A 144,179-nucleotide genomic window follows, 5' to 3' on the forward strand; every position below is an offset into this window, starting at 1 on the left:
AGATATTATAAAAAATGCTTATCTAAGTCAGTGAAAAAAACATCCATTGTATAGTATGCTTTCTTAATTAAAAATGTTGTTAATTTAGCCTTGATTTGTTTGGGATTATTTATATAAACAAACGTTGTGGTATTTAGCATCATATGCAAATAAATTGTCATATCCAGAAAGTTTTCCGTACAAAATAAAGTATATAAAGTCGGATTCTGACGACTTGTGTACATGGCAAGTAGGCCAATATTTGCGTACTTGGCAAGTATACTATTTTTGTAAACAACATTTTTTTGCAACAAGATTGACGCTCACGCTACGCGGAGAGTGACAAATAATTGCACGAGGAACCACTCACACCATCATGGCAAGTATATCCCACTATCAAATGTTTGTACAAGTACACGGGTAGTCAGAGTCGGCCTGAATAAAAATAAACTTTAATAAATAATAATAGAAATGTACGATTTTTGATGGTCATAAGAGGTTATAAACTTTAATAAATACATAGACATCTTGCCTTTTTCCGCAGCATTTATGATAGTTTTTAGGTCTCGTATTTTTTTTATTTTTTTTAAGTATTAGTTTTTAGGTCTCGGATTTTTAATAAAAAACTTATCATTTTCGTTTATAGTTTTTCTGCAAATTAAACAGTCCATAACTAAATAATTTATAACGTACAGAATTTACTAAATTTCAAACTGCAGGTACAATGCACATTATTAGAAATAGGCTTACGGAACTTCGCGTCCGCCGCACGGTGGGGCCGATTGAAGAATCGTTGGCCAAAACCTTCAAAGATATATGGATCAACCAAAAATATATAGAATTTAACAGTTTTTGCTTAATTGAATTTCTAGGTAGTAAAATCTTCAAAGTTTTAGTTAATTAAATTATACTTCACCCAGCATATTAGCTCATCAATATAATGTGAGAAAAAATAACCGGATGACAAAACTTTTACACTTTTGCTTTGCAAACCATTTCGAATATTGTTGTCTTGTGGCATGTCTGTGTGTCTGTCTGTCTGTTTATCGGTCTGTTTGATATATTTTTTTATCCGTATGTAACCAACAACTTTGATAAAAAAATAAATATTGTTTTTGGATTCTAGTTTTGAAGAAGTAAAATAATAATTATTTTCAATCGTGGTCTCACAATGTCTCAAAATGAGTAGTCGGCACGTAATCAAAAAAGTATGGGCTAGATTTTTCGAGTACCTATTACAGGCAAGCATCTAAAAATTAATTTCGGATAATGAGGGGGTTCCAAAAATTTTAATAACCATTTCGGGGAAAGGGTGGTTTTGGGTGCCGGATTTCTTTCTGGGTGCCGGATTTTCTCCTTCTATTTTTGGATTGGAGCAACTAAAAGATTTGAAATTTAGCGTAATGTAATGTGTTAGGTTAGGTTAGTTAAAAATAATTTGTTTAAATGCTTAAATTTTTAAAATCGGTTCATTATTTTAGTACATATCATAGTTCGAATTTACGTGCGGATATTTTAATAAGTTAAGCCGCCATCTTGAAATTTTAAACTGTCATATTTAGACTAAAACGTAATATTTTTAAACATATTGCCTTACTTCAAATCTCCATGTTGTTCCATTAAAAAGATAAAAAAGGAGTGTCCCCACTCCTTTTTTGTACGTATTGAGTCCCCACTCCTTTTTTGTATACACACTTTGTTTTTTGTATACACATTGCACTCCTTTGTATATTATCGAAGCCAGTTAAAACCCACAAAATTTGTAGATTTGAAGTGGGGTGGGACTGAAGGGGCTAGGACCCTTGGACCCCCGAACTATTTGCTTGATTACAGGCGATTCATGAGTATCAGATTTTATTAAAATCACACGAACTTAATCTAAATAAATCATAAAGACCTATAGTATCTATTACTCAAAGTACCAGGGACATACTTACATTTAAAAATATTTTTTTTAAAGTTGCGCAAAGTTGCGCAAGATGGTAACAAATACATGAAGGGTAATGTCCAATCTTTCAAAAAACATCAGCCAATAAATTGGGCAACTTTGGGCACTCAACAAAACTCAAAGTTAAATAGCATATCTTATTTTTTATATTATACTAATTTATTAATTAATTTAGTCTGCATCAGTGAAAAAGTTTTTTTTTTCAAAATATAGCTAGAAATAGTCAAGTAGTATTGTACTTTTATAAAAAATGCAAAAAATTAATTGTATTTAAAAATTAACCAAAAAATTTTACTTATTATTCGGGCCCTACAAATTGCAATTATTTTACAAGGTAGAACTAAACCTTCGACATTACAGCCCTTCACTGGTTACAGATCTGCATCCAAAATTTTTTTCTGTGCATAATATAATATTTAGGTCTTTTCTGTATTCTATGGTCATCAAAACTTTTTGAAAAAGCAACTTCTGTTTTATAAGTCTCGCGCGCGGCCTTTTCTATATATCTAATTTACTATAACTATAAAACTATTAGTAATAGAAGGTTGTAACAAGTTTTAAAAACTTTTTCAATATATCTTCTTTATTTCATACGCAGATACTATGTAAAAATTCCTTCAAATAGAAAAGTTTCTCGCTTACCGAAAACCATGATACAATAAAGTTAGTGTTTGAAGTTTAATCCATTTTCCAAAAAAAATACGCTCATTATGGAACTCTAATTACCGGCAGCTATCACCGCCTATGTGTTCCCAATCAATTAAAAAAAAGAGTATGTGAATAAGTTGATTAGTTTAGGAGTTATCGCGTAGGAAAGGTAAAAAAAATGGTTAAACATTTTTAACAGATTTTTGACATTTTCCGGGATAAAAAATTTCTGACCCCTCCAAAAAGGTCGTAATTATTCATTTCACATGCATAAAGCCCTAACTGATAACCCTGTATAGATAACATGTAGTTATACCTCCAAAAAATATTTTGACACATTTTTATATCGTTTTTACTCGACTAATAAAAAAAGACCGTTCAGTAGGCTTCGAATCGGCATCGATGACAATTCACATATAATTTTATATATAAAATGACAGCGATCTTCATATCATAGTCATCGCTGGCGCCGTTTTTTTTTGATCATATTGTTTTTTTATTTTTTTCTTATAGGTGTAATATTTCTTATCGTCACAAAACATATTAATTTCTCAAAATGTTAGTTCTTTTATATTTTTCTGTTATACTTGATTAAAATATATATTTTTTGATTCGCTGTCACTTTTGCGAGCTAAAAATGTTTATAAAGCTAATTTGTTATATAGAGTTCTTTTAAGAATCGTTGCAGAACAAAAATCTTTGTGAATGTCAATATATGAACAAAGTAAATTTAAAATATGAAGCACCCTGTCATAAAATTGATCTGGCTTTTTGTTTGGCAATTGACAAAGCATATCTAAATCTGTATTTAGACAGGCTTCGTTTTTTAGAGAGCAAAATTTCTACGCAAGACCTCTTTTGCTTGGTCCCAGCTAGTTATGTACATTATGAATGTTAATTATCAATTTGGCATTCCCCTTTAGTTTACTTAATAAGGAGTTGATGAAATATATATTTTGTAAATAATTAATATCGTTATGTAAATAAAAATTGTCGATTATGTTTTGACAAATTGACAAGTATCGATTTAAATAATTAAAATTTCCATCGATCTCTGGACGGCAGCTTAAATATTCCGATTTAAACTTAGTCATTATGTTTGATGTTATTATTTCTATATTTAATTAATTTTTACTTAAATTAATATTATCACTACTAATTTTGCTACTACTTATATTAATACTAAATTCTTTTGTTAGTTTCAGTCATCTAAGTGCGTTAAATTTAAACTACTTAAATTGTTAATTAATTGATCTAAATCTGACATTAATGAATTGCATTACTGTAAGGCGAGTTGTCTGAGCATTTTCTTCTATAAGAACCAGCTGCTATCTTGGACATATAGTTCAAAAATCAACTAGGCTTCTTGTCCCTACGAGATGGGTCGATTGGGATCTCCGTGATTTGGTGTAGATGGATCGATGCACGAATTCTATTATGGACTTCTTTGATACCTCTACAGTTTAATCACCGTTCAATAACTGCTCAATCGTTAAAACGAAAATTGATAGCACGATGCTTACCAATTTCAGGTATCCTACCGACTGCGCTAATAAAATTGACAACTCTGTTTTTTATTAATTTTATTTTATATGTTACAAAAAAGCGTTTAAACATCATGATGGACCTAAATAGAACGAAATCGAAAAGTACAAATATATTAAACAGTCAATTCTATAAAAATCCTGATGGCAGCATCATTGGGAACGGATATTGCAGTCGCAAATTCGTAGAAATTGTGGTGTGATATAACTCAGGCGTGGACATAGATGACTATATTATTTAGACTTCTCAATATAAACAGTACTGCCAATATTTTGTACAATTCATATAAACGCAATGCAGAAATAAACCGATACAAATTTGTTTTCAAATTGGTCATGCCACACCTTAGCAGTAGAGAGAGTGTACCCCGAGTGTACCCCGAAAAATAAGAACAAATATAGGCAATATTTTGGTACTAAGGCAAAATGTAAATTTTGCCGATGGAAACGCTTTAAAAAGGAAAACCATAGGATATTTACTACCCCTCCGAGCAAAAAATATACTGACTATGCTTGCTGCAATTGATAAAGTAATTTTTTTTCGTGTATAGCAAAAAAGTTATTATACCAAAATATGTAATTTTAACACATTGTTATTTTTTATATTTCATTGATCTACTGTTTCTTTATATATTTTACTTGGTTTAATGTACTGTCAGTTATTATAAAATGTTTCTTGTTTATAATTTTTTGTAGTATTAAAAAACAATAAATTAGTTAAAATGTTAAGTTTGTGAACACAAGAATAAAACATACTTTTCCGAATTCATAAAATAATTGTATAACCGTTATGTGCAATACTTAAAACATGCTACAAGATATAAAAAAATAATTATGTTCAAAACTTATTTTTTGACTAAAAACTGTATATGTTCTCATTTTATGATATAAAGGTCTTTCTCATATTCAAACAAAATATTACGATTATATTATTGAACCTTTCAAATTAGTGAACTGGGAAAAAATATGTTTTTTGCGAATTTTTTTTGAATATTTGGTGTTTTTTTGAAAAAATTTTTGGATTTTTTTTTGAGTTTCTAGTAAAAAAACATCATTTCTTGATAATATGGCAACATAGGTAGTGAATTAAATTTACAAGAAAGAAAACGCCGAAAAGATCCAATAATTCTATTTTAAAATTTTAAAAGTTAAGCAAATACATATTTTTGGAAATTTTCAAAGAAAAATAACGGTTATTTTGGACTTACTTGAAAAAGTTAAAGAGAAATATGTTTGTTTTATCGATATCTACCAACCCTGAAAATATTTGCACTTATTTAAGACTCACCCTGTATAGCTAAGTTAAATAAAATTTATTACAGCTGTATTAAAATGAGTAACTAATTATTGTAAAAAATAAAGTTCCAACCCTAGATGCAACATTTTTGTAAAGGCATACTTGTGCAGTTTGAAACTTTGATGCAAAATTCGGCAATACCGCAGATAAATTATTAACCCAACTTTTATCTATTTATAATACATTTGATTTTTCATTTTGCTGTATACGTCACTGTCTTACGATGCCTTACGTACTCTTGATGAACCGATCGGTATATTATTATAAATATTGTTTGTATTACATTTTAAAAATATTTTTATTATATAGAGAAAACTACTTCTCAAATAGTCATAAACAGAAGTAATAGAAAAATATCCATCACTTATGTTATCGATAAAAGCCAGCAGATATGTCTCTGCATAATACGATAACACTCACAGCGAGACTAAAAACCCCGTTACGACCCGAAACGAAATAAAAGTGACAAAATTTACAGCTTCCTCGAAAGTTGTACTCGATGATATATGGGCGCGAGATGGCAGCGTCGTCGAGCGCCAGAGAGGACCATTTGCGACAAAAATTGCCACAATAATTCCATTTAATTTGATAACTAAGCGCGTAAAGCAAAGGTCTGTTAAATTTTTGAGAGGGTTAGCTAGCGAGAGGAATTAAAATGAAAAAGGAGATAATGTTCATATTTTCGGGGAAATTAACGAGTAGAGAAAGAAGTTCGCTTTGTTTCGCCTCGTATAATTAGGAAGTCGTTCTTTAGACTTTTGACTTTTTAATTATGAAAGAAGCTTAATATTCTCGTGTCGCAAATTTTCGTGAGAAATATCTCAGAAATATGTCTACGTCTGTATTCTTTTGACTTTTGATAATTATTTTATGAAATAGTGGTTTTAGAAATATATCTACCACAAACTTTTATTTATACAGAGCGTTTCAAGAAGCCTGGGCCCGTATTCTGTAACTTTGACATAGAAACGTTACGCTTTCAAAGCGGCGAGCGCAAGTATTCGATCAGCGAAACGCAAGGCAGACGATTTTGGTATTCTCGTTGCCATGCGAATCGTGTTCTAGATACGCGTTGAGCACATATTGGCAACATCACAATTTCTAATGTAGGTAATAGTCAAAAGTTGATAACTGACGGATGTAACAATGAAAAATGTCAATGTTACGTGAATTTCATAACCTATTGTTATGTCAAGCTATTTTTCTATGGATGTCATTATTCTTATTATACGAGGGAAGTGTTGAAGTCGCTTCAGCATTTTCGATGTTTTGAACAATATTTATAGCTGCCAAGTCGTAAATTATCAATTACTTATTGAGGAATTTATAGAAGAAGTAGTGATTTTCACTAAAGAGCAAGATAACGCACAAAATCACAATTTTTTCGATTTTCACTGACAGTTCGACAAGCAAAACGATCCTTTAAGGCAACCGTTTTCAAAGTGCTCAGCGCAATCAGTAAAGACGCTAAGCGTATCAGACGAGAATACCGAAATCGTTAATTAAATGCGCGCTCAGCGAAAATTAACGTCATATACGCTGAGCGTCTAAAAGCGCTTAGCGTTTTCAAAGTTACAGAATACGGGCCCTGAACCAATTTTCGTGGGGAGATTCGTGAGTAAATTATTTTTGTAAATCAACAAGTCCGATTCTCTTTTGTTTCGTAGCTACAGGGAGTTAAAGACTTTTTTTGATTTATTACAATTCTTTTCCAAGTGCTTTTACCGATTCAAATGAAATTTTGAGGGTAAAAGTTAATATAAGTGCGACATATTTTAATACTAAAAAGATGTGTCCAAATATGCACCAGGGATACGTATATGGGTTATCACTTGAATATTTTCCTAAAAAAACTGTGCGTTACTGAGTCATTTCTCTTAGCAAAATTGTATATAACTTAAATCGTGCTAGTAAGAAAATATGTATATTATACTAGTTAGCTATGTTAGCAACATTATACTATATGATACATAAATATGAAATAACATGGTACCATAAATAGATATTTGTATTATATAGTATTTGTTGTTTTTTGGAATATTTAGTTGGCATTATTTGTTTAGCAAATCATCCTTTATTCGTTCATTGTTCATTTTATAATGTAAAGGCCTTTCTCATTTTCAAACAAAATATTAGAATCTAATAAGTCATTATGTTAATATCTTAGAAATATGTCTACGTCTGTATACTTTTGACTTCTTAATTTTTATAACCATTTAATTTATTTTGGTAATAATAATTAATTTATAAAATAATGCTTTTAGAAATATATCTACCACAAACTTTTATTGATACATGGCGTTTCAAAAAACATGTGCCATTTCTCGTGGTGAGATTCTCGAGTAAATTACTTACTACAAATTTTCGCGAGAAATATCTTAGAAATATGTCTACTTCTGTATAATTTTCACTTTTCAATTTCAACAATTTAATTTAGTCGGATAATAATAATTTTATGAAATAATGTTTTTAGGAATATGTATCTCTACCACAAACTTATATTTACAAGGCGTTTCCCGGGTAAATTATGTTGTTATTAATAAAATTGCGTTTATCTCTTTAAGGAGATCGACAAATCGACAGAATATTAATATTTATTACTTATTATCAATTACTCGATATTAAAGGGTTAACAAAAGAAAAAAGTCAGTTCCGCACATGATTTTATTATAGACAAATATTCCAGTAATAACTCATTTTAACCTTTTAATATGGCATTTGGATCAGCATCAAATTACGCAGCTTTGCATCAATTTAACCGACTTCTAAGATACCAAAGCTCGAGTTTGGGACACCCTCAAAAGTGGCACACTTTTATAGCTTTTTTCATTTTTCAGACAAAAAACAGGATTTCGTATGTTAGGACATGATATAAATTAGGATTGATTGACGGGGGTATTCAATAATTGTTTTCGGTCGCTTCCTGTTTTATCGGAAATGACTACAACTTTTAATTTTTAAATGGCACCTTAGGTATTCTTTTACTTTATTCGATAGAAAATGAGAGTCTGAAAATGACATTTTCGATAAAAAATGACTCACAGTCAAAAATGCCCATTTCGTATTTTTAATCATATCTCAATCTTTTCAAATGGAAGGATGGTGGCTCATTAGAATATTTGAAAAAAGTATTTTTTTACGAATACTTTGGAACCACACACTTGGTATTTTGAGTCAATTACAATTTCCAATAAACCATATGCAAAAATGTCAAAAGTTGATATATGATATTGTCATTCTAGTGAGAGTGTCATTTTCTATCGAATAGAAATGAAATATACCGAATGTATCCTTTAAAATTTAAAACTTGTTGTTATTTCTGGTGAAACAGGAAGTGGTCGAAAACAATTGAATACATCAATCAATCCCGATTTATGTAAAATACTATCATACCAAATGTCGTTTTCTTATCTGAAAAATAAAAAAGTTATAAGGGTGAGCCACTTTTGAGAAACACCCGGTATCTAGACGAACTTCTGATTTAATTTGCAAAAAATATTGACATTTTTGTGTCATTATAAGCAAAAACCAATAGAGCTTTTATTAATGACATAGTATGATTGCAGCTTAATGAACAATCGTCATAAATATATCATTTGATTTGTTTCAAAGAGCGGTTTGTCTGGATTGTATAGCTTTTTTGAATATCTTTTAATTAAATTCGGAATAAAACTACTTTTAATATTTCTCTCGCTTTTTACAACGTAATTAAATCTTTACAAAATGATTTCCTGTCTTTGTTTATTCGCAAAACATAAAACTTTTATAGCTTGAATCTACCAGAATGAAAGATATTTCAGTAAGATAAAACTTACGTAAATTCATATTTAAATATGTGGTTTCTAGTAATAAAAGGGATCTAAGTTTTATATTAAGGGAAAACGCTATAGAGGAGTAGTAATATGCGGCAGTAGCTGAAACGGCAATATTTTAGAGCGTAATAAAATATATATTTTTCAAACTTCCCCTATTCTGTAATATATTTTCAATAAATTGTCCACCAGCAGTTTTTTCAAATACGACGGAAAATATGAGAAAGCGAATATCTATCTTTTTTATTTTTAATCCTTATACTATTATTTAATCCCTAACTATAGTCTGTCCAACGCCAAAATCCAATCGGTCCAATGACAGTGATAGATGGGTCTGTTATTTTAATTTCAAAGTAGTTTTTTTTTTTATTTTACAAAGAAATTAGTTGGTACCATGGTACAAAGAATACAAGGTATGATCGATAGCGGCTCCAATCTCGTTCAGTTCGCGCATACCACCTGTGACGTCACTAGGAAAATAATGAATAAATAAAAAATAAAGAAAGTTGACAGGATATCTGCATTTTTTGTATTTTTTAGGGTTATGGTTAAGCAATATTTTTTTTGACTTTTTAGTTCGTTTAATTTAATAATCACTAAAACCAGCAGTTTCAAAAATATATTTAAAAAGAAAAGACAAAAATCTAAAATATTAATTATCTATTAACATGGATTTGGACGATAATAGGTAAGAATACTAAATTTATTTCTATATTCGGTATAAAATTGTTTATTATATTTTTAGTTTGCGATGTTTATGGTAAATAATTTTCATGTTCATCGTCTCTGAATTGACATGAGGACAGAGATGAGGATATCTATGGAAAAGTAACTACAAGGGGAATTGTTACATCTTTAAAAAATGTTGGAAAGTTGATTTTTTCCCATCGAAAAAGTAGAAAATGCCAATGCAGATGAATGTATTGTAATTGTAATAGAAGTAATTCCAAGGGTGAAGTTTATTATAATTAGTGGAAGTAATTCCAAGGGTGAAGTTTATTATAATTAGTGACCTGTGCTTCTTTTTATATGTAGATGTTTCAGGTTTGGAGAATAAATCCCAAAATTTAGAGGAAGTATTTGCATACCCAGAATATGCCCATCAAGGATTATAGCTCAAATTTCCTTTAATGGTAGGCAATTATTCAATACAAATTAACTTTTTTAAGTGATTGAAATATTAAATAGTTTACAATATGGTATATCACTCTAAAAATATATATTACTTTTAGGTACAATTAGGGCCCGATACATTTCAAAATGTAAAATATTATTTTATATTAAATGAGGTATTGTACCAACAATCAATTTATTAATACTGGAGCTTAAAAAATAACAGAATAAATAGTTCCCTTTTTTTATACAACAAAAATAAACTATAGAATACAACAGTATTTAAAAAATTAAATAAAAAAGTTATGCCACGGCTGAGATTTGTACTCCGGTCTCTCGCTTCCTAGCCTGACTCTTCACGCACTGCTCCACAGTAACTTGCTTAGCGATAATTCAATGACGGTATATAACCAAAAAAAACAGGTTTATTACAATATCTTGACGATTTGAATTGGCGCACGGAGCGTGCTGACCAATTGCGCCTGTTATCACCTGTGACGTAGCGACCAACCCGGGCAATATCATACCTTGTTTTCTTTGTACCATGAGTTGGTACAGTTGGAACCCATAGCAGAAAATTATTATATTTAAAATTTTAGTGACAAGTGATTACTTCAAAATATTGTGAAAAAAAATTGTATAAAACCGTGTTATTTTATTAAAAAAATACGGTATGTGTTAGGGAGTATTTTAATCAAAACACCTAACAAACAAATTAAGGGAGTATTTTAATCAAAACACCAGATACAAAAAATATAAAGAAGAATTATTTCTTACTTTAAAGCTCAAGAAAGCTTTCTGCATTTATTATTACATTTATCAATATAACTTATATACAAATATTTTTTTTATATTGCAAAGGAATAAATAAAACACAACATAAATAAAACAAAATATTTTATTAATAATAACACTTACTGAATTTTATACCTTAAAAGTTGATTAATTAACTTTAATCATTAATTACCGCTACTTAACGAACTACTTTCAATTTAAGAAAATACATGTTTCACTCAACAATTTTAAATACGTATTTTGTTTTTTTGCTATTTTTTCGATGTATTTCGACAATTCCATCGACAGCACAACCGTCGGCCAAGAAAGACGCGCATCACTGGTAGCTCCTCCTTTGTCGCGCCGCCGTGTCGAGCTTGCGTCATGCGAGGTTGCCGTAGTTTCAACAATTTCAAATTAAAGACACTCGAAGCAATCAAATTCTTATTAAATTTTAAAAATAAAACAGAAAAACATGAAAGGAAACAAACAAAACACAAATGAATTGATTATTGATAAGGTCACAAAAAAGAAATTTCTAAAATGTTTATCGTAATTCAGAATTCAATATATCGAAAACAGCCCGACAAATAATCAATTCATTTTTGTTTTGTTTGTTTCCTTTCATGTTTCTCTGTTTTATTTTTAAAATTTAATACGAATTTGATTGCTTCGAATGTCTTGTATTTGAAATTGTTGTAACTACGGCAACGTTGCTTAACAATATCGTCTGACGCAAGCCCGCCGCGACGGCGCCGCGCCTCAAAGGACCAGTTCACCGCGGCACTCTTTACCGACGCGCGATGGTTGGGCTGTCGATGGAATTGTCGCAGTACGTCGAAAAAATAGCGAAAAAACAAAATACGTATTTAAAATTGTTGAGTGAAACATGTATTTTCTGGTGATAAGTGGCGATAAGAGAAAAATAGTTCTCAACATTTATTCATTCAGAAAGGTATTCAAAGTAATGTGCGCTTTTCAAAGTGTTTTGTAAAACAGAGGTTCAAATAAAACAGAGAAACATGAAAAAAAACAAACAAAACAAAAATTAATCGATTATTCGTTGGGCTGTTTTATATATATTGAATTGTAAATTACGATAAACATTTTAGGAATTTCTTGTAACCTGATTGTGAATAATACTCGGAATAATATGATGAATCATTTTATTAAATTTATTCCAAAATAAAGTTATTTTGCAGCGCAACAAAGATTTTCGTAAACGTCATAAACGTAATGTTTTAGTTAATTTTCGGTGGTTCTTGTTAAGTTTTCATTGAAAGTTTTCATTGAATATATACTAAAAATAACTAATGTGTTTTTTTTTCTATAATTATTAATAATGAGCCCTGATAAAAGATTAAATTTAACATTCCTAATTTTTTGAGTAGAAATTTGTCTATGAATTTATAAATGTAGAACATATAGAATGTGGATAACATAGGAGGTTGCAACACTGCAAGGTTTAGATACACCGTAGAGAAATCTCAGGTGAATAAACAAGTGGCACTAAAAAGATTTTTCAAATTTCCCGGAAATTGTCAAGAAAAATTTTAAATTTGCAACTTTTTTTTTTCGCAAAAAAAACTCATATGCGTGTTTCTGGGGTTGAACTATACTACCAGTTAAAATATCTGCACTTATTTCTGGGACACCCTGTATATTAACTTATTTCAATACTTCTTAAAAAAATATTTGCTATACAAATAATGCCAACTAAATATTGAAAATATTAACAAATAATACAAATTTCTATTTACGCTACCATGTTATTTCATATTTATGTATCATATAGCATTATGTTTCTATTAATGGTATTTCATAACCGAGCTGGCTATGAATAGCATGTCTTTGCCTGAATTGCCTTAATTTTTTATTAGACATGTTTTCTTACTTTTTTGCACGGTTTAAGTTAACAAAATAGTAATATATTCTTAAATTGATTTTCTTGAGACATTAGGTTCCAAAACAATGAATTATGTTTTCATTTTGTTTAAAAAAAATATTTAGTCAATAGACAAACTCTATCACAGCACAATGGCATAATATTCACTAAAGTTAGTCAAACAATATAAATTTATGCAAATTTGTGATTATCAATCAGATGGAAGCAAAAATTGACAATACTACAATTGTTATTTGTGCAACTGGAAAACTATTTTATATAACTAAATGGAGTATGAGTTATGAACATAAGTTACACAAAATATTGATGTTTCCCAACAATATTAAGTATTTAATTGGACTAGAATGTCATTTACTAACCATTTGACGCTTTACAGTCAAAAATGTATTAGTTATATATTTTTATAGTATATACAAACTATACAGTAACAACAAATTTAATAAAGCTCTGAAAAGGTCACAAATGAAACAATAACGATGATCTAAGAAATTATCTGTTATCGCAGTGTCAGTATCAGAATCAATTTGTTTTAAATAATTCACTATTATTTCATCATTAGTTGCGAAAAAAAAAATGTTTCATAACTAAATAAAACATCTTTTAAAACGTTTAGTAAAAGCACTATGAAAAGTGTCACTTTAAATGTAAAAATTTGAAAAATATACAGCGTGTCCCAATATTCCACGAACATACAATCACTACGTATTTTTGGAATCAAAATAAGTTCATTGGACACAATTTACCTCTATACAAAAGTGCTTCGTTTATCCGTTAGAGGACAACGCACATTTTTTCAGGTATTTTAGAATAACCTACCTACCTAACCAAACCAAACCAAACTGCTTTTCCAAATTGAATGTGATTTTGGGTCTATATTTTGTGAGTCTAAGTGCTTTAGCATTTGACTCACTGGGAAGGGTGAAGAAGACTACCCCCACTCTTACATACATTTTAGTATAAATATTTTCTCAACCGACGACCGATTTTTTTTGTAAAATCGTTTACAAAAAAATACCGCTCCAAAATCGCGCTACTCAAATACCGACACCTCACTAGTAAATACTAGAGGGGCCATTTTACAAAAAGAAAGTCTGTCGTCGGTGGAGTTATTTATACTAAAATTTATGTACCATGTTATCATTTTACTTTGGCCCACTTTTAAAAGCTTATAACTTTTTTGTTTGTCGGGTTAAAGCAGTCATTCAAAAAACATATTGTAGCAGTTTCAGCCAAGTTTTTGCGAGTGTTGTCAAAAATGACAGTAGGTGTCACATGTCAAATTTTTAAAACTAAAAAAAACTTTTTAAATGGGACACCCTGTATATTAGTAGCGCATTAGATAGTCCCCTTTTCTCCGAATTCAAAAATGTATCACACATTAACATTATAAACGTCATATTATGAAAAGCCTGTAGAAAATATTTCGAAAATGCATCGAAAAAGGTGGTCATGTAGAGCAATATGGATTATGAAAATGAATAACCTATAACTATTTTTAATTCTATAGCTAGTTATTGTTCGTTAATGTGTTGTGCTACATTGATAAGGCAAACTAACAAACATAATTTGGAAACAAAACCATTTATAACTATCTTGATTCTTTTAATTACCTAATTGTTTTTACATGCTTTCGTCAATCTTGAATGAAATTAAGAAGAAGAATGCACATGTGTGATACGTTTTTGAATTCGGAGAAAAGGCGACTATCTAATGCGCTACTAATATACAGGGTGTCCCATTTAAAAAAGTTTTTTTTAGTTTCAAAAGCCTGACATGTGACACCTACTCTCATTTTTGACAACACTCGCAAAAACTTGGCTGAAACTGCTACAACATGCTTTTTGAATGAATGCTTTAACCCAACAAACAAAAAAGTTATAAGCTTTTGAAAGTGGGTCAAATTAAAATGATAACCCGGTACAGGTGGGGAGCAGTTTTCAGCCTTCCCGAATGTTTTCTTGATTTTTGTGAAAGTCAAATGTTACTAGGCAAATCATATATTAGTTTATTAAATCTCATTCAATTCGGAATAAAATTTATTAAAATATCTGAAAAAATGTGTTTATTTTTTAAAGTTTGATGATCCTCTACCAGACAAACAAAGCACTTTTGTATAGAAGTGAATTGTGTCCAATGAACTTATTTTGATTCTAGAAATACTAAAAAAATAGTAGTTCTATGTCCACGGAATATTGAAACACACTGTATAGTTAGCATTACTAAAATCACGTTACGCCACAACTTAAATAAAAATCTGAAAAATGTATATCTACCTCAAAATTTCTACCTTATAAAATATCACCCTGAGATTACAAAGCTGTTGAGCGCGAGTGAAAGCCATTTGCAACAAAAATTGCCATCATAATTTCGTTTAATTTCATTTACTAAGCGGTTTAGTAAAGCGTGTGTCCGTTAATTTTTAGCTAGCGGTAAAATTTTAAATGAAAAAGGAGATAATATTCCAATTCAAAAGAAAATTAGCGGATGGTGAAAGACCTCTTTGTTGCGTTCGGTGGAATGCGGAAGTCATTCTTTAGATTTATGACTTTGAAATTAGTCAAGAAGAATGGTATCCTCGTGCCGTAGATTCTTTTATAAAATATAAATTCTTAGAAAGTTCAGTTATTCTTGTATTTATATTCATTAAAAAGTTGTTGTCTTCAATAAATAAGAGGAGTAAAATAAGGTCAGTATAGTATTCATTATTAGTTAAAAATTGTTACTTCAAACAGTATTAAACGTAAAAATTTAGAATGTGTAGTGCCATCTATTGAGAAAGTAACCAACTCGCTACAGGTTCTAGTGTAAACGTTTTGCTTAGAAAATCGATTTGTAGAGAGGATCAATACAAAGAATAATTCTTCAAAGATTTCTGTATTTTAAAACATACATTACTTATTGCAAAGGAAATAAAATTCAAGAAATCTTGAATTTTATTAGTTTCAGAATTCGTAAAAAGAAAAATTTTGGTATAGTTTACTACAAATGCAGAAGAGTGCTTTAATTTAACCATGTATATAGTTTATAATATATGAAACGTTCTTATTTACAGATACCATTAGTATACGAAACTGCAAAATCGTTATTTATTCAAATTTCATTATATTAAAAATAGGGCGCAAATGGATAAGGGAAAAAATTCAGCTGATTACTTTTTAATAGCAAAGATAAGTGTAAAGTTTTTGGATATATAGGGTGAACTAATATGACAATATTATCGACTTTTTTTAAAACAGTTCATATAAAAAAGTTAATTTGGTGGGAATCTGTCAGTAATTTAATTCACGTTTTTAGAAAATTTTATTTGTTATTTAAATTTTTAGGTTGGCACACAAAGTGATCAAATAGCTACCCCAATTTTACACACACACACAATTTTTTTACTGTAATATTATCAATCTTTTTCAAGATTAGAAATTTTAAATATTTTTAGTGTACAGGGTGGGTCAAATTCGACGCTTTTAAATGGAAACACCCTTTTCTATAGGAGATAGACAAAAACTAATATCGGTGTCTGGAGCTCAATTTTTGTCAAAAACATGATGGTGAAAACCGCATATCGATATCTGTTACCGTTTCGAAGTTACGGGGTGTTTTTCAAAAATATGAATTTTTAACAAATCGCTGTAACTTTTTTGCTATGGAAAATTTTGTATTTTTATGAGAACATTTCCAAAGCAAATTTTTACGTAGAATTTGATGGTTTAAGTATATTTTTTTTAAACTAATAATTTAAGAACTATCAACAGAAAATTTGATTTTTTATATGGGACACTCTGTATATTTTTAATTTATTGAAAAGAATTTAAAATTACCTCTCCAAAAATATAACACACTTGATATATTGCTCGATTCCTCTTCGAGATATAGAGTATATAAAAATTCGCTTTAAATACAGTACGTCTGTCCGTTCTGAGGCTACGGGGTATCCGTGAGAGGGGAAACGATATTCTCTCGATGTTTTTCGTAAAAAATTAGACGACGCATCCCATCAATAAAAATTCGACAAATTTGCAAGTAGCCAATAAAATGAGTGGGCGGAGCGATTTGCGGTGACGTACTCGTCAAGTCGACGTATAAAATATATTGCTGTTTATTTAAATGTTTTTTGTCCGCATTCCTTTCATAGACACAGATCCAGCAGACGAACTGTAAGTAGGCTTTGAACGGCACCGGCTGTAATGCAAAAAAATTCTAGCTATGAGCATCAATTAAAACGAAAATAATATTTGCTATGAGAGATGCAGAATTTTATAACAATTTAAAACATACTTAACCAACATCAACAAATTTAAACTATATCTAGTAACAATAAAAATAAATAGCAAACCAAAACATGAGTTTTTGCTACAGGTGTTCGACAAATCGACCGTCTTCTGTTATGGACAGACGGAGCAGTTTTTGAACATTTCTCGCGGAATTCATTAATTTGGTGGGGGTGAAAGATACCCTCTCATAACTGCTAAGTATTTCTAATTCTTGTCTAGATTATACGGAAGAATAAGGAACCTTTATTCTTCCGCAAATATATCCATAGGATTAGATCCATGGGCACTAAATCAGGCGACCTCGACGTCCAACGGCTGGGATCTTGGTTAGCTATTCAATTATTCTTGAAATTGGCTGCAAAAATTTGCTGATAACTTCAGCGTTCAGAGGCGGTGCGCCGTCTTGCTGGAAAAATATATTTTCGAGTTCCATTAAGGGCATGTCATCAATAAGGCGTCCAAAGCCTACTAGTTAAAAGTGGCGAACTTTTAAAAATTCTGTATTTCGAAGGGGATTATAACAAAATATCAAGTGTGCTATATTTTTGGAAAGGTAATTTTAAATTCTTTTCAGTTAATTAAAAATATAGAGGGTGTCCCAAATAAAAAATCAATTTTTCTGTTGATAACTCTCAAATCATTAATTTTAAAAAAAATATACTTAAACCATTAAATTCTACGTAAAAAGGTGCTTTTGAAATAGAAATACAAAATTTTCCATAGGAAAAAAGTTACAGCGATTTGTTAAAAATGCACATTTTTGAAAAACACCCCGTAACTCCGAAAGGGTAACAGATATTGATGTGCGTTTTCACCATCATGTTTTTGATGAAAATTGAGCTCCAAACACCAATATTAGTTTTCGTCTATCTCCTATAGAAAAGGATGTTTCCATTTAAAAGCGTCGAATTTGACCCACCCTGTACAGGATGTCCCATTTTAGTTGAAATCATACGGTATCTCCGTTATTAGTAAAGATATAGTATATGTATGATATTAGTAAAGATATTTGGTATGAGCTTCTCAAAAATATATATCACTCTATATTTATTTTAACTATTTACTGCAATATTTAAAATATATCATTTTCTTATTAGTAGGCCGTGATAAATAAAAAAAATCACTAAAATAGTCATATAAATATTGAAAGTTTATTTGGAATTGATATATTTTACTTTTGAACTGTTACCCCTGCATCGCTAAATATATTTTTCTTTTTATGGTTGCGTACCCAAAGGGTAAAAACGGGAACCCTATTTCTTAAACTTTGCTGCCCGTCCGTCCGTCCGTCCGTCCGTCTGCCACAAAGAATTGAATGTGAAATTGTCTTATGAACCGTTATAGCTAGACAGTTGAAATTTTCACAGATAATGTATCTATGTTGCCGCTATAAGAACAAATACTAAAAACAGAATTAAATAAATGTATATAAATAAAAAAGTACTTTCACTAAACATTATCTTTTAAGTAAGAATTTTACATAGAAGCTTTCAAGTCCTCGGTGGCCGCGTGGTTAAAGCGTTAAGACTTTACGCTGCTATGACGTTGGAGCCGTAGTAAGGCAGGTTCGAATCTTAGTCAAGGCAATTTTTTTAAGCGTTTTTTTTTAATTTTTACATATTTTTACATATTTGTTTTTACTTTTTACACATTTATTATTGATTAATACAATTTTTAGTAACGTGTTTCTTAATTTTTTTTTAATTACTTATACGCGCATTCAAAATTTCAGCTAAATTGAAAAAAAAGTTTATAATAATATAGTATCTAATGTTGTATAGATAATGAATGGTACGGAACCCTTCGTACGCGAGTCCGACTCGCACTTGACCAATTTTTTTATAACGGAATTTATTATAAAGGGATGGGTTTGCAAATATCTAAAAGCTTGCATTATTAAAGCATTGTCCAGGTGTTCGACATTGTGTTAGTGCCACGATATATTTCATATTTTATAAATCCCCGAAATCAGAAATCGAGAACGGACAATTCCGGGAATAAGAGGCCATCATATGGATCCATTGGTCCAATTCATTGATTTGAGAAATAATAATTTAACAAAATTCTAATATTTTCGTTATAAGTTAAGTTGTGAGGGGGAGCCCCATGTTACTGAAAGTATATTTAACGTAAATTACCTAAAGGAATATTTAAAAGTCCCCATTCAATGGCTTCCAAGATTTACAAACAGCGGTAGAGAGTTAAGATTCCCTAATATATAAAGAATTTATTAGTGGCTCTCAACATAAAACAAGAGACAGATAGCAGTATACTTTTAACAATTCTTTAGTTTCTTTTATCAATCATGACCTACTAATAAATTTGATCTTTTAATATATTATTTAAATAGTAAAAATAAATATTGAGTGATATATATTTTTGAGAATCTTATGGGAAGTTACTTGGCAAGTATTTTTTATTGGCGTACAGGACGGAGTAGTTCCTATAATAAATAACTGAGAAATTCTGTATAGATCTCCGACGCACCATTTATACCCTGTATACTAATTACAAATGTTTGTCAAGTACACGAGTCGTGAGAACGCGCCATAAAATAAGGTGCGTAGACCATACTTTTGTTGACATCGGGTCAATTAATAATTTTCACAAGCGGATATATTGATAATATTACCAGTATTACTCATCAAGCAATACTACTATAATATTAATCAATTAAGGCAGTAAACAAACATATCGTATACAATTTTATATACTAATTCATTATAATAAAATTAAATCATAAAAATATTGTAATTACATACCTGCAGTTTAAGTGATAAGTATTGTTCCTAAATATCTACTATACATATAATAAACGCGTGTTCAAATATTAATTCTGTGGAATATATATCAATATAACATAAAACGAGATGTAATTAACGACGAATCATCGTAACAAGAGCTATTTTAGAAACGTCTAGGTTTACTTATTTCACTGAGATTTATTAAAAAAAAATCCTTTGCCTCCGGTACAGATACCGCCACGTTTTGGAAATAGCTCAAAACAAAACAAAATTAAACGAGGCAACAAAATCGACAAAAAAATCCCCCCTCGCCCTCATCACGAGTAGTTTTCAGGCGCTTTTAAAAATCGAAAGTAGGTCGAGGCAAACCGAAGTGGGTCAAGGCAACTGGAAATAGATCAAAATGCGTTCAAAGTTGGGCGACGAAATGCGACCTTGACATGTTTCGAATTGCTTCTGGCATAGTGCGTTTTATTGGAATTCCAAGAAAATAGTTATATAAAATAATAATTGTTTCAAATTAAATATTTAACGCCCTAAGTACGATATGATAAAAAAAAACGGTCAGCGATGGCTATGAAATGAAGATTTCTGTCATTTTATATGTAAAATTATATGGGTATTTTCAACAATATTCATTTCCAAGCCAACTGGATGCCGGTTTTTTTTTCGATCATACTGTATAATAATAGTTAAAAATTAAACCAATTTCTAGAAATCGCTTTACATAATGTAGTGATATAGTAAAAGTTCAAAAAAGTGCTTTTAGACTTTGTCATCACACAGAAATTTATACCGTGAACAACTTAATGAAACTTTATAACTTTTTAAATACATCATTCCATAAAAAACTTCATATATATAAAACATGTTCTTCTGTCAAGAAGAATCAGTTAAATTTCATACATTATTTTACCATAATTTTATTCATCATAATTTATAATTGACATATTAAAAAGATTGTTTACGATTTTAATGTTAAAGGGAGACATTTATATTAAAAATTACAGACATCACTTTCAGAGGCATTTATCTTTCTATCTTAATCAAGAAATGTCAGTATTTAGTAATTCATATACATAATGCTAATGTAATATTTTTTCTACCGTTTAGGTTATCGTTTTTTTCCAGACAGCCTGAGTAAATCTAAATAACAAATCTAATTTATGAATCCACCCAGCATACAGAAATAGCAGATATTTATAGAAAAAGAAAAATATTATTAAGGATCGTAGAAATAATATTGACTCAGAATTTTTCTCTTGTTATTTTATTACATTTTAAGTTTTATTTATTAATTTATTATTTTATTTGTGTATGTTTAAAACCTATATTTAAATTGAAGAGTAAATAACCAATTAACATATCGTATTTGGAGAAATGTTGAAACGTTGAGTTAACTACCATAATATTAAATATTCTTCTACAAATAAACACGAAGACAAATACACAAAAATATAATACTAAAATTTCAAAATAACACAACTAATGACACGGAATTGAATAAAATTTAATAACTGTTGCTTACCTCCTAAAATTTAATAATTACCAAACTCCAATCGAACGATAAGATGCAGCATTATTTTTAACTGGCATATTGTTAATTTTAAATGTGTATTATAAAAATTGTGGCCTCTGTCGTTTATTAAAATGAATATGTTATTATATATTTATAAAAATCCTGTAAAACATTGAAAAGGAAACTACACATTGGCTGAAATATTATCCAATGTACAGGATGAGTCTTAAATAAGTGTAAATATTTTCAGGTCTGGTAGATCGAAAGAAACGGGAAAAGAATCGTATTTTCTCTTTGCCGCTTTTCGAATAAGTCCAAAACAACCAAGTTATTTTACTTCGAAAATTAAACAATAAATGATTTTTGCTCATATATTGCGAACTACTGTTTTTTTGGGTCAAGATATTACGTTTTTAACCAAAAATTTGAAAAAAAAATCCAATTTTTTTTCGAAAAATGCCAAATATTCATTTTTTTCACGAAAAAAACATCATAGACGTGTTTCTGGAGTCAAAATATACCAACCATAAAAATATTTGCACTTATTGTATATAATATATAAGGTGAATCTGTAAAGGTCAAACTGTTTTTTTTGCGAAAAAAAAATTGGAAATTTGGAATTTTTTGATTTTTTTATTTTTTTTTAGTTCTAGATTAAAAAACATAATTTCTTGATAATATTGACAACATAGGTAGTAGATTAAATTTACAAAAAAGTAAAATCAGAAAAGATCCAGTGGTTCTCAAAATTTAAGCAAAAAGTTTTTTTTTTGAAATTTTCAGAGTAAAATAACTCGGATATTTTACACTTATTTGAAAAACGGTAAAAAGAAATTATGTTTCTAAGTCTAATATCTCTTTCTCTTAAAATATTAAGAAAAAAACTAACCAAAGCACTAAATTACACATACAAAGTTCTATAAGATACCGATTTTAGCTTCTTAATGAAATTGTAACATTTTTATAATCATTTTGTACTATAAAAAATAAGATGATCATAATGTTGACAGTTTGTGTATCTTTATCTTCGGTTTCAAAAAAAATAGCTCAGATTTGTAAAAACCACAAGGTCCTATCATTACATTTAAATATGAACCCTCTTAATTATACCCAAAAATGAACACTCTATACTGACTTGTTCAATATATTCATTAACCTTAAATTAAAGCTGTCGTTTCTTCTAAATAATACTAAATATCAGTAACAGGTGAGCTTGGGCAGATCCACAAAATGACAACCATAGCGCAGAGATAGCTAATTCCGACTTGTCGGAAAGTATCGGTTAGATATTAAGTCCCAAACGGGAGATAGCAGCCTGCGTGCACTGGTAGTACTTTGGTCGTACCACCGAGGCGCAACTATCGATAGTAAGCGGATGGTAAAAGGCTTTTTTTCAGGCAGTTTTTTATATCAGCAGTTAAGTGGCAAAAATCCTTATATAATTTTATTATATACCTGTACTTCAAGAAATTTGTTTTCTATTTTATAATTTGGCTTGCCTGAAAAAAAGCCTTTTACCATCCTCTTACTATCGATAGTTGCACCTCGGTGGTACAAAAGTACTACCAGTGCACGCAGGCCGCTATCTCCCGTTCGGGACTTAATATCTAACCGATACTTTCCGACAAGTCGGAATTAACTATCTCTACGCTGTGGTTGTCATTTTGTGGATCTGCCCAAGCTCACCTGATGATAGAGTGGGGCTCCGAAACCGGTAGTGAGAGCAGGTTGATCCACAGTATGACAAACACAGTGTAGAATTAAATTTCTATATCAGCAGTTAAGTGGCAAAAATCCTTATATAATTTTATTAGTATCTATACTATCTATACAGGGTGAGTCTTAAATAAATGGGAGTAAAATTCAAGACCGTGACACACCACGACCTGGACACGACACGGCTTTGAGGCACGTGCGAAAACACTAAAAAACATTTGATTTGAAGCTAAGAAAATCATTATAATAAACTTGATACTGTACCTGTGTGCCAATATCCTCTGGCTGTGTGCTAGGACGTAAATTTTCATACGTATTTTCGTCGATAGGTTTATAGCTTCTGAATAACGGTCTAGGTAAAGCATCTAGTTCATTTGCTAGCTCAGAATTAGAATTATTAAAGTTAAGCAAGTTTCGCATTTTCATTGGAGGACATTGTCATATTTATTTGAAACCAATAATTATAATCAACGAGAATATCCCTATAATTCAACAAAACTACTGTAAACCAGTATAAATACGAATTATAGGATAGGTTCAAATTTTTTTCTTTCCTTAAATAAATTTAAGTGTTAACATTATTATGTAGTTGTATAAAAGTGTGTATTTTGGGTGGCATTCCACAAAATTGGCAGGGTATTGAGGAAAGAGAAAAAATACAGATGCTATATAGAAAATATACACTGTTTTTTTCAGTCATACTATATAAAATGTTGTAAGCTTAATTGCCAACTTACCAAGCTATGTGACATAGCTTATGTCACAACTAACTAAACATGTTGACTAAATACACACACCGGAAAAGTCTAGGGATATTATAATTTTATCCAGCCATCGTCAGTAATTTTATTATTTGCATTTCTGATATAATAAAATTAAAATAAACAAATAGTTTACAGGACGTATTGGAAATAAAAATGCGAAATTTACCGAATTTTTCAAATTTACCTTGATTTTTATTGAACTCAAAAAAATACACACATTTTTTTTATTCTAAACTGTGAATTAAAAGAAAAAGATAAAACCAATTTTACTTAATAAAGGGTATGACCTCCTCTACTGTTCATGACAGTCCTACATCGTCTCTTCATGCTCCTGATCAGGTTGTCGATCTCTTCTTGAGGTACGCCTGCCACGCTGCATTCACGGCCCGAACCAGATCCCTACGAGTTTCACGAGGCATACCCATTCTCAAATCTTCTTTGGACCGCGTCCCATACGTGCTCGATATTAGCTCGATGGGGTTGAGGTCAGGAGATTGTGCCGGCCAGGGTAAGATGTTTAATTGATGAGCATTGATAAATTCACTTACCACTCTGGCTGTATGAGGCCGTGCATTGCCATGCATGAGAATGAAGTTGCTCCCAAAATCATTGGCATATGGTAACACGACAGGCTCAAGAATTAAATCACGATATGTGATTTCTGTTAGAAACCTTTCAAGAAAAACGAGATCGGCTTTTCGGCCTAACTGGACTCCTCCCCAGACCATACCTGTTCCACCTTGATAAGAGTGCACTTCCTGAACATGATCCAACCAAATAAGATTTCCCAGTTCTCTCCATACCCTAAGCCTTCTCGAATCCGGATGAATTCCAAAGCGTGACTCATCTGTGCAGAGAACATTGGCCCATTGTTCATTCGACCACTGAACATGATCTTGATCCCACAAATATCGTACCTCTCGATTTCCTCTCGTTAAGGGTTGAGCTCTCCAGGGGCATCTGCTTCTTAAGTTGACCTCTCTTAATCTATTGCGAATAGTGTCAGGACTAACGGTTACATTATGTGTTTCCTGGAAAATTAAACTAAGCTCTGGTACTGTAAGAGTCGGTCGGAGTGGAGCATGTAATTGTAAAAAATGACCTTGCTGAGGGGTAGTAATGCGATGTCGCCCTGTGTGCCTTTCAGCAACATCACCACTTTTACGGTAGCGTGCACTTAATCGCGATATTACACTTTGCGTTGTATTTAATGCTCTAGCTACGTCGATTTGGCGCATTCCAGCTTCGAGCATACCCATGGCTCTTAGCATTTCGTCTCTGCTAAGATGTCTACGCTCCACAATGTCGTTTAATACTAAACAGAGTTATTTGAATGAATTCTGGCCAGTTATCATAAAAACATAGCCAGTACAGGTTAAATTCGAACAATTGATGCTAGGTGCTTTTTATACATTTAACAAAAAATGCACAAACACTTCTGCAAATATCCCAAATTTAGAAATAACTAGTGTGACTACTTCGTTTCAATCGTAGTAGAAAGAATCGACCTACAAATATGTGGTTGTTTATTCAAAACATTTATATTTAACTTTAATAAAATGATATCCCTAGATTTTCCGGTGTGTGTAGTTATTAAACTGAAATCATAAATTTGAAATGTTTTGTGCCAAAAGTTAAACAAAAACTGCTTTATCATCATTTTTTCGAAGAAAAATTTATGATTAATTTAAAAAAAATAATAAGTTCTCAAATTTATCATTTCAGTCAAATAACTATCCACTCAACATGATTATTTTTAGTCAATAATGACATGTATTGACTATTTCCATTCTAAATATCTTAAGAACGGTTGCTCGTAGCTATTTTTACCAAGAGACGTTTTTTACGTAGAAAATCACGGAAATGTATATTTTTGACTCAGTACTTTTATACAGGTGCGGACGAAAAATTATTACTCTTCAAACAGTTTAAACACATGTAAGTGGCGCCCCCTACAAATAAGAGTCATATTGACAGCAAAATCAAATTTTTCTTGTCAGAAAACTCCCAGACGCCAACTTTCATCCAAATGTTGACGTTACTTCAGAAATTATTTGCAAAAAATCGAAATAATAATGAAACTCCTACACCCTGTATCTCCGAAACTAAGAATTTTAGGACATGCATTTATACGATTTTTTATACTTATTTTCATTTGCAGAATATGCTGCCGAAGTTTCCTGAATACAGTTCGGACCACCCTGTATAACACCACGTATTTTACCTATCTTTGAATTTCCCACCAACTTTTTAACGCGTCCTGGTAAAGTGCGCGGCCTACACTCTATCCATTTCCACTCCAGCCAGGAAAATCGATCCGTGATCATCGCGTTCTGGCTTCAACGCTGCACGCTCTGTTCGCTGGTGGCAGCAGTCGTTCGAAAACGCCATCGTGGTAGCTTCTGTAAACAGTATCCATTCATCCAGACCGACAATTCCGTAATATACGTGCACCATATCCAGATATTAGTCATTCAAAAGCGATGAGACCGAATTTACCAAGCAACAGTTCAAAAGAGGCAAATATGAAGGTGAGTTTATTTTATAACTTGACTCTAAAGTTAACCTAGCTAATATTTTCCAAGTCTGTCATAATTACTGTTTAGAATTTAGGTTCTGAAGTTAACGTAATTTGATTACTTGCATCAAATTGTTAGTATTTTATGCCAAATGAAATAACTGAGAGAGACTGAAACTATTTTTTACGAATTTACTTTTCTATATCAAAATAATGTTCGTCTTATCTGCGTTAGGGATGCTGAATTTTTACCTTAATAATAATATTATTCAAGAAACAATGTTTTAAAGCTAAATTACATTTCCATGTAAAAATATATCTTGATGATATGGTAACATAGGTAGTAGAATAAATTTAGAAAAAAAAATACAGTAACCTCAAAATTTAAGCTAAAAATCGTTTTTCTTTTTAATTATCAAAGTAATTAATAAATAATTAGTCAATTTTGGATAATTTGAAAAATGGCAAAGGGGAAATATATATCCTTTATAGAGATCTACAAGCTCTAAAAATATTGCACATATTTAAGACTCACCCTGTATAATATACAGCGTAACAAGATATGCTTTTATACAAATACTGTCGTCTCAATTCGATAGGAGAAGCTGTTATTTCTTGTCGAGGAATTTAAGTATTTCAAAGCGAATCTTCTCTATTTATAGGTAATCTCATCATGTTTTCCATACATTATTTTTATTTCTGTTTTATTTTACAATGTACTTATATTTACAGTCCCATATATACAATATGCATAAAAAAATTTAAAAATATTTCTTTACATTTTTTCTATGTAGTCTTTTTTACGATAATAATTTATAGAGAAAATAATGAAACTGAAGAATGAAGAGAACTTCCAATCTTAATGACCTTATACAAGATTAACGACCTACAAAATTAAGTTTTAAATGATTAGACATACATATTTACGAAATTTCAGTCACAAAACATGATTAGTTAAGCAATTAGAAAATTGGTTTTAGAATATTATATTTAAAAAAATTAAAAATATATAACAATAAAATTATAGATCTCTAGAAAATAATAATAAAAAATGTCTCAGGAGTGCAATCAAGAATTGTTTTCCCATTTATAAAAAATGAATACAATAACAAACACGTGTATTATTGGTCTAACACATAGATCCAATTCTGCTTTGTTTCGTAGCTACAGGGTGTTAAAGACTTAATATTTTTTTCGATTTATTATAATTTTCTTCCAAGTACTTTTAGCGTTTCGAATGAAATTTTGAAGGTAAAAGTTACTATAAATGCGACATATTTTAAAGCTAAAAAAATGTCGACATATTAACCAGGGACGTGCATATGGGTTATCACTGGAATATTTCTCTAAAAAAAGCATGTACGCCACTGGTTTTTTCCCTTGTTAGCGAAATAGTTTAAGCAGTTTAATGCCGATTTAAAGTTGTCTTTTGATATTTTGCCGACTTCCGCCTCCTTGATGAGATAAACGCAATTTTATTAATTTGCCTTGATCCATGTCTAATAGCATCCAAAATCATTAACTTGCGAAAGTTTTAAATATGTACTCATTGATTCCCCCTCAAAAAATGTGAAAAAAAGTTCTTATAAACATGGGTTCGGACATGCATATTTTTAGAGTTACAGGATGTTAAACTTTTTAAAATTACGTTTTTTGTAATTACCTTAAATACCATTATTTTTTTATTTGAAATTACCTGTAGGTGGGACTAATAGTAATAATATTTAATAATAAATTAGTTAAAATTTTTAATTTATTAATTTTATTTTTATTTTAATTTTATTAATTGTGATTAATAAAATTGCGTTTATCTCATCAAGGAGGCCGAATTCGACAAAATATCAAGAGATAATTTTTAATTAGCATTAAACGGCCCACATAATTTTATCAAAAGAAAAAAAGTCAGTGGCGCACATCTTTTTTTCTGAAAAATATTCCAGTGATTACCCATATGCACGTCCCTGATGAATTTATCGGTACTTTTTTAGGATTAAAATATGTAGCACTTATAGAAACTTTTACCCTCAAAATTTCATTCCAATGACTAAAAGCACTTGGAGAAAAATTAGAATAAATCGAAAGTCTTTAACGCCCTTTAGCTACGAAACAAAGCAGAATCGGACCTATGTTAATATGAAAAATAAATCTTATTTTTAGCCGAGGAATCTCCCCACGAGAGATGGCACATGTTTTTTGAAACACCCTGTAATCATCATGTGAATCATGTTTTTATAATATGTTTTCCGGAAACATCTAAATTTCTTCTAAAAAAAAGATGTTAAATTCTTTATTTATAACCAACTCTATAAACTTATGCATATTAATACTTTATTATATTAAGTTTAAGTTTTCAACAAAAATTAATTTTAAATTGGTTCAACGAAAATTTTATTGTCTTCTTTAGATTGACGAGATTTATTGTCTTCTTTAGATTGCATTTCTACAGTCGTAATTTTTTCAAGAAATCTAATAACTTGGAGACTGCATCTTTCATATAGCTCATTGCCAATAGGTTAATATAAATAAAATGTATTCAACCAATATTGAGATTATATATTAGAGACTGTACAGGAAAGAACACAAACTATACTAAAAAAATTAAAGAAACTGTATATCACAATCTATAAAATTATGATATTTTTCAATTCAAAAAGTAATAAATTTTAAACTTAAAACAGCATTAACAGTATTTTTAAAACATAAGCAAAGTTTTTTTTATGTACAGCGGAAACGCTTAAAAACTGCGCAGTCCAATATTAAGATCTACTCGAATTTTATGTCGACTTCTATTTAGGCGAGACGGAACTATCAAGTCTAGCCTAAGATAATATAGTTTACCCCAGTCACTAAAGAATACAAGGACACGTAACGCTGCGCTGCAATAAAATTAATACACGCTGCAGCAAAATTTGTTATGTGAAGCACCATTTTTTTGGAGGCAACGGGTTTATCACCAGCAACAATTTTAACAATTATTAACAGTTTGATGTTTGTAATAAAGTTTATATAAAATTTATTTTATTTTTTTTACGTTTTTTTATTGAATTTCGTAATTATTTTTCCGAGATTATACTATAATGTGTTTTACGTATTGCATGTTAGACTCTCATCTAAAGTGGAATGAGCATACCAACTATATTAGCAATAGACTTAGAGGTCTAATACGCAAGTTCAAAGAATTAAAATATTATTTTGAAATTCCCTATTTAAAGACACTTGGCGCTTGTGCAGCCACATTTAACATATGGCATAATAGTTTGGGGTGGTGTACTTGATGTTCATCTTAAAATATTAGTGAATATTCAAAAATGGATACTAAAAGTTATATATAAGAAAAACCAATTATATCCAACTGATTTATTGTTTGAAGAATCCAAAATTTTTGACATAAGATTTGCGCAAAGTATAGCCCTAAGGCAATAGAAGGAAAAAGATACCATTAAACCCATCCAACATAAGCATTACACCAGACAAAAAAACTCTAACAGGCACTCTCCCGAATATCTACACCTCAGCAGCACAAAGATATTTTACGTATATTAGTTCAAACTTACACAATGAGCTACCACCTAGTATAAAAACTCTAAATTCCATTAATCTGTTCAAATCAAGATTAAAAACATGGCTACTAAATCAGGGAAGAAATAAAATTAATGCCCTTGCGAATAAAAAGTATGGATAATTAATATCTTCACTTTTTTTCTAAAAATAAATTATTTAAGTAAAAAAAGTTATTTACCGTCTTATAATTAAGCAAATAAAACAAAAATAATTATAACCCAATTCAGACCCTATTTCCCGAAATGACTTTAACCCTGGCTAGAACTAAAAAAAACTTATTTTGACACAAAAATCCTGATCTAGACACGAAAAAAAAAATAAATTTAGCTTTGTCATTTCTTTGTCTCCCTCATCTGTTTGTATATTTGTTTATTTTCTTGATTGCTAAATGAAGCGTGGAAATTCAAAAGCGTCTAAGTGCCAAATTGATCGAATTTAAGATATCATTAATTTTGTAATCTATGTGCCAAGGCCAATAACGTACAAAACAGTCTAAGTGACATACTGCTATTTTAACGTTAAATACTCGGCTAAAAGATGGCGCGACGTCCAAGTTCAGTAGGTAATTAATAGTTTTGTTTATTTTTGTTTTCTTATTTTTCAGGAACTTTAGTTTTTTTATTATTATTACTTACATTGTACATTGAAATCCTTCCTTTTTGATAAATAAACTTTACTTTACTTTAACTACTTTGCTCCTAAGCATAAAAAATAGCATTAGCTTAATATGGAATAATCTAGACAACGTTTTAAGTAAATTTTACTAACCTACTTTCTATCGTGTCATTTGTTTTTCTCATAGGTTAGGTTAGGTTGCTTTGGTTTTCGGATCATGTTTGATCCCTCACTCGCAGGCATTGGGCTCATTGCGATATCCCAGTATTATTGTACCAAACCTTCCTCTCATTCTTTTTTTCCGTTAAAGCACTTCCAGCTCTTTGCAAAATTCCCGATATTCCTATCTTTATCATCTGCCAGGCCTCTCCCCTGGCCCCATCTTTGTCGAGCCTGTCTGCTTCTTGGTTGCCCGCCACATTACTGTGGTCTGGCACACAATACAGAGTAGCACCTCTTGACGCAACAAGGACAGTACTTCTCGGCAGTCCATCACAGTTTTCCATCTCACTGATTGCATGGTTTTTTTTTGGAGGTGTAAAATACCTTTGCGTACGGAGTGTGGGACTCAATCTCTCCGTAAGCTGCCTGGAGGACACTACCCACTAAACGTCACCCCCTCGCTCCTGCCACGTCTACCTGGACCCGCTGGACGCATATCCTCAAGTAGACGCCGGACTGTTCCTTTTTTGCCATTACCCCTGCTCTTCGCTGTATTTTGCCTCTAGTATATTTTGAGCCAGTTTTGAGATGGCTTCAAAGTTTTCTCTTCTTTCTGTTACCGATTTTAAGAAGGTATCTGCGGAGATGTTGCCACCAATCGTCATGCGTGCCTCACATCTTTCCTGTTCCCATCTTGGACAAGCAAACATTGTGTGTTCTGGAGTATTATTGGGTTCAGCACAGTATCGGCATTCTACGACTTCCCTCTTTCCAATTTTACACAGGTAACTCCCAAAATTTCCGAAATTTGTATTGAAAATAATGATAGCATGGTGATGCTTCTTAAAGCGCGCAAGCTTTCAGAGTATATCACGATATTATCTCCTATCGGTATCTCCTATCAGCGATTTTCTCTCGTATACAACTGGCCGCTTCCGTTATGGCGTAAACTTCTGCTTGTAGAATATTACAGCAATCCGATAGCCCCCCATTCTTCTCTTCTCGGGATGCTGTTTTTTTTTCATAAATTTTGTAAATTTTCGAATACAGATCGTCCGTATCAATACGTAATGGCGTATCTAATTTTTTACAATTTTTACAGCAAACTATGTGAATTTTGATGTTAGTTTTATATAAAATGGAAAACTACATGCTAGTTAGCACTACAATAAATGAATTATATGTCAAACTAATTAATTTTGCTGTACTGAAAAGCTCTAAAGAATGAAATACGCTTTTACGTTCTGATAGCGATAAGATATAAAATGCTAATTAAATAAGAAGCTTAAAATAAGAAAATCATTTAAACCATTTTTTTATGTATTTTATAGTTCCAACCAAAATTTAATGGATAGAAAAAGAAAGGTAAATGTATTTAATGCATTTTATTGATTAAATGGCAATTGCGACAAATTTTAAACTACGAATTTGCTCATATCTACTGGTTTCGGTATTCTTTTTTAGTTTAAAAATATATTGAATAAAGATGCTATTTTAGTAGTCATAGAATTACATAGCTACCATAACATTTACAATATAATTATATATTCCATAGATTTTGGATATATTATGTTATTTCTAGGCATAAAGAAGTAAACAATTTTTTTCTACTGTATTAGGCTAATAACAATTCAAATAATAATTAACTAATTATTAAATTTTGCTACCAATGCAATTTGTGTCCCTCTAAAATTGAAAATTGAATAGGCAAAATCCCTCTAATATTTGAAAATAGGATTATACGTATTTACATGACATATGAATGGGAATAGATTGTAATGTAATTCTTGTCAATCGCAGTCATATCGGGATAAAATATTTAATGCCTCTGAAATTATAAAAGAAAATTATATGTATTTGCGACAGTTGGAAATATCATTGAAATATGTAGTATTTTTGTCGAACTTAGGCTGTTTATAAATAGAGAATATAATGCTTGCTTCATCCACGTTACGGTAGATGGAGTTAAGAAGGCTTAGTTAGGGTATATATAATAAATAAACAAAAATACGAGTAGCGGAAAAGGGGGCCAAAAAACCCTACAAATATGCTTATTCTCTGCATTAAGTTCATCAGACCAAAGGGAACAGCCATTCGACGACCGGTTTCGGAGATTTTTCTCCATCGTCAGGCCGACTTTGCTGTAACCCTCGATCTGACCAACAAAAAGCAGAGAATAGCATTTGAGTACAAAACGTACTACTATGGTGAAAGTGCTAGACGCTCTACGCCATCCAGCGGTAGCTGTGACAATCACAGATCGTACCGCCAAAATTAAAACCAGCGGCCTACTGGACATTAGGCAATTTTCTTATTAGTATCATAATATTAATTTATTGTTACCCTAGTCAAAATAGACATTTAAATTAACAATAATTCGCATAGAGCTGAAAATTGGTACAGGTCTTAAATACACTATTATAAATGATATCTGAAAAATCCCCACCCCTCCCACGTCTGCTAAAAAAATTATTCAAGGTCGAAAGTCAAAAATATGTTTTTTTGCTTTCTTCTCCTAAATGGGAAGCGCTATCGCAAAAGTAACTTAAACAAATGTTGTAGACCATTAAATTTTCTACAATAATGGTTCTTATACGTTTTTCTTACGAACCACCATTCCTGATATGGCAATTTCAAAAGTTGAAAAATTCGTATTTTTAACGTGGTTTCCCCTGTAGGCCTCGCGATCTATTGTGGTTAAGTTTTATTGCACATTATACTATTAATTTTGAAAAACGGTGCTCTTGGAAGTGATTATAGTCGAACGGATTATTGTTGATTCTGAGAGAATTTTAATCTCTCTGAGACTCTTCTCCACAAGTCACCATCACAAGTGGAATTCGCTTGGCTCGTGCTATATATAATGCTCCAAAAAAATTGATTCTATAGACAAGTAGAGATATTTAAATTTTGTTAAAAATAAACGGAACAATAAAATGGTACAACTTTCATGTCTTCCTCCAACATCTGCTTCTGCCTGTCAACAATTATATCGTGTGTACTATCAAGTTCAATTGTGCCTAGGCAATCAACTGAACTCAGAAGACTGGGGTTGGAAATTTATAGATAATACTTTGGAGCTGATTAAAACTTTACTTCCACCTGCTCCAGAAAAACTACTTAACACAATTTTTTGCAATTGCAAAAAGGGTTGTAGCGCAAACTGTGGTTGTAAAAGAGTCGAATTGTTTTGTACACCAATATGTACTAATTGTCAAGGTTAGTTTTGCTCCAATATTGACTTAAATACAGATAAGGATTTTGATGAGGAAACAACTGATGCATCTGTCATAGATGGATTTCCAGATATTCCGTAAGAAGATGAGAAAGAAGAAAGCGAAGAAGACATTACTGTTGAAGTATCATTTGAAGATTACCACTCAGATTAAAATTCTCCCAAAATCAACAATAATCCGTTCGACTATAATCATTACCAAGAGCACCGTTTTTTAAAATTAATAGTATAACGTGAAATAAAACTTAACTACAATAGATCGTGGACTAGGCCTACAGGGGAAACCACGTTAAAAATACGAGTTTTTCAACTTTTGAAATCGCCATATCTCAGGAATGGTGCTTCGTAAGAAAAAAGTATAAGAACCATTATTGTAGAAAATTTAATGGTCTACAACATTTGTTTTAGGTAGTAAAGGAATTTGTTTTAGGTAGTAAAAAAAATGAATAATTTTCAAGGTACTTTTGCGATAGCGCTTACCGTTTAGAAGAAAAAAGCAAAAACAAATTTTTCATTTTTGACCTTGAATAATTCTTTTAGCAGACATGGGAGGGGTGGGGATTTTTCAGATATCATTTATAATAGTATATTTAAGACCTGTACCAATTTTCAGCCCCATGCGAATTATTGTTATTTAACCCCCTTTTTTGTTTATTTTGACTGGGGTATGTAGGTACAGATGAGACTAAAACAACATAAAACAAAACGGTTAATTTTCAGAACAACTACAAACGCATAAAATATGTTTTTTTAGCATTACAGTTTAGATGTCATCGAATTGTATATATTAAAAAGAGGTGATGTGTTTTGACTACTCTGTAATATATCGATAGCATAAGCTAAAAGCTGGAGGATTTTAAGGTACTATTCTTCAATATATTCGAGATAATTTTCTTTCCTTTGTCTTTCGGCCAACATAAGGGAGTCGGGGATTTACTTAAAAGACAACAGACTCACTACGCACGCGTAACACGACAAATAATCAAAGCCGGTTCCGAAAAACTAACGTTTTATTTCCTAGTGGTTGACTGCCACTTAACAATTTAAAAAGGAATCCTTGATGAATTGTGAATGAAGGTAGTCTCACTGAGGAGCATTACATCTTCTTTTGGAAGGGTCACCCCGCAATAGACAGGAGAATTCATGACGTAGGCATTGTAATCAAAAACGAAATCGCCACCAAATTAACAGAAGTACCTATTGGTGTCTCCGAACGTCTTATGACCCTAAGGTAGCCCATATCAGACAAAACTTACGTCAACATCATAAGTGCCTACGCTCCTACCCTAGACGCTAAAATTGAGGATAAGGATAAATTTTACCAAGCTCTGCAAAATGCACTTCAACAAATTCCAAAGCACGAACGAATCATTTTGCTAGGTGACTTTAATGCCCTTGTCGGCAAACAACAGGAAATATGGCCTGACGTATTGGGAAAACTTGGAATGGAAAACGTAAATAGCAATGGTGAACGCTTATTAACAACATGCACAGAGTATAATCTTTGCATCACCAATACGTGGTTCATGTTGAAGGACAAGTTTAAAGGTACCTGAAAACATCCTACATCAGGCCACTGGCACGAATTGGACCACGTAATCCTTCGAAGGATGCATCTAAAAGATGTCAGTCTCACAAAAGCCAGAGTAGATGCCGAATGTGGCACTGACCACCGACTTTTAATTTCAAAAATGAAAATCCAGTTAAAACCCAAACATCCACACTGTAAAAAGCAAAACTACATGACCAAACTGAACGTACGGGTCTAGAGGACAACGATACCGCCGCGCCGACGCCCTCCGGGAAACTATCAAAGAATCACTTCCACCGATAATGTCAATCTCAATCGTGGATGCTGAACAAGACTGGACACAACTGAGAGAGGCGATTCATAAAACCTGCGAAACAGTACTTGGAAAATCCAACAAAACGGGACGGTTTTATAGAGGGTAGTTCTCCATCTCCAATATCAGTCGTACCAAAGTTCATGGTACGAATGGTTGTCGTCTCGGCGCACTCAGTGATGAGGTGTACTGGTGTTTCCCCATTTCCCCCACAGAATCTGCATTCGCCGTTTCTTCTTAGTTTCAATCTACTGAGGTGTTCATTGAGGAGACAGTGTCCTGTTAAAAACCCCGTGACAATCTGAAGTTTGTTCTTACTTAAACCCAGGAAGATCTGTGATTTTTCTTGATCATAAGCCATCAGAAACTTCTTCGAGTGTCTTAGACCGTTGCAAGATTCCCATTCCAGGTTGCGGATGGAATCTTCCAAGTTCTTGAGTTCCGCCTTGAGTTGGTTACCACTTGGAAAGCAGAACGGTTCTGGTCCAGTTAGTGGAGTGTTCGCTCCTTTTCTAGCTAGATCGTTTGCTTTTTCATTGCCTTCTATCCATTGGTGAGCAGGCACCCAGAGTAGGAGGACTTTGTATTATTTGCCTAATTTATTCAGCTTCCCTATGCATTCTTTGACCAATTTCGAATTGATTGATACTGAGTTGATCGCTTTTAACGCTGCTTGACTATCAGATAAGATGGCTATTTCTTGCTTCCGATAGTTCCTATCTAAGATAAGTTGTACGCATCTTTCGATAGCGTAGATTTCTGCCTGTAGGATTCTAGAGTAAGTGCCCATTGGTTCGGAGTATTTAGTTCTCGACCCAAATACTCCGATCCCTGTTCCCGTATTGGTTTTGGAAGCATCAGTATACCAAGTTATGGTATAGTCTTTTAACTGCAGACGTTTCTCTCTTCCAATCCTTTTTATTGCTCAATACTACATTGAGATGTTTCTCAAAGTTGTACGTTCTTGGCATATCGTCCACTGGGAGTTGCAGGAGTGGTATTTCCTTTTTGAGGGTGTTCCAAGCCCCTGATCTGACAATTCTCCCAGTACTAGTCTCCTAGTACTAAATTAGTATTTTATTCTGCAGTAGTAACACGAAAGGTTCCAACACCAACTGTATTATTTGTTTATCACTCCAGACATATTGCTTTTCTTTATTGTAAAGTGGTATAAGTTTTGTCTAAAATATATTACAAATCTTCACCGTATATCCCTTCAAAGGGATTCGATTTTGAACACAGATTCCGTACATTTCTATGCAAATGGAACTATAATAATACATTCTCTGGAAATCTGGCATACATCAATTGATATTCAAATTGTTAGTTTATCTAAATATTTCCTGGGAATATTGCACAAAGAGGCAATATTAAATAGAGCTGAAATTTTGATCTAATTTAGGCTGGAATGAATATTTTAGAATTTTTCTACAAATAATATAAATTTAATTTATAATTGAAAACTTTTCAAATAATCCCATAGAAAAAAATGTTTTTTTCTGTTTACTTCTATTGTTTCTAAAATTCGTTCCACTACTTTATTTTCAAACAAAAAAAATCTTAACGTTTTGGAAGGTGCTTCTTCCCCAATAGCAAGTAAAAAAACTATTTAAAATAGCGATATCTAGCTGTATTGAGAATAATTTATGGCTAGTTAAAATTAAAAAATCTTTAACGGACACACATTTTAATGTGGATCCTTATCCACGAACCTAATATACTTTTAATTTATATATACCGCATGAGCAAAAAAAACAAACTGCGTCTGAATGGCTTAGAAATGACTATCAATAATATTCCCCATATAATTTTACGTACAAAATGGCAGCAATGTTCATTCCCATGCCATATCTGACTCCGTTTTTTTTCGTTCACGTGGTAGCTTATAATAAGATTGGAGATAATAGACCAAGTAATATAGTCGCTGATAGAAAAACCATCCTACATAGAAAAATTTTTAAAATAAAGTAATTTACGAGATTAAATGGAATAAATAAAATAAAAAAGACGAAAAAAAGTAAAAATTAAAGAGAGCTTCCAGAAGATAGGAACAAAGTTGAGTCTAACGCAACGACAACTTAGCAATCAAACCGATTTCATTTATTGTTTGTTTTACCTACCTTGTAATTAACTAAATTTAGCAGCTATGGCTCAGCAGTAAGTGTTGTTTCTTGTTGCTGCGTGAGAGTAGTGAGTTCAATCTCCAGCCAGGAGCGCATAAACGCATATACGGGCGGGAGAAGGGGGGTTAATGTGGTTAATTTCCCCTCCCAGATTAAAATTGTCGCAAAAGAAATTCAAGTCTATTTCTATCCAAGTTCATTTTTCCCATAGTGACAATACTTTTTAGCGCAAATTTAATTTCAACACTTACTGCCCCTACCAAACTCAATCTCTAGATGCGCCACTATCTTCAGCCGATCCATGCTTATTCATTTAAATAGAGAGACCAACTAACCTAAAATTTTGGTTCGATGTTATGTGTTATGTTCTTTTCAATGTTCTTACAAATAACCTATTAGGTCCTCCTTTTTTTCCATTCGCCGTTGCTTCTTAGCTTTAATCTACTGAGGTGTACATTGAGAAGAAGTTTTTTGTTGGTTAATCAAATTTATTTACAAAATATGATCCATTGAGGAGCTTGTTCCTATTGAATTATAAACCCAATGGCATTTTTCAAAAAATAATTATTTTTATAATAATAATAATAAAAGTTTGGACTGGATAAGTGTGCAGTTCTTAGGCTAGATACGAGCCGATATGGAAACAACCAGCAAGATGAGCAGCTTGTCGATGGATCGATTTTACGACATCTAGAAATAGGTGAAACATATACTTATATTGGAGTCAACCAACATCAGACGCAGGACAAAATACAGACGGCGTTTAAGAAAAATTTCAGAATCCGAATTATCAGGAATTAATAAAGTTACTGCAACAAATATGCTGGCGGTTCCCGTTCTCCTGTACTCATTCAGTGTTGTGAAGTGAAGACGTGACCAACTGCGGGATCTGGATATTACCACACGTAAAATGATGCACCTCAACCGAAGTATTCATCCTAGGTCTTCTGTTTCTCGTTTGTACCTTCCACGTCATCAGGGAGGACGAGGCTTGCTGAGTTTGAAATACTTACATGATCGGCTTGTTTTGGGGATGGCTTGCAAAGTCGCTGACAGCAGAGATCCATTGTTGCATCTTGTTCGGGATCACGAGATTTATAATATCGGAGCATTTCTTTTTAATGCAGCAGAGCGAGTAGCAGGTAGATTTGGGCCTTAGCAAAATTTTATATTAAAACTTATTTTCGATCACAGGCCGTTAATTCCATGATAAGAATAGCAGAACAAGGGAGGATCTTGGATGATCGTATCAACAGACCTCAACATGGTGTATTCTACAGAAATATGAAAGCACTTCAACTATCTAAAAGACTAACGTTTTCATTCTTGAAGTCGGCTGGTTTAAAGTCTGAAATTGAATGATTCTTGTTTTGTCTGCCAGGATGTTATGATTACCACCTTAGTCTATCAAACAACACCCTGAGACCTTGATGCACCTATTGTCTTCTTGCCCTGTACACGCTGCTACCACCTACATCCAACGGCACAACGCAGCGTTACGTGTGCTCTATACTACCATCTACGGCACCGATACGGCATTGATGCGATAGCGCCGTTTGCTTTGGACGACACTGAGGTGGTGGTGGAGAATGGCAACTGCCGAATATATTAGAATTGCGCATTTCCCACCATAACACACAGAAGAAAGCCAAATACCAACAGCTACTGGGAGAATTACGCAGACTCTATCCTGAATGTGGCGTGCATCTCGTAGTGTTAATTATTATCGGAGTTTTCGATGAGACAAAAGACTTTAATAACAGAACTACAGAGAATACCAAACTGTAGAGTCGTCCGAAAATCTGGCCACCAACATGCAGAAAGCCGTTATCCTAGGATCCCTAAGACTTTTGAGGCAGATGATGATTGAATGACGATCACTGACCGAGCGGACGCAAGGAGTGAAAGTTTACGTTTAGCCATCCGCATCTTGTGGAATCGGAGCTACAAGGGTAGTCATGTCGGAATTTAAAAAAAAAACACTAATTATATCTAACATGCCTTAAAGTAATGAACAAAATCGTCTACTAAATATTGTTGGACAAAACATCAAAAAAGGTACCCAAACAACACAATTTTAAAATCGCCGTATTACCTAAAAGGATTTATTGACATTTTTACAGTTTCAAATTTTTTTTTTTTCAGATAAGAGAGAGCTACTGATATTTTTATCTTCAAACATGATATTTCCAAACTTCTTGAACGTAACACAAGAGATTCCTTTATTACACTCTACGGACATAAATCTGAAACACAAAACTTACATACAAAACTAGCTTTACTTCGATTTTTATATTAAATTTTATCGAACATGAAAGCAGCATACACGACAAAAGTCTACATTACTACCTTTTTAAATTATTTATTTCCTTTTCCCTTGAACTTTTCTATATCTATAAATACACCATCCCATTTGCTTACGATATTGACACTGTAAATAAATAAACAGCCTCGCAGTAAAATCAATTGTGTATGATTATGACGCTTTTAGAAATTAATGTGCTTTCTCAAGAGAGCAACACGGTTATTACAATAGCTACTATTTTTAGACAGTTATTGTTGTCAATGTTGTATTATATGGATTTCGTGCGTCCAGTCCAGATTGTTCTAGCTATAAATTGATTAGACATTAATGGTATAAGACTTTACATATTCATTATAATGCTGGTTATGTATTTGCAGGAAGTTGAGTATGACACTTTAAAACAATTTTATTTTATTATGTTACTAATACCGTCATAAACTACGCAAATGAATGAAAACAATGGCCTAGTCGTTGTTATGGATGGACCTTTTGCGAAGATCTTCGGGGTAATCAAGGATGGAAAGAGTAGCAAACATAAAGGCAAGGGAAAGTATGCATGTTCAGCAAAGGATAATAGATGAAACACAGAGAAGACAGCTGGTATATTATGGGCATGCAGAAAAAATAAGTGAGGACTTAAGGAACACCTAAAAAAGGAATACCTAAGAAAGTACTGAAATAGATACCATCAGAAAGGAGAGAAAAATGAATGCCAAAAGCAACATGGGTTGGAGCAGTACATAAAGCTATGTGGGAAAGAAATCTTCATCGGATTAGGTTAGGTTATATAATTTTGCTTTGAACTCGTGTGCAAAACGACGTTTTCGAAACTTGTTGTTGAATATACTATTTATACTTAGTAGTTTTATACAGGTACGGACGAAAAGTTATTACTCTTCAAACCAGTTAAAAATATGTAGGAGGCGCCCTCTACAAGTAGCAGCCATATTGACATCAAAATCACATTTCTGATATCAAAAAACTCACACACACCAAATTTCATCCAAATATTGATGTTTCTTCAGAAATTATTTGAAAAAATCGAAAGAAAAATGAAATTTCTACACCCGGTATCTCCGAAACTAAGCATTTTAGGACATACATTTATGCGAACTTTCTTACTTATTTTTATCTGCAGAATCGGCAGCATATTCCGCATATTTTATCGGCAGCATATTCTGCAGATAAAAATAAGTAAAAAAGTTCTTTCGGGGATACGGGGTGTAGAAGTTTCATTTTTATTTCGATTTTTTCCAAATAATTTTTGCAGTAACGTCAATATTTGGATGAAAATTGGTGTATGGAAGTTTTTTGACATGAGAAATTTGATTTTGAGGTCAATATGACTCTTACTAGTAAAGGGCGCCACCTATATATTTTTAACTGGTTTGAAGAATAATAACTTTTCGTCCGTACCTAAAAGTCCGTCAAACACAGCCGTTTGACAGTCCGTACCGTAAAGTTCAACAGAAACTGTTTTATCATCATTTTTTTGCAGAAAAATGTATGATTGATTTAAAAAAAATAAAAATTTTCCAAATTTATTATTTTAGTAAAATAACTATCTACCCAACATGTATTGACTATTTCTATTCTAAATATCTTGAGAACGGTTGCTCGTAACCATTTTTACAAAGAGGTATTTTTTACGTATAAAGTCATAGAGATGTATATTTTTTCCCTCGGCAGTTTTATACAGGTACGGACAAAAAGTTATTATGATTCAAAACAGTTAAAACACATGTAGGTGGCGCCCTCTACCAGTAGGAATCATATTGACATCAAAATCAAATTTCTCATGTCAAAAAACTCCTAGACACCAATTTTTATACAAATATTGACGTTACTTCAGAAATTATTTCGAAAGAAATCGAAATAAAAATGAAACTTCTACACCCTGTATCTCCGAAACTAAGCATTTTAGGACATACATTTATACGAACTTTTTTACTTATTTTAATCTGCAAAATATGCTGCCGAAATTTCCGGAATACAGTTCGGACCACCCTGTATATCTATTCAAAACAGTGCTTATGATTATTAGTTGCATTAGGTACAGTTGAATTATTTCAAAAATATAGAGCTGTCCATAATGTTCAATCTATTCTCCTAAAAGTGTCCTAATTTAGTTAGGAAGATGTTATACCCTTAACGACATCAAACAATTCGTGAACCTAAAATGTCTGAATACTCAATTATAATTTCCGTAGGCAGCAATCCCAAACAAATTGAAAACAGTCTAGTAAACTTTGATATTAGATACTCTAAAAGCAATCTGTTTCATTATTGTTTACTCTAAAGTTTTTTCCCAAATTCAATTAATTTATAACTGACTTTATATACAAAAAACAATTTAATACAATTTTAATAAAATATTTTTATGCTAATAAGATACTAAAGCGAAAGCAGACTAAAGCGAAAAAAATTCTCAACGCATAATACTCATTTATCTCCAGGCTATCCCTCGCATTTAAATATCTGAATAAGTCATTTATGATAATTATTATTGCAATTTTATGCGATAGTAAGCCGTAACTAATTTAAGGAAGATTGGCAGCTCTCCAGGAAACGACAAAAATTATGAATAGGTGTTCCTAGGACGTATTATTCTTGTTAAATATTATTTATAAATACATTTATATATATATTTTTGTTGCTTATTTAGTTTTTGTCCGTCTAATAGTTTAAAGAAATGTATCAGTAGTTCTTTACTTAAATATAGAAACAATTACAGTTGAGGGTTGGAACCCAGCAAAATAAAGGGTGTTAATAGAGGGGTTTAATAAAATATAATATATTATAAAAGGTTTAAAATAGAGGGTGTTACACAGCAAAGTAAAAACACTAAATCACCACAATACCCCAAAACACTTTTATAATCATCTGCTGATGATGCTAACATGATTAGCGAAACGCACGTCCAGTGTAAAAGTAAAGTGTTTTGGTGTATTGTGGTGATTTAGTGTTTTTATTTTGCTATAGAAACAACATAAATACACAATACAAATCATACAATACAAAAAAATTAAAGTCATTAAAATTATAAATAGCATATACATGACAATTGCAGAACAGTAAGCAGTAAATAGATATAATTATGAGTTATAAAATATTAAATACTTGACCTTTGACCAGTGTGTGAGATGATCAAAATTTTAAAATTCAAAATTGTTCTATGATTAAACACCAACAAAAGTCGTTTACCGCATATGTGGGCCTCTCCAGTAAGTAATACTTGTGAGCTTTATGAAATGCGGGAAAGAATGAAAGCGATTTGATATTCAAAGGCAGATGATTGTACATTTTTTTGGCATTGTACAGTATTGAACCCTTAACTAGTTCTGAGCTCGGGGTTGGCAGATAAAGATCGTGCTCTGCATTCCTAAGTGGATAGTTATGAGATGGCCTTTCGGGAATAGCAGATATGTGCTTGCGGATTAAGCAAACGGATTCAAAAATGAATAAAGAAGGAAGAGTCAGTATTTTCAAATTTTTAAAGAAATTCTGGCAGTGAGTTCTACTGTTCAGTCCCAATAAATATCGAACTGCTCTCTTTTGAAGTCTGAAAACACGATCAAATTTTGTTGTGCAGCAAGTACCCCAGAATGGAAGGGCATAAAGAAGATGTGACTCAAAAAGGGCATAATAGACCATTCTAGAGGTTGATAAGTTAAGTTCCTTAGAAACTGATCTTAGTGCAAAACAGGCAGCGCTTAGTTTCTTTGATAGAGCTTCGATGTGAAAATCCCATTTTAACGAGTTGTCTAAAACAAATCCTAAGAATTTCAGAGTCTACGACGTCAATACTGTTATTAAGTACAAAAGGTTGTATAGTACTTTTGTATGACAAAACTTTAGTTTTTGATAGGTTGAGGCATAGGAGATTAGAATCGCACCAAAATTTATTGGTACGTAAGTCACTGGATATAATACTGGATATATAGTGCCGTAACAGCTGGGCCGCTCCAAGTGAAACTAGTATCGTCCGCAAAGAGACAGATTTTACCGCTGATGTCTAGATTTGCAATGTCGTTGATAAACACCAGAAACGAAATAGAGTCAAGTACTGAACCCTGAGGGACACCACATTCTATAGGCTTACAAGAAGACATAGACGTATCAATCCTCACAAGCTGCCTTCTGTTGCCAAGATATGACTTAAGCCATTCGAGCGGCACTCCCCTGAATCCATAGTATTGCAATTTGTTAATTAAGATATTATGATTTACACAGTCTAAAGCCTTAGAGAAATCACAGGAAATTGTAGCTGTAGAGTGATGATTATTCAGGCTAAAGTGTACAATATTAAAAAGGTCGAACATAGCATCATTTGTGCAACTGTTACTTAGAAATCCAAATTGATGGCTAGTAAGTATTTTATATTTAAGGAGAAAAGATAGAAACTTTTTTTTAACCAATCTTTCAATGATCTTAGATAATGTGGGCAGGAGTGCAATTGGGCGATAGTTCGAAGCTTCATCTTTATCTCCTCCTTTATGCAGAGGAATAATCATTGCGGTCTTAAGGGAGATTGGCTCTGCTGTAAAAAATATAAAATTGCTACATTTATTTATTTATTTCCTGACATTGTCATTCGTTTTGACAGTTTTTTAGTTTTGTATTACGAATTTTTGGTTTAAATGAATTGTGTTGTGATACTTAAAAGCTTAAAATGTATGTAAGCTTAAAATGTTTTACTAGCAGACCGTGCAGTCTAACATTGTTCTTTTTAGAACCGCTTTTAGTGACAAGTATACAAGATGCCGCATCAGCTTAATAGCCGTTGCAAAAAACTCACCCCTACCGTATTAGAATATGTTGAACGGGAAAGCGGTAGTAATGGCCCTTATGTCCCTTAAGTACTGAAGAAGGTGAATTTTGTCGATGTAAATAATAACTGTCTATATATTACTTATAATTAATTTATTTTCGTTTCCCTAAATATATTGATTAAAAGAAAATATGTAAAAGTGGGCAAAGCTGTGCCGGGTAAGCTTAATCACGTGACTAAAAGTTATTTGGTATGATCTATAACCTGACAGCGATCTTCTTTTTATATAGCCATCGCTGACGCCGCTTTTATTCGATCATACGGTAAAATACCGACTTAGAGGTTAAAAGCATATTTAAAACAATAAAAACTGGTTTAAAAACCAAAGAACACCATGGATATTTGTTTACATAGTCCAAATCATACTATCTAATGAATATGTTAGTTTATACATAATCCCGCAGCGTATCTATTAAAATCATAGATAAACAAACATTTGTCATTAATAATGAATCTCTGAGGTAAAACCAGCACAATAAGTTATGAATTATAGCATGTTCTATTGTTTACAGACATACACCTATATGTTGTGCTCTTTGAATAATTTAAAAAATAACAGCCATATATTGTTTACATGTACTGATGCATATGCGATACATAATTTTATAAAATATAGAAAAATGAAATGGTACAAATAATTCATAAATTAATATAGGCCATATGGTAAAAAATTCTCGTTAGTTTTTAAAATACCTATCATAAAAATAAAGACATTCCTTAATTTTATTATACTTTAACATTTTTAAAAATCAAGTCTCCAAACTTTTACGACACAATTTTAAGGTTTATGGATTTCCTGTTGTCACAAGCATAATTTAATGTCAGTTTCTGAAACATAAAATCTGAATTTACTACAACAAATATACAGAGTTTACTATGTTTGTTTTGGTATTATCTACATTCGCACAAATTAATTTTCTACAACTTTGTTTAAAACATGTATTACAAATTACTACGTTTATTTTTATATTATTGAGATATCATAAAAATATTATAATAGTATCTGAGATTTGCTTGTGAAGCATATAAACATAAATCATCCTCCTTTACAATATTTTCCTTTAATGAAAATATCTGGAAATAAACAAAAACCAGAGGCGCCACCAGTCATTAAACTAAGTATCAATTGTTGACGTATTTGCGTCCTACAATTGATACTGATATCTATAAATTATAATTTTTGATCTAGAACTCAACCAACGAAGACGTGCAGCTTTCCTATCATGGTCCATAGTTTTTCCAAGACAATATCATGGTCCCATCTCAGGTTCGATCTTCCTCTAGGTCTCTTAGTTTCTCGTGGGTACCATGCTGCAATTTTTGTGGTCCATCTGTTATCCGTTTTTTTGCCAGATGTTCTGCACATTGCCATTTGAGGAATTTGGCTCTGTGGTCTATGGAAACATATTAAAGAAATCTAAAGAAAAGTTATAAATTATGTGTAGTCCTGAGGAAGACAATTTTCTAAACTCGAATTTGTCGAAACGTCAACAAAACACTAAATAAAAAATCTTAGTTTTATTTTGACTTACATCCCAACAAATAAACACAAGATAAATTTTATTTAATTATGATTTAACATATTCCCTTTAATTGTAATATAAGTATTTCGTTACAATTAAAAGAAGTGTTTCAATAATATTAAAAAACATAATAAAATTAAATATTGATGCTATTATTTCATGGTTTTGGTTTGGTTTGGTTTGATACCTTTCATGAAGACGAATTTCGGCGTATGGCGTTTTGTGAATCTGTAATGGAAAAGGCAAATTTAGATGAAAACTTTATTCGGTGTATAGTTTTCACCGACAAATCAAGTTTTCCTTTATTAAGTCGTCATAACCCTGCACAAGTATGATATTGGTCTCGGGAAAATTTGCACAGATATTTTGAGGTAGCTGCACGCAATATCCTCAAAAGCTAAACGTTTGGGGTGATTTTGTAGGGTGAATTTAACTATTGCAAAGTATTTGGACTTGTTACAGCAGCAGATTGTCCCTAGAATTCATGAGTTATTGGGAGAAAGATTCCAAATGTCTGGTTTCAACAAGATGGTTGCCCTGCTCACAATGCCCGTATTGTTCAAGAATATTTGAACAATACTTTTCCCAACCGTTTAATTAGTGGACATGGAAGAATTTTGTGGCCCGCTAGATCACCATATCTTTCTTCTAATGATTTCTTTTTGTGGGGTTATGTAAAATCCAAAGTGTATGGTCATAATAGGGCTAATAATCTGGATGAGCTTTAAGTAAAAATACGAGAGGCTTTCCAAACTATTAGCCTAATATGTTAGCCAATGTCAGACGCCAATTTTACGACCGCCTAGGCTTCTGTCTAGCACAAGAAAGTGGTCTTTTTGAACACTTGTTTTAACTTTTTTTTTATTTAGAGTAATATTTTTTTTTTTTATTTTATTGATGTATTTCTTAATTTTGGAAATGAGTTTTGTGTTTAGAAAATTTATTTATTTTAAGTTTTGGCTTGTAAATACACTCAAATAATAAATATTTAAGTATTTTTATGTTAAATGTTACCTTAAGGGAAGGTAAAGACTTGAAATGAAAATAATAAATACTCGGCACTCCTCGCGTCGTATTCCTAGTCTGCCACGACCGACCCGTCCAAGCACAACTGCAACTGCTTAGTGCCTGATCAGCCGGCATCGGCAGCCGGCAGTGAATCTCAAGTACGAACGTAATACGTAATCGGGTAAAAGCAAATTCGTCCGGCAACCTGCTATGTTATGGCCCTGCCACACACACGTCGAGTGGCATAGGAAGTAGCGAGGGAAGGAGGCAGAAACGTAGTGTGGCAACATTACTCGTCATGCTGCATATCATACTCCTCGTCCTGCAAACCATTCCCTGTTTTGTCGGTTTTTTGGGCGCGAGTCAAAGGAGCGGCAATATTAGCACGAGTGGCTGGCGAGTAATTACACGAGCGGGGCAGAATGTGGGCGGAGAGGACAACATTGCGAGGACAGCACGAGGAGTAGGGCGATGAGCAGCGCGAGGAGCATAGGGTGGCAAAGGCATTACAAGTAGCCTGGTCTTCTCTGTATAATAAGGAAAGGAAAACATATTACGGTCTAAATTTTACTTTGGTACCCAAACAAACGCTAAGAGAGCGCCTCTTTTACTTTTATTTCATGACATGTAAGTCAAAATTCTAAAGGGCGCTATTTTGCGGTATATTAATCACAGAAGTATCTAATGTTAATCTTGAAAACTTAAACTACAAAGTCAATAAATAATATCAATATTGTTGAAGTGGGTTCGTTTTTATTAAAAACTAAATAATAATCTGACTATCATCAGGTCGTAATTGTTCATTTGAAATTTGATTTTATGTAAATCAGTTTATCAGAACGTCAACTGCTTCAATAGACTTTTCTCTTCATAAATTTTTAGAAGGTCCTTCCTATCGGTCCTTGTGCTCCTGGTTTTCCGTTTTTAGCGATGTATGCCACTATATCCTGGTTCATCCTTTTTACATCGTTTTGCCAGTATCTCTTCCTCTTCCTCCCACCATATAACTTCTTCCACCTCAAGTGTTAATCTTAAGGTAGGTTTCCACTGAGGGAACATTGAGAAACATTTCTGTTGCCCTGTGTTTCTATTTCTTGCGACATGTTTAACTTATAAGCAGCACATGTAAACTTTTGTTTCCACTTAGTCGACTAAACAATTTACGTTGTTTCTGGTAACTTGTGCAGTGCAACCTAGTGTTTCCACCTAATTGCAACATAGTGTAGAAATATGGATGGAGACGAAGAAATAGCATTAGCAGCTGCGGCGTATTGACCACAAGAAAACGGAAAAGAAAGCATACGTGTTGGGTTAAGCCAAGTCCTCAAGAAAGAAAGCAATATGGTGGCGAGCAGCTATTCAATGTTCTTAAAAAAGACGACTTTTTAGGAGAAGAATAACTAATGGTAGTATAAGTAGTAATTTTTAAAAAGACAGAAATTTTAGAGAAACATTTCTCTACTAGAGCGATTGCTTGTTACGTTAAGATTCCTTGTTAACCAATCATCATGTTTTGCATTTCTACATTTATACTTTATGTGCTTTGAATCCCATAAACACTCACATCGTCTATAATCTTCAATCATCAGTTGAACAATTAATTCATTCGTCCAGTTAAACGGCATATTGAAATACTAGTTTACCGTTCACTGTTTACTCGAATAACTGTTTGTGTTACAAGTTGCGACGCGACGTTTGTTTCCACTGCGGCAACAATACGCATTTGTTGCTGCATGTTGCTCACTGTTGCCGAACTTCTTTTGAAGTTTACCGCTCAGAATGGAAACCGGTAACAAAGAGGAACATTTGAAATTTGTTGCCAAAACAAGAAGAAACATAAAGGAACTTTATGGAACAGTTTTAAGCTACGTCCACACCGAAGACAACACCTAGGAACATTATGTTTATGTTACTTGTTCCTGGAACTTGTTTATGAATGTTGTTAAACGTTTTTTAAATTTCTCATTGTTTACGGTTGCAGTAACAAAAGTTTCTATAAGTTGCTTGTTTCCATATTTAGCGGCAAAGATCAAAGGAAATATAGAAACATTGGTAAACATTTTATGTTCCTCGATGGTATTTTTATAGTGTGGACAGCTTGTTGCTTGTTTCCAAAACCAGAAACTTGTGTCGTGAAGCCGTCGCGTCGCCTCGTTGTCCAAATCATCAGTTGATTTAGTAGTATAATAAGTAAAACAAACATGCCTTTTAAATGGACAACAGAAAATATAATATGTTTAATTGAATTATACTGAAATGCCCAGTGTTTGTGGAATCCACGGGATAAAAGTAACATCTGAGAAAAGTACATCAGAGAAGTACATGAATCTCCTGTTGCGAGAAATCGAAGTGTTAATAGGACGCGTTCCAATGGAGATATAGAAGCTCTATAGTTCGTATCTTCTTTTTGAATTAAAGGTGAAATTCTGCATAGTAACCATTCCAAATCAGTACTACTCATACGACAAAAATTCGTTATCAATACATTCTGATACTATATCATCTTTTTTAATGAACTCAGATGACACCATGTGACTTTCTAAAAGACTTGGTCTCGTCCAACATTTACGGTCTCTTTTTCACTTTTTTTGTAAAATAAGTACAATTGCAGCTGCTGCTGCCTGCAATTCTTCGTCGGACAACATTGTAAACTAGAAACAGAAACACACACTGCACTGGTGTGGACACATGTTTCCTGTTGCAGCAACACAACGAAATATTCGCAAGAATGAGTTACCTTGTGTGGAAAGAATGTTTACGGAACTTTTACTGTTGTTTCAGTTTCTATAAACAGGTTGCGGCAATCTGCAACAAAATGTTCCTCTGTGGTCCTTTTGTGTGGACGTAGGGAACAAACAACAGCAACACAAAAGTTCCTCAGTGTTCCTCCAGTGGAAACCTGATTTAATTTTGCTATTTCTCGCCTTGTCTCGATAAATGCGACGGTTCTTCAGAAGTTTTCACATTTACTGTTCTTAAAATTATGTTTGTTTTATTTGTATCAGCTCGAGTCTATCATCAGTCATACCATAAAGCATGTATACAAATTCCTTTATAAAAAACTAAGATTGCAACAAAAAATTTGCAAAATGATATTGTTACAGGATAATATTACATTCATAGAGCACCTAAATTTATAATGTTGTTAGAGTCCTCCTGTCCTCTGTATTGACAATTGCGTTGACAGTCTCTCTTGTGTTTGAAGAGAAATGTACTACAGTATCAAACCCGGGTCGAATCAGAACTGAAACAAAACCTTTTCATGTGCTTTTCCACTTCCACTCGTTTGGATTTCTTTTTTCGTCAGTATATGTGGTTTTGTTGGATAACCACTCCTCCACTTGAAAGAAGATTCTTAGTGAGTGCTATCATGCAGTGAAGCAATGTTATGTGATATTTTAATAAGATGAGATGATATGTATTATCTCTACCTTATGTCGCTCAGTGTGGTCTGATTTTTATGTAGTTGTTTACTATATAGATCCATTAGAAGTAAGTGTCCAACTTCAACAATGTCGTTCTAGTGTGCTTGGGAGGCTTTGAAAATATTAATGACGGATTTCAGGTAATTATTTTCTTCTAAAACTTTATTAATTTTAATTTCCCCTGGCTAAATATTGCGGAAGTTGTTTCACACCCATTTATTGCGTGAAGGAACTTAAATAATAAAAATTATAGAAAATTGTATATACTTTAATTTTTAATAGACATATTATTTACGCAAAGTTGATATTTTTAAAGTTATAAACAAAAAACCACAAAAAAAAACATTTTTTCCCATTTTTGCATTTTTCACCATGTCACGCGTTTTGGCCTTAGCTCGGCTCTTTTAAATTAAAAAAAAAGAAAAAAAAAAATTAGAAAAGAAGTAAAAAAAAATACGAAGAAGAAAAAAATATTATTAAGTTAGCGATTAAGAAAAATAAATATTTATGGAATTTGCAGGGGTCTAGTCGCGAACAAATTTATGCCCTAGCTCAGAAAATTCGGAGAGTAGGGGCGGGTTAAGAGCGCCACTGACTTTAGACGGAAAAAAGTCAGAAATCCCAAGGTGTATTTAGGGCCTTACAAGTTCCACAAATACATAAATAAAAAAAAAGTAAATAAATAAACAAAAAAAAGTCAAGATCTTAGAGAATTATGTAGACATAGGGTCAAAGGAAAAATATAAAAAAATAATGCAAACTGATTAGTTTCAGTACCCTCTATTGAAATATAAAAGGAAAATATAGGCAACAGTAAATAGAAAATACCAAATAGCAAATAGTAAATTAAATAAATCAATAAAAAAAATTGTGCACCAAGAAAAATATATCTCACAATACGCAAGTAGCAAAATTACGTAAATACCTAGGTACCCTTCGTGATCACGTAAGATTTACAAAATAAAATATATATGTATATATCAGCGCAACTAAATTCAGCTAATATATCAAATTAATCAACAAATTAATAAATCAAATAAATAATACTAAACCAATTCACTAATAATAATAATTAATAATATAATTATTAAATAAATAAATCAAAATAATCAACTAATAATTATGAATTCATCAGTTCAAGAAATTTAGATATCGATAAAAAAAATGAATAGATTTAAATTTTAAATAGAGACAAAAAGAAACTGTGTCAGCTGTATTAAATTTACAAAAAAAAAATTAAAGGGAAAAAAAAATGAAATATTATTTTATCAACAGAATTAAGTATGTGAAAATTTATTCTAATTAAATTATAATGTTAAAAAAAATTATCTACGTTCAGTATTCGTACGCACCAATGAAATTCAAATCGTAAGATAGGGAAAAAAATAAAAATTGTACGATACCAAATAGTTGAAAATCTTCTAAATCAAATCAATCTTGGGCAGACACCGTCGGCTGTCAACTGTCAACCGTCGACTGTCAACTCCTCCAGAAAAGTAAAATGGATACAGCGAAAAAAACTGCTCCAACAAAAAAACTGGCTTAGAGAGAAGTCTTCAACACAGAAGAAAAACTTCTTCGGCCCAGACAAAAAAACTTCTTCGGTCCAGACAAAAAACTCTTCGGCTCCGACGAAAAAAACCCTACGGAGAAATAATATTATAGTTTCTTCATAGTACGAGATACCATAAAAAAAGAAAGAAGAAAAAAAAAAGTGGAAAGAAATGTATTAATTTAAAAAATAGGCTTTACCTGCTAACTCAGGGTTTTCTACGAATCCTCAGGTGATTAATATTATTTCTTCCCCTGGATGGAATGGGGTGCTCAATAAAAAAGGCGGGCGCTTGGTTGACCCACGTCAGCTTTTTGAGGTGAAAATCCCGTCACCGGTAAACCGTAGCACCGTCCAAAAAAACAAAAGGTAAGATAGGATGCTGCAGTAATTTTTGAGGCACACTCGAAAATCCCCACAAGGGTAAAAATCAAAAACTTGACAAAAATGACCGAGAGGCCTCTGTACCTCACACTAGCTGAACATAAAGTGACCAAACCAAGGTAGTTCCAAGAAAAACGAAAACCTTTTTTGCAACAAAGAAATAGCCAGATAAAAACACGAGCCCTTGATAAAATATGGATTGCCAACCATGAGCTGAATAAAGACATGAAGAAAAAGTTATATATTAAAGGAAAATAAAGTTAATATCAATAATTTATATAATTAATAGAATAAATAAAGTTAACGAGATTAATGAAAGTTATATAGAAATTTGCTTATCAAAACATTCAAAAATTAATAAATAACAACAATCTAGAGATATTGCGCATGACTCACTTGCCGGATCGATACGATATTTTTAAGACAATTATGCTTAGAAAATTCTACCTAAAAATTAAAATAGAGCAACATAAATTTAATGAGTTTAACTAAGTGACAATAGGCTCAATAATTACTGTTGATTAAATAAAATACAAAAATATATAATCAATTTATTAAAGTATATTTTGGGTTGCCTAATAGTTAATGTTAATAAAAATATAAATAAATATTTGACAGTTCAATTCAAAAATTTCTAACCTACGTATTTAGTATATAAACAGAATTAACGGCGGAAAGAATTATTTTATCTATTTCGGCTAAAATAAATATTAAATTGTATTAAATCAAACTAGTTTTGTGCTGCAAAAAAAAATGTTATTAAGTGTGAAATATGTTTAGTTAAAAATAAGGATGGAATAATTACTTTTGTTAACATGTAAGTACGATTTATTTATTCTTGGTTTACTGAATTGAACTGATCGATATTTCAGACTAATAATAATATCAATTGGCGTTAAATTATTAAAGAAAAGAAATAAAATAGTTTAGTGAAATTTTGGCACGTTACAACCATATTCCGTCATGAAATTTTGTTAGCAAATTTCATATCCGAATTCAGCAATTCAGCAAAACACTTTTTTGAGTATAATTTGACTAGGCTATATTGATTAGAGCACTTTTTTGGCTTTGTAGAAGCAATTTTAGTTAACTAAAAATCAATTTTTATTTTTATATGTATAAAAAAATATCAATATTTTATGTCATAATAATATCAAATACAATAAAGGCAATCGAAGGTTAAACATCAAGAATAATTTAGTACTACAACTCTTTTTGGTATATAACTTTTCTTGTACCTACCAATTAGTTTCTTAGAAAGGCATATGTTTATAAAAAACTATTTCTAGAGAACGGAAATTATAAACTTCCGGATATATCAGATTGGGTCGGTCTACCACTTTAGTAACTTTTTTTTAAGATAATCGATAGTAAACACGAAAAAACCGCAACTCATCTTTCTTATATTAACTTAGTGTTTATTTTGTTCTTTTTTTCCTGTTATACCAAGAGTAACCCAATAAGAATGTCTGAATTTTAATAAAATTTGTAATTACACAGTTCTCATACCTAAAATGGACATTTAATAAAAAAAGGGCAACGGCCTAGCTACGTCGAAATACCGGTTCTCATTAGAACACCGAAGTTAAGCGACGTAAGGCGATACTAGTGGATACGGGTGACCGGTTCGAAACTCTGTATCGTGCTGTTGTCCAGGTGGCAAAAGTGTAAAATCTATTGACACACACTGCTCATTCACGCCGGTTCGAGGCCGGATGAGATCGGATATCTCGTGAGTAAGAGTCGATTTACCAATCAAGTGTTACCTGAACAAGCTCAATCTGTATCAAGGAAGTCTTTGCTGCTGACTCTGCGATAAAGATCCTGAAACAGCGGAGTGCATAATATGTCACTGCGAGGCTCTGGATCGCAAGCGACACTTTTTATTTGGGAAAGCTAGGCTGGAACAGGAGGAACTATGCTCCCATCCTATCAAGGACCTGCATAAGTTAGTGCAGGGCACAGGGATAGGAGAATGGGTGTAGATATAGAAAGGGGACAAACACAATAGGCCTCACAGGTCGCAGTGTTTCCGACAGAGGACGGCCCCTTATTGTGAAAAAAAGTCGAATTAGATACTTGCCAAGTCGGTAGGCCATTGACCATGATATGGCCGAGGACCGCAGTTCGGATTCCGCGTAAACAAAGTAGGCCCCGTCCGGATTAGCCCTGGCAGCAAAAAGGAAACGTTAACTGAAATATTTACTTTAATAAAAAAAATCAGACTAGACTTCTATACAGTATTGCACCACTATTATATACAGTAGTACAGTACAGTATTATATGAATTGTCTGCCACGTATTAATTATACTAACGCTTATTTACTAGTCCATTACTTTTACAGGCTAAAATAAGATTTTAGGGGTGAAGTTTTTTTACTTGAAATCACTTATAAAAAAACAACTATCGGGTTATATAGAATTCTCCCCAAAAACAAAACATAAAAATTTCTCTGCGGAAATGCATCATTCTCTTTTTTTCCGCTTTTAGAATAACTAAAATCAGTTACATGAAAACGTGTTCCTGCTTTACATTCGAAACACTTTTCTTATGTATGAACTTAATCTAGTAGATACTGTAATTTAGACATCAATACCGTACCGAGAAAAAACGAAAATAAACAAATATGAACCAACAAACCAAACCAAACCAAAACAAACCTAACCAGAGTACTTTTCAAATCTTGCTATATTTTAGAATATTTGATCAATAAATGACTTTCGCAAGAAGTTTTTTTTTCGTGTCTATGTCAAAATTTCTAGAATAAAAAACAGAAACATGCTTTCATGTAACTGGTTTCAGCTATTCTAAAATTGAAAATCTGAAAATTATGCATTTCCGTAGAAAAATTTTTACGATATACTATTCAAAAAGGCTTCCAAATACTAAATAAACAAATATTTCTAACATAACTGATTTCAAGTAAACGAAAATAGCCCTGATTTCAGCTATTCTAAAGTTGAAAAACTCAAAAAGGATGCATTTCCGCAGAATTTTTTTTATGACATACTATTTGAAAAGTCCTCCAAATACTAAATAAACAAATATTTTTTTACATAACTGATTTGAAGAAAACAAAACTTTTTTAACGAACCCGTTTTATGTGTATGCATTGCGAAGTTCATTCTATTAATAAAGTCATTTAGATCTGGATGTAGTTCCAATTAGTGATGTGTCGGTATATTTGAGTAACGCGATTTTGGAGCGGTATTTTTTTGTAACGTCGTGTCGCGCTCCACAACGAATCATGAACCTGTTACTGAAAAACGACAATCATAATGACGACAAAATTAGAAATTATTTTTAATCGCTCTTGAAGTTAGCTCGAACCGTAGTAACCGCATAGCGTGTTTAGCTCCAGCCGTCGCGATTTCGTCGGTCGCCAACAGTAGTATCAGGAACTGATATGTCCGTAGCGCCGCGCGATCTCGATCGCGCAGTCGCTGGAGCGCTTCTAGTGTTCCGTTTTCGCCTGTCACGATTTGGTGTTACTATTGGCGTTGGTGCGTCCGTCGCTACGTTACTTTCGAAATAGCGATTTTTGGTATGTACTAGGTATTGTATAAAATAGCATTGTTAGAAAGGTGAAACGTAAAAGCAAATAAAATAAAAATGTTATTTGTTTTTATAAATTTATATAAGTTTTATTGTTTATATCTATTTTTAAGGTCTAATGATGGCTGGACTTGCCGAAACTGGTCACCAATAAAGAATTTTTTTGACAGTGGTTTAAACTTTGTTCTTGATTTTAACATTAAATATATTATGTTGCAATATAATATATTTCTGTATTTCTCAGCATCGAAAATTTTAAAAAATATACGGCCATGTTCTATAAACAACGCTCTCCATAGGTGTTCTATTAAATTCAAATAAATTAAGTAGTGTGTTTAGGTATATGATTGATAACAAATGCGTGTTAGGTAAATAAAGCTTTTTACAAAAATATGAGTAAATAAAGAAGAAAATATGATTGAACAAAATCGGAAACTTGTAAATCCACTCTCAATTGATTAAAAAGAAAATCCTAATTAAAGTAACATAATCTAACAAGAAAGAGAATTACATTTTACTAACATATACGGGAATAACGTAAGAATGATTTTATGATTATCTGACATGAACATTAACATTTTATCAACAAAATACACACAAGAAGCAGTTTAACATTTTACTTCTAAATTTTCCCACGAGTAAGAAATATATGTAGATAAAAACATACATCTAGATAATAATTTTAGCATATGTATTTATATAAATATGATGGAATAATGATTCTAATTATGTCATTTTTTTACTGTTTAGGTTTTTAAATCAAACATATTTTAAGAACAAAAGATAGAAAAATCTTACAAATGTGTTTTTTTTTTCTTTAAATTACAGCTGTTATAACGTGGATCAGAAGAATATAAATCTAAATTATTATTGGAAAAAATAAAAATTCTTCACTCTGAATAGATGGCGAATAAAAAGTATTGAATACCAATAAATGCATGTACATATTTTAAGTCAATCTATTCGTGCTTAAATAATAAAAACAACGTCAGTTTAGGGAATAGAGCATATTTTTTAAATTTTATTTAATAGTTTAATTTCTATAATTTGAACCTAACGTATTGCCGCTGTCATAAATTCTTCTAGTCATCCTGTATTTACAAATTTGTTTATGAAATTATTTATGAATTTACACGGGCACAGAGATAACGGCAAGGTTGGGAGTAGTTACAGTTTGTGAAAAAAGGTGGTGGAAAAGTCAATAAATCTCAACAAAATGTATTTTGCGGTGGTAGAATGTAGAAATGAGTGGGAGGGGGGTTAATCACTGTGACTTTACAGATCTATTGTCTCCCCCTTTTTTGAGTTATAACTCATCAGACAATCCCAGGGCTTTGACAAAAGCGAGTATCTGGGACGGTTTTATAGAGGATAATTCTCCATCTCCAATATCAGTTGTACCTAAGTGCATGGCACGAATGGTTGTAACAGTTGGTACAATTGTAAGAACCTGACAACACTGGTTGGGAGTAGGTATATAATGCAAGAAATACTGCATATGCGAGGACCGCGACACTGTGGAAGCCAGAACCTCGATTACAAAATAGCTTTATTTTGTCGCAGTATTTTTCTGGAACGGTCGCTACTGTAACGCGACTCATGTGGAACCGGTATTCCCATCACTAGTTCCAATTGATAAGGATGAAATTATGTGTTTTTATAATTCTATTAACACTATTCTGAAAACCTCCCTTTAAGCCGATATTTCTCAAGAAACGCATTAGTATTTTCTTCTTCTCTAATAATAATAAAAATATAGATACATTCAGCTTCTTCTCTTCTTTTATAGATCTAACATTTTTTATGTGCTACTGCTAACTTTCATTTTGATTTCATAAATACGGATATTTGTGGTGCTCTTAAATCTAGATATATTTGATGATATATTCTTCTTGCTAAAAAAATATGCTCATTAAATATCGACTTTAGGCTTAGAAAATGCTCAATAAAACAAAAATATTAAACAAAACTTTGTTCTATTATGACACAAAATACAGGGTGTTTCATTTAAAATAGTGGAGAAAAATACAACATTTTGTTATGGCTCGCCCTGTATATTATATCAAACAAAGTTGCAAAATTGGGTAGACTGAATTTTGAAAAAAACATCATATTGTATTTTTGAAATGAAATTTTAATGGAAAATCCACTGGAACAAAGACATATATATCGTAGTATTCCATTTAAAAATATACAACTTTAGTTTGAAAATGTGATTGAATCTACCTATAACATAGAACCAAAATCCAAAAAATATATTTATATTCAAAAGAAGATTCAAAAAAATACACATCCTGTATATATGTACTAATTATACTTCTATTTCTTGTTTCAGATAATACCTAAAATGTTACTTCACATAAGAAAAAACTAAAAATATTAGCGACAGTATGACGAAAGACAGTGACATCACTACAATTTTTAATCCTAGAAGCTCGAATCGTAACCGCACCCCCAGTGTCTTGGTTACGGAGGAGGGCGTGGCCAACGGTCCATCCTTTGGTCATTCTGACAGCGTAAACAGCCAACCCGATTCTGTGGAGCCGTTGTCACCGGCCACGCCCCAAGGAACCAGCAATGGTGGAGTGAATGGCAGGGGAAATCAACCGGGCGGATTGAGAGGGAAGATCAAGAGTTGCTCGGCTGTGTTTTGTTCCAAATCTGCCAGAAAAGTAAGTACGGATTATTGATTTCTTTTGTAGGTCGATACATCAGTATCGATGAATTTTTTTTTTGATGAAATTACTTAAATAATACTTACATTAACATTTCAGTACACGCGCGAAGTATTTCAATACATCTCACGGTTTTTTTACTTAGATATCTCGGTGAAGGAATGTCAAAATTACATGCCGCCTCTGGTACTCTTTAATCATAGTGTGTAAGTATGTGTGCTAGAAGATCGTCGCAATTACGTTACTAGAATTTAATAAATATCTGCTTTAGAAGTCTAGCAACCAACAAGATCTACTAAAGTGTATTATCTTAAAACACTACATGTGTAAAAAATGGTCCAAAACTGGCAAAGAACGGTGTTTTTTTAATTGGGCTTGGGATTTGTATATTATAAATGATGTGCAAAAATAAATAATTTATTTTTTAATTCTCGTTTCAATATTTGATTGTTTAATTGTTTGGTTAAGAATGATCGTATTTAAATTAAATTCAACTATTTCCAAACCAAAATTCAAACCCGTACTTAAATGGTTTCTCTACAGCCCACAGTATGCGCGATAGTGAGCGCGCGTAGAACTACCAGAAGAACATATTCCGCCGGTGTGTAGAGACAACACTAGAGCAGCAATATTCACCAAGGCAGAGACAGGCGATAAAGTTCTTAGTAAAACATTTGCCAAAATTTACGGCAGACCTGATAACCAAAGACAAAAAGACTATCAAACCGGTAGTTGGTCTAGTATTAAGGCATTGTAAACTTTAATAGGCATCTAAAGCTGATGTGATTGCCTTAGTGGGATTGTCGCAAAACCATGTGCAGAGTTTGTCAATCTGGAGAGGAAACAACACTACATATTTTATGTCAATGCGACAGCCTATCCATTGTACGGTTCTCTATATCAGCCAATGATAGGACATTCACAAAGAACTAAGTATGAAATGTTCAATCGCCAAGTTAAACCAAGGACTGGGGAATATAATCTAGAGATCGGAAAAGAACCAAAACATATTTTTGTAAAGATCGCAGTGGAACAGGCTAATATCCAAAAAAATCTAATCCAACCTAAGTGTGAACAAATCTAAATACTAAAACTACTGAACTTATTTACTAGCAACCCATTCACATGTGCCAATTTGGGTAGCAAATCGCACTGAATGACGCTTGTCATGTTATTTTGTCAAAAACTGATACACATCGTCTTGTAAATAAATCTTATCTATTATCTACGTACAGGGCCCGGATTCTGTAACTTAAAAAACGCTAAGCGCTTTTAGACGCTCAGCGTTTTTTTTTGCTCAATTTTCACTTAACGCGCACTTAACTACCGATTTGGGTATTCTCATCTGACATGCTTACCTCCGGTGTTTTCCGATACACATAGCACGTTATAATCCGTCAGATATATTTTATTTGATGGATAGCAGAAAAACGTGTATCTTCACCTATAGATAGCAATATCTATTAGATAAAATAACCTTATCCCTCAGATATCCTATTTGGAACCCGAACTGCGAAATAGCGCTTTATTTGGCGGATAAAAATTGCTTAACATAACTTAAGACATTGTTACTATTGAAGATTTCGTTTATTCCAATAAATTCGATTTTAGATTATTTGGAAAAGACTTTTACCTATTCTGAGTATGTAGACTATAACCATTTTAGAACGTATGGGGTATAAACACCAATAAACACGTTGAAATGGTGCAAAAAACTATTGTTGCTAGTGCCGGACTTTACAAGGAGTGTTACAAAATAAAGAGAGCCTCTGTTAGAGCATCAGAACGAAGAAAATGCAGAACACGAAGAAAATGCAGAACAGCAATTTATAAATTATTTTATTTAAATCCTTTCAAATATAGCTCTAAAGTAGGTAAAAAATAAATAAAACTTTTTAAATCAAACTATTTATTTCATTTTTAATTCGCATATCTTAATTCATTAATATTATAACAGGAACCTTATAAATCTTGTTATTCAACTCACATTTGCTTTTATTTCTTGTGTGTTACAATTTTAGTTTAATTTCTTGCACTATGTACCTTATACCGAATGATCGAAAAAAAAACGGCATCCAGTTGGCTGGGAAATGATGTTCGATGATATTTCCCATATAAATTTACATATGAAATGACAGCAATCTTTATTTCATAGCCATTGCTGACGCCGAATTTTTTTCGATCATACGGTACATCTCTTCTCCATGCTGTTTTTTAAGTAACTCTCTAGCTAAACCTTGCTAAAACATCTGTATTGTGGTCCTTTGAATTCCAGTTAATTCAACTTTGTTTAGACAAGATTTTTCCTTTATTTTTTCTTTTTTTTCTGAAGTTCCATCACTTTGAGTTCTTAAAAATAAAAGTAATATGACAAAATTGTTTTTATTTAATTTTTTTTATTAAATAATTTGTACATATAATGTGTAAATGTAGCAATTATTATAGGTACTATTCATTTATTATTATTAAGACAAAAGTATAAGTGCATTTATCTATTTTATAAAATAAAAACTCAACTTAATTACTATCATTGATGCTATCCTACCTATTTCTTTACTATGAGAAGCCCTAGAACAACATATTTGTTATTACTAACAGTCTTATGCTATTTTTAATTTTCAATATTAATAACTTACCATATGGTGGTTTTAGGATTTGTTTATAAATCTCTGCTTGCACTTCGCCAGCTTCTTCCATATTTTGTATTATCAATTGTACTAAAATGTTAATATAATAAATATAACAGTAATATCATGTAATTAAATTATAAATTACTTACAAATACTTATTTTCTTGTTTTAATTTCTTATAAATCGCATTCCCTTAATAGATCTATTTCACCACTGCGGAAATTAAATTATCTTTCCCTTTTTCCATAAAGGTAAATTTTACTAGCCTATACTATAATACAACTAGTTGGAGTTGAACACAAAATATATTTTAGTTGAATTTTATTGTTTTTATTTTCATTTTCACGATCTTTTGACAACTGAATAATAACCTCACTTTTTAATCTAACGATTTGAAATTCCCAGTTTTTGTCTCTGTCTGTTGCATAGACATTTCATATATAACCATCTCAATTTCAGATATCTTATATTGGCAACACTTTCTCTACGGAGTGTCTAACGGTCCGTAGGCGGCCCGTCCTCCAAATTGTTATCTTTTGGATTATTTTGTATGAAATACCCAAATGTTATATCCCTATAGATAGCAGCTTGTTTATCTTAGATGGTTATTTGATAGATAAAAATTATTTATTTATAACTGAAGACACGGGGCCTTAGTTTCTTTACTGATTGCGCCAAGCGATTCGGAAAACGGTTGCCAGCAAATGATCGTTATGCTTGTCGAACTGTCTGCAAAAATAGAAAAAATTGTGATGTTGTGCGTTCTCTTGCTCTTTAGTGAAAACTGCTTCTTTTTTATAAATTCCTCAATAAATAATTGATAATTTACGACTTCACAACTATAAATATTGTTCAAAACATCGAAAATGCTGAGAAGCGTTTTCAACGTTTCCCTCGTATAATAATAATAATGACATATCCATAGAAAAATAGCTTGACGTAACATAACACGTCGTAACATTGACATTTTTCATTGTTTCATCTACGTTTAGCTATTAGATATCTTAGACTATTATTACCTTTGACTATTAGATACCATTAGAAAATGCGATGCTGCCAATATTTGCTCAACGCGTATCCAGAAAACGATTCGCACGGCAACGAGAATATCAAAACCGACTGCTTGGCGTTCCTCTAATCGAATACTTTCGCTTGCCGCTTTGAACGCGTAACATTTCTATGTCGAAGTTCCAGAATTCGGGCCCAGACCTTATAAAGATCTTGACTACATATCAAAACGTCAATGTACATTATATTTGCATTTGTATTTTCATTTTATTGTTGACAACACAAATGAATTCAAAATTTTTATAAGAACACCGCATTTTTATGATTATTATATTAAAATATTTAATTGAAAGTCTCCCCACATGCGATGTCAAAAGTACACCCCGCATTTTGAATATTGTTATATTTTTTATCGGATTGGTCACGAATGAATTTGAGGTCGTCAATTTCGATGTCAATTTGTCGAACATGATTTCAGTATAAGACGAACTGATATAGCTGCATTAGAGTATTTTTAGTAAAAATCTAGATATTAAGTTATATTTATATTAGGCTGGTACAAAACCATCCTTAAAAATGTAATAATCATGATATACATATATTACATCATTTGAGAAGTATAATTTTCTTCGATCGTTGCTTGGGAATAACGCCTCAAAGGCCTAGCCAAATATTTTCAAAGCCAATGATAATGTAAATTATTTATGAACATACTACAGGTAGATAAAAAATGTCTATACCTATGTGGCGGATTCATATATCTCCAAAAAATCCTTTATGTGTATTTCGCCACCGCACTGCAAGAAAATCTACAAAATGGAAGAATAGTTATTTTTTTGTAAACACCTCTGCGTTAAACCTAAACGGACATTGCTTGTCAGAAGTTATATTTACAATTATACAAATTTGCTTAACAAAGAAAACAATGCTTAACGTTTCGGAAAGTTTATCTCTTTCCGTCGTCGGAAGCAAAACAAAAATACAAAGAATAAAGAAAAAAAACTATTTAAAATACTTATATTCAACTATTCGAGAACACTTTACTTTTTTAAAACAGATACGTCTACAAGAAACCGTTGACGTCCTGTTAAGAGACGACGGAGAGAGATAAACTTTCCGAAACGTGAAGCATATTTTTCTTTGTTAGGCAAATTTGTATAACTGTAAACATAACTTCTGACAAGCAGTGTCCGTTTAGGTTTAACGCAGAAGTGTTTACAAAAAATAACTATTTTTTTTTGTAGATTTTCTTGCAGTGCAGTGGCGAAATACCCATGAAGGATTTTTTTACAGGTAGATAATTCCAAAAATTTCTCGATAGCCATTTTAGACAATTGTAAACTAGTAGTTCATGATTTTTTTTAATTTTCTCTATAACGGTATGAAAATTTGAATTAAGGGGGATTGGCCATTTTAGAACAAGAAACATTTTTTATGAAGAATGTATTTTTCTCAAAATTTCAATAAGTTATTATATTATAAGTTTTTCCTCTTGTAAAGACAATCCGGGGACATACTGTACTCTTCTCCAAACTTTATTATTATAATTTGTCACTAGGACCTAAAAAACGAAAGGGCATATCCTTGGATTCTAGGATCCTCAAATAATATCAAAACAATTACACATTATCACAAACAAAATTATGTATTACTGTTGATTGAAGAAATAAGAAGATGCGCAATCTTATGAGCGATTTCGTGGCACAAAACCTGTCCGAGATGTAGCTGGCGATACCGTCGCAGCTAGTCAACCTGTCCGGGATGCGCGCTGATAGTCAGTTGTTTACAGCGCAGCTGATAAAGAATACTGTACCGTAGTTCTGCTTTCAGTCGACAAAGTAGGCGGTTGCCAGAGGCAGTGTTGCCAGAACTACTGATTAGTCCATAGGAACACATAATTACGGATTTTGGGTTCAGTACATTAATAACACGGATTTTCTATCATTTGAACAATATAATATTATATGATGCGTGTCTATAATTAAACAAAGAACGGCATCAGAGTGGACTTAGAAATGAAGATCGCTGTTATTTCATATTTAAAATATTATGGTAAATGTCAATAATCGTTATTTCCAAGCCAACTAAACGTCTTTATTCGATTATACGACCAGTATCTATAAAAGAATTTTTATTTTTGATGTTTATTTAATCCTAGTTTTAAACACGGATTAATTTTCAATACATAAACGCGGATTTTTCATCCAAAGATATTTTCATCAAACGTTTACATATATTAGACATTTTAATATGGCAACACTGTTGCTTTCCGATCCACGCCGTCTTCGATATACCTTTGCTGGCCGAATTAGAGAAAATAAGTGTTTTATATGTTGACCGCAGAACGATTTTTGTCACCACCGTTCAGCACTTGAGACGTAAGGGGAAATCAGATCACCTTTGTCGCGAATTGACCCATTAGGTTGCGTATCTTCCCAATTCTTTCAATTAACGGTATTACTCACAATATTTATATCACTAAGGGATGAAACCAGCGAAGGAAGACAAGCTGGTTCGAATATGTCATAAATGGAAATTGGAGAATTATTCTCCTGCGAGAAGGATATAAAGAATTACAGTTTAATAAAATGAGTTTAACAGTAACTGTATAGGCATTGCAGAAAAAACAAGTAGAGAAAGACCTTTGCCATTGCCATTAAGCACATGCTTTATTTTGCCATTGGCATTGCCAATGGCCATTAAAAATAAAAATACAATGACTAAAAATTTCAAACTTAAAAACAATGTCAGCCCAAGAAGATTATATTTTGTTTTATATTATCTTTTAAATAATTATAATATCAACTAGAAAGGCAATTACATAATTAGATAGTATCAAATAAAAACAAGCGATTATCATATAACGCAACTGACACACGCAATAACGTGGGCCATATCCATTCATATTACCATTCACGTTTGTTTTAATTAACTGTCATAATTAGCGGAGTTGCGCGCATCAACCGGCCGGCTGTAATGGAGCCATTTTCATTATCAGCCATCCTTTGACCTAATTAGTGTCCTCGAAGCGCGCCAACTTGATCCATCCAAGGCGAAAATATACCCTTTCATCACCCATTTTAATAAAATTACGCGAATCGATATCTCAATTTGTTCGATGTTGGCACCGTCCGTCGACCGAAGCTACTATCGCCTGTCGTCCATTGCCCGGTCGTCGGTCAGGTAATTGAATTCCGTTTGGAACAGCTTTTTTTCTATTCTGACAGCGCTATTGATTTGCATCTGAACGCTATTTTAAAGACTGAAATAGTCTGAAAATAAATCATACTTTTTTTTATCAAAGATAAATGGAAATAATCGTTCTTTTATATTTTTTCAAATCCTAACTGAATACCTAACTGTATCCAATGCACCAAAAAGATATAGCTAGAAATTGAAGAAAGGATCGCAAACTATTTAATGCTGATCAACTATGTAGGAATAGATGTATATCTTCTTCTTCGTACCGTCTCTTAACGGAAGTTGGCTATCATCATGGTTATTTTGATCTTTTTTGATCCATTCGAAGTCATTCCATATCATTCCCTGAGGTTCTTCAGCCAGGATGTTTGTCTTCTGCCCCGTCTACGCCCTCCTTGGATTTTTCCTTCCATAATATTCTGGAGTAGTTGATATTTAGGACCTCTAATAACGTGTGCAAAATATTCTAACTTTATGCTCTTAAGGATTCTATGTATTCCATCTTCCTTGTTCATACATCGATATTTGTAACTCTATCGAGTTAAGATATATATAGTACCTAGGAATAAGCTTTCGATATCAAAAACACATGAAAATTTTCAAATTTATGAAAAAAATTCACAGTCCTTTACAAAGATGCAACCGGGGGCATTGAAAATGATGAATAAAAACGTAAAAATATGATTAGTGTTAATATGAGTGTATTACATACATATGTTTAAATAACGAACTTAACAAAAAACAAGAGATTTAAAGATTCACTGAAAAAGTAGTAATGTTAACATTAAATAAAACATTATCAATAATAATTATGCGATCGCACCTATCCATAAAACAAACAAGCAAAAAAACAAAATAACATACAAAACATCAGGTTAACATGATGACAGATCATGATCGATGACAGATAAAGAATTCTTACGGAAAGTTATACGATATAATTTTATAACTGTTAAAGGCAAACCCCATTTAAACACAAAACTTTTTAATACCTACTACTGTATCTAAGATAACGTCACAGATTAACAGGCCCACGTATGCACCACAAGGCGATGCTGCAGATCACTAGGTAGACCGGTCGTAGAAATTTATATTATACAACTTGTAGTCAATCTACACAAATATTATCAAAAACTTCTTTTCTTTTAAAATGTGTTCAGATTTTGTAAAAAGTATAAGTCAAAATCGCAAAACTTAAATTTGATATAAGTTTCTTAGTTTTTAACTAATATAGTGGCGAATTACAAAAATTCTTTTTCAATGAAAATTAATCAGTTAAATAAAATAATTTAATAAACTACTAGCTTTTTCCCGCGACTACGTTCGCGTTACACCTCGAATCGTTCATGCATTGATTTAAATGATTTTTTACTTCTTTATAGAGAGCTAGTGAACATAGATGTTTTTTATTTTTCATCTTTTTTTTATTTATTAAGAGCACTAATACTCTCTTTATAGGTTATTTTTTATTCTTTGAAGGATAATTGAGGAAGATATATTTCGTTATGATGTCACTAAATAAACCCTTGTATAAAATTTTATACTGTCTGGTTTATAATGTTATAGTATTGCATTTTCGTACAGCAAACTTCCATTCCCTTTTCTACTCCCTAAGTGTATAAATTTCATAAATTTGCTTTATCTTTGTGCCAATTTTTATGTGTATAATCCAGAGGTCACCAAGTTTTATATAAATTTTTACTAACTTTACCCATTTGGTTGATGAATTTCAAAAATTTCTTCTAATTATTTTTGTAGGATTTCATTTTTCTAGACCAAATAGTAAGGAATTTTCATACAGCAAACTGTTCCGACATAATTTTACTCTCTAAGAGGATGAATTTCCTAAAATCGCTTTGTGTAGCTAATTCACTAATGGCGTTTAAACGAACCTTTGTGCTAATATTTATGTATCTAAACCTGGCGGTATGAACTCACTCCTAAAATATCTAAAAACTTAAAATATAATCTAACTGACACACCACTGACAATGACAAATAATTTATTTCTGGAGGTATTGTGTGTAGGTGTTTTCAGGTATGTTTTAGTATTTAGTCGTTTTACACAAAGAAATAGCCATTAAGCACTATAAAAATACTTCATAACAAATCTACACATATATACATTTCATTCAAAAAAAGAATCATCAAGATTGGTGAAGCGGTTTCGGCGGGATGGATGCAACAAAAAAAACCTTTGAGGTTTTATATATGTATGGATTAATTATTTTTCCAACATATTTTACTTTGCAAATTTTTATAAATATTCAGACTCGCCAATATCGTAGTCCACAGTGTCCAGCCTGTTTAGCCAAACGTAGGCCGATTCCTCTTCGGAGGCGTGCGGCGTCGCGTCGTGACCCTGGCTGATGGAGGAGTCTGAAGACGCTCATCCGCGCAGAGGAGCAAGTTGACTGCGTAGCGTATTGCGTATTAATCGATTCTGAAACTTTTTATCTCATTTATAACATATTACGCAAGTTTATTATCTTAATCTCGATTTTAATAGATAAATATGTGAAATGCCACCTGAGTATCTTCCGCCATGACATGTTTTTACTTTTTTGTTATGGTAAAATGATTTTTATAAACTTTATTCAATAAAGTATATTTTCCTCCATTTGGTGATTTTTTAATTTTAAGCGAAAATTAAGTATAACATTTTAGGAAAAAGAAACACTGTAATATTTAAAAGAATAAGAAGAAATTAGTCTTATTTTGAAAGAAAAATATAGAAAAACTCTTTCTATAGAAAAAGTCTCTTTATATCTAAATCCAGAATCCGGTGACATATACGCGGTCTCACCGGAAACATTACTTATTACTTCACATAACTTGAAGAATATCTACTTTTAATAATGAACACTTCAAAAATACACCAGTAAAAACATTTATTAATTGAGATTAAAACTCGAATGAAATTATAAATATTAGTTACCTATGTTGTTATAGCTTTTATAGGCCTATTTAACCACTTAATAAGTTACCTAGTGAAAAAATCTGTGCGCGTACCTACCACTATTGTTACAGGTTAATTTTTTAAAGAAATATGTTACACAAATTAAAAACGCTAAAATTTTAATGGTATTACTTGTGCATTTTTGGCCTTATAATGCAATTAGTTGGAATTATATCTTCTTTAAATATAATTAGACTTTTTAACGACTTTTAAGTTACCTAAAAATATGTGCACGTACCTACCACTATTGTTACAGGTTAATTCGTTAAACAAATGGGTTACATATTATTCGTGGTATTAGTGGTATTATATTGGAATCAGCTTGGCATTAGTGGGGCATTACCACCGTTATAGGAGGTATAAGATGATTAAACTTATATAATGACAACTACTTATCGGATAACAAATTAATTACTACTGTCAGCTACTGTCTAGGTAGAATATACCTAGAGTACCTACACCTACCTATGATGTAGGTAGATTAAAGCTTATTTTGACTTTACGTCTCACTTCGGTGTCACAAGCTGAATTTTTCAGGGATGGAAGTACAGTACATGATATGGAGAATGGGGACCCTTATTCCGAAAGTAGTACAAAATTAGACCGGGTAAAAGGGCACTATCATCTAAAATCGATATATTAATACCACCGTATAGAGAAAACAAATACTTATTTTTTGATCCAGTACACAATAAAGTCTTCGTAGGGAGTAATTTTTATAATTATTTACAAAAACATTTCCATTAGCGCTTTATGACCAAAAAAACTTTTAAAACATGAATAACTCATTTCAATCATGCGAAAATTTGGTTTAAAATAGACTTTTTTTAATATAACTTTCATTTAACGAAAACCGAAGGCCTAAATGAAAAAAAGAAACAATTTAAAAGTTTCGCTTATGTCTTGACAAGGTATCAAAGCAAACCCCATATTTTTTGCTTTTAAACTAATAAAGATATATCAATAAACAATTAGCGATGTAATGGTTTTTGCCCGCGCTGGCCGACTGCCGCCGCTGCGCCGATATTTCCTATACCCTTGTATATATGACGTCATGGTGTGGCAAATGTAGCATTTTAATTCGATTTGGGCTCCCTTATATAGGATAACAGAAACATTTTCAATGTTAAAAAAAGAGTCTCGCAGTTAATTTCGCAAGTAGGCATTTTTTCAAACTCTAACAGACTACAAAATATGATACTGCATTAGTATCTAACAGCAAACATAACCTACAGATAATACTGTAGGGTATTTCAATAAGATGTTTTGGATGTTGATAACGAATAAAATAAAAGTTTCATAACATACCTAAAAGTTATTTGGGGCAATGCAACGTGGGACACAATATCTGCCAAATGGCCACCACGACTTCTCTGGCAGCACACAATTCTTTTGTTGACATTTTCCATTACTGCTGAACACATCTTTGAAGTTCTGTCATGAATTATTCGCCTAATTTCTTCTTTCAATTGTTAAATGGTTTACGGGTTGCTTTTGTAAGCTTTGATTTTCACATAACCCCACAAAAAATAATCTAGTGGCGTCAAGTCGCATGATCTTGGTGACCAATTTACGTCCTCATTCATGGAGATAAGGCTCCCTCTAAACTGAGTACGCAATAAATTCAATGTTTCACCTGCTGTATGACATGTTGCACCATCTTGTTAAAACCACATATTCTCTATATCCATGTCCATTATTTGATTCCATAAAAAAACATCACATATCGTTCGGTATCGTTCACCGTTTACTGTTACAGCTTGTTCGTTATCATCTTAAAAAAAACCGGCCCAATGATACCCTCAGCCAAAAAACCGCACCAAACTCTGACACGTTGAGCATGCATGGGGATTTCGTGGATTTGTCTAGGATTTTCATTGCCCCCGATGCGCAAATAATTCGTAACATAACTCCAGAAATGTGTTCAGCAGTAGTGGAAAATTTCAACAAAAGAATTGTGTGCTGCTAGAGAAGTCGTGATGGCCATTTGGCAGATAATATGTTCCACGTATAATAATTGTAGGTGCACTGTCCAGCAACGCACTGCCATAAATATCTTATAGGTAAGTTATGAAACTTTTATCGCTATCAACATCCAAAACCTCTTATTTGAATACGCTTTACATATAACAATTACCTAAAAATTACAAAAAAAACAACATGGTTATTTCAACGCAATTTCTAATTCTACCCAAATAACTAAAAATGAAGGAATGCAATGATAAACAGGACTGCAATGTCAGGGGAAAAAAGTATTTTTTTGTTATATTTAAATATTCGGTGCATTTGGTTCAGAGTGAGTGTAAGCATCTGAGAAGCTGCAAAACTTGAAATAAATCAAAATTATACTATAAAGGAAAAATAGCAGGCAAGTCACGCAAAAAAAGAAAGAACCAGGCAACTCATTGTTGAGTTTGTACGTTTGTCCGTTACAAAGGTATTTTAGGTATCTAGTAAAAATACCTTTACCAAGTTCCAACAAATCTCTATTACGTTATTTTTATAAGTTCCTGTACTCTAGTTTCGTTAAGTTTTGAACATTAAATCGTGCTTTTCTCAGTTTGGAGAGAAATTGACTTACCTGCTTTTTCCCTTGATTCTTAATCAATTAATGTGTCAATTATCTATGAATAGTTGTAACAACAGTATGGTACATTCATAATTTAATCCCGGCTGTCGTGACCAATGGATTTATGATCATTATTTAATTAATATTTCATAATGTTCTTCATAGTGGACAAAATAAACGATGCCCGAATCTTCTTCAAGGGGAGCTATTCGTCTTTTCAAACCCGCCACTTCAAGCACATAAAAACGTTAAATAAGTTAACCGAACCGTCACTAGGTATCTTAATAACTTTTCCTCTGACATGCTTAATTTTTGCTATAATTTCATTATATTTCAAAAATGAAAAACAAGCTCTATTACATTTTTGCGAGAGCCTTGAATTTTGCTTTAAATTTTCACAGAAAATTTCTTCCATTTAAGGAAAATACTGCACAGCGCTTTTTACAACGATAACAAAACATTGTATATTATACCGAGTGCGTCTCAAAAGTGGCTCACCCTTATAACTTTTTTGTTTAATAAAACGAGATTTGATAAATGTTAGTATATGACATAAATTATTATTAATTGACATATTTAATTGTTTTTTGTCACTTCCTCTTTCACCGGAAACTAATACAACTTTTGATTTTTAAATGGCACCCTTGGCATATTTCTACTTTATTCGATAGAAAATGGCATTCTGAGTAGAATGACATATCATATGTCAACTTTTTTACATTTTTGCATGATTTATTTGTAGTTGTAAAATGCGGTTCTTAACGACTGACTCGATTTGACTCGAAATACCAAGTATGTGGTACTAAATTATTCGTAAAAAATAGTTTTTCCATATATGCTACTGGGCCACACTTGTTCCATTTGAAAAAATGAGATATGATTAAAAATGCGATTTGGACATCTTTTAACCGGCCAGGACGAGACACGGAAAATATTAGACGATCAAATCGATTTTCCAAGACTCCTTGCCATTGTACTTAAAATTAGTATTGTACTAACATTAATTAATATTGTACTTAACACTAATTAACATTGTACTTAAAGTAATAATACAGTAATAAAATTGGTTAAAATTTCAAATACGATTTTTTAAGCGAGAATGAGTTGATATCAAAAGTTGACATATGATATGTCATTCTACTTAGACTGTCATTTTCTATCGAATAAGGTAGAAATATACCGAAGGCGTGCCATTTAAAAATCAAAAGTTGTAGTCATTTCCTGTGAAACAAGAAGTGGCCAAAAACAATTGAATACGTCAATCAATCCTAATTTATCAGTCATATACTAACATACCAAATCGCGTTTTTTTGTCTATAAAAACAAAAAAGTTATAGGGGTAAGCCACGAGACGCACCAGGTATATAACCACATAAAACAATACCAATTTGCGCCAGATGTCTGTCAAAGTTGCCAATTTTTAACACAATTTAATGTTATCCTTATACCGTGCTGGCAACTGTTACTTTTGGGTCGGTATTTACATGTGTGGAAGTGAATCGCATAGGGATCTTATTGAGTCGGAGTGAGAGAAATGCGACGGCGTGCTATTGCGGTGTTGCCAGTACGCCTTTCTCTGTCTAGTAAAGTAAAATCACGATCGCAAACCGTTTATTTTTAAAAGACTTTTTTCGAAAAGATAACTAGATAAAATCATTAGATATGTTTCTGAGCATCTGAAATGGAATTATTAAGGATATCGTTAGGGTATTCATTTTTTTATAACGAGGAAACGTCAGTAATCGCGATAATTTAAAAACTCAACTTTTTAACACATAACACGCCATAACTTAAGAACCACTTTAGTATTGAAACTTTTTATTTTGAAGATCGGATCTTTTACAATATGTTTAAATAAGAAAAATTCGATAAGGTTGTTTCCATTCAAAAATTTTAAACAACCCATATCCATTTACTTTTAGTGCAACGCAATTTTCAGCAATAGTGTAACTTTTTTATTTATAAAAATTTTTTCATACTATCTGTGAAGAATGTAGACAGATTTTTAAACTCAATGCTGGCAGTGAATGTGAACTTTTACTAGTAATAATTGTTAACAATCACTGATTTCCAACTTTTACTGTAACATAATATATACTGTACAGAATCTTTATGTTTGCATATATATGTCTTATGAGAAAGTAAATTGATTATTATAAATAAATAAACATTAACGTCATTTTATATATACCTATAACATTAATGCGTGTGTATAAACTTACGGATACGGATAAGTCGAGTACTTACAGAGTATTACGCCGAGAAATATGTGAAAACTACCGGTGTTAGGGGCACGAGCAAGAAATAGATTTACGAGGCAAAGAAAAGTTCGCGTAGTAAAATCAGACTTGAGCTCACGCAGCTCACAAAGCTCGTATTTCCATTCCAGAACGCCCTTTTCCGACAAGATCGTTGCAATTTGGCGTCGCGAACAGCACGCGACAAATTCCGTATGCACGCTATTTTAAGGTAATTGGTCGCATAAATTATTCAACTATTGCTGTTTCGTTATTCTTGACGGTGCTTAAATTTATGCTTCCTTTTAAGGTGCTAATAGATTTCTGTTAGAGAAATTCGAGATGAAATTTAAGACTATATCAATTCTTCCTTCTTCTTGTCCGTTAACTATCGAAAGAGTATGGTGACATCGTTCTGATCGTTCTTCTCCATCTCTCTCTATCTTGAGCGGCTAGAGAAGCGTCTTGCAGACCGTGGCCAATAATTTCTTTGGCTTGGTCCACCGAGCGCGTCGGTGACCTTCCTCTTGGTTGTTTGCCACTAATCCTCCCTTCGATTATGATTTGTTCCAGTCCATCTGTTCTTCTCGAAATGTGCCCGAAGTACCTAAGTTATGGCTGGTTTATTTTGTTTCAAAGTCTTTTGGTAACTTTCAACTGCCTTGGAATTGAGACGTTGCGCGTTGGTCCGATGTTCTGTGTATGAAATTCGCAGTATTCTTCTATAAGTCCTTCTATAACATTTAAGTATCTACTTTTCATCTGTTTGTAGTTTTCAAAGCCCAGGTCTCAGATGCCTAAGTAGCGATAGAAAAGATCAATGTGTTTATTAATTTTAATTTGTTGTGCTGGGATATTGCAGTGTCTTTCCATATTCGTGTCAGTTTTATTGTCAAGTTACGAGCTATTGCTAGTCTACTACTATACTACTACTACTACTATAGTCTGCGTTTGATTTATTCGTCACAGCCTCCCTTGATTGTCATGAAGGATCCAAGGTAATTGATCCAATATTTTCAACCACTTCAAAACCCTCAATCTCCCTGATGTTAGTAGGATTTCGGTCTAATATCATAACTTGCGTTGTCTTTTTGTTCAGAAGTAGTTCCGCACTGATCTTACTCAGCCTTCTCATTATTTGAACAAGTTCTTCCTCAGAGCATACAAGGACCATTAAAACATATTTTTTTCAAATAAAATTGCATAATTTATAGCATTGCATAAAATATAAACGTAGTACACTTTTTAAATATTTAACTGATTTAACTATTTTTGTTAATTATTTTAGAGTGTGTAATTAAAAAAATGTATCTTCAATTTTTCTAAAAGGGGTGATTTTACTCCACGAGATAGGGAAACGCGTCAGTGATGCCAGCTCGTGGAAAATTTTCAGAGGGAAAAGGTAAAGGTAATTCGTAGGAAATTCTTAAACTGAGTAAAATTAACGTTTTATGATAATATACATCTACCTAGTTTTGAAAACTTTGTTCAAATTTGGCATAAGTTATATATTTATATAATGTGTTTTTTTTTAAATTGGATTAGGATCGAAAGAAATCAACAGAAGTCCTTTGTTTTAAATTTGTCGACGTTTCGAAAAATTTATTTGCATCTTCAGGATACTACAAAGTTAAGAGAGCAAAATACAATCAAAATACAACAACTTAAAACACATATCAGTGGAATTCCACACATATACAATTGGTAAAACTACCCTAATATGAACAATTAAATAAAATATAAGTATATGTTACTAACATTTAAATCTGGACTTTCTTAGTCATATCCATTAATACACGGATGGTATAGAGGGGAGTGGTATATACCCCTTTTTTCATTTAAAACACATAACACGCTTACATTTAAAAAAAACATAACATAGATATTAAGTAGAGAAATATCACGAAATTTTTTTCTTTTCACAGACAAGCAGTGCAGATATACCTATGTTGACCGTATACAGAGAGCAAATAATTCTAGTTGATAAAATACTAATATAAAGTATATATAATAGATACTAATATATATAATAATAATCAGAAAAGATTTTCCTGATATTTCTCTACCTAATATCTATGTTATGTTTTTTTTTAATTTAAGTGTGTTATGTGTTTTAAATGAAAAAAAGGGATCGTAAATAAAGACTTAGAGAGTGAAAAAAAAGGATTATTTTCCTTCAGAGTGATGATTAGCGTTGCAACCTTGCTGCAAAATAAAAAACGGATATTGGAATTTTAATCTTGCTGTAGATAACTTAGTTATGAAAAATACGTAAATAAAAAGGTCATTTTACGGTAAAAAGTCACAAGAAAAATTTGTTTAAAAAAGAATTGTCCTCTTCAAAAAAGGACAGGTGGCAACCTTAGTGACACATGTGTCTGTCCTTTTAATTCACAGGTAAATTGTATTTTCTGTTATTTTTTGGATGTCGTCGAAATCTTCCTTGGCTCGTTCATTTTATTCCTTTCGTCGGATCAGTCGCAGTTAGTGGGTAGTTATGGAAAATAAATGTTTTTTTTTTGTTAACAGTTTGTTTGTTGTTGTTGTTTTTTTTTTGTAAGGCAGAATATAGTGTCTAGTTCGACGGATGAAAGCCGTAAATGAACATCAAAGAAACCCTCCCCCAAATGTTTTCCTTCGACGACACTATAATTGATGTTGAGTAACACGTTGAAATTTTTAGAAAAAAAACGGTAAATTTTGACCGCATTTGTGAGAAATTTGAATTTGGATAGTTGGAAACTCTCGGCGTACTTGTATCTCTGAAAAATGTGGCAATGCCGCAACAACAAACCGTCGCATTTTTCTCACTCCGACTTATAAGATGCCTAAGGGATTATCTTTCACACATGTAAATACAGAGCCAAAAGTAAGAGTTGGTAGAATAGCATATAACGAATATAGCGAATGCTTCTCATGCAGCTGGTTTTGCTTAAACATTGACGTTTTTACTAAATAGTTATAAATATATAAATTAAAAATGGCGACCTTTCGAAGTAGGGTTTGGGTAGTTGACTGAATAATCTGTAAAAGCCATGGAGCACTATTATTAACTTAATCATTTTTCAGATATATTTCGGAATATGGGTTACCGTTTGCGTAACGGCATCCTGGGTCGGAGCCACACACAGCATAAAATATCTTTATCTACAAACACCAAAAGACGATTATGATATTAACGATGCCATCTTGGTACCTCACGATACTTCCGATGTAAATATGAGTGTGGTACGCACCAGATACGTAAGTGTAATTTTCAAAATAAATTTGTATTAGAAAGCTAAATTTAGACGTTTTCTACACTGTATAGTTTTAATCTTATCCACAGATATACTCTATTTTGTTGGTGTATAGAGTCAAAACAAATGTTGTATTTTTCTCCACTACTATTCAGGGCGAGTCTTAAATACGTGCAAATATTTTTAGGCGTAAAGGGGTAGTATATTTCGACCCCAGAAAAATGAAATTCCAAATTTGAAAAAATTTAAAATAGTTTTTAGTTAAAAAACATAATTTCCTAATAATATGGAAACATAGGTCGTAGATTAAATTTACAAGAAGTAATACCCAGAAGAAAAGATCCAGTGATTTTCAAAATTTAACCATAAATATTTCTTTTTTAAATTTCCACAATAAAATAACTTGGTTATTTTGGAGTTTTTGTTTGAAAAACGGTAAAGAGAAAATATGTTTTTTTTTTATTGAGATCAGCCAGCTTAGAAAATATTTGCACTTCTTTAAGACTTACCCTGTATAATGAATACGCCACAAATTAAAATAATATTTTTTTTCATTTTTAGCATACGCTTTATTATAAATCAACATTATTTTATTTAACGTTATGTTTTGTTATTGTTTTATAAACCAACATTTATTCAGAAATATTCTGTTCCTAAATACAAGGTGGTCCATTAGTCCGGGAAAGTCCAATATCGTCGGTGTTAACAAATATATGAAAAAAAGGTTTATACATATGTGGCATGGTATGATGATACATATCCTAAAAATATTTTGTTCTATACAGGGTTTGGTTTGGTTTGGTTAGGTTCCCAAAAAAAAGATATTTATCGTTTATTTGGTAAATATAGCTTTAATTCTTACCTATATTTTCCTAAACACCAAGGATAACACAATAAATCCGTAATGGAAAACTCGCATTATCTTATACGGAATATTTTTGTGGTGTAGACAACATTGCAATATTTAGAAGATAGAGCATTTATGTTGGCGACGCCATAAAAATTACCCGCTATAAGATAATGTAAATTTTCCTTCGCGTGTTTATTCTGTTATCCTTTGTGTTTTTATAAAAAATAGGCAAATATTAATAAAATTATATTTGTTCTACTACTATTTTACCAAGGTTTTAGGGAGGAAGTCATTTGGAATCGGCTCAGGTTGGGTCACTGCTATTTCTCCCATTCTTTCTTCTTAAAAGGCGACCCCGCCTAACTGCTCTCATTGCGGCAACCAATTAACAGTGTACCACCTCTTAAAATGTCCCTCCTTCAATAACTTAAGACAATTATTTGGTCTGAATGGCGATCTGGCTTCCGTTCTTGATGCTAATAACCTACATTCTTTGTTCCAATTTATTAGGTCATCGGGTTTGGGTTCATTAATATAGTTTAATTTAACTTTAATTTGATCAATGCTGCTAAATGGTCCAGCAGCTGATACGGCTTATATAAAATTCTTCTTCTTATTATTCTACATGCAGAGAATGCAAAATTTTATGCTGAATCCAAATCTGTACAGTGTGGCTCGAATTCGATGCTCATCATTAGGATTTCGGAAACCGTAAGAGATAGAGGATCGGTTAAATGGAGGCAAAGTTGCGCAATTTGATGCTCAATAAAATGGCGTATTGCATTTTTTTTTGCATAAAATATTCTGGTGGTGGAATTTTCTGTACAAAACGTCGGCAAATATCAAAGTGACTATATATAGTGTTTTAAGAGTGATGAAAGGATTTAATTAAATTGAAAAAAAATCAGGTCCGTATTTAAAAAAAATAAGTTGATGGTCGCCAGAAGCCGAAACATCAGAGTCAATATTTAATCAATCAGAGTCATAGAGCAAAAAAAGCGGCCATGAAAATGTGTTTTTCATTTTAAGTTAAACAAATAAAGCCATGAAACAATAGAAAACAAAATTGAAAATCCCTTTTTTTTATATATTCGGAAGTATTCGGAATTTTACAAAATTCGATACGACATTTTATTGAGCATCAAAATGCGCAACTTATCTATTTAACCGATCCTGTATCTTTAACGGTTTCCGAAATCTCAATGATGAGCGTCGAATTCGAGCCACCCTGTACAGAGAAATGGGAGGTGCAATTTTAAAAAATAAGTTAAAAACTTTATCATTACTTTTCTTGGTCACCCTGTATACAACATAATATTTTTAGAATATGCAACATTATAAACCATGCAACATTTGTATAAAACTTTTTTTTCATATCTTGGAAAACGACGACAATATTCGACTTCTTCGCACTAATGGGTCACCCTGTATTGTAATCACTTTTAATGACAAACGTTTTATATCATATATTTTTAAAAACTTATCTCTAAGTTGTTCATTTAATTAAATTTAATTATTTCCAGACTATTTCGTATCAAGCACCATTTTTTACTACATGGTTCGTCACAAATTGGACGATGCTATTTTTTCCTTTGTATTTTATTAGTAGACTGAGCACAAAGAGGTGCGAATCGATGTCGGACATATTGTCCGAAAGCATCAGAGATTTCAGAGACAAAGGCTTTACTGCAGGTAATTTTGCAATATTTCCTACCCGATAGGGCTCTTTGAAGTGTAAAAAGCAATATCTCGCTAGGTATTTAAGCAATCTATTATGAAATTTTTCATATGAACTCAGAAGAATAGAAATATGTTTGAAATTTTTATTCTCACTCTTTATATTAAAGGTTAAAGGTTAAACTTTAAAAGTTTAAAATGAATAATAAAGGTGTTTTCCAAATTCAGTTCAATCTGAAAAACTGAATGTTTCTAAATTTTTATTAATAAAACGAAACTAATCAGAATTTACATCTACTTACTGTATAGAATTAAAAGAAGTATAGTATTTTAAAATATATGACAATATGATAAAAAATATGAAATTTCTTCTTTGTAAATTACGGGTGAGGGTAGAGGTCAAAATTGTAGTAAAATGCAATAAATAAAAATAATAGAAAATACGTAAAAAACTGAGTAAGAACCTAAAATATGTTTCTAAATACATTAAAAATACAATTTATGCACAATGTATATACAGGGTGGTCCGAACTGTATTCCGGAAACTTCGGCGGCATATTTTGCAGATAAAAATAAGTAAAAAAGTTCGTATAAATGTATGTCCTAAAGCTTAGTTTCGGAGATACAGGGTGTAGAAGTTTCATTTTTATTTAGATTTTTTCCAAATAATTTCGGAAGTAACGTCAATATTTGGATGAAAATTGGTGTCTGGGAGTTTTTTGACATGAGAAATTTGATTTTGATGTCAATATGACTCCTACTACTAGAGGGCGCCACCTACATATTTTTTAACTGGTTTGAAGAGTAATAAATTTTCGTCCGTACCTGTATAAAACTACTGAGTATAAAAATGTACATATAGGACGTTTTTTAAGTAAAAAATGTCTCTTGGTAAAAATCACTACGAGTATTGGTTTTCGAGATATTTGGAATCAAAATGATCAATACCTATCATCATTGACATAAATTAAATATGTTGACTAAATACTTATTAGACGGAGATCATAAATTTGAAAGTTTTTGTGCCAAAAGTTCAATAGAAACTGTTTTATCATAATTTTTTTGACAGGAAAATTTATGATTAATTTTAAAAAAATATAAAAATTTCCCAAATTTATTATTTCAGTGAAATATCTATCTACTCAACGTGTTTAATTTTCGTCAATAATGACATGTATTGACTATTTCCATTCTAAATATCTTGAGAACGGTTGCTCGTAGCGATTTTTACAAAGAGATATTTTTTACGTAAAAAGTCACAGAGATGTTTATTTTTTCCGTCGGTAGTTTTATACAGGTACGGACAAAAACTTATTACGCTTCAAAACAGTTAAAACACATGTAGGTGGCGCCCTCTACCAGTAGCAGTCATATTGACATCAAAATCAAATTTCTAATGTCAAAAATGTCCCAGACACCGATTTTCATCCAAATATTGACGTTACTTCAGAAATTATTTGGAAAAAATCGAAATAAAAATTAAATTTCTACACCCTGCATCTCTGAAACTAAGCATTTTAGGACGTATATTTATATAAACTTTTTTACTTATTTTTATCTGTAGAATATGCTACCGAAGTTTCCGGAATACAGTTCAGACCACCCTGTATACTTTGGCAAAATAAAACAATAATTCATCACAGTACACCAAAACACTTAACTGTAATTGCAAAATATTTTTCAATGCACGTCATAAATCATATCCAAATTGTCACTAAAGCCTATAAACCTGACTAAATGAAATTTTGCCAAAAATCTTTAAATTTGTTGTATAATATAAGATACCGAACAGCTCTTCATTTTACTTTATAGAGCAAATGATTGTAACAGATATTTTATTTAGATTAAAGCTGGAAAAATTCGGATAAAATTAATGTTATTATCGCTATGTTAGTCACATTGCGCCGTGTTCAGCAACGTTGTCTTTTATTATTTGACAATTATCATAATGTCAGTCATTATTTTATATATATACGTGTTGTTGTTGAATTTTTGGGAGCAATTCTCGGTTTATGTCTATTTTCATATTTTTTTAATTGTACTATAAGCACAAACAGTTCTTTTAAGAACTAAATTTTCGAGTGTTTGTATTGCATTTCTTGGCATTATGTGTTGAAAATATACCGAAGTATTTAAACAGGATGCACCCTTCCCTGATCAACTATTTTGAACGAGTACGTGACAATAAATTTGCTTTATTACCCTGAATTGCAGTCAGAGAAGTAAGTTTGATTGGTAAGCACATTATAATACTTTTAAAATTATTTCTACGTTAGTTTTTAGTAAATTCTGTGATTATTAATTTGTGCATTAATGGCATCCTCTTGTTTTTTCCACTTGTGGTGTTGTAAGTTGTACATCAATAAATAAATAGATAAACCCTAATAACGCTTAGAATAATCTTTATAATGGGCTAGTTTTTGCCAATATATAATAAGTAAAATAAGCTCTAAAACAAAAAAATCAATTAATTACTAAAATATTAATTATTAAATTAAAAATAAAACGTAAACATCTTTAAACAAATGATATAATAAACACACTGTTACCCAATGTTACATTAAGATTCATCCCATTAATCCATCACAATCTGGCAGCGCTGTCGACGCTGCCGACGTGCATCGGAAATTGCTTTGCGATGATGATGCCAACATGGTTAGCGAAACGCGTGTCCAGTGCAAAAGTAAAGTGTTTTGGTTGTTTTGATGTATTGTGGTAAATTAGTGTTTTATTTTGCTGTTGTAAGAGCAAAGGCTCTAACCTTCAACTGTAATATACATATACTTTCTTGGAAAAACAACAATATATAAGACTAGCGTGTACCAGCGACTTCGTTCGCGTCGAATTAATAATTTGTAATGGTGATGATAAAGCAAAGCAAGAATTTCCATTAACATACAAACTGGATAAATTTTTCTCACATTTATGCCAGCATGAGAAAAAACAATATGGCGATATTATTATATAACTTGGTAATATTTGAGGGGTAGTTTCATCTCGTTGGAATTTAGCTTTAGAAAAATCCGTTTGCCAAAAATAAGCTTTTTGCGTCAAGCAGTTTAAGCAGACCTAAAAATTTCAAAATATGTAAAAAAACCAAATAAATTATGTTTGTCCAAGCGTTTTCCCGAAAGACTAACCGTTTTTTAAAAACAAATATTGTAATATTTGAGGGGCGTTTTCACTCTCTTGGGGTTGCACTCTTGAGATTCGAGAAACCCCTCCTTATCGAACCTCTACACCCCCCAATCAATCCGTTTGCCAAAAATCATCTTTAAACGTCAAGCAGTTTAAGCAGAATCGTGATTACTCAATGGTCATATTTTATGAAATACCCTGTATAAATTTATAAAAAATCTTAAAATATGTAAAACAACAAAATAAAATAAACGTGTTTAAGCGTTTTTTCGGAAACTTGACCGTTTTTTAAATAAAAAATATTGTAATATTTGAGGGGCGTTTTCACCCTCTTGGAATTTGAGATTCGAGAAACCCCTCCTTATCGAACCTCTACACCCCACAACCAATCCGTTTGCCAAAAATCAGCTTTAAACGTCAAGCAGTTTAAGCAGAATCGTGATTACTAAATGGTCATATTTTATGAAACACCCTGTATAAATTTATAAAAAATCTTAAAATATGTAAAACAACAAAATAAAATATACGTGTTTAAGAGTTGTTCCGAAAAACTCACCGGTTTTTAAATAAAAAATATTTTAATATTTGAGGGATAGTTTCACCCCCTTAGAATTTGAGTTTTGCAAAATCCCTGCTTATCGAACCTCTACACCCTAAAGTTAATCTGTTTTCCAAAAATCAGCTATTTACGTCAAGCCCTTTAAGCAGGATCGTGATTAATCAATGACCAGATTTTTCGAAACACCCTGTATACATTTTTAAAAAATCTTAAAATATGTAAAAAAGCAAAATAAAATATACGTGTTTAAGCGTTTTTTCGGAAATTTGACCGTTTTTAAAATAAAAAATATTGTAATATTTGAGGGGTGGTTTCACCCTCTTGGAACTGGAATTTCGAAAAATCCCTTCTTATCGAACCTCTACACCCTAGAATCAACCTGTATGCCAAAATTGAGCTTCTTACGTTGAGTGGTTTGAGCAGGATCGCGTGATTAATCAATATGTCAGTCATTTAAGGAGATTTTATATATTAGTATAAAGACTAACAAAAAGGTATGTCATAATTTGTAGTACACTTTTTTTATTTATTTTTTTTTAATTTGTGACAAATTTTTTATCATTAAGATATAAATATAAAAATTGTATTTGACTTCTTTCTCAGACTTTTTAAGTAATCTAAAAATTCAAAAAATAATTTTATTTCTTACTGAATTAATATATCGTCTTGATCACGCTGTAAATAATAAATATAGTCATAACTCCCTTGCTTAAAATAAGATACCATAATTCCCTCTACCTTTTATAGGTGACAACCATGAAATACAATACAGATTTTGAGTAATAATATAAATTGAATATTTTAAATAAATTTAATTCTTGGTTTGAGGTCAGGTGTAAATAAATATTTTAGAAATTTAATACATTAATTTTTATTTATTGATAAAAAAAATTGATTTCATTGCGTTTCGACCATTAACTTAATCTTTTTCATAATGAATAATAATCTTCTACTTGTTCCATCCTGAACGTAGATTTGCTACTTTTTGTTAAAACTTATCCTAATTTTTAAAAGTCAATAAAACGTGCACACACAGACAACATATATACAGGTACATCATTGAATTTAACTATTTTTAAGTAACCCGATAGACGGCTATTCCAGCACTGCTTGATATAGTTTACTAATCATATCTATCGTCTATCGGGTTACTTAAAAATAGTTAAATTCAATGATGTACCTGTATATATGTTGTCTGTGTGTGCACGTTTTATTGCCTTTTAAAAATTAGGATAACTTTTAACAAAAAGTAGCAAATCTACATTCAGGATGTTTGGAACAAGTAGAAGATTATTATTCATTATGAAAAAGACCAAGTTAATGGTCGAAACGTCATGAAATCAATTTTTTTATCAATAAATAATAATTAATGTATTAAATTCGTACAATATTTATTTACACCTAACTTCAAACCAAGAATTAAATTTATTTAAAATATATTTAATAAGGTCAAAGAATAATTGAAACTAAAATCTAAAATGAATATAGATCTAACAACTTTATTTTATTTTAATATTTTTATCATTAATGTTACAAATAATAAATTAACAAGAGAACAGTTTCATCGACATTCCTTACTACAATATATTTTTTTTTCTTTTAAACTATTTTACTTTTAAATGTATTTTTTATATTCCTTTTAGTAAATGGACTCACATTTAGGTGGAAGTAACGCTTGTCGTGCTTCTTTAGCTTTTTTAATATATTCTCCATTTTAATGGAAATGGTGCGAATGGCGTTTTTTGCAAAAAAAGTGAACTCGATTGACAACAAGAAATAAAATTATCTTTATATCACGAGAATTATAAAGTCTTAATAACTTCTGACAATTATTGTCCCTCGATACAAAAACTTTGCCCTCCGTAATTAACAACCTTAGAATTCTCTTGATACATAAATAACTCAAAAAAGACATATTGCTTTGACGCTTTAAGAATATCATCCCGTATGGCGTATACTGTATCTAAAAAGGCACTTATTAAATGTTTTAGGTCGGTTTATGACAAGATGCAGTATATTTTGTCTATTATGGGTGGGCACAAATTATATGTACATATTATCGTTAAAAATATTATTCGCAACAGATGTCATGGCACTTTTTGCCACCAACGTGTCGTTCGTATATCTTTTAAGCTGGGTGATATTACATGAACAATTTGTCGGAATACGTGTAAGTATAACTAATTTTTAATCGAAATAAATATAAATTTTCCCGTACTTACGTTTTACTTTTTTTATTTAAATATTAATTTTTGAAAAGTTTTTCTGTCAATTATTGACAGATAAGCATTGAACTGAAAGAAATGATCACCGACTATCGTTTCAAATGCTACTGTGATGTACAGGGTGTAAAAAAATAGTGTATCAAACTTTCGTGAAGAGTATAAACATATACACTAAGAAGTTTCTTGTTAGCCATTATTATTTTAAATGTTTTCATAAAAAAATTTGGGCTTCGATTGCCTTTATTTATTTTTGATTAACACAACATTTCGGTCAGAAGGATTACTGACCGTTATCAAGTGTATAGTGTAAACAATTAATACATTATTACCCACCTTTCTTACTTAAAAAAGTCCTAATTTTTTACGACTTCATCGAGTGTGCCTATCCGTTCCGGATGTTGGCCATGAGCAAATCGATTCGAACTTTACTGAACCAAGTTCTGATGTTTTTCAACCAGGAGATTCTGCGCCTTCTAGGCCCTCTTTTGCCTAAGACCTTTCCATGGAGAATCAGCTGAAGTAGACCTCTCTATTTAAGCTAGACTCTTTCTTTGAAATTACTGTATCCGTTAAAATAAACAAGTTTAAAAAAATCACCTACCCAAATGAAGTAGCCTTTCAAAATTGATAAGGATTTTTACATTATCGCCATTTACTTCGGTAATAAATTTTTTGTACAAATGCCAACTTTCAAAGAAAATGATTTACCAATGTTTTTGAAAATATACAAAATATATTATTTTATCTATACTTTCTTTTGAACATCTTATGACCTCGAAGCATCTTATGGTTTATGTTTATTTAACCTTTAATTTTATAGTGAAGTTTAGTACATTTTTTTGCACTCTATATAAAACTTTCAAATAATAGAAAATTGTTGAATGTTATAATAAAATCATCAATGTATAATATTTGTAAGTATCTAAGCACTGTAATAATACACAGATTCATGTGTGTTTTTGTTCTTGTAAATAAGTATTTCTTCAGATAATGGCTGTGATAATATGCGACACTGGTGTTGCATTACTTGCTTATATGGACGGTATTACCGGAAGTCCAACTCTGGGAGGTGTTGTTCTAGCTACTTCTGCAGCTGCCGGATCAGGAGTTTACAAGGTTTTATTTAAGAAGGTAAGTTTGTCTTTTATATCACTAAAAAATTGATTTTACATGAAAAATATTTTTAAAAAATCTATAAACTTTTAAGCATATTCTGGATAATATATACTAAATATTCACTTAAATTTAAATCTACAGTATGTTTCCGGATTGTCTTTACAAGAGGAAAAAAAATATATTATCGACATTTTGAGAAAAATGCATTCTTCATAAAAAAAATATGCGTGTTCTAAAATGGTTAATTCTTACATGAATGGTTATACTTTGCCAAATTTCCATACCCTTTTAGAGTAAATTAAGAAAAACCTGAAAATTTGGTGGAATTTTTCTAAAATTCAGAAAAAAGTTCTAAAAATCAAAACGCGTTTCTATGGTAATATAACTTTGTTTCCATTCCCTGATTAGACTGTTATTCATAGAATTTTAATTAACATAATGTTTTTTGTTATTTTAAAATGTTAGAGAAGCTAAAAATTTATTTAGTACAATGCCACGGAAGAGGCTTGTATACCTACTTCAACAACAGCAAAGAATATGACGTCTATCAAACATCTATCAAAGAATGAACTCGAATTGATATTACCATAGAAACGCTTTTTGAAGACTTTCAGGACTTTCCATATTTTCATGTTTTTCATAATTTTCTCTAAAACGGTATGGAAATTTGAAAAACAATAAACGGAATTAACCATTTTAGAACAAGCAATTTTTTATAAAAAATGCATTTTTCTCAGAATCTCAATAATAAAAAAGTTTTTCCTCTTGTAAAAACCATCCTGGGACATACTGTAGGTAATGAAACTATGCAAAAGTTTACGCTTTCTATTTTTTTTTTAATTTTGACTTAACCATTTTTGAACTCATATAACTTAAATCGGTTCATTTGATATAAAAAGATCTACTAACCGTTTGCATCAAATTCAATCTGATAGGTTATAACGAGAGAATAAAAGAAACTCTTCCAGAAATACTCTTCGCAGTCCCAGATGCTAAATTTCCTCGGAAATGAAATGTTTCAGATTATCGGAGAAGCGACGTACGGCCAAGTCGCGCTCTTCTTCTCGCTCATCGGAATGCTCAACGCCGCACTATTGTGGCCCTTAAGTTTAGGTCTGTTCTTGACTGGGGTCGAAACGCTCCACTGGGATCGACTGCCTTGGCCTGCATTATTAAGTGCCAGCTGTCTCTCCTTAGGTAAGATAAAGCAAATTAGAGCTTTTACGTATGGACCTTGTGAAAAAGAAATGTGTTCGGTAGCATGGAAGAAAATTATAGTGTAATATTAATATATTTTGCAATTTTTTTTTATTATACTGATATTTGATAAATAATTTACAGAATAATAATTTTTCCATTTTTCATCAATATTTTTCAGAAAATTTGTGATATTACAAAATACAATTCCTGAGAATTACTTGTCATTATTACCACCAAATTAACCGACAGAAAGGGCTAATTTTTCTGGTATAGCAGTGTCTTCTTCAGATTCAGATAGTTCTATTAATTGCAGCGACTTGGAGTGCTTGGAAGTCCTGTATGCCTGTCCAATGACGAAAATTTCTCAGCCAGGATAACTTCCTTTGGCCTATTCCCCTTTTGCCGCCCTCAATTTTACCCTGGAGAATTAGACGCTGAAAGTGATTAGCTTTCTCTACGTAGTGTCTCCAAAATAAGCTTCTCTTCTTTTTCATTCCTCACACGGTCGATCCAAGACACTCTTAACATTTGTCGTAGGGTCCACATTCTGTTTATTGTTGCTACCTTCAGTGTCCATGCTTCGACACAATATATCAAAACGAACCAGACATAGCACTTCACCATTCTGTGTCTAGGGCCGAAATTAAAATGTTCACGACCTTTCAGAGAAAATAAAAAATACTCTACAAAAACATAATATAACTGTCTCTCATAAAACGTACAATAATCTCAACTTTTTGTTTACTAAACTTAAAAGCAAAGTACCAACTATGAAAAGATCAAACGTTATATATTCAATTCCACGTTCTGATTGTCCTAAAATATATATTGGAATGACATCCCAACTTCTGAAGAATAGAATAAATGGTCATAAGTACCAAAAATCGGCAAAAACGGCACTTCACAAACACGAAGAAAATATTAACTACTCTTTGGATTACCATAACACAGAAATAATTAATAGAGACATAAATTATAACAAGTTGGCTATTAAAGAAGTCATAGAAATAAAAAAAACATTCGAACGCCGTTAATGACAAGACCGAAACACAAACTAAATGGATGTGCTATGGGCTCCCCTATATCATCAGTTATAGCACAAATGGTAATGGAGTTTTTGGAGGAGACTGTAATAGGAGATTTAAATTTTAACATCATTTTTTAAGCGTTACGTTGACGATTGCTTAGTTGCCGTACCAGACGATAAAATAACTGATATCCAACAAGCGTTTAATAAGTTTCACAAACATTAACAATTTACTTCAGAAATAGAAAAGAACAATGAAATAAACTTCCTTGATATGACTCTTATCCGAAAGGACAGCAAAATTTTGACTAAGTACACAAAACCTACTTGGTCAGGTAAATATCTCAACGGTTCCTCCAATCACTCCAAAAGCGAAAAAACTAGTGTCATCGTAGGTTTAACGGACCGTGCAATTGCTCTAACATCCCCGCAATTTAGATCTACCATATTGAAAAAAATTAGGGAGACTTTAGTTGGGAATAATATTAAGCAAATCAATCAAATTTTTAAAAAAGAACTTATAAGTTTTATAACTCAATTTCTATTAGTAATAAAAAAGAAAGTGGTAATACAGAAAAAAACACCTATGTCGCCTTACCATATGTTCACGACCTTTCAGAGAAAATAAAAAATACTCTACAAAAACATAATATAACTGTCTGTCATAAAACGTACAATAATCTCAACTTTTTGTTTACCAAACTTAAAAGCAAATTACCAACTATGAAAAGATCAAACGTTATATATTCAATTCCATGTTCTGATTGTCCTAAAATATATATTGGAATGACATCCCAACTTCTCAAGAATAGAATAAATGGTCATAAGTGCCAAAAATGGGCAAAAACTGCACTTCACAAACACGAAGAAAATACTAACCACTCTTTTGATTACCATAACACAGAAATAATTAATAGAGACATAAATTATAACAAGTTGGCTATTAAAGAAGTTATAGAAATAGATAAACATTCGAACGCCGTTAATGACAATACTGAAATAGGTCAATTTTACAATATATACCACATTTTTATCTAAAAAAAATAAGCGCTTGATAAGAAAAATAAATGAATCATAGTAGGTACTCTTAATGTAAATATGCGATATAGGACCCTTAATTTTGTGACCAGTAGAAAGACGCATTTATGCAAAGAAAAAACAAGAAAAAAAAACACTAAAAAATGCATTCCATTTGTTGATAAGATTCTTAGCATACAGTAAATTATTAAAGCAAGACCTGTTGAATAGCACGAACATTGAAAGTGCTGAAAAAATAAAAATCTCAAGGTGGCGTATCCTTTTTAAATTACATGTTTTCTTGTTTTTTAATTGTATTTGTTAGCTAATTGACTCAATTATATAGTATATTAGTTTAATCTGTTGTATGAATGTTTTTAGTGTTTATTTTGACATTATAATTTGTACAAAAAAAATTTAGACAATAAAAACTTTTGAAGATGCCCCGAAATTAAGGGCGAAACATCAAAAAGATGTTTTAAAAAAAAACTAAATTTATTATTTATTAACGAACCTTAACCCAAGAAAATATGACTTTTTTAAAGTTAAGAAATTGTTCAAGAAAACTTATAGTGGACAGCAAACTGCAGGAAAGAGGAATGGGTGTTAGATACAGGTATGATGGCGGTCTGTTCAACCTAAAAAGACTCAGGGCAAAACAAGTATAAAATTCATCACAGAACTCCAATACGCTGATGACTGCGCTCTAGTTCTATATACGTTACAGCAATTAATGAAAATCATAAATGCGCTATAAAAATCGGAGAAGAACTATTGGAATATGAATCGGAATTTAATTACCTCGGCGGTTTGATTTCGGAAAAGGTAAATATCGACTCTGAAATTCAGCAGAGAATTAGCAGCGCCTCAAGAGCATTCTGGAAATTAAAAGACAGGGTTTTCTACAATCATGACTTGAGCACAAAAACGAAACTAGCAGTAATAATCCCCACCATGCTATATGGAAGCGAAACCTGGGTGCCGTACCGCCGGCACACGAGCGCATTAAACAAGTTGCAACAGGAACACCTTAGACAACTGTTAAGAATTAAATAGTACCACCTTGTCTCAAACGTATCAGTCCTTGAAAAAGCAGGCTGCAAGACCGCTGAAGTCATGATTACTAAATCTCGCTTAAGATGGGCTGGCCGTGTATGCAGGATGCAAGAAAACCGCCTACCGAAATCTCTTCTTTACGGTGAACTTGTAGAGGGTAAGAAGAAACCGGGTGGACAACTCAAAAGATACAAGTATGTTTTCCATGAAAACTTAAAGGGGATAAGTATGCAGCATCAGTGGGAGGAAGCAGCGCACAATAGAACGCAATGGAGGAGAATTGTAAACTCAGTTAACAACGACAACCAAAAAGTAAATAGGCAACAAAGTAATGATATGTAATTTTGCATGTCCGGAGTGCGGAAGAGAGATAACATCACGTATCGGGCTTTTCAGTCACAGAAAAGCTCATGAAAGAAAACGTCTTGCGTAATCATCTTCTGATGTGTGTCAAATACTCGTCAGTGGGTAATGGCAGTAAGTAAGTAAGTAAGTAAGTAAGTAAGTAAGTAAGGAGGTTTACTATGATGTGAGGTTAGTTTAGTTTAGACGTGATAACAGTGATGCTTCTAACCGAAACGTTGTGGAATCAAAATAAATAAAGACAATGGAAGTCCAAAATTATTTTAGTTTTAATACTGAAGCATTGCCTACCACATTCAAAGTAACGTTGGAAACCCGGTACGGCGAGAAATTCCCGGCATCAGCGAGAAATTCCAATGCTACGAAAAGAGCTAAATTAAACTGACTAAAGAGGAATCCTACATTTCCTTCTTATGTATAGTACGGGATAAAAACCTTATTCCCTGTGGCTTTTACTTCAAGTCACCTATCTAAGGAGCTAGAGCTCGGCGTATATTGGGCAACGCCAGACGAGCACTAATGCGATCCCTAATGAATTACCACAGATATTACCACAACTTTTTAATATTTTCCGCTAGCCATAGCCTTTATAGACTTTGAGAAGGCCTTGGACTCGAAAACTGACCAGCCTTATATAGAGCAAAACTCTCGCAACTATATACAAAGAAGCCAAAAGTAGAGTATAATGACATGTAAAACAACACCAGAGTTCCCAACTTGCAAAGCAGTACGACAGAGAGACGCAATAACCCAAAAACACTAGAAGAAATCCTCCGTCAACTAGATTGGATCAATAAAAGATTAAAAATATACAAAGAATATCTTAACCAAAATTGGCTGATGACATAGTCCTAATTGCCAATACTCTAGAAGAACTAGAAGCGCAAATTAGTGAACTAAACAGGCAGCAATAAAATAAGTCTCAAAATGAATTTAGCAAAAACTAAGGTAATGTGCTGTCTCCTTCGTTATTTACTGTTTATTCTGAGGCAATTTTTTGAAAGCTTTCTCTTCAACAGATTGCGGTACTGAAGTCAACGGCGAAGTCATTAACAACATTAGATTTGCCGATGACACAGTTCTTATTGCCGACTCTGTTACTAGTCTCCAGAGTTTAGTGGAACGACTTGAAGGCTCCTGTAAGAAATACGGGATGAAGATCAATTCTTCTAAAACTAAAGTCATGGTATTTGGAAAGAACCAAAATATACCAATTCCTATTAAAATAGAGGACAATACCTTAGAACAGGTCTACAAGTTCAAATATTTGGGGTCCTGGATAGTTAACACCTTGAACAACGACGTGGAAATAAAAACCAGAATAGAACAGGCGAGAAATGCATTTTTAAAAATGAAGAACGTCTTCCAGAACCCCAGATTGGACCTAGAGTTGACAACTAGTCTCGTTAAGTGTTATATTTGGTTAATCCTATTATACGGAGCAGAAACATGGACACAGAAAGTTCAAGAGATGAATCGCCTCGAATCGTCCGAAACATAGATATATCGAAGAATGCTTAAAATTTCATGGACAGCCCATATCACAAATACCGAAGTCTACAACAGAATAGGCAGAGAAAGAGAATTGCTCAATATAGTAAAAATAAGAAAAACATCATACTTAGGGCATATATTGAGAAATAAAAAATACCACATCTTACAATTGATAGTTAAGGGTAAGATTGAAGGAAAGAGAGGTCTCGACAGGAAGAAACTATCTTGGTTGAGAAACATCAGAAGCTGGACTCACCTAACTTTTGAAGAACTCATAAGGAAAGCCGAGAATCGTGAAGATTTTGGTAATGTGATCGCCAACCTCCACGAAAGAGACGGCACGCAAAGAAGAAGAAAGTAATGTACAATGAACTATTATAGTAGACAGAAAAGGCATTCTAATAAATAACACAACACTGGAAATAGTAGAAGAATATATAGATTTTTGAGACAACTAATACACAGCTCGAGATCTCTACTACCAGAAATGGATGGATAGCAGATGGACCACAAAAATTACAGCATAGTACCCACGAGGAATTAAGAAACCTAAAAAATTAAACCTTAAATGGAAACATGATAGATATTTGTAGGAAATTAACAGGGATGACTTTGGCCCGCATAGCCAACAATATACAACAATGGGCCCAACTACAAAGAGATTATCTAAATATGTGAGGAAAGCTACATTATAATTGGAAATGGTTGAGTAAGTTGAAATGATGATGATGATGATTTGTTTTATTTGATTTCATGGCAAAACATAGCGTAGTTATGCAAGATAAACTGATTTTATGTTAACTGTTTTTTTAATTCAACTCTCCATAACCACTCCTACGTGGTGATTTTTATTTGTATCGAATTTCTCTATATAAATGTCATACTTTTACTTTTTAATCACATTATAAATCTTGTTTTTAAATTTGTTTTGCTTTAATATGTTGCTATAACCTTTGATTTATTGTGATTTCCTTATATTTCAATTTAACATCCATTTTCATTCACTTCCCTGTCATTCATTTTTCGTAAAACTTCGACCATGAATAACAAACAGGAAACTTATTTTAAAGTTGTATTAACTTATATGTTATGCTTTTTGAGGTATATAACTTTATAACAAAATTTAATACAGTACAACTGAACAAGTTTTCCAAATAGAACTTGTTTCGCTTGTCTCCTTTAAACGTGTTTCTGTTTATACAACATCCAATAATAAAAGTCTTGTAATTCTATTTCGTTTCAGTTGCCAATTTGCTCGGAAACTTTAGCGTCGCCCTGACATACGACATGTTTATAACTTTGGGTCTTATTACAGCGGTCCCTGTTTCTGCAGGTATATACAGATAATAATATTTATTACTACCATTACACAATAGAAATGTTCTTTTAGCTCTGGACGTAGTTTTATATGGTGCTCAATTTGAGGGTATGAAATTGGCTGGTATGATTCTCATAGCTGTGGGTTTCTTCTTGGTTATGTTCCCTGATAATTGGCCAGACTACATCACCAGGCTTTTAAGGTAATTTTTTATATTTTCTATTTTATTAAGTAATTAAATTGAACACATTTCTAAAATTGAACGCGATATCTAAGTACTCTCTATTATAGATAACACCAACTACATGTGAAAGAGTCGTATTTGATCACTTGATTGATTCACAAAATTGTTTTTTTGTAGTGAAGCACGTTTTAAACAATAACAGTGTGTTTTGCAAAATATAGTGTGTTTCTATTTTTTTAATAAAGATTTTTTTGACTTATTAGTTTTAATAATATTTAGAAAAATATTACATACAGGGTGTTTTAAAAAACGTTAAAAAACGCCATCTAGTGGGGAGATTCCTCACGTAAAAATAAGATTTATTCTTCATATCAACATAGGTCCGATTCTGCTTTCTTTGGTAACTACAAGGTGTTAAAGTCTTAATAATGTTTCGATTTATTCTAATTTTCTTCCAAGTACTTTTAGTGATTCGAATAAAAGTTTGAGGGTAAAAGTTACTATAAGTATTTTAATGCTAAAAAGTGCCGATAAATTCATCAGGGACGTGCATAATCCATATGCATATTTTAAAAAAAAAGCATGTGCGCCACTGACTTTTTCTTTTGGTATCAAAATTGTGTAGGCCGTTTAAGACCAATTAAAAGTTATCTCTTGATATTTTGTCGAATTTGGCCTCCTTGATGGCCTCCTCTTTAAATATTATTACTTTTAGTTATTATTATCATTAGTCCAACCTACAGTACTTTCATATAAAAAAATAATGGCATTTAAGATAATTTAAAAAAAAATAATTTTAAAAAGTTAAACTCTAAAACCACGCATATCCATACCCATGTTTATAGAAACTCTTTTTCATATTTTTTGATGAGAAATCAATGAATACTTATTTAAAACTTTCGTAAGTTAATGATATTAAAATTTGTTAAAGGTTGCTATTAGGCTTGTATCAAGGCAAATTAATAAAATTGCGTTTACCTGAGGAGGCCGAAATCGACAAAATATCAAGAAAAAACCTTTATTCGGCATTAAACTGCTTACACTATTTTGCTAACAAGGAAAATAAGTCAGTAACGTGTATGCTTTTGGGCTTCCCTCGTGAATATGTCGACACTTTTTCAGCTTTAAAATATGTCGTATTTATAGTAATTTTTACCTTCAAAATTTCATTAGAAAGGTTAAAAGTACTTGGAAGAAAATTACTACAAATCGAAAAAAGATTAAGACTTTAACACCCTGTAGCTACCTAACAAAGCAGAACCGGACCTATACCGGGTGCATCTCAAAAGTGACTTACCCCCTATAACTTTTTTATTTTTTCAGATAAAAAAAACGAGATTTGGTATGTTAGTATATTATGACATAATTTGGATTGATTGACTTATTCGATTGTTTTCGGCTACTCTTTGTTTCACCGGAAATGACTATAACTTTTGATTTTTAAATCGCATCATCGGTATTTTTTTACTTTATTCGACACTCTGAATAGAATGACATATGTCAACATTTTACATTTTCGCACACATTTCATTATTTGTATTTTAAATTTCAATCTATCCTACGACTGTGTTAAAAACACTAATTTTTAATCAAGGAGCCTTGGAAAAATAGATTTGATCGTCTAGTGTTTTTCGTGTCTTGTCCTGGCCGGATACAAGATGTCCAAATCGTATTTTTTATCATAACGCATTTTTTTCAAATGAGACGAGGGAGACTCATTGGCATATTTGGAAAATGTTTTTTTACGAATAATTTTATATCACACACTGTAGCGTTTTTTTAAACCACTACCACTGCGAACGGCAGCTTTTCATCGGAGAGCAGTCGTGGATAAGGTCAGTAGCGAAGAGAAAATTAATCAGTAATAATTAACAAAAGATATATAGATATTGGGCGCCAGGCGTGTACAGAGAAAGAAAACACAGTTGTATAATACTTAAAACTAATGACTATATTTATTCATGATGAATTCTGATGGTAAATAGCATTGTACAATTTTAATAATTATTATAGTGGTTATTTGTTGAGTAAAACTATGTATGTAAATAATATTAAATATGTTCTATGAAAAGACTATGAAAAAATACAATGCGTGTAACGTTATAGAAAATATAATAAAAGTAGCATTACTTTATTTAAATTGTTAAATTTTATGCGGTGTTAAATCTGATGTGTTGCAACCTGTAGATTCTAGAATCTATGTCTCGTTATTCATCTGTTAATATAGCGCAATAATAATATCTATAGAAAGTAATACTATTACAAGGCGTAATATAATGAAACATAAAATCTAAATCACATTGTAACTACTGCATCGACATAAATGTTCTTAATAATCTAACCACTAAATATAGTCTGTACGATATTATTTAAAATGTACGTTACTGTTTAAGACTGAAAATATTTTAGATGTTAAATGTAAAACTAGAACTTAAATATACACTTAGCTGTTCTTTTATGTAACCTTGCTTCAAACAGTAGCAGCGTGAGGTGGTCTAGCATCTCTACTGTCTGTCGGCGATCCTGTTGGCCAAAACAACAAAAGGGGCCAGATTGAGGACACCGTGAATCACTACAGCCGTAGCTACTGACTAGGCTTAGAAATGGGAGTGAAGCAGCATGGGACTCAAGCTACATCCACGCTGTGGCACTTATATGTAAGAAAAAAATCATTCTTACTGGGGACACTCGTCCCCAGGACATCTGTACATAAGATAATGTCTGTATATAAGACACTACCCGTACCTTGGACACAGTCCGTACCTTGGACACAGTCCGTACCTTGGACACAGTCCGTACTTGGACACAGTCCGTACCTTGGACCCTAAAAATATGAAACTCTTGTTTAAAACCTAAGAAGGTCTAATAAACAAAATAAACCTACCTCGAAATACTTCCGAGGGCTCAATAAATAATAAACAACATGTCCTTTCTTCCATGTGACATTCTGGAGGACAAAAGAAAAGGGACGCCAACGTGCCAGCAAAACACATATACAAGTTGGGACATCCGTAACTCTACCCTAAAAATATTCAATAATAATATCGAATTTAAAAGGATAATATTTCATCTTTACCTGTTGCTTTGAAATAGCAGCTGATTCAGATTATACAGCAAGATTTAAATAATCACCATTTCTAAAAGCTGGGATACAACAGAGCGTCAAAACAAAGTGAGGTTAAGCACGGAGACAGTTGACAGAAGCGATGTTGACAGCGCCTCCTCAGAGCAATAACAGGGTTGTGTCGAACGATAACAGGGTTGGCGACTAGGGAACGTAAAAATTACGCGTCAAATAAACTATCCGGCCTGAACGATAGGGAATCCGGTGATGATAGGCCCAGACATCATATATTATATATAAAAAAGACATGTAACGAACTAAAAACGTTACAACACTTGGTATTTCGAGTCAAATTGTCGTTATGAAGCGCATGTTACAATTTCCAATAAACCATAGCCAAAATGTCAAAAGTTGACATAATATGATGTGGCATTCTATTCAAAGTCTCATTTTCTATCGAATAAAGTAAAAAAATACCGAGAGTGCCAAATCAAAAGTTGTAGTCATTTCCGGTGAAACAGGAAGTGACCGAAACCAATTGAATACGTCAATCATTCCAAATTTATGTCATATACTAACATACCAAATCTCGTTTTTTATCTGAAAAACATAAAAAAGTTATAGGGGTGAGCCACTTTTTAGACGCACCCGGTATAAAGATGAAAAATAAATCTTATTTTTACGTGAGGAATCTCCCCACGAGAGATGGCACATGTTTTTTGAAACAAAAAAAAAAGTTTTAAGTTTTAAAAGTTTATTTTTCAAACTATGTACAGTGCAACAGATTCTATTCCGAAATACAAATCTTGTTTGCAGAATATCCACTCGTATCACCAATGGCAAGGTCAGTTTTTGTAAGCCAGATTTTTGCTGTAGTTTTTCGGTATTTTTTGAACATTTTTTGAAACGTACAGATTGAGAAAATATATGTATCTACATTTTAAAATTGTTTTATTACTATTGTTCTATTTGTCACGATTTAATTGATTTATAATTTCTTAGACAGATTAAAAACATATATATAATATCTTAAAATATGAAGTGTGTTAACATATAATTCTCAATTTGTATAAAAGTAAATTATTTTTACAATGCTTATGACTCCAACGTCAAACTTATTAATATTATAATATTATTGAAATAAAAGGTATATAAATTACCTTTAAAACGCAACGTCACAGTAAGCTTATATATCACTTAATATTAAATCATTATATTGCACTTGTATTGCACCACTATATCCCTATATAATTTGATTATTACTGTTTTATCGAAGATATTATCGGCACCATGAATAAATATTACATAAAAAATTGAAATTTGTAAACAGCAAATTTAAAACATTTTATACATATTTACATCTGTTTACGATGATAAATAGATTTAACTGGCGTGAGTGTTGCATATTTTATCATTACAAATGAAATATTGTAAAGTAAATCTTGCAACAAAATAAATATGATAAAATATATAATAATGTGATATTAGAAAATATGAATAAAATTTCAAATATGACATTTTAAAAGTTATCATAAGACAAAACTACACGCATTAATAAACAAGAGCGATTCTCAGTTTCTCTATATATACTTTTTTAAAAAAGAAGGTGTTGATCATATCTTAATATATTATGCATTCCTTAATGCTAGAAAATGTGCTACAATATTGTCTTGTTACAGAAATATCATCATGTTAACACACAGTGCGAGGTAAGTAAACTCTAACTTGAGCCTTGTTTAATATATATATATATATATTGTAAAACGTCTGCATGAACAAAATTGTACTGTATGCGTCTGTCCTTTTGAGTTAATTTTATAAAATCTATAGTGTTTCTATGTTTATACTAAATTCTTACCCTTTACAGTAGAGTCCTACACTATACTTTTATAATAACACTAAATACCACAAGAAAAACTATTTATGCAGTATTTTATTTTATAACAAGGAATATAACTATATTTTTGCATTAATCATAATATACTCAAAAATATATTAACGGTTATTTACTAATAATTACTATACAGTATTAGAAATCATTATTTATATCAGGATTTAAAATATAGTGTACCAAACTTCAGTGGATGATTTTACAGATAAAAATAAAACGAAATAGATAAATCTTCTACTTGCATTGCAAGAACCGCTGACTAGTTGGTCTCCCTTGGATTAGCGCAGCAGTGTTGACAAAAAATAACTATTCTATTTTATAGATTTTGATACAGTGCAGGTGTAACAAAATGTGTGCACAAGTGCAAGGTAATACAAAATGTTTCTATGGAAGCCCTAATACGCTTCCCTAAGCAGTTACAGCCCTCAAAATGGTAGATAAATATAACATATTTCGTTTTCTTTTTTTGGTATTCCAACACATTTTAACGCCAAAACTTTATTAAATTTAAAAGTAGCTGAAAGGTCACTTCCCATTAGGGCAGTGAGTAGTTTTTCATAAAACTTTTTTAGCCTAATGGATATAGTAATTTCAACATATGGGATTAAATGCTAAAGTTCTTTTACTCATGAAGGGTGTTTTTTGCTTTGTTTGGTTTGGTTGTTGGCGAACCGCTTATGAAACCAAATTTTGGTATTTGCCTTTAAGGATTATGATTCTTCGATTTTAATGGCCGCTATTACACTATCAAATTTCTTTATCGAAGATCTTTTATACAATATATTGCATAAACAATATTTTATAATATCACACATATTACACTATCAAATTCTTAGATAAAATAAAATCTTTGACAAAGAAATTTGATAGTGTAATAGTAGCCTTAGCAAGATCATGAGAATGGAATTTTTGATATGTAATGTAAGTAGTAGAAATTTGAAAACAATTAATAATGTAATTACATATCAGGTATAATCTAAAAAAATACAAGCTATATTTCAAGTGAGGCCTGTAAAGACTTTCAAGAGCTGTTACTTCCCCAATAAGCATCTCAGGTCATGTTCACAAGACTCTTTCTTTCATTTTTATATGTAGGATCACCCACTAAAGTTTGGTAAACTATTTTTATACCCTGCATAATATTAATATATATTAATTGTAACTAATATAATTATATTAGTTACAATGGATGTCCCATTTCGAGCGAGGGTTTCTCGCTCTATGAGTAGAGCTACAATGATGCAGCTTTTACATCAATGTGCTAATTTTTTACGTAACTAAAGATGCTACATGCAGATTTGTTCTAGCCCTCTAAGTTCCGGAAATTTAAAAATTAAAAATTGAAATTTAAAATGTTGCATTTTTCTATCTCTTCGTATCTGGGTTATTTTATAACTTATCGAAAAGGTGAAAACTGAATAGAATTTGTCACGTATAATTCAGTGGCACTAGATTTTTTTTCTGCGAGCTCCCATTCTTGAATTCTGACCCAAACTTACTTTTTTTTAAATAGGATATCCTGTATATTAGTATGCACTAATATACAGATATATATGCATATATCACTATTTTATTTGCCTTGTTATTAGTTTTCTAAAAATATAACATACTTGATACTTCTTGCCATAAACAAGGTAAAAATGCATTATTTCACTTTCTAACATAGGCAACCGGTTTAAAATAGGTAATCAAAACAATCGAATACTTTATTTGACGTCAAATGTTGGTTATATATATGTCACTGTAAATGTCCGAAATGCGGTAAAACCTAGGATAAGCGCGCTAAACCTAGGATTTACGAAAGGCAAGTGGTAAAAGCCCGAAAACTTCTTTATTTTGCTTCCATTTCGGACTTTTACCGGACCCAAACAGTAAATCTTAAGATTTACCACACCGCCTTGGTAAAAGTACGAATTATTTTTCTTATAGCAACAATATGGGTGTTAATGCATTGGTTAGCCTGGTTATTTGGGGGGTGTTAATGCATTGGTTAGGTGGTTATTTGGTGGGGTTGGTTGGTTTTTACTACCACTTGCTTATTCGTACTTTTACCAATGCGGTGTGGTAAAACCTAAGATTTAATGTTTGGGTCCGGTAAAAGTCCGAAATGGAAGCAAAATAAATAATTTTCGGGATTTTACCACATGCTTTTGGTAAACCTTGGGTTTAGCGCGCTTATCCTAGGTTTTACCGCATTTCGAACATTTACAGTAACATATATAATAAGTTATGTATTAACTCAAGTTAGGGCACAAATCACGTTTTTTTTTGACGATATGTGGCCAGGAATGTTACTGTTATGTTCCAGAGATGTCACTGCCGTTATTCCGTTTTAGGAAAAAGTTTAGATCTGTTGTTCTAGATACTATAACAATATGCAAAGAGCAAATATACAACGCAGATAAGTTCATCAAGATGAAAAATCAGATCCATATTAAAAGATCCAAAGACCAATTAACTGTTCATACCGTGCTGCAACGCAGCTAGGAATTAGTTTTTTTATGGGAAACTAGTATTTATCTATAATTTAGATTAATAAACGTTATTTTTGAAAATCTTTGACTTGTTTTCATTTTCTAAAGAAATAAATTTAAGTAGCTCCAGTAATTCCAGACTCTAGACACCTCGATAATCCGGTCATATGCTGGAACGATATCTACCCGGACTACTAAAGTTATACTGTACGAAGGAAGTAAAAAAATTCAACATTTTCAAAATAGTCCTGTATTTGATAAAGCAAGGGAGGTTAGAATAAATCTGCGTTGCATCTTTAGTTCCATAAAAATGTAGCACAGTGATGTAAAAATCGCATCTTTGTATCTCTACTTATATACGAGAAACCCACAAAAATGAGGCCGCCTCTACAGTTTAATCTTAATTTAATTATTAAAATTTGTATAAAATTTAAGAACTGTTAGATATCTGTTTACGGTGATATACCTTTTTAATAAATTATTATATATCCAATAAATATTGGAGTAAAAGCATCACACTTTGAACACAAATTACACACATTGCAGTCATAAAGACCCATTAAGCTCATTTGTTCTAGATAGATCAGATTGATTAGCTAAATTCTTCTTTTTCCATTTTTAGTATGCCTACCCCTAACAGGGGTAAAAAACGTGAACTAATGTATGTATGCGTAGTAGGCTGCGTCGTACTCTTAATGTTGTACAAGATAAGATAGAAGTGTTCCGTAGATATTTTTAGAGAACATTAATTTTTAAACATTTTCTTGGATGTCACAAATTGGTTACATATTAAAAAATAGATTTAAAATTAAAAAACTAAAAACAGTAAGTTAAACCATAGATATATATTTTTCCAAGCAAAATTAATTGACATCCAAGAAAACCAGACAATAATTGTATAAATTGTAGATATACTGTAGATATGAATACAAAATTTTAGATATGTCCCGAATCGTTCCCCTGTCCTGACAATAATTTTTAAATATTGCTTGTGTTATAAAAATTATGAAATATTTTTAAACCTTTGTACTAGATTGAACAATATACATATGCGGTAGGTTGAGATTGCTTTTTATTTACATAGTGTTATAATCACCTAGCACATCACTGATCAAAATCTTGTAGAAAAATTCACATGTCTCGAGATCTTTACACGAACTCCCTCTAAACACTTCATACACATTCATTGTATTCTGTAACTGACAACAAGCAGTTAAGGCGGTTAAAAAAAATATTAAAAATTAACTTTTCATTCGAAGTAAATATAAAATTAACTATTTTCTCTATTATTTATACTCAATGTGAATTCATGTTAAATTAAACACACATTAAAACACTTACTAAATTCTAGTATATAAAAAGAGGTTGTTATTTTAAAATAAAATTTTATGCTACATTTCATGGCATGACGTTAAATATTAACGCAATATAATATTTGAAAAGTACATTAACTTCATAGTTGTTGTGCTTTGATATTAACGTTATTTTATTACTTTGAAGCTCTTATTACCCGCTATTTTGGTTGCGCTGGAGTATGAATATTACGATAAAAAATCTAATATAACATTATGTAGCACACTATCAATAAAAATGAATTTTTAATAGATTGGTTTATATATTCAATAGGAACATGTTATTTATATTTCGAGGAGCTCAACTATTTTATGTTAAGTCTAACATTCTATATACCGGGTGCGTCTCAAAAGTGGCTCACCCCTATGACTTTTATTTTTTCAGATAAAAAAACGAGATTTGGTATGTTAGTATATAACATAAATTAGGATTGATTGACGTATTCAATTCTTTTCGACCGCTTTTTTTTTATACTTTATTCGATAGAAAATGACACACTGAACAGAATGACATATCATATATCAACTTTTGACATTTTTGCTTAAAATAAAATTGTATTTTAAATTTCAATATTGAGTGCCATGGCTGTGTTAAAATCACTAATTTTTAATCAAGGAGCTTTGAAAAAATTAATTTGATCATCTAATGTTTTTCGTGACTTGTCCTGGCCGCTTGAAAGATGCCCAAATTGTATTTTTAATTCTATCTAAATTTTTACGAATAATTTGGTACCATACACTTGGTGTTTCGAGTTAAATTGTTGCAAAAATATATGCAAATATATAATATGCAAAAATGTCAAAAGTTGACATATAATATGGTATCCAGTGTGTCATTTTCTACAGAATATAGTAAAAATATATTGAGGATGTGATTTAAGAATCAAAAGTTGTAGTGGCTTCCGGTGAAACAGGAAGTGGCCGAAGACAATTGAATACGTCAATCAATCTTAATTTATGTCATATACTAATATACAACATACCAAATCTCGATGTAAAATTAAAAAGTTATAGAGGTGAGTTACTTTTGAGACGCACCCGGTATAATATAACATATATTTTTAATACCATTTAAGTTATTACTTTATCATTTCTTAACGTTTTGAGTTATTTCTTTCTAGCATTTAAGTTCTCTAAAACAAGAACATGTGCATCATGAATAAGAATATTGTGAAAAGTAATATTAAATACGATTTAAAAACATATAATATAAACAGGGCAACATTTTATTAAAAAATTATAATAATATTTTAAATTTATTATAATTGATTAAAAATTGCAATTTGGATATTTGAATGTTAATTTATTTTTACGGCTAAAATGTTTTTTTTGTTTAAAATGTTTGTTGTTTTATTTTACCAGAAGCTAACTAAACAAAATGTAAATAACCAAAAAAAAAATAATAATAATGGTAATATTAACATTAAAATAGATTTTAGTGTTTATAATGTAGGTCCTTATCTTGGTAGCGCAAAATGCAATTTATGAAAAGGTGACTAAAACAACTAACTGTGACACTGTAAATAATTGATGAGTGCCAAGAAGGTTACTAGGCTCCACATTAAACATTATTTCATTTATCATCCTCATTAATCACGCACCAACTCTAATCTCTCATTCACGCATCTCATTAATATCTATCTGTCTCTTTCCTCTAACTAAATTATCTATCTCTTTCTCTCTTTATCTCTTCCATTCTCCTAACGCGCGTACGCCCATGTGGTTCTATATCACGTGGTGGTACCAATGAAGACAGCCCTTCTCCAGACGGGCCAATGCCCAGCCACGCCCCACCACGTCCAGTGAGAGTGGAGTACCATCATATGTTGACGTCACCATCTCCAGTACCACTACCATCACTACTACCAATTTCACCCTAAAACACTAATGTCCTGTTAAATGTGAGTGATCTCGTTGTTGGGTAGAGGAATAGTAACGCTTAGTAGTTTAGAAGTTGCATATAAGGTTTGTATTTTGTCTGTTTTATTTTTTTTAAATATGTTCATGCATGTACTCAAAAAATATAGGGTTTAGTTTAACCGTAATAAATATTAACCTATTAAAATCAATCGTAAACCATAATAGCCTACTGATCAAGAGTCGATATCTAGATCTACTATATACGGCGATACCTAAGCTTGTACAGATTGATTACTACAATAGTAGCAGACACACATCATATTTTAATCTGCAGTCTATAGAGTACGGGAGCTATCAACGTCGGAAAAACAAGAATTTTTAGAAAGGTGGCTCTTTAATATATTTTTACCATGTTCTGTGGAACATCATGCGGACCATCTAGCTGCCGATAGCTGTTGCGTTCACTACTGCGCATTAAAAGAAAATAAGCAAAACAGTGAGCAAAAGAAGTAATAAATCGAGCAAGTCTCCATAGCGCGGTGCGAAACCGTTCAGCCTATGAAGCGAGAAGTCCGAGTTCGAAACAGGCTCGGGGTAAACATTTTTAATTAATTTTCGTTTATGTTCTGATAGTAAAGTATTAAATATTTGTTTTTTCTTGAATCGCCAGAATTATTTCATACTTTACTATCAGAATATAAACAAAAAATTAAAAGTTTACCCCGAGCCGGCTTCGAACTCAGACTTCTAGCTTCATAGGCGCAACTTTTCGCGCCGCGCTACATATTTTTTAACTTGCTCGATATATATTTAATACTAGAATTTAACGGACTAAAAAAATATAGGGTCTTCTTCCAATGCGCAGTAGTGAACGCAACGTTTACCGGCAGCCAGATGACCCGCAAGCTATTCCAGAGAGCATAACAAAAGATATATTAAAGAGCCAGCTTTCTTAAAATCCTCCCTCTAAAACATTGCTAGCTCTTAGACTAATATTTAACTAATAAAACTGAGCCTCTAATATTATTATTTAAATTTATAAATAAAAAAAAGAAACTCTTATTGATCTTCCATATAATCGAGTATATGTATATTAAGAAAGGTTTAATGGGTGCCCTACAAGTAACGATTTTGAAGAAATTTAAACTGTTCAGTCCTTCGATTCAGTACAAAACTCAACGTATAATGGCGGCCTCGATAAAGAACTCATCGAAGACATGAGATCTGCGATCTTTCAACATGCTGATATTTGTAAATGCACAGACCACACATTCTACTAGACCATAGACTGACAAAATTATCTTTTATAAAATTTGTACGTGAAGTGCGAAAAGGACACTATCGACTTGGTCTGAACTGAGATCTAAAGCGTACGGTTTGGCATGCAGATCATATCGTTACGTGTAGGGCTCCCTTTTAGACTCTCAATTAATTTGCACAAAGTAACTTGTGCAAGCCAGATTGGGCCAACAAATCGCAAAATGTAATCAAAAATCGTTAATTTGCGCAGTTCAAAAGTTCTTCAGTAAAATCGGTCTCGCCTTGATTTTTAACTGCTGTTAGTGCAGATTTCTGACCATGTGGACGCAATTTATTAGTTAGGTATACAGGATGGTCCGAATTGTATTCGGAAAACTTTGGTAGCATATTATGCAAATAAAAATAAGTAAAAATGTTCGCATGTAAGGTATGTCCTAAAAGGCTTCGTTTCAGAGATACAGGTAGTAAAAGTTTCATTTTTATTTCAGTTCTTTCCAGATAATTTCTAAACTACCTAGAATCTATATTTGGATAAAAATTGGTGTCTGGGTCTTTTTTGGTACGAGAAATTTTTGATTTAGATGTCAATATGACTCCTACTTGCAGGGGCGCCACTAACATGTGTTTAAACTGTTCTGAAGAGTAATAACATTTCGTCCGTACCTGTATAAAACTACTGGATGAAAAAATACACATTTATTTTTTACGTAAAAAATGTCTCTTGGTAAATATCGCTACGACTAACCGTTCCCAAGGTGTTTAGAATGGAAATATTCAATAAGCAAGCAAGCAAGCATCAGCCGCCCCTCCTGTAGTTTCCTTTGGATTTGGTCCCTTGGAACTTTCATTTGTAATGTTCCCAGTGCCGCTAGGGGGCTTCCCGACAGCTTCACCGGTGGTGTTTTTAATACTAGATCTCATAGTGTTCCCACGAGTCGCTAGGGATAGTCGGTCCACTTCTACGGAGCCCCGCATGCAGAAGTAAGGGGTAAATACAATGGGTGCCCCCTGATGCCCCAAGGTTGAGGCCAGTAATGACTAGTCCAGTAATAATCTAGTCACGCATCCCTTTGACCTGGTCCCGCCATCGTAGGGTTTAGGTTCTTGGTGAGGTTGTCTCCTCTTGGTCCAGCTGGTTAAGCCAAGACCCCCACACCGCAAGACATGACCACAGTCAGTAGAGGGTGCCTGGTATGACGGACAGGGGCAGCCTCGTCCGGCATCGTTATATGTCTTGGTGAAATTCCCTGGCCACGACACTACAGCAAGGGACAAGACAATGAGTGGGATGCTTGTTAGACCAAGCCAGGCGCTATTTTAGGACATACATTTATAAGGAACTTTTTTATTTGTTTTTAGCTGCAGAATATGCTGCCGAAGTTTCCCGAATATAATTCCGATCACCCTGTATTTTACATTTTGGTTAAGACTTAACAATTATGAAGTTTATGAGTAAATGTCAATAGTCGTCATTTCCAAACCAACTAAACGAATGTCTTCGATCATACGAAATATTTAGTACCTATAAAAGGTTTTTTTTTTTGTTGTTTATTCTGATGATTATGAATGTTTAATCTGCATTTTAATATGGCAACACTGTCGCTTTCAGTTCCATACCATCTTCGATATGCATTCGCTAGCCGAATTAGAGAAAATGAGTGCTTTTTTGCCGCAGAACGAGGATAGAGGATATTATTAGTATATTACTTGAGACATAAGGGAAATGAATTTACATTATTATGACATTAGGTCGCAACCTAAATGACATTACCTATTATGACATTAGGATTCGCAAATCCTTTCAATCAATGATATTAGATTTAATACAGATATGTACAGTGGCGGGTACAAAGGGGGGGGGCCATGAGGCCATGGGCCCCCCTACAATCTATAAATTGGGTTATATATTAGGCTTTTGGCTGAAAAGCATATTCTACATTACTTTTTATTTGCCCCCCCGTTAAAGTAAATTCCTGTATCCGCCCCTGGATATGTATCTAAAATTTTGTACAAAATGGCTTGCGCAAACCGGTTGGAGCAGTTTACTTGAAAACTTATAATCCCCCATTTATTATTATTTAGTTTTATGCATGCATTTTATGTTCTTCTTTTTTTGTTTTAAAACAAAGTATGGTAACTAGAAAAATGTCTGTACTAAAGAAAACATATTTCTATACTTATTTAGTATCATTTTCTGTAGAAACGTGAAATTAAAAAGAAATGTTTCTTTTTTTTAAGAAAAAACTACCTAATTTAATAAATAAAATATACGGCATATAGATAGCTCAGTGTAACTTTCTACATAAATCTCTACCGCAGTTAAACTGATCTATATACATATTTGTTGTTACAAAAAATAAAATAATACATATCAAATTAAACCCATTTCAATTAGCAGACAAAATGCATGCTTTAAAATTCAGAATGCTTATATGTTTTATGTATATTATAAACAATATTTTCTAAGCATGGAACAATAATAATTTTTAAATTATATATAACAATTTTACACATCGAAAGAGATTTCTTAAAAACTAAAAAAATACGTGTCTACTATTGAAATATTAAAAAATGCAATAAAACAAATTGTGCAGTGAGAAACAAAAAATAGATGATTCATTAATATAATGGATTAACAAATATTTGAACATTTTTCTCTAGCGGTTTATTTCTGACTTTCCTTAATAATTAAGTACCCTTCTACCGCAACAAAAGATAAAACCCGACGGATCCCTAGAGTTCCATTTCCACAGGCAACTACGAATATAGAAATGAAGCACCAGCGTATAATACCAAGCTTTAACCTACGGAAATAGAAATTCTAATACAGACTCTGCCAGTCGTTTATACATTTCAAACTATTATGTACTTTTATTTGATTATATCTAGTCTCTTTGCATTTTTGATTGGCAAATATAATTTTGCTATATTTAGAAATATAACAAATTACATATACTTAATTAACTTGTATTTGATACGTGATAGAATAAGAATAAATTAATAATATAAATGAATATAAAGGATTTTTTTGCGCTATGTGTATATCTAAAAAGAAAATGTTTAAGTACTTTCCGGAAAAAAAATTGTGTGTACACTATGTGCGCATATTTGAAGTGAAACTTCTTCTTATATGTCTGTCTGTCCATCTGTCCGTCTGAGGACTCCATTCGGATTCCTCTATCCACGTGCCGAGTTTGGTTCCAATCAACTCATAATTAAGAAAAATCCTGATGATTTCGTCCATTTAGAGGCATCGGTTCGAAACGTCGAGAGAAACGTCATCTTGTAGCCCGTCCCCAATGATGCCAAAAACGACTTACATTTTTCTTCAATATCAAATCGTCAGTCCCACTCTGATGAAGATGTAAACGAAACGTCGTATCCAACTTTGCAGGGTGGGATTGTGTGCACCGTCGCGCGTCGCTCACATAGCCTACCCACTAAATTTCGTCGCGATCGAATGACATCATCAACTTTTGAAGTTTCTTACATCAAAACTAACTGTCACAGTGACACGTGTCCTACAGGGTTAAGTTGGTCTTGATCCAATCTATCGACATACCAAATTTCATTTAAATCGGACAATTTTTTTTTATTTCATTCATTAATTATGGGGTTTGGTAGTGTGCGAACCGTCGTCAAAATGAATAGATGGGGCTCTTCGAGTTCCATATAGCTATCTATAATAGCAGTTTCAAATAACTATCTATAATACTCAACGTGTTTATTTTTTGTCAATAATGACATGTATTGACTATTTCTATTCTAAATATCTTGAGAACGCTTGTTCGCATCTATTTTTACCAAGAGACATTTTTTACGTAAAAAGTTACGGAAATGTATATTTTTTCACACAGCAGTTTTATACAGGTACGGATGAAAAGTTATTATTCTTTAAAACAATTAAAATACATGTAGGTAGCGCCCTCTACAAGTAGAAGTCATATTGACATCAAAATTAAATTTCTCATATCAAAAAACTCCCAGACGCCAATTTTCATCCAAATATTGACGTTACTTCAGATATAATTCGGTAAAAATCGAATTAAAAATAAAACTTCTACACCCTGTATCTCCGAAACTAAGTATTTTAGGACATACATTTATACGAACTTTTTTACTTATTTTCATGTGCAGAATATGTTGCCGAAGTTTCCGGAATATAGTTCGGACCACACTGTATATTTCCTTCGGCCGCACACCCGCTTTGGCCGACCCCTAAGAGCGACCCGAACAGTACAACGTAATAGACTCTTAAATTTTGCCGACTTAACTTCCAGATTATCAAGATTTTAATCAAAAATATAGACTTAAATCATAAAAACGACTTAAATTACAGTATATTGAATTCTGTCTGTACGGAAATGACTTGATTTTAAAGAAAATTATTTAAGTCAAAAACTTAAGATTTAAATAATTTAAAATTTATGTTGAAATTGACATTTGTATTGCAAATAGTACTAAATATAATTTTCGCACAAAACTTGCTGGAGGTGAAAAATATTTATTAGCCTCTTCTTGCGGTAAAACCGGAATTAAATATCTAAATTACTTCAATACAAAACATTACACCATAGAGTCTTACACCATATATAAATTACCCATTCAAACTATAACCTATCAAATTCTAGGTGGAATAGACGAGGCCTTCGCTACGGGCTGCAGATTCCCGGACGTGACGTCATCGATTACCGCACCGGATACATCCGTTCTCACCTGCGATCGCCTTCGGGAAGAGTTAGATGATCCAGCCACAGTCCCACGATCAGGGAGAAAAAGAATTCGCTCACCATTCCAGTAACTACTGGTAGATCGAGTCTACCCGAGAACTTGATGGGATATTTCGTAGAATATTTGTAAATGACTTGTGGCAAATACAAACAACGGAAATATACACAACAAACAAGTTAAGGATGTTGTAAATGTGTGCTCGAATTCAACTTTCAGAAGAGTAGATATAATATCTCATACAGGGTGTTTCAAAAAGCATGTACCATCTCTCGTGGGGAGAAACGTCTCTTAACAATAAGATTTATATTTCATATTGACATGGGTCTGAATCTACTTTGTTTCGTAGCTACAGGGGGTTAAAGTCTTCATCTTTTTTCGTTTTTTTATAATTTTCTTCCAAATGCTTTTAGCGATTCAAATGAAATGTTGAGGGTGAAAGTTATATTTAGCTACATGGCAGATTCAGACTCCAAGTTATTAGAATTTGTAAAAAGGATAGGACTGTAGAATCTAACCTAAGGATCAGAAGAGGACCACAATAGATCTGAGAAGCTCGCAGTGGATCAGGCCAAGAGCCACCTCTAGGGATCTATCTATATATAGGGTGAGTTTCCTACGATGTTCTCTATGGGTATCTTGGAAACCACATAGAGAGTCCACATAGATAATTACTCATTAATTCCTCATAAAAAAATATGAGAAAAAGTTCCTATAAACATGTATGCGGAAATGCATAGTTTTAAAGTGACAGAATGTTAAAACTCTTAAAAAATAGGCTTTTTGTAATAATTATCCTAAACACCATTATTTTTTTGGGGTATTTGCTGTAGGTAGCAACATACATCAGTGTTATAAATTTTAATGAAATTTAGTAATAAAGTACATTAAATAACTAATTTATTAATTATGATTAATCAAGATACAACTTTTAATCGGCGTTAAATGACCTACGCAATTTTGCGAGAAAAGAAAGTGAGTGGGGCACATGTTTTTCTTTAAATGTTTCAGTGATAACTCAGATGCATATCCCTTGTGAATCTGTCGACACATTTTAAGCATTAAAGTATATAGAACTCATAGTAACTATTACCCTCCAAATTTCATTTCAATCGCTAAAAGCACTTGGAAGAAAATTATAATAATTCAAAAAAAAAATTAAGACTTTAACCTCATGTAGCCACGAAACAAAGCAAAATTGGAACCATGTTGATATGAAAAATAAATCTTACCTTAATATTCGAAAAAGAAAGCTCTTTTAAACGAGCTGTAGTTTGTTTAAATAGGCTATCCCAAACCATGATGGTGAAAACCGCACACGATATCTGTTACCGTTTATGAGTTACGGGGTGTTTTTCAAAAATGTGCATTTTTAGCAAATCACTGTAATGTAAAATCACTGCATGGAAAATTTTGTATTTTTGTGAAAACATTTCCAAAGCTCTTCTTTACGTAGAATTTAATGGTTTAAGTATAATTTTGTTAAATTAATAATTTAAGAGTTATCAACAGAAAAATTGATTTTTTATTTGAGACACCCTGTATATTAAGTAAAAATAACTTAAAATTACCTTTCCAAGAATATAGCACACTTGATATTATGTTAGAGTCCCCTTCGAAATACAAAATTTTATAAGTTTTAACTTTTAACTAGTATAGGCTTTTATTGATTATCTAACTAGTATAGGCTTTTATATTATTATTTTATTAGGCCCTTATTGTTATGATCTGCCGCTAATGGAACTCGAAAACATATTTTTCCAGCAAGATGAGGCACCGCCTTAGAACGGTGAAGTTATGAGTAAACGTTTTCAACCAATTTCGAGAATAATTGAATAGCTAACCAAGATCACAGCCGTTGACCGTCGAGGCCGCCGGACTTTATCCTTAGTGGATTTTTATCTTTGCGGAAGAATAAAGGTTATTATTTTTAAATTGTCCGTATAATCTAGATAAAAATTAGAAGCAGTTATCGGTTATGCGAGGGTATCTTTCACCCCTACTGAGTTAATGAATAAAATAAAAAATCAAATGAATGTCCAAAAACGGCCCCGTCTGTCCATTAGATAAGACGATCGACATGTCGAACACCTCGTGTTTTGGTTTGCTATTAATTCTTATTATTATTAGATATAGTTTGAATGTATTGATGTTGCTAAATATAGTTTAAACTGTTATAAAATTCTGCATCTCTCATTGCAAGTATTATTTTCGTTTTAATTGTTGCTCACAGCTAGATTTTTTTTAATTACAGCCGGCGCCGTTCAAAGCCAACTTATTTAAAGTGGGCGAATTTTTGAAAACTCTATATCTCAAAGAAGAATCGAGCAAAATATCAAGTATGCTATATTTTTGGAAAGGTAATTTTAATTTCTTTTCAATGAATTAAAAATATACAGGATGTCCCACACAAAAAAATCAAATTTTCTGTTTATAACTCTTAAATTATTAATTTAAATATATATAAGTATATAAGTATATATATATATATATATATATATATATATATATATATATATATATATATATATATATATATATATAATCGACTTCTCAGTACCGCAGGATTATAACGTGGCTAAAGCCTATGCAGATAAGATAAACAAGTACGCTGCACTTTCTCAGGAAATAAAAGCAATCTGGGAACTGCGGAAGGTGATTATAGTACCGTTAATAATAAGTGCCAATGGACTTGTACACAAAATGACAAACCAACATATCAAAGAACTAAACCTCCCGAACAACACCATAATGTGGATACAAAAAGCAGTTGTGCTTGGTACCGTCGGAATTATTCGAAGAATTGTCTCACCTTATTGACAACATTTGTCGTGCCCTTGGCTGGTTACAGCCCGGACATGGACTAGAACTACCACTAACAGTGTGAGGAAAAAAAAATAAAAAAAATATATATATATATATATATATATATATATATATATATATATATATATATATATATATACTTAAACCACTAAATTCTACGTAAAAAGGTACTATGGAAATGTTTTCACAAAAATACAACATTTTCCAGAGCAAAAAAGTTACAGCGATTTGTTAAATTAGCACATTTTTGAAAAACACCCCGCTAAACGGTAACAGATATCGATGTGCGGTTTTCACCATCATGTTTTTGATAAAAATTGAGCTCCAGACACCTTAGATATATTAGTTTTCGTCTATCTCTTATAGAAAAAAGTGTTTCCCTTTAAAAGCGTCCAATTTGATCCACCCTGTACATGGTGTAGAATTATATTAGTTTTCACTGCAGTTACGGAAAATTGAAGACTTGAAGTAAATAATATTCTACGTGCCATCAAATCGGTTCGTCATGTTTAATTTGTAAAATGTCCTAAGTTCCATAACCAACAACATAATATAAAGCGCTAAGTGATACGGCTGTTAATTGTATTGAAAACAATTCTCAAGAGAGACATCGCCCGTTCTTATACATTAGTTATGTAACAGAAAATGTTTATTTCAAAATAATGATTTTGGCACTTAGAACATTATTTACTTCAAGTCTTCAATTGATAACTAGTGAAAGGTTCACTGAAAGTACTGAAACGAGTATTCAGTATAAAATTGCCGAGATCGTCATCTCCAAGACAGTTTGATGGCAGTTTTTTTTGTATGGTATATACAGCTTTGAAATAATAATGATGAATTATTACAGTGGCAGTTAGATCAACGTATACTTCAAGACATGATACATCACTAAAACTCAAGTTAGATATAGGTAATACCCAAATTACATACATTTCGGAGCTAAATTTGCTGCTTCAGGATGAATATCAGCAAACATTTTTGTACACACAGCACCTTTTTTACAAACAATACCAAAAAAGAATAAACTATTTCAGCATTATAATTTATTTATATTTGTAACTGAGGTAATGCACTAAGATAGTTGAGCATATCAATATTATTTTTTTGAAATCGAATTACCTTTTTTTACCGTTTTCATTTAAGTATTCTTGCTATATTAATAAGAGTTTTAAAACATTTGATCACTTAACTCGAGTCCTTTTTAAGAACTTTCAATCTATATATGTTTAAAGAGTTTTTTTCGTTTGATTATGGAGTTCCACTAAGTAACACCAGAATCAATTTAATACTTATGTATTAACAAGATGATTTGAAGGTTATTGGCATGCATAGAATTTTTACGTTATGTTTGTATTCAAAATTTTTATATGCTACATAAAAATGGAATTCTCTACAAAAATTGACAACCATATTGTTCCAAAATCAAAACATCACAAAATATAAAACAGAAAAAAACATATCTTACGATCTTAACATTATATTAAAAACCATGACAATGATAATAATATGATATAATATAATATTATATCATAATATTAGAAGTTACCTTTGTGTAAATCAATTATTGATAAACTTGTATTTAATAGATATGTATAGATTAATACATATTGTAATGCCAAAGCGGCTTTATATTTCATAATATGTATATATATATATATATATATATATATATATATATATATATATATATATATATATATATATATATATATATTATTTGATAAGTACATATTAAAGTATCAATAGTCATCTTCAAACTACACTTGCCATATACAGGGTACGACACGGAGTAGCTAAACGATTCGATTTTTACAAATTGTAAGTTTTGGGTTCGTTGAAGGACTAATAAAGCTACAATTGAAAAATATTTTGACAAGATACAGAGTGTCCCAAATAAGTAAAATATATCAAAGTTGTATTTTTTTAAATGGAACACCCTGTATATTATTACATTTTTAGTTTCTACGATTAAAATAAAGATAAATTTGATTAAGGTTTATTATACTTAAACCTTACCGTTTTTGAAATATTTTCAATTTTATGAAATTGCAGTAAAAATTTTAAGACTTCATTTCTCCAAGGGTATCAAAGTTTTTAATACTAAATATTTACTGAAGTAGTTAAGTCATTTAAAGCTAGTAATTATTTAAAATCAATTTTTAGACACTCTGTATAAAGTAGTATAATTTTTATTATTGCAACACAATAACTGATCAATAAATAAACTTCAGTAAATATTTAGTATTAAAAACTTTGATACCCTTGGAGAAATGAAGCCTTAAAAATTTTACTGCAATTTCACAAAATTGAAAATATTTTAAAAACAGTAAGGTTTAAGTGTAATAAACCTTAATCAAATTTACCTTTATTTTAATCGTAGAAACTAAAAATGTAATAATATACAGGGTGCTCCATTTAACAAAAAGAAAACTTTGATATTTTTTATTTATTTGGGACACTCTGTATGTTGTAAAAATATTTTTAAATTGTAGCTCTAATAGTCCTTCAACGAACCCAAAACTTACAATTTCTAAATATTTAATCGTTTAGCTACTATACTCCGTGTCGTATGTGATGAACAACCCTGTATATATATAAAATGGCGGCGATTATAATTAATCAATTATTACGCAAATAACAATCATACTTGTGATGATTGTGGAATCACAACAAAAACTTTTGTCACAACAAAAACTTTTGTAATCAAAGATGCTTTGGTCGTAATAGATAGATGTGCAACATATGTGTTCATGACATTTTAATCTATATGTTATATGTTTACTGTATATCTGTAATGTGTCAAATCCTGCATGATTATAGATGTTTTACTGAAATCAGCTAAGTATTTCATAACTGAAAGAAAAAAAATCATCTTATAAAAAAAGCGTCCATTTCATTCGTCGATTACATACAGGGTGTCCCAGGCTGAGCGTGCATTAGAAGTTTCTAGAGAACCACAGTATCTAGATCGGAGATTTTTTGCCCATCGTTGTTTTACAACGAGATCTATCGATTAAAAATATTTTCAAAATGGCGGCACTTCCGGGAATACCAAAAATTGACAGCAACTTTCTTATTTTAAACGGGTGCCCCCATTTTTTATTACATACATAAATTCTCTGTAAAATTCTATGAATATTGATGTTAAACACTCTTTACCTAACATTACCCGTTTTTGAGAAAAAAAAATATTTAAAATTTTTGGACGAAAAAAACTACCTGTCAAAAATATTTGTGACACAAAGAGAAGACCTGTGGCTATCTATTTCAAAAATTAAATTGTTCAAATGTCATATAATAATGGCGGTAGCTGTCATGGAATATTGAGCGATTAAAAAATGATCATAAATCATTTTTTTTTAAATGGAAACCTACTTTTTTTATTTCACTAATGAAAAGGGTATTCAATTTGGTCAATTGGTTACTTTTTAGCTATACTTACATGTTCCTATATCTAAAATAAATCGGTTTTAAGTTATTTAAGATTTAATTTGAGAACGTATATTTTTCTTTATTTTATCTCTATAGCTTCCTTTGACATTAAATGTCAAACGGTCAGACAATTTATTTCCATCTGTCAGAAAACGAATTATTTGAGTTTCCTATATTATAAATACAGCCTGCCTTAAGAGTTTAAAAAGTGTATTTATAAAAATATATCTCGTATTTTTGCTCTTTAGCGATATCTAATAGTTGATTTGATATTATTAATATTCCTTATGATCGAAAAAAAGCGCAAGGTTGGCTCGGAAATGATGCTGCTTTTTGAACAAAGCGTCAAAATATGACATGGCCAGATCTATTGTTTTACCTCACTTGTCATAGGCTACTGGTTAAAATCAAGAAAAATATACGCTTTGAAACTAAATCTTAAATAACTGAAAAACGATTTATTTTAGGTAATAGGAACATGTATTTTCAAAAAGTAACGAATTGAAGAGCCTTTTCATTAATGAAATAAAAAAGTGAGTTTCCATATGAAAAAAATGATTTATGATAATTTTTTAATCTCTCAATTCTATGACAGCTGCGGCCATTATTATATGACATTCGAATAATTTAATTTTTGAAATAGATAGCCACATGTTTTCTCTTTATGGCACAGTGGCTGTGGTAATCACTATATTTGACGTTTAGGATATACAAATATTTTTGATAGGTAGTTTTTTTCCTCCAAAAATTTTAAATATTTTTTTAAATAAATGTAATAAATAATAATTTAAAAATAACCCGTTTAAAATAAGAAAGTTGCTATCAACTTCAGGTATTTCCGGAAGTGCCGCCATATTGAAAATATTTTTAATCGATAGATCTCGTTGTGAAACTATAATGTGCAAAAAATCTCCGAGCCAGATGTTGTAGTTCTCTAGAAACTTCTAATGTACGCTCAGCCTGGGACACCCTGTATAAAATAATATAACATAATAAAAAGATCTTCATTTCTAAGCCAAATCTGACGTGTGAATTTCGATCAGCCAGTATTTATACAGGGTGGTCCGATTCTATTCGGGAAACTTCGGCAGCATATTCTGCAGATAAAAATTTGTAAAAAAGTTCCCATAAATTAATGTCCCAAAGGGCTTTGGTTTGGGAGATACGGGATGTAGAAGCTTCATTTTTATTTTTATTTTTTTTTTTTCAAATAATTTCCGAACTAACGCCGATATTTGGATGAAAATTGGTGTCTGTAAGTTTTTTGACTTGAGAAATTTGATTTCGATGTAAACTACTGAGTGGAAAAATATACGTTTTCGCTATTTTTTTACGTAAAAAAGCTCTCTTAGTAAAAATTGTTACGAGTAATCGTATCTAAGATATGGTAAGTAGGAATGGTACCTCAAGATATTTTAAATCGAAATAATCAATACATGTCATCATTAACAAGAACTGAAATCAAAAATTTGAAACGTTTTTGTGCGAAAAGCTCGACAGCAACTATTTCATTTATTAACTCAGTAGTTTTATACAGGTACAGATGAAAAGTTATTACTCTTCAAACCACGCAGTTAAAAATATGTAGGTGGCGCCCCCAAAAAGTAGGAGCCATATTGACATCTAAATCAAATGTCGTTATGTAGAAGAACACTTAGCCAACAATTTTCATCCAAATATTGACCTTAATTCAGAAATTATTTGGAAAAAATCGAAATAAAACTGTAATGCCGGCCAAACCAAACCAAACATAAATTTATACGAACTCCGAAAGGACATAAATTTATATGAACTTTTTTTACCTTTACCAGGTGCGTCGCAAAAATGGCTCACCCCCTATAACTTTTTTATTTTTTCAGATATAACAACGAGATTTGGTATGTTAGTATGTGACATAAATTAGGCTTGATTGAGGTATTCAATTGTTTTCGGTCCCTTCTTGTTTCATCGGAAATGACTACAACTTTTTTACTTTATTCGATAGAAAATTACATTCTGAATAGAGTGACATATCATATTGTCACAATTGCCCCATTTTGTGGGTTATGACTAGAGGCATAGCAAATAATAAATACTTCAATTTAATTTAATAATCAATTTAATTAACTTACGAATAATGCATAATTAATTATAAAAATAAATACGTACTTACATATATTTATGGACGAACATTATCATCACTGGCTCGGGGATAGTGTCAGGGCTTCGAATGCCAATCCGGAATCTCGACCGCGACTCTCTCGAACATCAACTATCGACTGTCGACTATCCCCCCAACAGGTGACATTTTTGTATTTATTGGTTCGTTACGTAGAATCATCGAATCACCATTATTGGTCTATCGGTGCGATGACCGCCTTAGTTGGTGATTTGATGATTTTATAAATTCGTAATATTGAAAGGAAATATTTTTCGCAATTGCCAATTATTATGCTTATAATTTTGATTTTAAAAAGTTTGCTTTTGTTGCGTAAACTCGATATGTCAATGAACTTTAAATATTTTATATTTCCTTTCAATCGAATTATTAATTTACAAAATAATAACTTTTGATATTCCCGCTAAATGAAAATCGTATTTTAAAATTCAATCTAGAGTGCCATGGCTATGTTAAAAACGCTAATTTTTAATCAAGGTGCATTGAAGAAATGGATTTGGCCGTCTAATGTTTTTAGTCTCTTGTCCTGGTCAGTTAGAAAATGCTGAAATCGTATTTTTAATAATATCTCAATTTTTTGAAATGGAACGAGGGTGGCTCATTGGCATATTTGGAAAAAGCATTTTTTACGAATAATTTGATACCACACACTTGGTATTTCGAGTCTAATTTTCGTTACGAACCAAAAATTATTTTATGATATGCAAAAATGTCAAAAGTTGACATATGATATATCATTTTATTCAGAATGTTATTTTCTATCGAATAAAGTAAAAAAATACCGAGAGTGCTATTTAAAAATCAAAAGTTGTAGTAATTTCCGGTGAAACAGGAAGTGAGCAAAAACAATTGAATACGTCAATCAATCCTAATTTATGTCATATACTAAAATATCAATTCTCGTTTTTTAACTAAAACTTATATACAGGAAAACTCTCTATATTTTTTTTGTTTCAGTAGGGAAATCAGTTGTTTTTAGCAACATTTTCATGATAACAATTTATGTATAATAAATTTTGTTAAATTTGATAACAAAATCTACAAATATCTATCTACATATTAACAATGTAAAATCATATTTGCTAACTATTTCTAATTAACTTTTTATCAATTCTCATATAATAATTAAAAGAATAATAAAATATGTAACTGACAAGTTAAAAAAATAAAAAGATAATCCTCTGTTAATAACTGTTAAATTTTAAACAAATATGGCACACTGAAATTCAATTTCAAATATATCTTATAGAAAATCATTCTAATAAAGTAAATAAAATTAAACACTAACTTTGATTATTTTATTGATATTATATTCAAAAATGTGGATTCAAAATTGTTAATTGATATATTCCACTACTTTTGTGGTAATGATTTATCAATGTATCAACGGTTATTGGCCACTTGTGATTATTTCAGATTGTATAAATACATGTATTAATAAAAATAAAAATTACTCAAAATATTATATTAACAGTAATTGTTACTTTGCATAGTATATTTGGAAATTGGAAATACCTGTGTAGCTACTCAACAAAATGTTGAGATAATTTAGATAGTTGTAATTATAAACTGTGATAAATGTAACACTTTTCATAAGAACTTTACAATTTGTCTATTAAACAGTTCATAGTCATAGTCATATACTATAGCAAACAGATCAATTTATGTATCCTTTATACCTCGAACAAATTAAAAAAAATGTGTACTATTCAAAAACATTATCAAAATATAAATAATAAAGATTGATTAGTTGTGCCAAATATTAGGTTTATCAAAATGAAAATATAACATTGATGTTGGTCATAAATAAGTGTAAATAAATATTTTTTTTTTTATTTCTCAGTATATATCTTATAGTTGTAATTAACTGATGCTCATTACTCACTGTATTAATCACCAATAAATATTGCAAATGTTATATATGTATCAATATTTGTTACTTTGCAAGTTGTTGTGTATACTTAATGTTTTGTATTAAATATTTAGACAAGTATTGTTAATAATAAAAATTTTATTGGATAATTTAGTCAACTCTGTTTTATTTCCTATTAGTTTTTAAAAACATATATTCCATTTAGATTTCCATAAACTTAGAGGCCATAATAAAATTGGTCTCAAAATAATACAAAAAAAAATAAAATAAACAATTTGTGTTCAAAATAAACTCTAAACCAAGACAAGACTCCCTTGATTTTGGACTTGCAGTTAATAAGTAGTCTTGGTCTTGACCTTGGTCATGCATGGCCCAGTTTTGGTTCATTGGATTTTCTCGAAATTTTTTGAAAAATCCTGTTTGATTAAGTGGTAATATGTTGTAGTCCTGAATGTGTACTTTACAAAACCGTTTCGTTTTTGAGATTGACAATTTTTGTACCGGAGATATTCAGTGTTAAATGTTTCGGAAAATAGAAAAAAATATTTCTTTTGTAGATTTTCTCAAATAACTCGAGATCTGTTAAAGATATCAGAAAACGGTTAGCGGCGGTCAATTCTATGTTCAATGAATTTAAATAACAAACTGAACGATGTTAAATGTTTTGGCAAAACAGAAAAAATATTTCTTTTGTAGATTCAACATTCATAAGGCACAAGCCATAAAATAGGCTGTAACAGTGCAAAAATTAAAACAAAAGAACCGAACTAAACAAAACGAACGAAATATCCGAAATGTTACACGAAATATTTTTGGAAATATTTCTTAAAATATTCGCGAAGCATTTATCGAAATACTTTCAAAAATAAACTCAATGCTTTTCTTATGTTGCGGGGAATCTTGGCTTGGCAGCTTCAACTTTTATAATACGCGTCTATATTCTTCTTACTACCATAGTAGAAGGAAAAGAGTAGTTGCACTCTCTCAAATATTTTCTGCCTGATCTTCGAATTCGGCAGATTGTGGCAGATTGCAGAGCGTTTCAGAAGAAGCTTATTCCATATCTGGAAATTTTATTCACCGATCCTATACAGAAACAATTCTGTAGAAGTATCTGCTTTTTATAGAAATGTTTTTGATGTAAAAATATAAGCAACGTATTAAGCAACGTATTAAAGTAATAATTCACGTATTCAACCGGAATAATTTAATGGTCTAATTTCTGTATAATAACCAACATTTTAAGATGTATAAAGAATTAAAAATTTCCAAATTTTTATGCACAGCGCAGTGGGCATTTTTATCAGGTAGTTTAGTATAATGTTGCTCTATGTAGTGATGTGTCGGTATTTGAGTAATGCGATTTTGGAGCGGTATTTTTTTGTAACGCCGTGTCGCGCTCCACAACGGATGGGGCACCTGTTACTGAAGAGCGATGAGCATAATGACGACAAAATTATAAATTATTTATAATTTGCAAATAAATTATTTATAATCGCTCTTGAAGTTAGCTTGAACCGTAGTAACCGCATAGCGATGTGTTTAGCTCCAGCCGTCGCGATTTCGTCGGTCGCCTACAATAGTTACTGGAACTTTACGTAGCGTCGGCTGCGTCGGGCGATCTCGATGGCGACGGCGACGTGTTCATTCCAGCCGTCGCGTCGCGTCGCGCTCCTAGAGTTGTAATTCCCTGTCGCGTAACTGCTGTAACTGGGCATCGACGCTCGATCTCGGCGGCGCGGCGGTCTACTTCGCTCCAGCCGTCGTATGTACTAAGCATGGTATAAAATAGCGTTGTTTGAAAGATGAAACGTAAAAGCAAATAAAATAAAATGAAAATTTTATTTGCTTTTATACATTTATATAAGTTTTATTGTTTATATCAATTTTTAAGGTCTGATGATGGCTGGAATTGCCGAAACCGGTCACCAATAAAGATTTTTTTTTGACAGTGGTTTGTGGGACTAGGTAGGTAGTATAAAATAAAAGTAGGTACCAATGCCAGAAATACTACATAAGCGAGGATCGCGACCCTTAGGAAGTTGGAACCTCGATTACAAAATCGCGGTATTTTTCTGGAACGGTCGCTATTGCAACGCGACTCATGTGGAACCGGTATTCCCATCACTAGCTTTATATATTAGTTATATTTTATGTCATGTTTTTATAAGAATTTGCATTTTTAATTGAAAATGTAAGGTTTTTTTCAAATTTAGTTAAGTTGGTTTATGTTGTTGGGTATAAATTTTAAGTTACCTATGTTTTTTTCATTTCTTTTCTTCATTTGTGATTATGTTTGAGTTTAGGTTAATTTTCTCTACTATTCAGAGTGTCATTTTTTATCGAATAAAGTCAAAAAATACCGAGGGTGTCATTTAAAAATCAAAAGTTATAGTCATTTCCGGTGAAACATGAACTGACCGAAAACAATTGAATACGTCAATCAATCCTAATTTAATATAATAATAGCTCCCGTATATAGCGTTTAACGCCTTGGGAGTAGCAAGGTACAGCTTGCCATACTAGAGCCATTCGGCATACAAGGAAGGTAATGTGGCTGGCACTACGCTTCAACCGCCTATTATTACCTCAGGATTGTGAATCCCAAGTACTCATTTAAGGCTGAGTCGACCTAGGTACCCAAACTATTTTTATTTTAATAAAAATAGTCGGCTGATGCAATGCCGGGTGTGGGATTTGAACCCACTACCTTGAGATTGGTAGACGAGAGCTTGTACCTCTACGCAACTGGGCACCTTCAATCCTAATTTATGTTCTATACTAAATTACCAAATCTCGTTTGTTATTTGAAAAAATAAAAAGTTATAGAGTTGAGCCACTTTTGAGAAACACCCGGTATATGTTCAAAAATTCCATGACTTTAAATTTCTATATTTTATCCATTTAATTATATAAAAATTTATAAGGATTTTTCAGTATTATTTTCTCAATGATATTAATAATATGAAAAAATATTCCTTCAAAAAATAATTTATTATTGTTATAATAAATTATTTTTAATACACCAGACGTCTAACGTGTTACTATCACCATCAAGTATAATAAAAACTTTTAATCACATTAAATACATAGATAATAACAAATCAAATATTTAAACAACTCAAAATACATAATATTATTTTTGAATGGGATCAGCAAATATACTTCAAATATAGTAATTGAGTAGTGTTAAAAAAAGATAATGCCATTAATATATTATTTTCACCAAATAGAAAATAATATACGGCGGACAATTTCATAATAAACAGTGTTGTGTGACAATTTTATGTGTACTTCACGATGGGCAAATATCATTAAAGTTAAGCGAGTTGGTTTTAATTAGTTTAATAGCAGTGTAAGCATCAGGAAGAGTAAATATTGTGGCTAAAACAACGAAGGACAGTATAATAATCGGTGGATACTTTAAACATGGAATCGGAAGAGTTTCTTAAAAGTAACATTAAAAAGGTAAGTTTCCAGTCATTTATATAATTTATTTAAAGTCCTATTAAGTTTAAAAATAAAATAGAAACGTTTCCATTTATTATAATGCCGTGATGTTTAGATAAGGATTTTAGATTTTTCGAGATTTTTTATATTACTGGGAAAATTTATAAAATTCTACTAAAGATTTTTGTCATTGATTTGTTTAGTCCTTGTCCACAAACATTTGAGATAACATATTACACACTTCTTTTTCTGATAAAATTTTAATTTTTGAAAAAAAATTATACAGAGTGGCGCTTCTCACGAAGCGGAGGCTCCAGGGAGAAAGACAGTTTGTATTGAAATGAAATTTTGTGAGCATAATATGTAGGTTAATTCAGATCACTTTTTAAAAATATAGAGAGCTCTACAGGGTGTCCCCAAAAAAGTTACATATCAAAGTTTTGTTTTTTGTAATGGAGCATCCTATACAGGGTTGTTCACCACATACGACACGGAGTATTGTAGCTAAACGATTAGATTTTTACAAATTGTAAGTTTTGGGTTCGTTGAAGGACTATTAGAGCTACAATTTAAAAATATTTTTACAAGAGACAGAGTGTCCCAAATAAATAAAAAATATCAAAGTTGTATTTTTTTAAATGGAACACCCTGTATATTATTACATTTTTAGTTTCTATGATCAAAATATAGGTAAATTTGATAAAGGTTTATTACACTTAAACCTTACCGTTTTTGAAATATTTTCAACTTTGTGAAATTGCAGTCAAAATGTTAAGGCTTCATTTCTCCAAGGCTATCGAAGTTTTTAATACTAAATATTTACTGAAGTTTATTTATTGATCAGTTATTGTGTTGCAATAATAAAAATTATACTACCTTGTACAGAGTGTCTAAAATATTATTTTAAATAATTACTAGCTTTAAACAGCAATAACCTGTTTAATTTAAATAGAACGCCTTGTATATTTTAGGAGAATCAGATGCATAATTTAATTGTCTATCAAATTGTATTATACCACTTTTTACCTATCCCTTCAAGTTTTCGTAGAAAATGCATTTTCTTATAATTTAGACCTCATTTATCAATATACCCATGGAATATTGACATTTTAGATTGTTTTTAAAGCAACAAATGTACAAAATGTACAGGCTAGTAATATTATCGTTTTTAACACAATGATAATATTACTAGCCCATTTGTATGCAAAAAGAAAACTATTTAAATCTTCATAAAAGAGTACACCATTAATTAAACATACCACCATTATTTCCGCCCAAAGACTAATTAATTACATACCTAACTATGTTCGTGAATAAATTATTCTAAATAAATGTGGATTTGAATCAGAAATCAATATAATAATAAGTTATAAAAATGAATGTCTCTGTTGTTACAAATAACCATTTGTCAAAAAATGAAATATCATTTTTAAGGTGTTACTTTTTACTACACTGTCTAATACACAAAGAAAATTAATTTTTTTAGTTTTCGGAGCAATTATTATTAATCAACGCAAACAGTCAATTAATGTAGTTTGAATACTGGAATCATATTAATTGGTCCTCTTTAACAAATATTTAAACAGTTTTTTTATTTTTTAATGAAATTGCAGTAAAATTTTTACTGAAGAAAAACTATATCGACAATATTAGTATCTGTACTCTTTAAAAATTTGGTACATTTTTAAAAATAATCTAAAATGTCAGTATTCCATGGGTATATTGATACCCATCTATACCCATTTCTACGGAAACTTGAAGCTATAGGTAAAAAATGGTATAACACAATTTGATAGACAATTAAATTGTGCATCTGATTCTCATAAAATATACAGGGTGTTCCATTTAAATTAAACAAGTTATTGCCGTTTAAAGCTAGTCATTATTTAAAATAAAATTTTAGACACTCTGTTTAAGGTAGTATAATTTTTATTATTGCAACACAATAACTGATCAATAAATAAACTTCAGTAAATATTTAGTATTAAAAACTTTGATACCCTTGGAGAAATAAAGCCTTAAAATTTTACTGCAATTTCACAAAATTGAAAATATTTCAAAAACGGTAAGGTTTAAGTGTGATAAACCTTAATAAAATTTACCTTTATTTCAATCGTAGAAATCGTTTACCTTTATTTCAATCATAGAATCTAAATCGCTACAATACTCCGTGTCGTATGCGGTGAACAACCCTGTATATTAATTTTCGGATTTTGAGAGAAAAATAAAGGTGAGTTTTATTAGAGAACTATATGACTAAAATGTAACGTTTTTTACACATTTCACATTTTCTAAAAATAAAGAACAATTTTTAAATTACAATAAAAGTTACGTAAATTGGAATTTACCCGCTATAACCTAATATGTAGGTAAAATAACTATTGTAATTTAAATGAAATTCATTTTCATTCTCACCCTGTATAACTTTTTGGGTCAAGTTTTACCCAAAAAGTTATACAGGGTGAGACAACATTAATATTGAACATTGGTCACTTCTAAAAGCAAGTTATTCTTTTATTTTAAATAGAAGGCCCAGTATATTATTCCGATGGGGAATTTATGTCTCTTCAAAATACTATTAAGGTTGCCTACCCCTCAAACAAATCTTCTCCTAGATATTTTCATTTTTATGATTTAGTGTCAGTAGATCTTTATTATTTGATAAAATCTAGGTGCCTGTGATATATCTGACGTTACTTCAACATACCAGTCTAATTAGTCCAACTTTAACAACTAGTTATCATTTTGTGTCAGTTAAAAAAATCTGCCGAAAATGCAAACTTATCCTACTTCAGAAAAAATTCATATGATTCTATTAGTTGGTGAATGCAGTGTGTATTCACCAATAATTAAAAAGTTTAACTCCTCCTGATTTTATTAAGTCGTAGTAGTTTTTTTTTATGGGGATATGTTAATGACAGTGTTTACAAAACTTAACCGACTATTGTCGACAACATGAGAGAAATAATTGTAGCTGAAGTAGAACTCCACATATGTCTTTTAATATGAAAAGATCACCTCAGAGTTTTTCATGTCACTCAGTGTTGTTTAAATGTCTAAAATCTGAACGTGTGTGTAGATTGACTTTAATTATATTTTGTCTGATGATGCTCGTATGAGCGAAACACGTGTCACCGTTTAGCTTAAAATAAACGTTGAGACCGAGACTTTGAGTCTTTTTTCTTCTAATTTATACCAGATCTCTTTGAGAAGAATGGACGCTTTCTTAAAAAAGGAGATTATAGATTTAATTATAAAGATGGACATTACGATTCTTTTAAGTGAATCGATTTACACGACTCAATTTCTCATATTGAATCTCTTATTATTCATTCATTTGAACGAACTACATACTCATTTGATGTAACAGTACAATATAAAATATGTTTTTATTTTGTAAACAACTTTCTGACCGCCTTAAATTTTATGCTCATGATGTTTGTTTTGTGCTTTTAATCCAGTCTAAATATTAATACCTTGTAGAATGTATAATGTTTAGGAGAGGGGTTAATCACTGCGACCTTACAGATCTATTGTGTGTTTCTCTTTAACTCATCATACAGACTCGGGGCTTTGATAAAAGCCAGTATCTGAGACGGCTCCACAGATACATCCATCTCTGACATAAGCCATACCAAAGTTTAAGGTACGAAGGGTTGTCGCCTCGGCGCACTCAGTAATAAGGTATTCTGGTGTTTCCCCATTTCCCCCCCAAAATCTGCATTCGCCATTTTTTCTCAGCTTCGATTGAAGAACGAACACCTCAGTAGATTTACTGAGGTGTTCGTTGAGGAGACAGTGTCCTGTTAGAAACCCTGTGACAATCCAAAAATTGTTCTTACTTGTATCAAGGAAAATCTTTTATTTTTCCAGGTCGCAAGTTCTGAGAAACTTTTTCGGGTGTCTTGAAGGATTCCCATTTCAGATTACGGACGGAGTCTTCCAGGTTCGTCAGTTCCGCTTTAAGCTGGTTTTCGCTTGGATTAAGCGTTAATTATGCCTTGATACTCAGATAAGGATTAATATTTTTTTATATTACTGAAAATTTATAAAATTCTACTAAAGTTTTTTTGGCATTGCTTTATTTTAGTCTTTGTCGACAAACATGTGAGATTACATATGACTCAGTATAGTGCTAATTATAAACATTCTGGTTAAAAAATATTAATAGGAGACTATAGATTTATTTGCAAAATAGTGATGGACATTACCATTCTTTTTAGTGAATCGAATCACACGATTCAGTATCTCATATTTACAGAAGAATCTCATACGATTCGTTAAACAACTTCCTGATCCCCTTGAATTTTATGCTCATAATGTTTATTTTGTGCTTTTGTTCCAGTCTAAATATTGATGCCTTACCATATGTACAGTATTGTATATACAGGGTGGCCCATCGAAAACGTTCCGCAAGGCATAACGGCCAGGGTAATTTTTTTTTCAGAAAATCCAATAACACATCAGTTTTGTTTCTGAGGGGGACAACTTTTGCCCCAAAAATTATTGCAAACCCTCTAAGCGGGAGTGTTATCCCCCAATTTTTTTCAAATGGGAAGGGGAGTCAAGTGCTACCGCAATAAAAAGGGCTTTCTATTCTCTATACTTTCCCGCTTCGTTTTTGAAAATCGGTCGAGTCATTGAGAAAATATGAAGGATTGAAATGTACATACATACACCCTGTACATATGTAGAATTTCCATAGACAGGGAAGTATTATTGTATATTATGTATATACAGGGTGCTACAAATTCGAGGTACGAGCATTGGTATCTCGGTAACCGTAATAGATACGAGCATGGTTAAATTGAGGCAAAGTTGCGTATTGGGATGTTCACCAAGATGCCATCAAAAAAGTTTTCAAAATTTCAAGGATTGCTGAGTTTTTTGGAAAAAACTTATTTTTTGAAAATTAATTTTATTTTTTCCTGTCATTACATTTTAGAAAATCACAAAACTAATTGTACATTCTCACAGCCACTTTATTAGGGCTATCTGGTAGTATTTTTAGATTTTCAAATTAGCTGATAATTCGTGAGATACATAGGTCAACTTAATTTTTTTAAATACGGACCTGCACTTTTTATTTCAGGTTTTGAGAGAACTCGGTCTATTGAATACAATGATATGCCACACTTTATACTTTTTTTTCGTTTTGGGTACCTTAACAGCAACAAAACTATTTAATTATTATTTAAAATAATTTCAAGTCTGACTCTTGTTTCTTAAATTAAATAATTTAAGAAACGATTCTAGGATTATATTCATCGCAACAATATTGATCAGCGCTAATTAACATTGAATAAGGAAAATCGAGCCAATTGGAAGATTCAAATAAATAATATCCAGTTCAGAAACTAAAAGATATTATTTTTAACTTTTTTTATTGTGAATTTGAAATCTCAGTGTGCGATCTAATAATATGCATAATATTAATCGTAGTTATTATAAATAAATCAACTTCTACAAACTAGTTTCTAATGTTCTACATATTTTCAAAAGGGTTACCACCCTCCCTATCGCACAAATTTATTTTTCGTTCAATTTTATTTATAGCTCTTTGAACTTTCTTTTTATACTCTTTATTGTAAATGTTGAGATGAATTGATTTGACACTTTTACAAATGACGTCAAGTTATGTAGCCTCTTGGCGGTATGTCCAGGATCTCATTGGACTCGCTGGACATTATACTTCTCTACCATTTCCAATCCATCTTCCGGGAAAATGATTTGATTGTTTATATTATATTATATTTATATTAATTATTTTATTGCATTTGATTTTCCGTATTCAATGTTTTACCCCACGTCATTGTTAAATTTGAAAGCTTATCAATATTGCAACGATGAATAGATTAAATATTTTAAATAAAACAGAGCTGGACTTGTCAAAACAAAAAAAAAATGTTAAGTATGGCATATCATTGTACTCAAGAGACCGAGTTCTTTCAAAATCTGAAATAAAAAATGCAGGTCTGTATTTAAAAAAATTAAGTTGGTCTCTGTATCTCACAAATTATCAGCTAATTTGAAAGTATATGAATACTATCAGATAGCCCTAATAAAGTGGCTACGAGAATGTGCAATTAGTTTTTTGATTTTCTAAAAAATAACGACAGAAAAAAATAAAATTAATTTTAAAAAATCAGTTTTTTCCAAAAAACTCAGCAATCCTTGAAATGTTTAAAACTTTTTTGATGGCATGTTGGTGAACATCCCAGAGCGCAACTTTACCCCAATTTAACCATGTTCGTATCAATTACGGTTACCGAGATACCAATGCTCGTATCTCGAATTTGTAGCACCCTGTATATTATGTTCATGTACATATGATAACAACTGAATTTGAATGTGTCGTTTTGCATTTGAAATAATAAATTATTATTTGAAATAAAAATAAATAATAAAAAATTGAGACACAAAAACTTGGAATTATACAGACGCATACATTCTATATTCTATAATAATGCTGGATTAAAATATTCATATAATGTTATTCTTTATAGTTTGCATAATAATAGTATTATCATGAATGCTAAAAACGTGATATAACGATAATAGAGCTTGTGGACAGATGACAATACTTGTAATCCCAAGAGATCTTCCTACCCTGTCCAGTATTACATATTAAACAAAACCCGAAGTCTCTAAATCGATAAGGACATAGCCCACGCACGTGGCGTGTTTGCGCATGCCCAATCCAGTCCTGCAATACGTTTTCCTCTGTTAGTGCAGGAGATTTAATATTAGATAGATATTTTATTTCCAAATTCAAGTGACGAAAATATATAAAAACAGAATTATTCAGTTTAATACTCGGTTTAATGTGTATACTTGCCGACTAATAATGTTTGGTGTAAATAATGTATACAGGGTGTCCCAATATTCCGTAGACATAGAACTACTACGTATTTTTAGAATCAAAATAAGTTCATTGGACACAATTTACCTCTATACAATAGTGCTTCGTTTGTCCGTTAGTGGGCATCAAACTTTAATAAAATAAATGCATTTTTTCAGAAGTGTCTAGTTCTAGCAGTCAACTATTAAGCTTGACCAATCAGGTTGGTTAGTGTGGTTATTTGGAGTGTGTTAATTCATTCGTGTTTGTCAAAAACTCTAACGTGATTGGTCGGGCTTAACAGTTGCCTGCTAGGGCTAGACACAAGTCATTTTTTCAGATATTTTAAGAACCGTTATTCCGATTTGACTGAAATTTTAGGTGTCTATTTTCTGCTAAGTGTCTACTTTTCGCAAAACACAGCCAACCAAAATTTCTTTCAGATTCATTTAAAACATCTAAAAAAAGTGTTAATTTTTTAAAAGTTTGATGACCTCTAGCGGACAAACGACGCACTTTTTTATAGAGGTAAATTGGGTCCAATAAACTTATTTTCATTCCAAAAATAAATAGTAGTGCTATGTCCACGGAATATTGGGACACCGTGTATATCCTTGTGGCGGGTTCATTTCTTAAAAAAGTTTGGATTTTTAGCCAGTAAAAATAAATCTACAAAATAATAGAGTTCTTTTGTTTAAACACCACTGCGCTGAATCCAGTCCTGGTGATTTTGATAGTAAAACAAAGCTCCCATGTTCTAACTTGTCAGTGATTTTTTCCTAGTAAAACAAATTTGTCAATCCGACAAAAAATGCTTAACATTTCAGGAGGTGTTTCACCTCCCGTCGTCAACAGCAAAAAATACGCAAAGAAAACCTATTAAAAACATCTACTCGTAAATACATCTATTCAAAAACATTTTAGAATTTAGCAGGTAAGTCTATTCTAAACTGTTCTGTTAAAATAACATTACTTGAAGTCAAACTTCGAATTAATGACTTATTGCCTGGTCACATTTCCCATTTTACAGGGTAATTTTTAACCTATACGCATAAAGTTGGGAAATTATTGCTGATGACAAATAATGACTAATAATGAAAAAAAAAGTTAGTAAAATATTTTTATTTACGGAGATAACAAACTATTTGAAATAAAAACAAAAAACGTAAATTCCATTAAATTGAATGTGCATTTACTGATAAAGTTGATAAATTTTTGTGAAAAAAAACTCAAATTATTTCAGAATCTAAAAATATTTTACTAACATTTTTTTTTTCATTATTAGTCAGTATTTGTCATCAGCAATAATTTCCCAAGTTTATGCGTATAGGTTAAAAATCACCCTGTACAGGAAATGTCATCGATCGTCATTTCCTAGTCAACTGGACGCCATTATTTTTCAATCACAGGGTACTGTTATACTAGACTGGATTAAAAGAGCCTTTTTTATTTTTCATCAGTTCTTTAATTATAATTGCTGCACTGCTAAAATCTACCCTGTTTTCTGTGTCCCATGAATGCCAGCCAATCTTAGATTTGCAAATATCGCACTTTTCTAATAATATTTACTGATACTTATACACCATATGATCGAAAAAAGCGGCGTCTAATTGGCTTGGAATTGACGATCGATGACATTATGATAACATATTACTTTTAATATAATATCAATATATTTCTTACACATAAACACTAAAATGGATGTTGTGTATATGTTCACCAAATTTTATTAGACTAGAAATACACTCAAATGCTAACTAACGCACCGGAGAAATTTTTGGTCAAATTTAAAGTGTTGTATTTTTGTTATTTTAGCTCTATTTTTCATGATTTTTTTAGCAAGCTGTATATAATTATATCAACTTTAATTCGTAAACCCAGTTTTTATACACAATAGTATTTGGCATATTATACAGGGTGTGCAATAATTTCGTATGTAAATTTTCCTAAAATATTATTTTTGTGGTCAGAACCATGTCTCCTGAGCATTTTGTTTTTTTTTTGGATCATGTCAATACATGCCTTGGTTAATTTTGAGAGCGAAATGAACTTGCCACCATCAATTTGCAATTTTTTTTAGTTTTCATTACTTTTTGATGTTATTTTTCATTAAGGCCAGGTGGTTTTGGTGATTATCGTGAACTATATACTACTATGATCTGCCTATCATATTCCACGTTTGGGAAATGCTTGCCAGGAGAGTTAATGGTCGCGAAGCAGTACCAGCTTCATTAAATGACTTCGCTTGGTTCTTAAACAAGAATGGGAAAGCATAACGGAATATGGTGTACGCAGCCTCAATGACAGTATAAACGGATGTATACAGGTAGTTGTAGCAGCCAAGGGAGTAGGGTATTTTTTACATTTTTTTCTGTTTGTATATTTGAGTATTGCAGATAGTTTTGTTATCGTTATGAATGTTTATAAAATCCAGGACTGTATCGTTAGTCTTTAACGTTTTTTTTAAATTTAGTATAGAGTATCCAATGTAGCGTAATGTGACGTTGCGACAATGGTCACCAAAACCATCTCGTCATATTAAAAAATTACATCAAAATGTAATAATTGAAAAAATTGCTAATTGATCGTGATCGGTTCATTTCGCTCTTAAAAATTAACCAAAGCATGTATTGACTTGAATCAAAAAACAAAATGCTCAGGAGTCATGGTTCTGACCATAAAATTATATTTTAGGAAAATTTACACACAAAATTATTGCACAGGGTGTTTTAAAATTAAGGTAAAAAAGCAACCCTAGGGTAACCCTGTATAATAGTCCAAATATTACAGCTTATAAAAAACTTTGTTTACGAATTAAATTGATATAATTATATACAGTTCGCTTAAAAATTCATGAAAGTAACAAAAATATAACATTTTAAATTTGACCAAAATTTTCTCCGTTGCGTTTTTTTGCATCTGAGTGTATAATTTTATTGAGTTAAAATCTACGTATAATATAACGCATTTAATTGGTATCGGGACAAGGCGATGGAAAATTCCATAGCCCTGGAAAACTCCCCTAGACTATATTTCGCAGGAAGGCAAACAACGCGCCACGGACAGTCGGAGTAAGTCACCTACTCCAGATCACTCGCTCCTGTATAACGAACACGCGCATTCCCTACTATCCCACCAACGGAATCAGATCCTGTAAACAGTGTGGAGGTTGTGTTTGTCCTGCACGATTAAGCATAGCGGCTGTGCTTTCGATAAATTAATAAAAATCAAATAGAGCGTGCCACAACATGCTACAATTAACGGTTTCGTTTGTCGCAAAGTGCTGCCGGAAAAGATAGGTTCGGCCTGCAAATCTCTTTATCGTTCGATTCAGGTGTCAAAGGTCACTGATGTTTCAGGTAACTCCTCACGTTCTATATTTTTACCAAAATATAGTAAGCTTAAGTTGATTTACATCTCTTAAAATACACTGAATAAAAAAAACAGACACTTTAAATTTGATGCATTTTAAAGTTTAATAATAATTTTTTTCTAGACAGCCGATTTTGATTATTTTTTAAGCAATATGTAGCTAAATAATTTGAGTTTTCAGTACTTCTTTCTAAATAAATAATGAAAGTTCCCATCCGTCAATTATACGAGAAAAAATAAAATGTTGATATTTTGGTGAAATTTTAAAACACCTTATGGAATATGTTAAGAAAACAAGGAATTTAAAAATAATTTCATCATCTAGGTATATCTTTCGATGTCGATAATTTGGTTTTTTGTTCATCTCAATAGCTGTATTTTTCTTAGAGATATACGCTTTTGAAGAAATCACTTACATTTATTAGTAATTTTTACATTAAAACCATACCTTTCCTTTTGGTCCTAGTCAAGAGACATAGTAAGTTGTGGTCCTGAAGCAGGCCTTCTTGATATAAGATTTGCTTCGTTTAATCTTCTTCTAACATTCCGTTGAGTTTCATGTACGTTCCTTAGGTGTAATTCGTTACAAATTTGAAAAGCGGAAAACGGCGGTTTCTTAGCGATAAACTTAAAATAAATCGATCGTCTCGATTCGAAGTTCTCCTATGAAGGTTCCTGGACGTCTAGCAAATTTAAACTTATCTCGAGGAAGTGACTGCACTGTACTTCGTGCACACCTAAATCTGTTAGAGACATAATTTTGATCTCTAACATCTTCAATTAAAGGAACTATAGCGAATACCACTTCTCGGCTTAAAACCATCCCTACTAGAGTAACTGCCCAACAGCCAACAGACAATAATAATATGATTTATTAATGAGAGTAACATTGCGCAAATCACAAATACTATTTCATAGGTCTGTTGGCTGGGACCAAAAGCAAAGGCATGGTTTTGATGTAAAAATTATGAAAAATATGTTAGTGTCTTCTCCAAGAGCGAATATCTCCAGCAAAAATAAAGCACTTGAGATGAGCCAAAAAACAAACTATTTAGAAAGGATCTAGATGATAAAAGGATTTTTAAGTTCCTTGCTGTCTTAACATATTCCTCAGGGTGTGTCTTTTTAATTTAGAAAAAGATACTAAAAAGCTACAAATTGCTTAAAAGATCATCAAAATCGGTGAATTATAACAAAATATATCAAACTCTAAAATACATAAAGATTTTAAGGTGTCCGTTTTTCGTGCCGCTGAGTGTATGTTTTAACATTTTTTTAATTTTTGACAGAACACTATATAATAATAAAAATGATGTAATCTTCTATGACAACTATTCATGAGCAAAATTTAAATTTGTCATAATAATAAATATTTTTTCTGGATTATGTAGATAAAAGTAAAATCTCTTTAGATATGTTAAGTAAGTCAATCTCTTATAAATTATTATTTTACAACTTTACAACTAATGCTACAATATGTGCGCATATTTGAAGCGAAACTTCTTCTTACTTCCGTCTGTCTGTCAGTCCGTCTGCCCGTCTGAGAACTCCATTTGGGTCCTGTATCCCCGTGCCATGTTTGGTTCCAACGTTTGTTACGTCAAAACTAACTGTCACAGTGACACGTACACGGTAAAGTTGGCCTTGGTGCAGTCTATAGACATACCAAATTTCATTTAAATCGGGCGATTTTTTCGCCATTGGTTTTAATGCACGAACCGTCTTCAAATTATCATGAAAAGATGGGGCTCTTAGAGTCCCATCTACATTCCCAGTTTCAGCCCCCTAGCTCATATAGGGCCTGAGTTACGATGCTGCAAAGACCCATCTCAACTTCCTCATTGGCTTTTTCGATCGTTACCTGCACTTTTTCGATCGTTACCACTTTCCGTGTGCGTGACGTGTGTCGTGACGCCAGCTCGTGTGTCACGGCCTTCTATTATTACTCCCAGCGCACGTAAAGAAGTTTCACTTCAAAAACTACAAGGATCAATTAAGGAAGCAACAATGACATTTTACTCTACATTTCTACATTGTTTATCTACATTTTCTAGATTTGCATATTAAAGTCAAAACCCTACTAGAAGCTGCTAGAAATGTCTAAATGATTATTCTCTCACACTTGAGTAACCTAGGTAACATGGCTCCATAGATATGTGTTTTCATAATGATATGGTGATATTCACGGAAGATTTAGCAGAACCACACATCACAATCATATAAATATATTTTTTATTATTATTCAACAAAAAGTTTTAGAACTTATAATTCTATATATGGTTCAATGGTTTGGAAAGATTTGTTTTAATTACATATAGTAAAATATTGTTAGGTCTCGTTGCACACAATATACACAATATATTGTTGTATACAACAATACAGTACAATAAATCATATTTATTGGTTTGTCAAGAGAAAATATCATTATGAAATTCATTAAAGCGTCAACAAGTAATACTCAATTTATGTTGTTGATAGATAGGTATGGTATTTTTAATGAAAAAGCCTTCATATAAAATATGTGAAAAACAAATCATGCCTTTTACTAAAAAAACAAAATTAAATAAATTAATATCAATTTGGAATATATGAAATCCTATTTCACACAGCTTATAAGACTGTATTGGAGAGATAAAATTTAATATCTACTTGGTAATAAAATATTTTAACCAAGCGGTATGTTTATTTATTCATTGACATTCTAATAAACTTGTCTATAGACAAAGTGACATTCATGTGAAATTTACAGATTTAACAATTATTTAATAAGGTGAAACAAAAAAAGACTAAAATATGTTTATGTATAAAATACCAGTTGTTTTTTAAAAGAGTTATATTAAGACACTTATATTACACGTATTTTTTTATATTGAAAATTGAAAGGACCTAAATCCTATCGACCTACGAGTTACTTTTTGCCTCTTGTATACATGGTGTCCCAGGCTGAGAGGAGGCTGCATTAGAAGTTTTTAGAGAACTACAATATCAAGATCGGAGATTTTTTGCACATCATTGTTTGACAACGACCCCTATTGACTAAAATAATTTTCAATATGGCGGCACTTCCGAAAATACCGGAAGTCGACAACTACAACTTTAAAAATATGATACTCAAAAATGACAATTCAAAAAATATGATATTAAAAAAAGTGGAGGTCTCCAATTTTTTTACATACCTACTTACATTTTCCGTAAAATTTTAAAAATTTTGATATTACACATTCTATTCCCAACATTAACCATTTCTGAGAAAAAAAAATATTTATAATTTGTGAACGAAAAAAACTGCCTGTCAAAAAAAATTTGTGCAGCCTAAATTTCAAAATTAATGATGACCATGATCATATGTGGTTATCTATTTCAAAAATTAAATTGTTCGAATATCATATAATATCTCCTCTATGCTCAGCCTGGGACATCCTGTATAAGTATTCACTACTAGCAGTATTATTTCGGAAAAGCAAATCTCTATCTTAATGTCTAAGGGTTTGCATTGTTAATTTGAACAACGTCGCATATTCACTAATTTAATGATCTCTTGTATTTCAGGGAAAATGGCGTCTTTGGAACATAAGCATATCTATTCTGGTCTTTCTTACACTCTACAACATATTTCTAACAGTAAAGTTAATGTTCTCAACCTCCTGTACCGACGCACCTTTAAAACCAGTACTAAACATTATTCAGAAAGATCTCGATTGCCAAAATAGTAAGTTATTAATTATTTCTCTCTCTACAAAATCTACAGTGTGTTTCATTACTCCTGTTCCAATTGAATACATCAACGTTATACAAGAATATAAGTTCGATATATTCCTAAGTAGAAAACATACATAAAAATGTAAATTTACGTTAATATAGCTAGTACAACTTTCAATTTTACATTACAATTTAATTACAAATGTACAATTTTCAGTTCCGGAAGCAATATATCTTTTATCTACCTGGTCAATTCTAGACTAATTTGGGATTGTGTGCGTGCTCTAAATTCATTGGGTGAGCATAGCAATATTACGTTAGCTTGGGTAATGAGGGTCACATGGACAACGAAAAGGCCGATGAAATGGTCAAACAGGGCACATGAATACTATTTATAACAATTACCATTTCTAGAATGGTGGAAAAAATACCATATAAAATAGTTCATAAGATACAGACCAGATAAGCACGAGGAATATACCAAGAAAAAGAACGGAAACTGGCTTACTGAAACATGATTCCAAGTCATAGGCGCCATATATTGTGGGGGTCAGGGCCGGCGGAAGGGAAATATTGAGACCGGGCGAGAGGGTTAAACAAGATTTGGTAAGTTGGTATATGACGTAAATTAGGATTGATTGACGTATTCAATTGTTTTTGGTAACTTTCTGTTTCACCGGAAATGTCTAAAAGTTTTGATTTTTAAATGACACCCTCGGTATATTTCAAATTAAAATTCAAATTCAAATTCAAATTTCTTTATTAGACCCCATTAAGTTTTACAGAATAATATTAGTATTAATAAATGTATGTATAAAGGAATCGCACCGCGATTAAAAAACCGATACAATGGCACAAAGTGCCAGAGTGGTGCGACCCCAAATACAAAATAGAAATAAATTAAATTATAAAAATAAACAGAATTAAAAAAATTTAAATTATATAAAAAAAGTGAAAATATAATTTTATCAGGGATTTTTATTTCTACTTTATTCGTTAGAAAATGACACTCTGAGTACAATGACATATCATATGTCAACTTTAACTTTTAACGTTAAAAACACTAATTTATAAACGAAGAGCCTTGAAAGATAGATTTCATCGTCTAATATTTTTCGTGTTTTGTCCTGGCCGGTTAAAAGATGGCCAAATCGTATTTTTAATCATATATCTCATTTTTTTCAAATGGAACAAGGATTGCTGATTAATTAGCATATTTGGAAAAAGCATTTTTTATGAATAATATGGTACCACACACTTGGCATTTCGAGTCAAATTGTTGTTATGAATCGCATGTTACAATTTCAAATAAACCATATGCGAAAATGTCAAATGTTCACATATATGATAAGTAATTCTATTCAGTGGGCCATTTTCTATCGCGGGTGCCATTTAAAAATCAAAAGTTGACCAAGTTGAGAAAGTGACCAAAAACAATTGACTACGTCAGTTAATCCTAATTTGTGTCGTAACCTAATATACCAAATCTCGTTTTTTTATCTGAAAAAATAAACAAGTTATAGAGGTGCCACTTTTGAAAACCACCCGGTATGCTATAAGATAGAATTAAGAGTGCTATAAGCGGTATGCTATAAGAATAGAAGTCCAACTTCGACACTGTCGTTCTGGTATAAGTGATCTTTGAAAACATTAGTACCTATTTAATTGCAAGCAGTTGCATTATTTTTCCATAAGAATTTAAGAAAATTTTATTTTCTTTATCACAATCAATTATTTCGTGCAGAATCAGTATAAGTATGATCACATACAGTTTTGTCGGCTTCAAAATGAAGATCAGCCAGTGTTTGCGATGCATTCCTTTTTCTTGTTCTTATGAGAAAATTCTACGATTCTGCTACCATTTTCTTTGTATTACTACATATTCAATCCGAAACAATCAAAACCACCAAAAGATTGATATATTTTCCAAATAAGTACTGTTAATAAATTAATTTAATTAATGAGGCAAACTTATTTTTTTTTTTTTTGATAATAAGGATATCAGGACCCTCTTCAGCTTCTTGCGAATAAATACTTGCCTCGAATAATTTTAGGACATATCAGAGCCATTAATAACAAATAAAGGGTATCGGTAGTAGAAAAAGTGTGATTTTGAGCGGTCAGTCTAAAATTGTCAATTTTGTTAGCTCTTGACCCAAAAAATTATTTACAAAAGGTTGATAACTTTTGAGTTATAAGTAAAATACCACAAACAAATCAGATTTATAGTTTTTTATTCTATTTTGTTTAAGATTCTTCCACGAAAATTAATTCGCAAATTCCAGTTTCGAATAGAATAGAGAACCAAAAAACATATAAAATAAGAGAAATCAAACCTATCCTAAAACTCTGGTGCTAAGGATTTTTTGAGCATAATTTCAATAAACTGTATAATAGGATAGGCCTAGGATATAGTAGTGTTTATAATAATTAGTCAGAATATTTTTACCTATGTGGTGTGGTATTTGCTAATATTTTAACGTGGACATTGATAGTACAGATTAATTATTGATCTGGTTATTCGTTACTATTTGTTTAAGTTACTGTTTTTAAATATTTTAGTTGTTGCCGTGGCGCCCCTCGCATCAGGCGCCCCGGACGGCCGCCCGAGTCGCCCGGCCCTTCCGCCGGCCCTGGTTGGGGTTGGCATTAAAATACGCGCTATTACGTAATTTCACTCTAAGCTATAATTTTAAATACAGAAACACTCGTAAAACTTATCTTTTACCCAGTATGAACAATTCTAATTCGAAACGTTACTATATACTATAATATATGTTGTGTAAAAAATAAGATTTAAAAGTAAATCTTATACATACAAGAAAATAAGAGTCAAATATAACGGGTGTTTCAAAAAACGTGTACCATCTCTCGTGGCGAGATTCCTCACATAAAAATAAGATTTATTTTTCATATCACCATAGGTCCGATTCTGCTTTCTTTCGTAGCTACAGGGTGTCTAGTAGTTCTTTCGTAGCTACAGGGTGTATCTTAATAATCTTTCGATTTATTATATTTTTTTTCCAAGTACTTTTAGTGATTCGAATGAAATGTTGAGTGCAAAAGTTACTACAAGTGCTACATATTTTACTGCTAAAAAAGTTTTGATAAATTCATCAGGAACTTGGGTGCGTGCATATGGGTTGCAACATGTGCACCGCTGACTTTTTTTCTTTTGATAATAAAATTGTGTAGGCCGTTTAATGTCAATTAAGAGTTATCTGTTGATATTTTGTTAAATTCTGCGTTCTTGATGAGATACACGCAATTTTATTAATTAATAAACTAAAAAAGTTTTGATAAATTCATCAGGGACTTGGGTGTGTGCATATGGGTTGCAACATGTGCGCCACTGACTTTTTTTCTTTTGATAATAAATTTGTGTAGGTCGTTTAATGTCAATTAAGAGTTATCTGTTGATATTTTGTCAAATTCTGCGTTCTTGATGAGATAAACGCAATTTTATTAATCACAATAATTAACAAAATTCAAATAAAATTAATAAATTATATATTTTACCTAATTTATTATTAAATATTATTACGAGTTGTTATCATTATTAATGGTACAGCAATTTCAAACAAAAAAATAATGGTATTTAAGATAATTACAAAAAAACTAATTTTAAAAAGTTTTAACATCCTGTAACTCTAAAACAATACATTTCCATACCCATGTTTATTGGAACTTCTTTCATATTTTTTGATGAGCAATCAAAGAGTACTTATTTAAAACTTTTGCAAGTTAATGATATTATTTTTTTTTAAGGTATTTATCTGATCAAGAATCCCAAAATAGACAAAATATCAGAGACAACTTTTAATCGGCATTAAACTTCTTACACTATTTCGGTAACAAGAGAAAAAAATGTCAGTGGCGAACATGCTTTTTTTAGAAAAATATTCCAGTGATAACCCATATTCACGTCCTTGGTGAATATGGGGACACTTTTTTAGCTTTAAAATATGTCGCATTTATAGTAACTTTTACCCTCAGAATTTCATTTGAAACGCTAAAAGTACTTGGAAAAAAAATATAAAAAATCGAAAAAATATTAAGACTTACACCCTGTAGCTACGATTTAATTAATAAATCTTATTTTTATGTGAGGAATCTCCCCACAAAAGATGGCATATGTTTTTTGAAATACCCTGAATAAACACCATTTATTATAATAAAACAGTGCTAACGTAATGTGCCCAAAGTTTTGAAAATTAAATAAATAAATATAAAGACTTACATTATACATATTTTAGAGCCACACATATAAAAAAATTGTCTAGGTAAAATACAAGTAATAAAAATTGAAAATCGTTTTGATAACATGATTGACGTTATCACAACGACAATATTCTTTGAAAATGGCCATTGGAAACTACAAAAAATGATTTAACGCCATCTAACAATAACTAGTAGCAAATCCCTAACCTAAAAATTAATTGCACTCATATCTAGCGAGGAGCGGGCTGGAACAATTTTATTTCAAATTTTCGTGTAAACGGTGGAACCCGCTTTTGCTATTTTACTTACTTATTCTATTGGGTATAATAACGGTATAATAATAGGAGATTTCAAGCTCAATTGGCATCTAAATCTGATTGAGATTGACAGACGAAGTTATGTACAGATTGTATAAAGAACCTAAAAGACAGAACTTTGAATTAAAGAATTAAAAGCCATTGGCAAAAATCTATATGATGGGTTGAATATCCAATTTGATAGACTTTTTGAAGAGGATAGAAGTGGAGAATATAACCTAAAGATCAGAAAAGGACCACAATAAATCAGAAAAGATCGCAGTGGAATAGGTCAATAGTTGCCTCAAAAATTTAATCTAATGATAAAATATGGAATTGTCATTCGTGATAATGAATTAGAACAGTTGATAATAAATTGATTGCAACTATTCCATAAAAATTAGAAGAATAATAAAAAACATATTTACTTAATATACAGGGTGCTACAAATTCGAGGTACGAGCTTTGGTATCTCGGTAACCGTAATAGATACGAACACGGTTAAATTGGGGCAAAGTTGCGCTTTGGGATGTTCACCAAGATGTCATCAAAAAAGTTTAAAAAATTTCAAGGATTGCTGAGTTTTTTGGAAAAAACTGATTTTTTTGAAAATATATTTTATTTTTTCCTGTCGTTACTCTTTAGAAAATCAAAACATTATTTGCACATTCTCATAGCCACTTTATTAGGGCTATCTGATAGTATTTTTAGATTTTCAAATTAGCTCATAATTTTTGAGATACAGAGGCGAACTTAATTTTTTTTAAATACGGAACTGCATTTTTCATTTCAAATTTTGAAAAAACTCGGTCTCGTGAGTACAATGATATGCCATACTTAATATTTTTTTTTGTTTTGACATTTGAACACAATTTATTTAAACTAGTTTCAAGTCTGGCTCTGTTTTTTTTAAGTATTTAATCTATTCATCATTACAATATTGATAAGCTTTCAAACTTAACAA

At 31.6% G+C, this 144,179-nt stretch overlaps 2 protein-coding genes across 4 annotated transcripts in view; both read left to right on the forward strand.

Annotated features, from left to right (window-relative positions):
* The first annotated feature begins 26,423 nt into the window (after positions 1-26,423).
* On the forward strand, positions 26,424-111,295 carry LOC115886867 (putative thiamine transporter SLC35F3). Its single transcript, XM_030906191.1, has 11 exons — positions 26,424-26,563; positions 59,010-59,346; positions 77,022-77,195; positions 79,565-79,733; positions 85,407-85,585; positions 86,628-86,771; positions 87,779-87,953; positions 94,157-94,246; positions 94,304-94,433; positions 99,159-99,188; positions 110,948-111,295. Exons 2-11 carry the CDS (start codon positions 59,065-59,067, stop codon positions 111,060-111,062), a joined length of 1,488 nt encoding a protein of 495 aa, XP_030762051.1. The 5' UTR covers positions 26,424-26,563; positions 59,010-59,064; the 3' UTR covers positions 111,063-111,295.
* Positions 111,296-124,535: 13,240 nt separating this feature from the next.
* The window catches only part of LOC115886809 (beta-1,4-glucuronyltransferase 1), a 92,504-nt gene continuing 72,860 nt past the window's right edge, over positions 124,536-144,179 (forward strand). For 2 of the 3 annotated variants that reach the window (XM_030906099.1, XM_030906100.1), the window contains exons 1-2: positions 124,536-124,804; positions 138,549-138,708. In XM_030906099.1, coding sequence (XP_030761959.1) covers positions 124,766-124,804; positions 138,549-138,708 — 199 coding nt within the window. In that variant the 5' untranslated portion in view covers positions 124,536-124,765. Of the gene's footprint in view, positions 124,805-134,758; positions 134,987-138,548; positions 138,709-144,179 lie in introns of those variants that run through there. The other variant, XM_030906101.1, reaches the window with a different exon arrangement.

This window comes from Sitophilus oryzae, unplaced genomic scaffold, assembly GCF_002938485.1.
Source record: "Sitophilus oryzae breed Bouriz unplaced genomic scaffold, Soryzae_2.0 scaffold_499_pilon_pilon, whole genome shotgun sequence".
Taxonomy (NCBI): domain Eukaryota; kingdom Metazoa; phylum Arthropoda; class Insecta; order Coleoptera; family Curculionidae; genus Sitophilus; species Sitophilus oryzae.

Excerpts from the sequence above, each read along its gene's own strand:
- LOC115886867 (XM_030906191.1), top strand. The coding sequence starts at position 59,065 with ATGACGAAAGACAGTGACATCACTACAATTTTTAATCCTAGAAGCTCG. Across the intron at positions 85,586-86,627 it reads AACAATTTGTCGGAATACGT|ATAATGGCTGTGATAATATG; the intron begins GTAAGTATAACT and ends GTATTTCTTCAG. Across the intron at positions 94,247-94,303 it reads AGCGGTCCCTGTTTCTGCAG|CTCTGGACGTAGTTTTATAT; the intron begins GTATATACAGAT and ends ATGTTCTTTTAG.